This window comes from Loxodonta africana, chromosome 5 (genome assembly GCF_030014295.1).
Source record: "Loxodonta africana isolate mLoxAfr1 chromosome 5, mLoxAfr1.hap2, whole genome shotgun sequence".
Classification (NCBI taxonomy): domain Eukaryota; kingdom Metazoa; phylum Chordata; class Mammalia; order Proboscidea; family Elephantidae; genus Loxodonta; species Loxodonta africana.
Window position 1 is genome coordinate 12,279,775 of NC_087346.1, and position 144,179 is coordinate 12,423,953.

Sequence of the window (144,179 nt, forward strand, 5' to 3'; positions counted from 1 at the left end):
AGAATTCTAGGGGAAAAATATTGAAGATGCCCGAAGCACCCAAAGATGATGGAAGGAATATACAGAGTCACTGTACCAAAAAGAATTAGTCAATGTTCAACCCTTTCAGGAGGTAGCGTATGATCAATAACCAATGGTACTGAAAGCAGAAGTCCCAGCTGCACTGAAGGCATTGGTAAAAAACAAGGTTCCAGGAACTGACAGAGTACAAAGTGAGATGTTTCAACAAAAGGAAGCAGAGCTGGAAGTGCTGACTCATCTATGCCAAAAATTACCTGGTCAATCAGTGAAAAGAGATCCATATTTGTGCCCATTACAAAGAAAAATGATCAAACAGAATGCAGAAATTAATGAACAGTATTATTAATATCCCCCCTCCAAAAAAAAACCAAACCCATTCCCTTCAAATCAATTCCAACTCATAGCAACCCTATAGGACAGAGTAGAACTGCCCCATAGGCTTTCCAAGGAGTGCCTGGTGGATTCGAACTGCCGACCTTTTGGTTTGCAGCTGTAGCTCTTAACCACTACACCACCAGAGTTTCCGTTTTGCTTTGATCCACAATCAACAGCCATGGAAGCAGCAGTCAAGAAATCAAAAGACTCATTGCATTGGCCAAATCTGCTGCAAAGGACCTCTTCAAAGAGTTGAAAAGCAAAGATGTCACCCTGAAGACTAAGGTGTGCGTTTTCCAAGCCTTGGTATTTTCAATCACATCATATACATGTGAAAGCTGGACAACGAATAAGGAAGACCGAAGAAGAGTTGACCCCTTTGAATTGTGGTGTTGGTGAAGAATATTGAATATACCACGGACTGCCAAAAGAACGAACATAATCTGTCTTGGAAGAAGTACGGCCAGATTGCTCCTTAGAGGCAAGGATGGCGAGACTGAGTCTTACATACTTTGGACATGTTGTTAGGAGGGATCAGTCCCTGGAGAAGGACATCATGCTTGGCAGAGTACGGGGTCAGCGGAAAAGAGGAAGACCCTCAACAAGGTGGATTGACACAGTGGCTGCAACAATGAGCTCAAGCATAGCGACGATTGTAAGGATGGCTCAGGACCGGGCAGTGTTTCGTTCTGTTGTGCATAAGGTCGCTATGAGTCGGAACCGACTCGACTGCACCTAACATCAACAACGGCATTATTAATATCACACACAAGTAGATTTTTTTTCAAAAAATCATTCAAAAGCTGTTGTAGAAGTACATTCACAGGGTACTGACAAATTCAAGTTGGATTTAGAAGAGAACTTGGCAATAGGGATATAATTGTTGATGTCAGATGGATTTTGGCTGAAAGCAGAGGATACTCAAAAGATGTTTACCTGTGTTTTATTGACTATGCAAAGGCATTCAACTGTGTGGATCATAACAAATTATGGATAACATTTCAAAGAATGGGAATTGCAGAACACTTAACTGTGCTATGTGTAACTTGTACATAGACCAAGAGGCAGTCCTTTGAACTGAACAAGGGTATACTGCATGGTTTAAAGTCAAGAAAGGTGTGTGTCAGGGTTGTATCCATTCACCATACTTAATTAATCTGTATACTGAGCAAACAATTGGAGAAAGTTAGATTCTAAGAAAAAGAACACCGCATCAGGATTGGAGGAAGACTCATTAACAATCTGCATTTATGCAGTTGACACAATCTTGCTTGGTGAAAGTGAAAAAGACTTTAAGCAATTACTGATGAAGATCAAATATGACATCCTTCAATATGGATTGTACCTCAACGTAAAGAAAACAAAAATCCTCACAACTGGACCAATAAGCAACATCATAATAAATATAGAAAAGTTTGGAGTTGTCAAGGAATTCCATTTTACTTTTATCCGCAATCAATGTCCACAGAAGCAGCAGTCAAGAAATCAAACAACATAATTCACTGGGCAAATCTGCTGCAAAAGACCTTTAAAGTGTTAAAAGGCAAAGATGTCACTTTGAGGAATAAGGTGCACCTGACCCAAACCATGGTATTTTCATCTGGCTCATATGCATGTGAAAGCTCAACAATGAATAGGGAAGACTGAAGAAGAATTAATGCCTCTGAATTATAGTATTGGTAAAAAATAGTGCATATAGCATGGACTGCCAGAAGAATGAACAAATCTTAGAAGTACAGCCAGGATGCTCCTTAGAAGCAAGGATAATGAGACCTCATCTCACTTACTTTGGACATGCTTTCCGGAGGGACCAGTCCCTGGACAAGTATATCATTCTTGGCAGAGGATCAACAAAAGAGAGGGCCCTCAGTGAGATGGATTGACACGATGGCTGCAGCAATGGCCTGAAGCATACCCAAGCGATTGTGTAGAGGGCACAGGACCAGGCAATATTTCATTCTGCTGTACATAGGGTTGCTGTGAGTTGGAAACAACTGGATGACACCTAACAGCAACATACATCATTTAATTTGTCTAATAGTTTTCTTTGTATAAGTCTTTTATGTCCCTGGTTAGGTTTATTCTTAGGTATTTTATCCTTTTGGGGGCTGTTGTAAATGGTATTGATTTCTTGATTTCCTTTCCAGAGTCATCTTTCTTAGTGTATAGAAAACCAACTGATTTTTTGTGTTAGTATTATACCATGCCGTTTTGCTGAATGCTTCTATTAGTTCCATTAACTTTGTGGAGTCTGGGATTTTCCATGTATAGGATTATGTCATTTGCTAATAAGGATAGTTTTACTTCTTCCTTTCCAATGTGGATAATCTTTTTTTTTTTTTCCTTTTCATGCCTTATTACAATAGCTATTACAATAAGAATGATAATAAAAGGAATCCTTTTCTGATTCCCTTTCTTAAGGCAAAGGCTTTCAATCTTTGTCTATTAAGAATAATGTTGACTATTGGTTTTGCATGTATTCCCTTGATTATGTGAGGAATTTCCCTTCTATTCCTATTTTACTGGGAGCTTTTTTTTTTTTTATCAGGAAAGGGTGATGAATTTTATCAAATGCCTTTTCTGAGCTGATTGAGATGACCATGTGATTCTTTTATTATTGTGGTGAATTACGTTGACTGATTTTCTAATGCTGAACCATCCTTGTTTTCCTGGTATGAATCCCACTTGATCATGACATATTGTTTTTTTTTTTGATATACTGTTGAATTATGCTGTCTAGAATTTTATTGAGAATTTTCATGGGATATTGGTCTGTAATTTTCTCTTTTAGTTGTGTCTTTGCCTGACTTTGGTATCATGGTCATGCTGGCTTCATAAAATGAATTAAGGAGTATTCCTTCCTTCTCTATGTTCTAGAATAGTTTGAATAGAATTGGTGACAGCTCTTCTCTGAATGTTTGGTAGAATTCTCCAGTGAAGCTGTATGGGCTGGAGCTTTTTGTTTATTGTGAGTTTTTTTTTTTTTTAATGATCTCTTTTTTTGTTGTGGCTCTGTTCAAATTTTCTTTTTGTGTTAGTTTAGGTAGGCAATGCATTTCTAGAAATTTGTCCATTTCTCCTAGGTTTCCTTTTTTTATACATATAATTTTTATTGTGTTTTAAGTGAAAGTTTACAAATCAAGTCAGGCTTCACAGAAAAACTTATATACACCTTGCTACATATCCCCGATTACTCTCCCCACAATGAGACAGCCCGCTCCCTCTTTCCACTCTCTCTTTTCACGTCCATTTTGCCAGCTTCTAAAAACCTCTACCCTCCCATCTCCCCTCCAGGCAGGAGATGCCAACATAGTCTCAAGTGTCCGCCTGATCCAAGTAGCTGACTCCTCACCGGAATCCCTCTCCTACCCATTGTCCAGTCCAATCCATGTCCAACGAATTGGCTTCTGGAACAGTTCCTGTCCTGGGCCAGCAGAAAGAAGGTCTGGGGGCCATGACCACGAGGGTCTCTCTAGTCTCAGCCAGACTGTTAAGTCTGGTCTTTTTATGAGAATTTAGGGTGTGCATCCCACTGTTCTGCTGCTCCCTCAGGGGTTCTCTGCTGTGTTCCTTGTCAGACCAGTCATCGGTTGTGGCCTGGCACCATCTAGATCTTCTGGTCTCAGGATAATGTAGTCTCTGGTTCATGTAGCCCTTTCTGTCTCTTGGGCTCTTTATTACCTTGTGTCCCTGGTGTTCTTCGTTCTCCTTTGATCTATGTGAGTTGAGACTCATTGACGCATCTTAGATGGTCACTTGCTAGCATTTAAGACCCCAGATGCCACTCTCAAAGTGGGACGCAGAATGTTTTCTTAATAGTTTTTATTATGCCAATTGACTTAGAAGTCCCCTGAAACCATGGTCCCCAAACCCCCGCTCCTGCTTTGCTAACCTTTGAAGCATTCAGTTTATTCAGGAAACTTCTTTGCTTTTGGTTTAGTCCAGTTGTGCTGACCTCTGCTGTATTGAGTGTTGCCCTTCCCTTCACATAAAGTAGTTCTTAATTAGTAAGTATCCCTCTCCCACCCTCCCTCCCTCCCCTCTCTCGTAATCACAAAAGAATGTTTTCTTCTCAGTTTAAACTGTTTCTCAAGATTTTATAATAGTGGTCATACAATATTTGTCCTTTTGCAACTGACTAATTTCACTCAGCATAATGCCTTGCAGGTTCCTCCATGTTTTGAAATGTTTCACAGATTCCTCACTGTTCTTTATCAATGAGTAGTATTCCATTGTGTGAATATACCATAATTTATTTATCCATTCATTCGTTGATGGGCACCTTGGCTGCTTCTATCTTTTTGTTATTGTAAACAGTGCTGCAATAAACATGGGTGTGCACATATCTGTTCATGTAAAGGGTCTTATTTCTCTAGGATATATTCTCAGGTAGGTTTCCAATTTTTCAGAGCATTCTGTTATGATCCTTTTATCGCAGGTGGTTCTGTTGCAGAACCACCTCATTCCTTGTTTTGCTTATTTGCATCTTGTTATTCTTTTCTTTTGTCAGTTTGGCCAGTGGTTTGTCAATTTTATTGATCTTTTTTTTTCTCAAAATACCAACTTCTATCCTTGAGGAGTTTTTTTAATTTATTTCTGCTGTAAAAAAAGAAACTTTTTTTTTTTTGTCATATTTATTATTTCTTTTTTTCTGGTGACCGCAAATTACTTTCATTTTCCTTTTCTAATTGTTCAAGTTGTAAGGTTAAGCTATCGATTTTGGCCCTTTCTTCTTTTTTGATGTGTGCATTTATTGCTATAAATTCTCCTCTGAGCACTGCTTTTACTGTATTCAAAAGGTTTTTGAATGTTATGTTTTCATCTCATTTGACTGTAAGCATTTTATTTCATTTTTAGTTTCTTCTATTACTCAATAGTTTTTAAGTAAGGTGTTATTCAGTTTTCATGTGTTTAATTTTATTTCCTTGTTCTTTCTGTTATCAATTTCCTAGTTTTATAGCATTATGATTGGAGAAGGTGCTTTGTATTATCTCGATGGTTTTGAATTTATTGAGGCTTGATTTGTGGCCTGATACATGGCCTGTTCTAGAGAATGTTCCATGTGAGTTGGAAAAGAGTTCTTGTTGTGCTGCTGCTGGATGGTGTGTTCTGTATATGTCTGTGAAGTCAAGTTTGTTGATTGTGTTATTTAGATCTTTTGAATCTTTGTTGAGTTTTTTTTTTTCTAGTTGTTCTGTCATGCAAAGTGGTGTGTTATAATCTGCTACTATTATTGTAGAGCTGTCTGTTTCTCTTTCCAATGCTGTTAAGTTTGTTTTATGTACCTTGGAGCTCTGTCACTGGACACATAAATATTTATTATGGTTATGTGCTCTTGGTAGAGTGATGCTTTAATGCTCTTGTCACTTAAAACAGATTTTGACTTAAAGTCTATTTTATCAGAGATTATCATTGCCACTCTTGCTCTCTTTTGGTTACTTTTTGCTTGATAAATTTTCTCTATCCTTTGATTTCAAATCTATTTATGTCTCTGTGTCTAAGGTGTGTCTCTTGTGGGCAACGTATTGATAGATGATGTTCGTTATCCATTCTGCCACTCTCTGTTTCTTGACTGGTGCATTTAAACAATTAACCTTCAGTGTGATTATGGACAGGTATGAATTTATTGCTGCCATCTTGTTATGCTTTTTTTTATTATTATTAACTTTTATTAAGCTTCAAGTGAACGTTTACAAATCAAGTCAGTCTGTCACATTTAAGTTTACAAGCATCTTACTCCGTACTCCCACTTTCTCTCTCCCTAATGAGTCAGCTCTTCCAGTCTCTCCTTTGGTGACAATTTTGCCAGCTTCCAACTCTCTCTATCCTCCCATCCCCCCTCCAGACAGGAGATGCCAACACAGTCTCAAGTGCCACCTGATATAATTAGCTCACTCTTCATCAGCATCTCTCTCCTACCCACTGTCCAGTCCCTTTCATGTCTGATGAGTTGTCTTCGGGAATGGTTCCTGTCCTGTGCCAACAGAAGGTTTGGGGACCATGACCGCCGGGATTCCTCTAGTCTCAGTCAGACCATTAAGTATGGTATTTTTATGAGAATTTGGGGTCTGCATTCCACTGATCTCCTGCTCCCTCAGGGGTTCTCTATTGTGCTCCCTGTCAGAGCAGTCATCGATTGTGGCCGGGCACCAACTAGTTCTTCTGGTCTCAGGATGATGTAGGTCTCTGGTTCATGTGGCCCTTTCTGTCTCTTGGGCTCTTAGTTGTCGTGTGACCTTGGTGTTCTTCATTTTCCTTTGCTCCAGGTGGGTTGAGACCAATTGATGCATCTTAGATGGCTGCTTGTTAGCATTTAAGACCCCATATGCCACATTTCAAAGTGGGATGCAGAATGTTTTCATAATAGAATTATTTTGCCAATTGACTTAGAAGTCCCCTTAAACCATGGTCCCCAAACCCCTGTCCTTGCTCCACTGACCTTTGAAGCATTCATTTTATCCCGGAAACTTCTTTGCTTTTGGTCCAGTCCAATTGAGCTGACCTTCCATGTGTTGAGTGTTGTCCTTCCCTTCACCTAAAGCAGTTCTTATCTACTAATTAATCAGTAAAAAACCCTCTCCCTCCCTCCCTCCCTCCCCCCCCGTAACCACAAAAGTATGTGTTCTTCTCAGTTTACACTATTTCTCAAGATCTTATAATAATGGTCTTATACAATATTTGTCCTTTTGCCTCTGACTAATTTCGCTCAGCATAATGCCTTCCAGGTTCCCCCATGTTATGAAATGTTTCACAGATTCGTCACTGTTCTTTATCGATGCATAGTATTCCATTGTGTGAATATACCACAATTTATTTACCCAGTCATCCGTTGATGGACACCTTGGTTGCTTCCAGCTTTTTGCTATTGTAAACAGAGCTGCAATAAACATGGGTGTGCATATATCTGTTTGTGTGAAGGCTCTTGTATCTCTAGGGTATATTCCGAGGAGTGGGATTTCTGGGTTGTATGGTAGTTCTATTTCTAACTGATTAAGATAACCCCAGATAGATTTCCAAAGTGGTTGTACCATTTTACATTCCCACCAGCAGTGTATAAGAGTTCCAATCTCTCCGCAGCCTCTCCAACATTTATTCTTTTGTGTTTTTTGGATTAATGCCAGCCTTGTTGGAGTGAGATGGAATCTCATCGTAGTTTTAATTTGCATTTCTCTAATGGCTAATGATCAAGAGCATTTTCTCATGTATCTGTTAGCTGCCTGAATATCTTCTTTAGTGAAGTGCGAGTTCAAATCCTTTGCCCACTTCTTGATTGGGTTGTTTGTCTTTTTGTGGTTGAGTTTTGACAGAATCATATAGATTTTAGAGATCAGGTGCTGGTCAGAGATGTCATAGCTGAAAATTCTTTCCCAGTCTGTAGGTGGTCTTTTTACTCTTTTGGTGAAGTCTTTCGATGAGCATAGGTGTTTGATTTTTAGGAGCTCCCAGTTATCTGGTTTCTCTTCGTCATTTTTGGTAATGTTTTGTATTCTGTTTATGCCTTGTATTAGGGCTCCTAAGGTTGTCCCTATTTTTTCTTCCATGATCTTTATCGTTTTAGTCTTTATGTTTAGGTCTTTGATCCACTTGGAGTTAGTTTTTGTGCATGGTGTGAGGTATGGGTCCTGTTTCATGTTTTTGCAAATGAATATCCAGTTATGCCAGCACCATTTGTTAAAAAGACTATCTTTTCCCCAATTGACTGACACTGGGCCTTTGTCAAATATCAACTGCTCATATGTGGATGGATTTATACCTGGGTTCTCAATTCTGTTCCACTGGTCTATGTGTCTGTTGTTGTACCAATACCAGGCTGTTTTGACTACTGTGGCTGTATAATAGGTTCTGAAATCAGGTAGAGTGAGGCCTCCCACTTTCTTCTTCTTTTTCAGTAATGCTTTGCTTATCCGGGGCTTCTTCTCCTTCCATATGAAGTTGGTGATTTGTTTCTCTATCACATTAAAAAATGACATTGGAATTTGGATCGGAAGTGCATTGTATGTATAGATGGCTTTTGGTAGAGTAGACATTTTTACTATGTTAAGTCTTCCTATCCATGAGCAAGGTATGTTTTTCCACTTAAGTATGTCCTTTTGAATTTCTTGTAGTAGAGCTTTGTAGTTTTCTTTGTATAGGTCTTTTACATCCTTGGTAAGATTTATTCCTAAGTATCTTATCTTCTTGGGGGCTACTGTGAATGGTATTGATTTTGTTATTTCCTCTTCGATGTTCTTTTTGTTGATGTAGAGGAATCCAAGTGAGTTTTGTATGTTTATCTTATAACCTGAGACTCTGCCAAACTCTTCTATTAGTTTCAGTAGTTTTCTGGAGGATTCCTTAGGGTTTTCTGTGTATAAGATCATGTCATCAGCAAATAGAGATAATTTTACTTCCTCCTTGCCAATCCAGATGCCCTTTATTTCTTTGTCTAGCCTAATTACCCTGGCTAGGACTTCTAGCACAATGTTGAATAAGAGCGGTGATAAAGGGCATCCTTGTCTGGTTCCCGTTCTCAAGGGAAATGCTTTCAGGTTCTCTCCATTTACAGTGATATTGGCTGTTGGCTTTGCATAGATGCCCTTTATTATGTTGAGGAATTTTCCTTCAATTCCTATTTTGGTGAGAGTTTTTATCATAAATGTGTGTTGGACTTTGTCAAATGCCTTTTCTGCATCAATTGAGAAGATCATGTGGTTTTTGTCTTTTTTTTTATTTATTTGGTGGATTACATTAATGGTTTTTCTGATATTAAACCAGCCTTGCATACCTGGTATAAATCCCACTTGATCAGGATGAATTATTTTTTTGATATGTTGTTGAATTCTATTGGCTAGAATTTTGTTGAGGATTTTTGCATCTATGTTCATGAGGGATATAGGTCTGTAATTTTCTTTTTTTGTAATGTCTTTACCTGGTTTTGGTATCAGGGAGATGGTGGCTTCATAGAATGAGTTGGGTAGTATTCCGTCCTTTTCTATGCTTTGAAATACCTTTGGTAGTAGTGGTGTTAACTCTTCTCTGAAAGTTTGGTAGAACTCTGCAGTGAAGCCGTCCGGGCCAGGGCTTTTTTTGTTGGGAGTTTTTTGATTACAGTTTCAATCTCTTTTTTTGTTATGGGTCTATTTAGTTGTTCTACTTCTGAATGTGTTAGTTTAGGTAGGTAGTGTTTTTCCAGGAATTCATCCATTTCTTCTAGGTTTTCAAATTTGTTAGAGTACAATTTTTCATAATAATCTGAAATGATTCTTTTAATTTCATTTGGTTCTGTTGTGATGTGGTCCTTCTCGTTTCTTATTCGGGTTATTTGTTTCCTTTCCTGTATTTCTTTAGTGAGTCTAGCCAATGGTTTATCAATTTTGTTAACTTTTTCAAAGAACCAGCTTTTGGCTTTGTTAATTCTTTCAATTGTTTTTCTTTTCTCTAATTCATTTAGTTCACCTCTAATTTTTATTATTTGTTTTCTTCTGGAGCCTGATGGATTCTTTTGTTGCTCAGTTTCTATTTGTTCAAGTTGTAGGGACAGTTCTCTGCTTTTGGCTCTTTCTTCTTTTTGTATGTGTGCATTTATCGATATAAATTGGCCTCTGAGCACTGCTTTTGCTGTGTCCCAGAGGTTTTGAGAGGAAGTATTTTCATTCTCATTGCATTCTATGAATTTCCTTAGTCCCTCCTTGATGTCTTCTATAACCCAGTCTTTTTTTCAGGAGGGTATTGTTCATTTTTCAAGTATTTGATTTCTTTTCCCTAGTTTTTCTGTTATTGATTTCTAGTTTTATTGCCTTGTGGTCTGAGAAGATGCTTTGTAATATTTCGATGTTTTGGATTCTGCAAAGGTTTGTTTTATGACCTAATATTTGGTCTATTCTAGAGAATGTTCCCTGTGAGCTAGGAAAAAAGTATATTTTGCAGCAGTTGGGTGGAGAGTTCTGTATAAGCAAATGAGGTCAATTTAGTTGATTGTTGTAATTAGGTCTTCCGTGTCTCTATTGAGCTTCTTACTGGATGTCCTGTCCTTCTCCGAAAGCGGTGTGTTGAAGTCTCCTACTATAATTGTGGAGGTGTCTATCTCACTTTTCAATTCTGTTAAAATTTGATTTATGTATCTTGCAGCCCTGTCATTAGGTGCATAAATATTTAATATGGTTATGTCTTGCTGATCAATTGTCACTTTTATCATTATGTAGTGTCCTTCTTTATCCTTTGTGGTGGATTTAAGTCTAAAGTCTATTTTGTCAGAAATTAATATTGCTACTTCTCTTCTTTTTTGTTTGTTGTTTGCTTAATATATTTTTTTCCATCCTTTGAGTTTTAGTTTGTTTGTGTCTCTAAGTCTAAGTTATGTCTCTTGTAGGCAGCATATAGATGGATCGTGTTTCTTTACCCAGTCTGAGACTCTCTGTCTCTTTATTGGTGCATTTAGTCCATTTACATTCAGCGTAATTATAGATAAGAATAAGTTTAATGCTGTTATTTTGATGCCTTTTTGTGTGTGTTGTGGAAAATTTCATTTTTCCACATACTTTTTTGTGCTGAGACGTTTTTCTTAGTAAATTGTGAGATCCTCATTTTCGTAGTGTTTGACTTTATGTTTGTTGAGTCGTTACGTTTTTCTTGGCTTTTATCTTGAGTTATGGAGTTGTTATACCTCTTTGTGGTTACCTTAATATTTACCCCTATTTTTCTAAGTAAAAACCTAACTTGTATTGTTCTATATCGCCTTGTATCACTCTCCATATGGCAGTTCTATGCCACCTGTATTTAGTCCCTCTTTTTGATTATTGTGATCTTTTACATATTCACTTCAATGATTCCCCGTTATGAGCATTTTTTTTTTTAATTAATCTTAATTTGTTTTTGTGATTTCCCTATTTGCGTTGATATTAGGATGTTCTGTTTTGTGACCTTGTGTTGTGCTGGTATCTGATATTATTGGTTTTCTGACCAAACAATATCCTTTAGTATTTCTTGTAGCTTTGGTTTGGTTTTTGCAAATTCTCTAAGCTTGTGTTTATCTGTAAATGTCTTAATTTCGCCTTCATATTTCAGAGAGAGTTTTGCTGGATATATGATCCTTGGCTGACAGTTTTTCTCCTTCACTGCTCTGTATATGTCATCCCATTCCCTTCTTGCTTATATGGTTTCTGCTGAGTAGTCTGAACTTATTCTTATTGATTCTCCCTTGAAGGAGACCTTTCTTTTTTTCCTGGATGCTTTTAAAATTTTCTCTTTATCTTTGGTTTTGGCAAGTTTGATGATAGTATGTCTTGGTGTTTTTCTTTTTGGATCAGTCTTAAATGGGGTTTGATGAGCATCTTGGATAGATATCCTTTCGTCTTTCATGATGTCAGGGAAGTTTTCTGTCAGCAGATCTTCAACTATTTTCTCTGTTTTTTCTGTCCTCCCTCCCTGTTCTGGGACTCCAGTCACACGCAAGTTATCCTTCTTGATAGAGTCCCACATGATTCTTAGGGTTTCTTCATTTTTTTTAATTCTTTTATCTGATTTTTTTTTCAGCTATGTTGGTGTTAATTCCCTGGTCCTCCAGATGTCCCAGTCTGCATTCTAATTGCTCGAGTCTGCTCCTCTGACTTCCTATTGCGTTGTCTAATTCTGTAATTTTATTTTTAATCTTTTGGATTTCTACATGCTGTCTCTCTATGGATTCTTGCAACTTATTAATTTTTCCACTATGTTCTTGAATAATCTTTTTGAGTTCTTCAACTGTTTTATCAGTGTGTTCCTTGGCTTTTTCTGTAGTTTGTCTTATTTCGTTTCTGATGTCTTAATGCATTCTGTAAATTAGTTTTTTGTATTCTGTATCCGAAAAAAACAAAAAGTTTTTTTTTTTTTTTTTTTTTATCAGATAATTCCAGGATTGTATCTTCATTTGGGAAAGATTTTGATTCTTTTGTCTGGGGGGTTGTAGAAGCTGTCATGGTCTGTTTCTTTATGTGGTTTGATATCGATTGCTGTCTCTGAGCCATCACTAAGATATAAAAAAAAAAAGATATAATAGTGGGTTATTCTGTAATTGCTCGCTGAGTCTTATCTGGTTTTGTTTTCTTTCAATATATGTGGATGGGCTACTAGATTGTGCTGTCTTGTTTGTTGTAGCCCTTGACTTACTTATGACCTATTACCAGCTGGTTTGGGCTGTTGCCAGATATATATGCCTGAGTCTATTCACTATTCTTGAGTAGAATCTGATTTTGGGTCAAGTGTGTGCTGCACCCTAACACCTATCCACTTAGAGAAGTAGTGGTGATAGTTGTGTGCACCAGATTCTATTAGCAGCTGGGGTTCACCCTCCAGGAGGGGCAGGATGCTGACAGGGTTCCCCCAAGTGTCAGTGAGGTAGGTGTGTCTCTATTCCTATAGCACCTTGATGGGAGGGCACTGCAGCTGTACCTTAAGCCCCGAATGCAAGTACCTGTACTGATTGGTAGATGTCACCCTCCTTAGACCCTTAAGGCAAGAGGCTAGGTGGTCTGGGGGGAGCTTCAGCCCTCAGTTCCCTGTTGTGGGTAAATTAGGGCTCTGTTGAATAAGCAGAGATATCAGACCTGGGAAACTTGTTTTTCCAGAAAATCCGCTAAAAAAAAATGCAATCAGATCCCTATCAGAACTGCCTTTGGATTATAACCGCCATCTTGTTCCCTGTAAGGATGAAAGTCCGAGATTTGGATCATATATGCTTGGCTGTAGCTGGTTCTGTGTTTTAAGTCCAATTAGGGATGGATTTTTGGTCCCTGGGTTTTTTGTGGTTCCTTCTCTCAGGCCGGAAGAATGGGTTAGGAAAAGACCAAAAAAAAAAGGGGGGGGGAAGCAAAGCCCCCGCTGAGCCGGAGCCATTCTCCCTCTGGCTCAGGAAATTCCAATGTTAATGAAGCCGCCTGGGAAGGGTGGAGGAGGGTTCAGAGAAATAGGAGAGTAGCACCTCGGAATATAGCCAAAGTTGCTTTTCTTGCTTGGAATGATTATTTTATCTGAGATTCCCGAGGGGCGTGTCGCCTATGTGTGCTGGCTGTGTGGAGATTGCTCCCGGGGTTCTGGCCCTCTGAAGCGGTGGTCAGATCCTCCGCTGCCAATCCGAAGCCCAGCGTCAAGGTTCCCCTGCTGGGACGCTGCACTCCCGACTCCAAAATCTGTCGCTGTCTCCCGGGGACTTCTCGTCCGGCCAGCTGCGTCACCGCGCTGCCCCCAGCTGGGCCCCCTCCCAGGGTTAGTTCAGGGGAGTATGCCTGCGCCCCGTGCTTGCGCCGTGACAGTGTCCAGTCAAATGCCCGGCGCCAAGGTTCCCCGGCTGGGACGCTGCACTCTCGGCTCCAAAACCAGTCACTGCCTCCCCGGGACTTCTCCCACTAGCTGTGTCGCCGTGCCTCCCGCGAGGAACGGCTGGGCTCCTTCCCGGGTTCAGTTCAGGGGGATAGGGCTGCACCCCTTGTTTGCGCCGTCACAAGATTTTTGAGTTCAGTTCTCCTGGGCCTAGAAGCCCGGAGCCAAGGTTACCTGACTGGGACGCTGGCTCCAGGCTCCGAAAACAATCGCTGCTTCCGCTTATTTGTTCGTTTTCCATCTCTAAATCTGTGTTTGTTGTTCAAGGTTCGTAGATTGTTATGTATGTGATCGATTCACTTGTTTTTCCTAGTCTTTGTTGCAAGAGGGATCCGAGGTAGCGTCTACCTAGTTCGCCGCCTTGGCCCCGCCTCCCTTGTTATGCTTTTTTGTGTGTCGTTAACTCTTTCTTTGTCCCACTTAATTTTTGGTGCTGAGTTCTTTCTGTTTATGGATTTTCTTTTTGTATCCTGTGTTCTTGATTTTGTGTTTACTGAGTCTTTTGAATTTGTTCTTTTTTTGGTAAGTAGATTTATTACTTTTCTTTGTGATTGGTCTGAAATTTACCTCTATCTCTCCAGATTTAAAGAAATCTGTTATATCTTAATATCACCTTGATTTCCTCTCTATATGGAAGTTCTTTAACTACACCATTTACAGATTGACAACTCTGGTTCTCTGCTTTTACTTTTGTAGCTTTATTTTACTGGTGAGAGTTATCTTTCTGTTTTGGTATTTGAGTGATGCTGTCATGTATCTTGATCTCAGGTTACTGTCTGATGCCATTGTTTCTCAGTCCAAAGAACTACCTTTAATACAGGTATGCATTGCCTAATGTCCATTTGGGCAATGTCTGATACTATATACATCCGTGTTCCCGTGACTTTTTTATTTTGCTTTGTTTTGTTTTTAAAGGGAAAGAAGGTCTCTTTTGTTTATTATTTTTCCCTAATGGTGCTAAAGACCACAAACTTCCAGAGTGAACCAACAGCAGGGCTCCAAGGTACAACCTAATTTCCACAGTGCCTCCTCCTCTGCTTCCTGGCTTAATTCACGGTCCCAACAGCTGTTCAGCATTTCACTCCTGGTGCAGAACATTGCCTGCCATGACTCCTCTGCTCCTGCCATTAGTACTGGCAATGCTGCCTGGACCTGGGGAGGTCATAGGCTCCCAGCTCCGTGTGATAGTGTGGCAGTAGCTGGTCATGGTCAGGAAGCAGCTGCACCAACAGGATGGTGGCATCCAGGAGCACCACCACCAGCTACACTCCTGGCACCAGCACATCCTTTCCCCACGGACACCACTGAACACCCCCTATATCCTCCCCATTCCCTATGCCGAGACATGCACAAAGTCCCAATATGGCTGCTGGTGCTTTTGCCCAGCCCAGTTGCACACCTAGAAAGGCTGGCTTCCTGTGTCCAGAGGACACATCTCTTATGATTTGTCTGGAAGTCTCCCATAAGTTTTGAATATAATAGGCTGTATGGGGACTGCGTCTATATAATATGGTGTTCCCACAACATCCAAGTGGCATATTGTCCTATTTCAAAAATATATTGTTGATGTTAAGTGACTCATACCTGTATATCTTGTAAGGTCTGTCTGGTTTTTACAAATCCCCTTAATTTCTCTTTATCTGAGAATGTCCTAGTTTCGCCTACATATTTGAAAGATGGTTTTGCTGGATAAATGATTCTTGATTGACAATTCTTTTCTTTCAATTCTTTTATATCTGTCATCCCACTGCCTTCCTGCCTGCATGGTTTCTTCTGTGAAGTCAGCATTTAGTCTTATTAGCTCCTCTTTATAGGTGACATTTCTTTTTTGAGGATCCACTCTCAGAATTCTTTCTTTGTCTTTGGTTTTCAGAAGTTTTATTATGATATGTCTTGGCGGCTTTCTTTTGGAGCTCATCCTATATGGAGTTCATTGAGTATCTTGTGTGAAAACCTTCTCATGTTTCATGATATTAGGGAAATTTTCTCTTGATAAATCTTCAAAAAGGCTCTCCGTGCTTTTTTTTTTTTTTCTCTCCTCCTCTTCTGGAATTCCAATTACACATAAATTCTTCCTCTTGATAGTGCCCTACATAACTCTTAGACTTTCTTCATTTTTTTTTTTTAAATTATTTTATCTGATTATTCCTCAAACAGATTAGTATCAAGGGATTTGTCCTCTAAATCACTGATTATTTCTTCCATTGATTCAATTCTACTTCTGTGTCCTTCCATTGAGTTGTCTATTTCTGATATTTTATTGTTAATCTGGATTTCTGGTTGTTGTTTTTATACTGTGTCTAATTGTCTGTTTATTTTCTCATTCTGTTCTTGCATTGTTTTCCTGAATTCTCTTAGTCTTTTGTTTGTGTTGTCTGTGCTTTCCTTGATCTCTTGAGGATGCTATGTATACTGTTGTTGTAGGCTTGACTGCAACTCAAAGCAACACTATAGGAAAAAGGAGAGCTGCCCTGTAGAGTTTCTAAGGAGTGTCTGGTGGATTCCAACTAATGACTGTAGCTTGTTGTAGCTCTTAACAACTGTGCCACCAGGGCTATATATATAAGGCTTCTGAAATATTTGTCAGGTAGTTCTATCGCCATCCCTTCCTCAGGAAGATTTTCTGCCCCTTTATTTTGCTTACTTCTTGTCTTATCCTGTTTCTTCCTACAATTTGGTATTGTCTGGTATCTCAGAGGCATTAAGATGAGTGGAGGTGAGAGAGTAGGTTCTTTCCCTGATATTGAGTGAGAAGTGTTAGGTGATTAGCATCCCTCTACAGCCTTGTGGAACCATGGGGTCTTTCTGGGTTTGTGCTAGCATTTAGTGTGTCTGGGCAGGACATCTCTATAGCCACTGTGAGGTACTGCTTCCCAAATGGATGGGATAGGCTGCCTGTGCATGCGTGGATTTATATCTCAGTAGGTAGTAGAGGATCAAGGGGTTTTCAGTGTATGTACAGTCGGCCTGCAGGAACTGTCTGAGTATGGGATATGTGGTGTTGAAGCCAGGTGGATATTGGCTGAAGGCACTAGGAACACCTGCTCATCCTTAGGCAGAGGTGACAATGGCACCTATCATGATGTGATTGATGTTGCTTATGAGGTGACGTGCCTGGCAGGTCAGTTATTAAGCAGGGCACTCTCTTTCCATTCACTGGGTTGTGGGCCAGGTGGGTGCACTTCCCCAGTTGTCAGGTGGTCGGAATGAGGGTGTTTAGGCCCCTGGTCTCTGGATGGGTGCTATAGGAGCTGGCACTGCCAGTTGCTGGGGCAGGATGGAGGAGGAAGGTGGCTTGTGCCAATGGTCACCAAGCAGATGACACAGGAATGTATGCCACCAGTTTTAGGGGGAGCAGGGCAGTGGGGTAGGCCTGGTGAGACAACAGTGCACCTCCAGACTCAAAAAATAACCTACCAAATCGTACAAAATAACACATAAAAGCTAAAATAACACCAACATATAGTGTTCACAGACACAGTTAAAATTTAAGGCAGTTTGATGCTGAGATGCTGAGTGTAATTCTCTGGAAAGAAGCTTGGTGATGACATTCTTGCTGCGCTGGGTTTGTGCTGCCTCTTTAATGGCTAGTTGCAAAACTAACGTAAAAGCAAAAATTTCACGTAAAAGCAAAAATCCTCTTGGGATTTCTACTGGTTAACAAAAACAGATTCTAATGTAGGTCTTTCATAAAAATGAAGTGGCATATAATGAACTTTGAAAAGTTGGGTATATCTGTAAGAGGCATCTTATTGCCCCTTTTTCTATGTCCCTTGTTTTACTCAGAGCTGTGAGTGCCTGATTATCAGTGGCTTATGCAATTTACATATTAGCTAGAAAGATGAATAAGTGTTTAACATTAATTTATTGCACAAAACTCAACTCAAGAATAACAATAATGAATGACTGCCGTGACAGGGAACACAACAGAGAACCCCTGAGGGAGCAGGAGAACAGTGGGATGCAGACCCCAAATTCTCATAAGACCAGACTTAATGGTCTGACTGAGACTAGAAGGACCCTGGTGGTCATGGCCCCCAGACCCTCTGTTGGCCCAGGACAGGAACCATTCCCAAAGCCAACTCTTCAGACAGGGATTGGACTGGACAATGGGTTGGAGAGGGACACTGGTGATGAGTGAGCTTCTTGGATCAGGCGGGCACTTGAGACTATGTTGGCATCTCCTTCCTGGAGGGAAGATGAGAGGGTGGAGGGGATTAGAAGCTGGCAAAATGGACATGAAAAGAAAGAGTGGAGGGAGGGAGCAGGCTTTCTCATTGCGGGGAGAGCAACTGGGAATATGTAGCAAGGTGTATATAAGTTTTTGTGTGAGAGACTCACTTGATTTGTAAACTTTCACTTAATGCACAAAAAATTAAAAAAAAGAATAACAATAGTGAAAAGAAGAACACTTACTATGTAATCAATACTTAATAGATGCTAGGCATTGCATTAATCATGTTGTATGATATGTACATTCCGAGAATGTAAGGCTAACCCAAGAATTGCTGTTTGGGACACTAAGTTCATTTTCCATCTTACAGACCTAGAACCAACCTTCCCTGTATACTAGTTGATTCACTTTGGGATCATCTGATATTTTTTATTTCCTTACATTGATTTCATTTAAGGAACACATTGATTTTCTCAGGCACCAGGCTTTAAATATGTATGCTCAATACATTAAGATTTGACTAAATGAGAATTTTGGGATAAATGGTTGACATAAAGATTACCCCTAGGTTTCTTACACAAGTATGCTTGTCCCTCCCCAGTAACTTTCAAAATTTTAATATCAATGGAATCTTTCTCACACACAGAAAAATGTTTTCCAGTTATCAATCTATTATTTGTTTTTATTTGTCACACTATCTAGAACATCCAGCTTTATCCACTGTGTGTCCTTTCCTTTACTCATTGCCTGACATTAGAAATTTTGAACTAAGATAATCTTGATTCATCAGGCAATAACCAATAGCTTAAGTCAATGCAGAAAGTCTGGGTTTGACTCTGAGCAGTTTTCTTAACCTTTTAATCCTCGATCCCTAAAGCAAAGATAATAACAAATTTCTCATATACTATAAATTTTTTTTTTTTTTTTTTATAGAATGGAAGGTTTTGCCAGGGGCTAAATCTCTGCTTGCTTTGAAATTGTTTATATAATACATTTTAAATTCATGGGTTTGAATGACTGATATATCTTATTATCTAAATTTATTTACGTTTTTCTTAAAGCAATCACAAAGTTTTTTTGGATCAAGCACAGATTATTATTACTTAGAGCAATAAATGCATCTGTTCCCTCTCCTCCTTTCTCCCCTCTTAAGGATGATGCACTGAAAGCCAGATGGACCCTACATATGCAGAAGAGGTTTTATGCACCATATAAACACAGAAAATTTTGAGTTTCAGAGTTTATATATGACACAACCTCTATAGCTTTGCTATGAGTCTGAATTGACTGAATGACAACAGTTGTTTTTTTTTTTTTTTTTCCTTTTCTGAAAGAGGGAGAAACATTTGCTCCCTAATGTTTTACAATCCTTTGGAAATGTAAAAGTAAATGCTGGGGTCAATGGCTATGGGTTTCATCCCTTTTTGAAATGTAAACACATTTTAAAATAAATCTCTATTCAGTCATCTTTTAATTTCCATGGTTTGTCCTTTAACACAGGTACCACTTTCTTTGCTCAGAGAGCTTTTACTGTCCAAAAACATGAACATACTCACTTTTCGACAATATTAACTTTAAATTGAAATGATATGTGTATGTCTTCTGTGTATGTGCACATATATAGTGAGAGAAAGAGGTCACAATCACAAAAAAAAAAATTATTCCATGTATATATTTTTCTCAAACCTGACAATAAATGTAGCTGAATTTATTTGTACCAATAATACAACCAGCTTGTACTACATGTAGAGTCTTTCATACACAGCTCTAAAAAGTCAAATCAGTTTTAGTGAAAATTAAACACAACATGCTGTTTTTCATCTACCAAATTGTCACTAATATGGGATAAAGTAAAAAATATTGCTTTTCAAATAATTGTACATCATGCTGTTTCCTCGTAGACTTAGTGTACATGCAACATTTTTGGAAAGAGTTAAAGCTTTAATAAGTGAAAGTCAATGAACCTCATGTACCTTTTATAAAACATGACATAAGGCAATATAATTAAAACTAAACTTATTTCCTGTTGTGAAATTAACTTAGAGAAACGAAGGTGTTTATTTATTAAATGGGATCTCTGGGGCTCTTGCCTTATTCTTTCTCCTCCTGGGAAGGTTTTGATTGTTTGCCTCCTTTCTCATGCCTGCTTGCTGTGTAATTTAAAACTGATACCTTCCTTTGGGAAACAAAATTTGATCAGAGAACAGCCTGCACCACCAGCTAAACAAATTACCAATGTTTTACTCGCTTTTCTTCCTATATTCTTTTTTTCTTTCTTTTTCTTTTTAAAGAATCAAAAGAATTGTGTGCAGAGGTTTATAAGTGCTGTTGTACAGTTTAGATTTAATTTGCAATAACAAGGAGGACATACTGATCCCTTAAGTGACATATAGCTGCTTGATGAGAGTAAGCTTAGAAACAAACAGGTTATTATTCTATTTTTTCCCATTGCCTGAAGTCTGTATTTCTCTGACAAGGTTCTGGATTCTCATGAGCTGGATTTTAATCACAACTGATTAAATTACACATGCAAAAATAATTATCATAGAAACAATTTTAAAATTGTTTCTTATACAAGACCAAAATATTCTCTCTTAGAGCATTAAGTTCAAGTAGTACCATATATCTCACCTATTCATTCATTAAAGAAAAAATATTTATTGAGTACAAAATCTATCCCAGGTATTATGGAAATGACTGTTGATATAGATATAAGAGTGAATAATATACAGCTTATGGAAGTAGTTAATGCAGCAGTTTATTTACTCACATCAAGGAAGACATACGTGCACGTATATTTAACCAACATACTTCCAAATAGCTCCAAGATAAGTTTCATGATCCATACTTGATTACTAGATGGCAGTCAGAAATATTTTGTGAAGTGTCAGTAAAAGTAGTCAGTAAGTCACCCACACTGAGAAATTGTTGTTTTTTACTTAAGCTCATATTTATTTTTGAAAATGATGCTCTAGACCACAGTGCCAAGATAAATCTAATTTTATTTCGCAGGTTACTTTTTCTAGTTCTTTATTTTCTTTGTAATAGACAAACATTTTCTAAAGTCATAATGAATGTGAACATTTTGAAATACTATTGTTTAAAAAGTAAAGCCTTAATTATCACTGTTTATTAATTTTTCTTTTAACGTCGAAGACATTTTAAAAAGCCCAGAATACACTGCAAATAGAAGGGTCTTTAGAAATATGAAAATACCTTAGTAATTAAAATATTTTAATGATGATTTATTGGAAGACCCAAGACTAGAGCCCAGGTTTCCTTATGTTGAGTCCATTGTTTCTACCATAGAGAAACAAAAACAACTTATGTATTTCATCCATTCATTTATTTTCCTTTTCTGATAAAGTGCTCTGTATTTATTTAATTTAAAATATTTCACTGTGTTTTTGGTGAAAGTTTACACAGTAAATTAGGTTTCCACTTAACAATCTCTATGCACATTGTTCAGTGACGTTGACTGCATTTTCCACTATGACAACATTCTCATCATTTCTGCTACGGCTGTTACGTTTCCATTAGTCTAGCTTCCCAGCCACCACTAATCTTCTCATCTTTGCTTTAGGGTAAATATTAACCATTTGGTCACATACAGATTATTATTTTTTATTTAAAGAAGCACAGTACTCATGGTTGATACTGTTTCTTTTATGAGCCAATCTGTTATTTTGCTGAAAGGTGACCTCCGGGAATAGTTTCAGTTCAAAGTTTCAAGGGTATCTTAGGGCAATGGTTTCAAGGGTTCCTCTAGTCTCAGTCAATGCAGGGAGTAGGGACTTCTTTTTTTTTTTTAAGAATAGAAGCTTTGCCCTACAATTTTCTTCCATTCTTTTTAGGACCATGTATTGTGCCTCTGGCCAGAATGGTAGGTAGTTGTAGCCGGACACCATCTAGTTCTGGTCTCAGAGTAGATGATGCCATGGTTCATGCAGGCAGTTAGTCCTGTAGACTAGTTTCTTCTTTGAGTTCTTGGTTTCCTTTTGTCTTTTCTCTCTAATAGGGGAGATAGCCACCACCCATTACAAAATACACATAAAAAAATTAATATCAAATTGTAGAAATGGTATGAAGGAAACAAACAGGGTTCTGAGATGAGAATGTCATAGTCTGGAAGTATGTGTTTGTGAGGATGTTTGAATATTAAATGAGTAGACTTCTCAATAGATGTGATGTTTAATCTGTGACAGTAACATGAAGCTATGTATGTCGTGAGGAGGTAGAAAAGGGCTCCAATGCAGAAAAGGACTTCAAGCTTTATACTCTGGAGACTGAAAGAAGGCCAGTGATGGGTGGGTTGCATTGTAGGCAGATGGGCATGATCATATATGCTTTTATAGGCATATATTTTGAGGAATATGATTTTCTTTAAAATACTAAGGAAGTGGTTAAATGGTGTTAAGAAAAAAATGTAATGTAATGTGTTCTCTCAACTGGCTGCCCTGTGGAGAATATACTGGAGGCATATAAAAATGGTAGTCTGGACAAAATTTAGAAATCATAATTGTCCAAGTGAGGGAAGTCAGTAAGTGGATTAGGACGTTGTCTTGGTTATCTAGCATCGCTATAATACAAATACCACACAAGTGGATGGCTTCAACAAGCAGAAATTTATTATTTCACAGTCTAGTTGGCTAAATCTAAATTTAGGGCATCAGCTCCAAGGGAAGGCTTTCTCTGTCTGTCAGATCTGGAGGATAGTCCTTGTCTTCAATTTTACCCCTGACTTGGAGTTTCTCAGCTCAGGGACCCCCAGGTCCAAAGAACACACTAATCTCCTGGCTTTTGTTGCATGGTGTTATGAGGTTTCCATGTCTCTATGTTCACTTCTGTCTTTAATATCTCAAAAGAGATTAGTTTCAGAGACAACCTAATCGTGTAGATTGAGTCCTGCATTATTAACATAATCGCTACTAATTCTGCCTCATTAACATCATAGAGGTAGGATTTACAACACGTAGGAAAATTATATCAGAAGACAAAATGGTGGACAAAAATAATGGGAATCATGGCATAGCCAAGTTAACATTTTTTTTTTTCCTTTATTGATGTCTTTGCCTGGATTTTGTGTCAGGGTTATGCTGGCTTAAGTATTTTATTTTTTGATGATATTTAGAATAAAATTTTTAATTTTGTTTTCTTATTCTTTGTTGATACTATACAATTAGTTTTGTACATCAACTTGTACCCTGCAAACTTGTTTAACTAGTTTATTAGTTTTAGTGTGTGTGTGTGTATATATATATATATATATATAATGCACCACCCTTGTGGATTCGAACTGCCAATCTTTTGGTTAGCAGCCATAGCTCTTAACCACTACACCACCAGGGTTTCCAGATTATATATATATATATAAACAGTTACTGCACATATTCTTTTATGACATTGGTTAACAAGACCACAACATGTTAACACTCTCCCTTCTCAATCTTGGGTTCCTTATTACCAGCTTTCCTATTCCCTCCTGCCTTCTAGTCTTTGCCCCTGGGTTGGTGTGCCCCTTTAGTCCTGCTTTGTTTTATAGGACTGTCCAATCTTTGGCTGAAGGGTGAATCTCAGGAGTGACTTCATTACTGAGTTGAAAGTGTTTCTGGGGGCCATGCTCTCAGGGTTTCTCCAGTCTCTGTCAGGCGAGCAAGTCTGGTTTTCCTTTTTGAGTTAGAATTTTGTTCTACATTTTTCTCCAGTTCTGTCCAGGATCTTCTGTTGTGATCCCTGTCAGAGCAGTCAGTGGTGGTAGTCGGGCACCATCTAGTTCTACTGGACTCAGTCTGGTAGAGGTTGTGGTAGATGTGAAACATATTTTTTGGAGGACACAATTCAACCCACAACAGATGTCAATACTGATAAGGCAAACAGTAGGTGGATTTGAGAACTATGAGACATAGTTGTAATAGGATATATTAGTTAAGGCAGAAGTGTAAAAGGAATCATCAAAATGACTATTAGGATGATAGCTTAAGCAGCTTAATGAAGGAGAGTGTGATTTTCTAAGATTAGTGAATTTGGGGATGGTTTTCTGGGATTACTTGTGGTAGGTGATTAAGATTTCAGTTTTGAAAGAAAAGAATCACATGATCATCTCAATTGACACAGAAAAGGCATTTGAAAAAGTCCAACAGCCACACCTGATAAAAACTCTCAATAAAACAGGAATAAAAGGGGAGTTTCCCAACATAATAAAGGGCATCTATGCAAACCCAATAGCCAACATCATTCTCCATGGAGACAGGCTGAAAGAATCCCATATGAGAGAAGGAACAAGACAAGGATGCCCTTTATCACCACTCCTATCTAACATTGTGCTGGAATTCCTAGCTAGAACAAGGCAAGAAAAAGAAATGAAGGGCATCCGAACTGGAAAAGAAGAAATAAAACTATCCCTTTTTGCAATGATATGATCCTATATTAGATAACCCCAAAGATTCCATAAGAAAACTAGTGGAAAAAATAGAAAGATTCAGCAGAATAACAGAATACAATATCAACATACAAAGATCAGCTGGATTCCCATATATCAATAAACACAACTTTGAAAAGGGCATCAGGAAAACAATACCATTTATAGCAGCCACTGAAAAGGTAAAATGCTTAGAAATAAATCTCACCGGGGACTTAAAAGACCTGTACAAAGAAAACTACAAAACAGTATTGCAAAAAACCAAAAGATACATACATAAATGAAAAAACATACCATGCTCATGGAGAGGAAGATTGAACATTGTGAAAATGTCAATTCTACTCAAAGAAACCTACAGATATAATGCAATTCCAATCCAAATACCAACAGGATTCTTTAATGAGACTGAAAAACTAATCACCAACTTTATAGGGAAAGGGAAGAGGCCCTGGATAAGCAGAGTATTACTGAAGAAAAAGGACAAAATAGGAGGCCTCACAGCACCTGATTTCAGAGCCTACTATTCAGCCATGGCAATCAAAGCAGCTGATTCTGCTACAACAACAGACACATAGACCAATGGAACAGAATCGAGAACCCAGACATAAATCCATCTACCTATGGACTTTGACAAAGGACCAAAGCTGATCTTTGATGAAGGACCAAAGTCCAATAATGGGGAAAGAGAGTCTTTTTACAAATCGTTCTGGCAAAGCTGGATCTTCAAATGTTAAAAAAATAAAACTGGACCCATACCTCACACCATACATGAAAACTAATTCAAAATGGTGAAAGACCTAATATAAAACATAAAACTATAAAGATCATGGAAGAAAAAATAAAGACCATACTAGGGTCCCTAATATATGGTATAAATTCAACACAAACCAGAAATAATGCAAAAACTTCAGAAGATAAGCTAGATGATGGGAAGCTTCTAAAAATTAAACACTAATGCTCATCAAAAGACTTCACGAAAAGAGTATAAAGAGAACCTACAAACTGGGAAAAAAATTGTTGACCAGGACATATCTTACAAGGGTCTAATCTCTAAAACCTATAGAATACTTCAACATCTCAATAACAAAAAGACAAATAATCCAGTTAAAAAATAGGCAAAGGATATGAACAGATACTTCACCAAAGAAGACATTCAGGAAGCTAATGGACAGATGAAGAAATATTCATTACCATTAACCATTAACAAAACAAAAACCAAACCCACTGTCAGCAAGTCAATTCTGACTCACAGCAATCCTATAGGACAGAGTGGAACTGTCCCATAGGGTTTCTAAAGAGAGGCTGGTGGATTCAAACAGCCAACTTTTTAGTTAGCAGCCAAGTTCTTAAACACTGTGTCACCAGGGTTCCATTAACCATTAGTGAGATGCAAATCAAAATAATAATAAGATACCTTCTCACCCCAGCATTACTGGCATTAATCAAAAAAACAGAAAATAACAAATGTTACAGAGGTTGCAGGGAAATTAGAACTCTAACGTGCTGTGAGTGTGAAAGTAAAATGGTACAAACGTTATACAAATAGATATGTTACCTCTTTAAAAAGCTAGAAATAGAAATACTATATGATCTAGCAATCCCACTTCTAAGAATATATACTAGAGAAATAAGAGCCATCACATAAATAGGCATGTGCATACTGTTCCTCATTGCAGCATTATTCACAATAGCAAAAGAAATGAAAACAACCTAAGTGTCTATCAACAGAAGAATGGATAAACAAGTTATGGTACATGCACACAATGGAATACAAGCAATGACAAAGAACAATGATGAATCCACGAAACATCTCACAGCATGGATGAATCTGGAGGGCATTATGCTGAGTGCAATAATCACAAAAGGACAAGTATTGTGTGAAACTACTGCTATAGAAACCCAAGAAAAGGTTTACAAATAGAAAGAAACAATATTTGATGGTTAGGAGAGAGTGGAGGGGAGGAGGGGAATCACTAACTAGATAATAGAAAGACACTAACTTTCGTGAGAGGAAAGATAACATGATAAAAGGATTCACACACAGAAAAAACAGAAACTATCTTTTTTTTTTTTATCTTTGATGGTTACGGGTGAGGATAGTGGAGGGGAGAGGAAATCACTAACTACATAACAGACAAGTGTTAATTTTGGTGGAAGGGAAAAACAGCACACAATATAGGGAAAGTCAACACAATTTGACAAAGGCAAAGCCATAGAAACTTCCTAGACACATTTAAACACCTTGAGGTACCAAGTTGCTGGGGCTGAGGGCTGGGGACCATGGTCTCTGGAGACATCTAGGTCAATTGGCATGCCATAGTTCATAAAGAGAAGGTTCTACATCCTATTTTAGCAGGTAGCGTCTGGGGTCTTTAAAGCTTATGAGTGACCATCTAAGGTATATCTATTGGTCCTATCATGTTTGGAACAAAGAAGAATGAAGAAAACCAAAGACGCAAGGAAAATATTAGCCCAGAGGGCTAATAGGCCACATCAACCACAGCCTCCAGCAACCCGAATGCAGAAGACCTAGATGGTGCCCAAATACAACCACCTACTGCTCTGATGGAGATTACAACAGAGGGTTCCAGACAGATCGGGTGAAAAATGTAGAATAAAGTTCAAATTCACACACAAAAAAAGATCAGACTTACTGGTCTGACAGATACTGGAGGAACCCCTGAGACTATGGTCCTCAGATGTCCTGCTAACTCAGAACTCAAGCCATTCCCGAAGTCCACTTTTCAGGCAAAGATTAGTTGGGCCTATAAAACAAACAATAACACAGATGAAGAACATGCTTCTTATTTCAGTCACGTATAGGCTACCAAATGGGCAACGCCTGCTCAAAAGCAAAGATGAGAAGGCAGAAAGAGACAGGAAACTTGGACGAATGGATATGGGGAACCCAGTATGTAAAAGGAAAGGGGAGAGTGAAGACACATTGTGGGAATTGCAACCAATGAAACAAAAGAATTTTCACTGTAAACTTTCATCTGAAACACTACAAAATTAAAAAAAAAAAAAGACCTCAGTTTTGGATGTGATAAATTTGAGATGTCTGTGAGGGACATCCAAAACAAATTGCCAGCTAAGTAGTTGGAGGTGCATATAGATTATCACAAAGCTCTGGAATGGAGGCTTAAATTTGAAATATGACATTGAAGTGGTCTTTAAACCCTGAGAATCAACAATTTAATTAGAAAAAGAATTCCAAAGCAGAACCCAAAAACCAAATTCACTGCCGTGGAATTGATTCTGACTCAAAGCAACTCAAAGCAGAAAAGGGCCTAAAATTATCTATGTCAAGCCCCTACTTACAGAGCTCAAGCACTAGAGAGAGGAGTAAATAAAGGACACTGAAAAGAAAAATGTTAGTGAGAGAGGGATAAAATGGGTAATCTCTTATGACATAAATGTCATCATTTTTACAAGGATTGTGGGTTCAACCCTTAAATGCTACCTAATGGTTTATTAAAAAAAAGGCAAACAGAAAGGTTTTTCTTTGATTTCTAAATTTGGGAGCCATTGGCAACTGTTATGGTTTGAATCGTGTCCCTCAAAAGTATGTGTATCAATTTGGCTAGCCATGATTCCCAGTATTGTGTGATTCTCCACCATTGTTTCATCTGATGTGATTTTCTTATGTGTTGTAAATTCTATCTCTATGGTGTTAATGAGATGGAATTAGTTGTGTTAATGAGATGGAATTAGTTATGTTAATGAGGTAGGACTCAACCTACAAGATTAGATTGTGTCTTAAAACAATCTCTTTTGAGATATAAAAGATAGAAGAGAGCAGAGAGACAGGGAGACCTCATACTACCAAGAAATAAGAGCCAGTAGAATAGCGCTTCCTTCGGACCCAGGGTCCCTGTGCTGAGAATCTCCTAGTCCAGGAAGATTGATTATAAGGACCTTCCTCCAGAGCTGACGGAGAGAGAAAGCCTCCGCCTGGAGCTGACACCCTGAATTGGACTTCTGGCCGGCTACATTGTGAGATAATAAACTTCTGCTCATTGAAGTCATCCCTTTGTGATATTTCTGTTATAGCAGCACTAGATTACTAAGACAGTGACTTCAATAAGAACAATTTCACTGGAATTATGGGGGTGGGAGATGAATTTTTAATTGATTTGAGTGAATAGAAGGTGAAATGTAGACATACTGTATATATGGCTCTTTAAAGGTATTAAGCTGTGCAAGGGAAAGTGACTGTGATAGTCTCCATATTATAATATGGGGAGAGAAGTTATCTATTGAAGTGTATCTGTACACTAATAAAAATATTCTGTTGAAATGGGGAAAAGGATGATGCAAGAGAGAAGGGCATATGTAAAATTGTAAATACATTAGGAAGCCGAGAGAAGATATGCCCATAGCCTGAGAAGAAATGTTGTTTTTTGATAAGAGGAGAAAGATTTATATGAAGAAATAATTTCAACAAGAGAAAGGAAGAATATTGGAACAAAATCGCATGGATATAAATATTTAAGATTGAGACTGAGAGAGAGTTAAAAGCTTTTTGTTTATTTTCTAGTTAAAATGTAGATAAGAGCTAATAGTGAGAGGATAAGAAGACATGACTGTTTCAGGAGAAATCAAAATGCACAGAGTAAATTTCCTGGGAAGTGTGGAAAAGAAACTCCTTTAGAAATACATAGGTTTGAAGAGTAGTTGTGCTTGTTAATTGCATGTTTTACTCTGAGTGCAAAAAAAAAATGATTTAAATAAAATTGGAGGTTTATATATATAGATATGGATATCTATAGAGATAGCAAATATTCAATTCTGATTCTTGGTGGACCCATATGTGTCAGAGTAGAGCTGTACTTCCTAGGGTTTTCAATGGCTGATTTTTTGGAAGTGGATCACCAGGACTCAGGGTGGACTTGAACCACCAACCTTTCAGTTATCAGCCAAGTGTTTTAGCCATTCGTAGCACACAGGATATTCTAGATATAAATAGACCAGAGTTAAGTGAGAAAGTCATGATCCACCAAACTTAAGGCATACATGCTTGCCTCCTTATGGTGCAGGTTACCTGCTTAAGACCTTGATGTTACCATTATATATGCCTTCTAGAAAGCAGGAAGAAGAAAAGAGGAACAGGGACGAAGAGCACATCCCTTTCATTCAAGGAAAATTCCAGTTAGTTTTCTGCACTAATTTATGTCACAATCAATTCAACCAGAACATATGCATATGGTCAAGCCTAGCTGCAAGGAAGACTGAAACATAGTCTTCAAACCACTGACCTCACAAAAATTTGGAATCTATTGCTGTAGAAGAAGGTGAGAACGAATATTAGGAGACAAGGAATTCTTGCTATAGCATACGCAGGGCATTTTAAAGATTTGTTACTATGAGTTTCAAGTGGGATCAGCCAGCTTCGCTAACGCCACACTTATTTGATCTAGCAGCCTTTGAATGTGTATTAGACGTAGAGGTAAAGGATTTATCCAAGTTTTAGGTTTCGACACATGAACTTGAAGTAGAAATTGAGAGGCGTATGTTTATATGTATATATATATATATAAAGAAACAATTAAATTTCTGTATTTTCAAGATAATCAAGTAGAGGAAAAATCTATATGTTTAAAGAAATAGAGTTGGGTTCAGTAGAATTATGTATGGTAACTCACAATAAGATTTAATGAAGGAATACAGGTTTGTAGTGATTATCCCCACCTTCATGTGTCTAATAAATCTTTTAAACTGATTAAGTGTGAGCTACTCTGAACACCTGATTGTTTATCTAGATAATCAACTTTGTTTTAATGAATACAAGGCTCTGTGTGTGTCCCTCTTTCAAATTTCTTGCATAGAATTAAGGCAAGAGTGTATACACTTTCTGTCACTATTTAATTATTCTGCTTCTTTAATTTCAATTATACTGTACATTAGACTTCTGCCTTATATCACTGACACCCACCCCTATTCTCATCTCTGTTTTCTATTATTAAAATTCCTGTAGATTTATGATTTTGGCTGCCAAGGTTAGCTTCACAAGTAATAAAAAAAAAAAAAAAAAAAAAAGAGGCTCTCAAATCTTTATAGTGGGACGTATGGAGGTAAACTGGTTGACCAAAAAAAAAAAAGCCTAGGAATTTTTATTGGCTTTATGACATACATCATTCATACTCTGGGAATCAAACAAAGCCTTAGCTTATGACTAAAAGAAAAACTTCCATAAGAAAATTTTAAACTGAAAAAGACAATCCCTTTCATCCTCTCGGTTTTTGTCCAATACTCTTTTTTGATTTTCAGTTTTCCCATATGTAAATAAAACGAGCTGTGTGTTTTAAAGATTGATGTTTACCAGAGATTGCATACCACTTGAACGAGGTCTCTTTCAAGAGTAGTGGAACAATTTGAAAACTTAATTGGTGCCCTAGAAAGAATAAAGAAAAGCCATTTTGCAGTTGCCTGTACACTCATACCATTCCCCTGAAGAGTCAGGAATAGCTGAAGTATCAAATAAACTCAACTACTCTGTGATTTAAAATAAAACACACACAAAAAATAGAAAAAAAAAGTTTACTTCTTGCTCATGCTACATGTTCCATCAACATGGGTCATAGAAGAGCTGTGGTCCACACAGGCTTTCAACAACCCAGGCTAGCCAAAGCTCCATCATTTTCTTGGTGCACTGAAATATGAAGCTCTCTTAATCAGTCAGTAAAGCAGTGGAAAAAAGATTAAGAAGTTTTTACGGCCTTTCCTGGTCTGGCACTGAAGGAGTGCGTGTCTCTTTCATAACGCTTTGGCCAGAGCCCTTCTTGCTTTGATTTTTTTTAATGTTTATTTGTTTAGTTTGTTTGTTTTGTTTTTGGATTTTTTGTTTGTTAGTTTTATGCTATGCCTCCTAACCTCTGTCCAACTTTCTTGTCAGTTTATTATTGAACACCTTGAGTGTATTGTCTTCAGTGGAAAATCCACATCTTTAATCTGAGTTATTTGGATTGAAATAGTTCACTGGGAATCAAGCATTTGTTCAAACCTTTATCTTTCCCCTCCTGGTGCAATTTAATCATTTAAAAGATAGTTGGTATTTGCCATTCAGTACTTTGCCAATCTTGGTTTTTTTTATTATTATTATTTTTTCCTTTGGGATTGAGAAGCACTGAGTTTTTTAACACTGCAAAGCCAAAATTTTCTGGAAACTCTATATTCACTTTTTATACTGCTTTCAAACTGTCACGTTTGTGCTCAGATTCATGTCCAATTCAGTACTGTGGCAGTGGTGGGGAGCTTCTCTGCTCCACATAGTTACTCAGGAAGAAGTATAGCTCAAAAACTGGAGGCTAAAATATCCATCTGACACAAATAGACTTTCCTTACCAAGGCACAGCAAGAGAGTCAGGAGAAGCACCACTTTGGAAGTGGAATACATCTTTTCTCCTCCCAACTACATGCCCAGTACTAGTAACATGGTCTGAGCTCACTGTAAGGAAGAGTTAGAAATAGATTTGATTCCGGATCTTTACCCTGTCTACCATACGTACCATGAGATAATTCATTCCTAAGCAATTTATCAGACACGGATATCATCAACATCTGGATTTTACATTGTGATTAATGAAACAGCACTGGAAACTCTCATGCACAAAATATTTTGCTGTCTTTACTGACTCAAAACACACAGTACGAAAGCATCAGCTGAAATTCAAGGTATTTTACAATGTAATTCTAATCTCCCTTTTCAGCTATATTCTGTTGATGTCAACACCTGGACTCTTCATCACCTTTACTCTTCAAATACAGCAGTTTATCCCCATGTCTTTATTTTATTCATTCATTTGTATTCCCTTGAACCTATCTAAATCCTAGCATATAAAATATGTAGTGGCAAAGCTTGAGCCTTTGAACCAAAGACAAAAAAGTGAACACCCATTACCATTTCTGGAATTTACTTAGACAAATGACCTAAATTCTTTGAGTTTTAATTCCATTATATTAATGTGGAGCACCACTGTATGATTTAATAACAGCATTTTCAAAAGGCATTCATGTTATCCTTTTTCAACAAATGTATTCTTGTTTTATACCCATCCTCATTCAGTGCTCTTCAACCAATGGGCAATAAAAAAGACTGGATCTTCTTAGAGGGTCTATGATTTCAAAAGCATTATTGATTTCTTAGTTTTCTAATAGATAATTCTTAGTTTTTTTATCTGCCAAAGGAGAGTAACGGTATTTACCATTTCTTCATAAAGTTACTGTGGAAAACAATCAAAAGTCTGCAATATGGTTTTTAAAATTTTTACTTACAGTTCACATATCATGTATTATTTCAATTGATATTATTGCCATTATTTAAGGTTCATTTCTAGTCTAACATTCTGCTTGAAAATTTCTACAGTATTCTCGGGGCACACTTAATTACTCTCTTTTTCATCATTTATTAGTTGCAATGATTTTACAATTAAAAAAAAATAAACTAGTTGCCAAGTTTTTGAATTTTATATCTTTGTTCCTAGACAGCCTTTAACCTTTCAAGAAGCAGGGACTGATGTTAAAAAAAATTTCTATCAGGTACAGTATTTGGTAAGTGTCCAATAATACCTGTTATACTAAAGTAACACTTTTTATCTCCTAGTTTTTTATGTTATCACTGTCTAAAAATATCTGGTAAAAGGAAAACTTGCTAAACAAAGAAATTTTAGTAAAGTTCAAATGATATTTTTTCAAATTGTCAATAATTTATAATCAGTGGAGTTGAGAATAATGAAATTTACTCCATGTACACATAAAAAAGTTAAAGCTCAGATCTCTTCAGTTAAAAAGAAAAGGCATTACTCTGGTTATTTTTCCTTGCAATTTTGAAATCCCTACTTCAGTTTTCTTAAATCTAAAACCCTTCTCTTATGTTGAACTTCATTTGTTTGGTCTTCACAGAAGGGAGGAGGAGGTTGTTCACCTCTCAGCTCTTCCTCCAATATCTTCAGTAAATAAACTTGTGAAAATATTTTTAAGAGTTTTATGTTTTGTCTATAGTAGAAATAAGCACAAAAATCATAAGTCAAAATCAGGACTGTCTTTCAAATTTGTGAATGGATATTTAAAGTTGGGGGTCCCTGGGTGGTGCAAATGGTTAAGTACTTGGCTACTAGCTGATAGCTTGGCAGGCTGAACCCACCCAGAAGTGCCTCAGAAGAGAGGACTGGTGTTCTGCTTCCCAAGGTCACAGCCTTGAAAATCTGATGGAACAGTTTTACTCTACACACGTGGGGTCTCCATGAATCAGAATTGACTTTATTGAAATTTACAACAACAACATTTTCAAGTTATAGAATCACAATTATTAAAAGTGAACCCTTTGCCATGAAGTTGATTGTAGAACTACCCTATAGGTCCAAACCTGAAAATGATGGCCACGTCTTTCTCCAATGGAGTGGCTGGTGAGTTTGAACCACCAACCTTATTGTTAGCAGTCAAGCACTAAACCACTGCTACACCAGGGCTCCTTTATTAAAAGTGAAGTGGCCTTAAATATTATCCTGGCCATTTAGTACATTTTCAAGACTGAAAAACTGTATGCCTGGTGTATTTAAGTAAACTTCCTATGGCTACACTGCTTGGTAATGTTAGAAATAGATTCAGAACTCCTGTCTCCTAACTCACAATAAAATTTTCACTATGCAGTTATTACCAATTTTGATTATGTAATAACAATCAAAATAATATTTAGAGCAATATTGAAGTAATAATATTTAAAAAGTAGGAAATGTGATAAAGCACAAGATGTGCCTTTTTTTGGAGGGGATATAAAGATACGCTATCACATAAAAGAAGCCCTGGTCTCACAGTGTTTAAGATCTCAGCTATTAACCAAAAGGTCAACAGTTTAAATCCATGAGCCACTCTTTGGCAATGCTATGAGGCAGTTCTACTCTGTTCTGTAGAGCCACTGTGAGTCAGAATCAACTTAATGTAAATGAGTAAAGGTATCACATAAATTTCTATTAAATAGATTAAATGGGACATGCAAATTATTATTATTTATGTACTTAAAGAATATGGAATATTTTGACAATTCATACTGGTTGAAAAATTCATACGAATATAAGGAACAGGTAGAGAAATAGACAGGGGTCTTTATCATATAGGGCATATTATGTTGTACTAATAACCTATGACTTCATTCTGAAGATGTTAACAGCTGACCTCCATATCCTTTTATGTTCAGTTTCTTAAGACTGAAATGAAGAAACGTCCCCTTCCTATGAGAATTGAAGATGAGAGAAAGAGAGTGGCCATACATGTATATGTCAGTTAAGACAAAAAAAACTGAGTCATTTCTTACAGCCTATATTCTATTTTATTTTTGAAATCTACATTGGGGAATAAGCAAGTGTGAATTAATCTTGAGAAAAATATTTGAAATAACAACTCTAAACAGGAATAACTCTTACTGTATTTAAATTTATTGGATATAAATAGTAGCAGATTTCAACACACCAATTTCAGTGAAGGACAGAACATCCAGAAATAAGCTCAATATAGACAAAGAAGATCCAAATGTCACAATCAACCAACCTGACATCATAGACATATACAGAACACTCCACCCCAAAACAGCCAAGTATACTTTCTTTCCAAACGCACATGGAACATTCTCCAGAATAGAGCACATATTAGGACATAAAGCAAGTCTTAACAGAATCCAAAACATCAAAGTATTCCAAAGCATCTTTTCTGATCATAAAACCACAAAAGTAGAAATCAATAACAGAAAAAGCAAAGCAAAAAAAAAAAAATCAAACACATGGAGACTAAACAACACCTTGCTCAAAAACTACTGTATTACAGAGAAAATTAAGGATGGAATAAAGAAATTCATGAATCAAATGACAATGAAAATACTACCTATGAGAACCTTTGGAACACAGCAAAACAAGGGCTCAGAGGTCAATTTATAGCAATAAATATGCACATTCAAAAACAAAAGTGGGCCAAAATCAAAGAATTATCCCTACAACTCGAACAAAAGGAAAAAGAGCAGCAAAAGAAACCCTTGGGAACCAGCAGAAAGTAAATAATAAAAATTAGAGCAGAATTAAATGAAACAGAGAACAGAAAAAAAAAAAAAATTGGAACAGTTAACAAGAACCAAATCTGGTTTTTTGAAAACATCAACAAACCTGATAAACCATTAGCCAAACTGACAAAAGAAAAACAGAAGCAAATAACACCCCCCAAAAATGAGATGGACAATATCACAACAAAACCAACTAAAATTAAAAGAATCATAGCACAATACTATAAAAATTGTACCCTAACAAATATGAAAAGCTAGAGGAAACGGAAATTTCTAGAAACATACTACCTACCTAAACTAATACAAAGAGAGGTAGAACAACTAAATAAACCTATAACAAATGAAGAGAATGAAAAGGTAATCAAAAAACTCCAAAAAAATAAAAGCCCTGGCCCTGATGGCGTCACTAGAGAATTCTACCAAACTTTCAGAGAAGAATTAACACCACTGCTAGGTATTTCAGAGCATAGAAAAGGACAGAATACTACCAAACTCATTCTATGAAGCCATCATATCCCTGATACCAAAACCAGGTAAAGACACCCCCAAAAAAGAAAACCACAGAACTATATCCCTCAAGAACTTAGATGCAAAAATCCTTAACAAAATTCTAGCCAACAGAATTCAACAACATATCAAAAAAACGATTTACCATGACTAAGTGGGATTCATACCAGGTATGCGGGGATGGTTCAACATTAGGAAAACAATTAATGTAATCCACCACATAAATTAAGTCACATGACTTTATCAATTGATACAGAAAAGGCATTTGACAAAGTTCAACACCCATTCATGATAAAAACTCTTAGCAAAACAAAAATAGAAGGAAAATTCTTCAACATAATAAAAGGCATTTATACAAAGCCAATAGCTAACATCATACTAAATGGAGAGAGTATGAAAGAATTCCCCTTGAGAACAGGAAACAGACAAGGATATCTTCTCATCACTCTTTTTCAACATTGTGCTGGAGGTCCTAACCAGAGCAATTAGGCTAGAAAAAGAAATACAGCACATCCAAATTGTTAAAAAAGAAAAAAAAAAAATCTTTATTTGTAGATGATATGACTCATACACAGAAAATCCTAAAGAATTCACAAGAAGACTACTGGAGCTAATAGAAGAGTTCAGCAAAGTGTCAGGATATAAGATAACCATACAAAGATCAGTTGGATTCCTCTACAGCAACAAACGGAACATCGAAGAGGAAATCACAAAATCAATACCATTGGCAATAGCTCCCAAGAAGACAAAATACTTAGGAATAAATCTAACCAGAGATGTAAAAGACCTATACAAAGAAAACTACAAGACACTATTGCAAGAAATCAAAAGAGACCTACAGAAGTGGAAAAAATACCTTGCTCATGGATAGGAAAACTAAACATTGTGGAAATGTCTATTTCATCCAAAACAATCTATAGATACAATGCAAATAAAAAAAAAAAATCGTGATCCAAATCCCAATGGCATTTTTTAATAAGATGGAGAAACGAATCACCAGCTTCCTGTGGAAATGAAAGAGGCCCTGGATAAGTAAAGCATTACTGAAAAAGAACAACAAAGTGGGAGGCCTCACACTATCTGATTTTAGGACCTATTATACCACCATGGTAGTTAACAACAGCCTGGTACTGGTACAACAACAGATACATAGACCAATGGAACAGAATTGAGAACCCAGATGTAAATTCACCCACTTATGAGCAACTGATATTTGACAAAGGCCAAAGTCTGTAAAATGGGGAAAAGACAGTGTCTTTTACAAATGGTGCTGGCATAACTGGATATGCATCTCCAAAAAAAATGAAACAAGACCCATACCTCACACCATGCACAAAAACAAACTGAAAATGGATCAAAAACCTAAATATAAAATCTAAAATGATAAAGATCTTGAAGAAAAAATAGGGACAATGCCAGGAACCCTAACACATGGCATAAACAATATACAAAATATTCTTAACTATGCACAAACACAAGAAGAGAAACTAGATAACCAGTAGCTCCTAAAAATCAGTTATTCTTACCCTCAGACTTCACCAAAAACAGTAAAAAGACAACCTATAGAAAAAAAAAATAGACTGTGAAAAAATTTTTTTTTGCTACAACAAATCCCATCAGCACCTGATCTCTAAAATCTACATGATACTGCAAAAACTCAACAACAAAAAGACAAATAACCCAATTAAAAAATGGGCAAAGTACATGAAACAGCACTTCACTAAAGAAGGCATTCAGGTAGCTAACAAATACATGAGGAAATGCTCATGATCTTTAGCCATTAGAGAAATGCAAATTAAAACTACAATGAGATACCATTTTGCTCCAAAAAAAACAAGGTTGGCATTAATCCAAAAAAATACAAAACAATAAATGTTGGAGAGGTTGTGGAGAGACTGGAACACTTATACACTGCTGATGGGAATGTAAAATGGTACAACCACTTTGGAAATTAATTTGGCACTTCCTTAAAATGCTAGAAATAGAACTACCATACAATCCAGCAATCCCACTCCTTGAAATATATCCTAGAGAAATAAGAGCTGTCACACAAATATATGCACACCCACGTTTATTGCAGCACTGTTTACAATAGTAAAAAAGATGGAAACAACCAAGATGCCCAACAGGGATGAATGGATAATCAAATTACGGTATATTTATATAGTGGAACACTAGGCAATGATAAAGAACAATGATGACTCTATGAAACACCTCATCACATGGATGAATCTGGAAGGCATTAGGCTGAGTGAAATTAGTCAATTGCAAAAGGACAAATATTGCCTGAGGCCACTATTTTAAGAACTCAAGAAAAAGTTTAAACACAGAAGAAAGCATTCTTCTGTTTTTATTCACTAATTAGCAGAGAAAAATGATTTTAGGTGAAGGGAAGGTCAACACACTATACAGGGAAAGTCAGCACAACTGGACTAGATCAAAAGCTAAGAAGTTTCCTGAATACAGCCAAACACTTCAAGGGACACAGTAGCAGGGGTGGCGTTCTGGGAACCATGGTTTCAGGGGACATCCAGGTCAATTTGCATTATAAAGTGTATTAGGAAAATGTTCTGCATCCCACTTTGGTGAGTGGCTTCTGGGGTCTCAAAAGCTAGCAAGCAGCCATCTAAGATACATCAATTGGTCTCAACCAACCTGGAGCAAAGGAGAATGAAGAACACCAAAGACATAAGGAAAATAAGAACCAAGAGACAGAAAGGGCCCCAAAAACCAGAGACTCCATCAACTTGTGACAGCAAGAACTAGATGGTGCCCAGCTACCATTAATGTGTGCCCTGATAAGGAATACAACAGAGAATCCCTGATGGAGCAGGAGAAAAGTGGGATGCAGAACTCAAATCCTAGTAGAAAGACCAGACTTAATGGTCTGACTGAGGCTGTAGGGACCACAGAGGTCATGGCCCTAGACTCTCTGTTAGCGCAAAACTAAAACCATTCCTGAAGCCAATTCGTTAGAGAAAGATTAGACTGGACTTTAAGACATAAAATGATACTGGTGAGGAGTCTGCTTCTTAGTTCAAGTAGACACATGAGACTATGTGGGCAGCTCCCTTCTGGAGGTAAGGTGAGAAGGCAGAGAGAGACAGCAGCTGGTTGAATCGATAAGGGAAATTTAGGGTGGAGAGGAGGAGTGTGCTGTCACATTACAGGGAGAACAACTAGGGTCACATAACAATGTGTGTATAAGTTTTTGCATGAGAAACTGACTTGAATTGTAAACTTTCACTTAAAGCCCCAGTTTAAAAAAATGAAGAGAAAAAATAAATTTATTGGATATTTTTAAAGGTAGGCAAAAGGAACTTTGGTGGTAAAAAGGTTTTATCACAAGGCTGCTAACTGAAAGGTAGGCAGTTTGAACTCACTCCCCAGCTCTGTGGGAGAAAGACCTGGTGATCTGCTTCTGTTTTTTTTTTTTTTTTTTTAATCTTTACAGCCTAGAAAACACTATTGGGCAGTTCGACTTTGTCACATGGGATCTCTATGAGTCGAAAATAACTCAATGGCACCCGACAACAATAAAAAAATTTGGGGAGAATAGCAAGAAGGCTATTGCAATCATTGGATAGAAAAAGGCTGAAGTTAATCAATTACAGAAGGGTTGACAAGAAAAATAGAAAGGTGGAGGAGACCCAAAACTATTCAAGAAGAATAGATGGGTTATGGTGAATAAGTGGAAGAATTTACAGACGGTAAGAGTAGGTATGTTTGCAGGGATTTATTAGTTCTATAGGCAACCAAGGTGTCCCTGACACTAAAATGGTGACCATAGGAACATAAGAAAGTTCACATGGGCACAGGAAGATGAAGACTCCATGTTTTGACAAGTGGCTTTAAGGTCCAAAAGGAAATCGAGTGAAGTTTCTAAAGGAAAACACTGATATTTGAATTTAGAGTTTTAAACAAAATCTGTTTTTTGCAAATAAATTATGACAATTGATACACAGGCCATAGGTGAAACATATAGGAAAGCTGAGTGAGAGTATACAGAGAGAAGAAAGTAAAGCAGATCAAAATGTTGGTGAACCTAATTGAAACATGAAAACTGTAGAGATCAAACAGAGGTCAGTCATGAAATAGAAAAAAAAAAAAAAGTAAGAATAGAGTTAGGGAAACTGAACAAGGTAAAACTTTAAGGAATATAATGTTACAGACAAGTCAAAGATAAAAAGAATTGCCTAATAGGAAGTCTTTGGTCATCTTGTTTTTGTTGTTAGCTGTTGAGTTGACTACAAATCATGGAGACCTTATGTACAACATAGCAAAACATTGTCCAGTCCAACGATATTCTGCCATGATCCATAGGGTTTTCTCTGGATAATTTTCAGAAGCCGATTACCAGGACTTTTTTCTAATGATCATTTTAGTCCATATAATTTCCATGGATAAGGAGATATTCAGCAGTCCACTAAAAATAAGAGATGAGGATGACATAAAGATGGGAGGAATAGACTACTTTTTTTTTATCCCTGAAAAATTAGTTGTAAGAGTGAAAAAAAGAAAATGGGTGATATGAAAAGGGAGGAATGTGTTTACTGTAGAATAAAGATAGTGTCATGGATTGAATGCATTCCCTCAAAATATGTGTCAACTTAGTTTGGCCGTGATTCCCAGTATTATGTGGTTGTCCTCCATTTTGTGATTGAAATAATTTTTCTATGTGTTGTAAATCCTAATCTCTGCCTTAATGAGGCAAGATTAGATTATGTTAAAAAGGATTAGGGTGGGATGTAACACCCTTACTCAGGTCACATCCCTGATTCAACGGGAAGGGAGTTTCCCTGTGGTGTAGCATGAACCACCTTTTATCTTACAAAAGATAAAAGGAAAGAGAAGGGAGCAGAGCAATGGGGATCTCATTCCACCAGGAAAGCAGCACCAGGAGCAGAGCGCATTCTATGGTCTAGGGGTTCCTGCGAGGAGAAGCTCCTAGTTCAGGGAAAGATTGATAACAAGGACCTTCCTCCAGAGCCGACAGAGAGAGAGGGCTTTCCCCTGGAACTGGTGCCCTGAATTCAGGCTTGTAGCCTACTAGACTGTGAGAGAATAAATTTCTCTTTGTTAAATCCATCCACTTGGGGAATTTCTGTTACAGCAGCACTAGGTAACTAAGACAGACAGGAATAGGTTCATGTTTCCAGTACACATAACATCCAACTTACCCTCTCCCCATTCACACTATCCATCTAACATATTTTTAAGCAAAAATATAAGCCATTTTGATGAACTGAGAATAACAAATTATCTGTGCTTCATTATTTTCTTCTAAAATCTGTTAAAATGAAGAGAATGTCTCTCTATTAGAGATATCTCTCAGTAAGTTCAGAATACATCTCTTTCTGCCACTTCATTGACTCTGTTAAACTTTCCAGTTTATCCAACAGTACTTACATATATTTTAGTAGCTTCCACCTGAAAAAGAATAATTTCCTTTAGTACCAAAGTGAAATCAAACCCACTGCCGTTAGGTCAATTCCTACTCATAGTGACCCTATACGGTAGGGGAGAACTGTGCATTGGGTTTCCAAGGCTGTAAATCTTTGTGGAAGCAGACTGCCACATCTTTCTCCCTGGCGAGTTCAAACCTCCAACCTTTTCTTTTTGGTAGCCAAGCACTTTAAACATTGCATCACCAGGGTTCCTCCTTTGATACAAATTCCCCCAAACTGAAGTTCTCTCTGCACAGATTTACATCTAAAATTTTTTTAAAGAAACAGCTGAACACATTAACATCTATATTTTGTTTATGTATTTATTTGTTTGTTTAATTTATTATGCTCCTATGCTCATATTGTGCCAAGGTCAACTCTGATATTTCCATTGCTTGATCAAATCGATTCTTGAAGGCTTCCATCTTATTTTTTAGTAGTGCAATACTTAAAAATAAATAAAAAATAAGTCGACTAGTCTTTATTAAACTATTCTCTAAGTTTTTGGACATAACTTTTAAAGATTTATTTTTCTGTTATTGTTGTCTTTCTATGTCTATTGTTGATCTTTTGTTGCTTCTGCCAGTTCCCCATTTTCCTGTACCATACTTCTGAACTGCTGGGTCATATGTTAACTGCACATTTTATTTTTTGAGAAGCTGAAAAATTCTTTCCCAAAGTGTCTGCCACATTTTATATTCCTACTATCAGTGTACAAGGGCTCCAATTTTATCACATCCACATTATTATGTGAATTTTTTTCTTAATAGATTCAATTTGATGCAAAGTAGTTTCTCATTGTGGGTTAGATTTGGATTTCCCTAATGATTAACAACGTTGAACATTTTTTTTGTGTATTTGTTGGCCATTTGTACATCTTCTTCAGCAAAATGTCTATTCAACGCCTTTGCCCATTTTTGACTGGGGTGTTTGTTTTTTGGTTGTTGTTTTATAGAGTTCTTTATGTGTTCTGGATACTGGTCCTTTATCAGATACGTGATTTGCAATTACATATCTGATAAAGGATTTGTAGTATCTTCTGTAGGTTGTCTTTTCACTTTCTTATAATGTTCCTTGATTCACAACAGTTTGTAAATTTGATGAAATCCATTTTATCTATTTTTTTTTCTTTTGTTGCTCATGACTTTTGTGTCATATCTAAGAATCCATTGCCAAAGTCAAGGCCACAAAACTTTACTCCTATGTTGTAAGAGTTTTATAGTTTTAGCTAACACATTTAGGGCTTTAATGTATTTTGAATTAATTTTTTTTGGAGAGGATGGTGTAAGCAAATGGTCCACCTTCATTCTTTTACACGTAGGTATCTCATTTCTCTGGAACCATTTGTTGAAAAGACAATTCTTTTTTCATTGAATTGTCTTGACACCCTTGTTCAAAATCAATTGACCATAAATATAATGGTGTATTTTTGGTCTATTAATGTGTATGTCTATCCTTACAGCACTAGCACACTGTTTTAATTAGTGTAGCTTTGTATACTTGTAAGTTTTGTGTACTTTGTAAGTTTTAAGTATGGGAAGTATGAGTCTTCCAACAATGTATTTTTTAATAAGATTTAGCTAATTTGGGTTCCTTGAAGTTCTGTATAAATTTGATACAAAGTTATAAATTTATGTAAAAACAAGGGAAAAAAGTCAGCTGAGAGGTTGTTGCAATTTAGATCAATTTGGGCAGTGTTGCCCTTTTAATAATGTTATGTTTTCTAGTTCATGAATATGAGATGTCTTTCATTTATTTAAGCCTTCCTTGATTTCTTTCCACAATTTTTGTAGTTTTATGGGTACAAGTATAGCACTTCTTTCATTAAATTAGGTTCCATGCATTTCATGCTTTGATGCTATAATTAGAGAAATTGTTTTCTTAACTTTATATTTAGATATTTCATTGCTACAGTATAGAAATGTAAAAATGTTTATATATTAATCTTATACATATCGCTGAACCTATTTGTTAGTTATGATACTATTTTAGTGAATTCCTTAGGATTTTCTATATACAAAATAATTCCATCTGTAAATAGAGATAATTTTATTCTTCCTATCCAATATGGACTTTTTAGAGATTGTTTTAAGTCTCGCAATATACGTCTTATTAGAATTTTATCACAGTTATGCTAAATTAAAACCAATGAGACATAGAAATGTTACTCCTATATAGTTACATTTTCTCTTTCCCTTGTTTGTGCTACCATCATAATACATGTTATATTTATAGATGTTGCAAACACAGTGATGCATTTTTTATAATTACTTTACGTAATTTTCTATCTGTTAAAGAAGCTGAGGAAAGTAATGAGGGCAAGTATATATTTATAGTTTCTTATATTAACCTTCTTATTTATCATTTTTTGTTCTCTTCATTGCTTCCTGTAAATTTTATTTATCATCTGTTATAATTTCCTTACTGCTATACAGCTTTACTGTTACCTGCTTCCTTTGAGCTCCTAATGTCAAATATATTGTAATTCTATCTGGTATAAGCCAAACAATATCTCTTAACAAATTTTTTAAAAGTTACTATGTAAAATAATGTATATGGGCATAAATTGCTCCACAGTCTAATGAAATTAAAGTTGGGATATTTTTCAGGGGTAATTTTTCTCTGACTACAGGAGGACTCATACTAGCTGTCTCTTCCCCTGGTTCTGTCTGTAAAACTTACTGTGGGTCTACTTGCTGTTATCGTGGAGTTACTAGCCTACTCTAAATTGTCCACCACCAAAATCTCCACTGTTTTTGACAGTGTTCTTTGACTTGAACTTTCCGACACTTTTAGAACTTTTGCCTGCTCTAAATAAAGCCAGTTCCTTTAGGGAAAGCCGCAGAACAATCTGGTCTTACAGCCTGCCTCTTCCCTTGGGCAAAACTCTGGTGCTAGGGGTATATACATGCGTTGGCTTCAGTTGAAGTGACAGACATGACCTATGAGTGGGGCACTGGGTAGGAGCAGTTGTGCCTGATCATCTTGATTTACCTCTCCTTGTGTGGAAACTTTACCCCATAAGCAAGCTGGGGCAAGGGCAATCAAGGTCTAGTCATTTTGGTCTGCCAGGATTCTGGTCAGTCTTCTTTTTCAGGAATTGGGGCTGGGGGTAAATTTCTCAAATGCAGTTGCCTAGGATAGAGCTTCTACAACATGGAGCTAGGGGGAACGGATGAGAAACACCAGTAGTCTGTCCTTCCCAGGGAAAAACCGTAACCCTAGATTGAGATCTTGAAAGAGAGGGAACACGTGTTCTTAGCTATATTTGTGAGGAGTAGAGAGGTTCCATCGCACTGAGCTGGAGGAGAGGGAGTGGGTCATTACTCAAATATTTCAGATTCTTGATGCTCTTACTGATATTTAGCAAATCTTTGTTGAATGAATGTTTCTTCATTTACTGTATGCCCTTAAGGACAATTTCCAAGGACCCTAAATAGTTTCTGTTGTTGTTTGTTCAATTTTCACCAGTTATGTTTGTTTCACTGGAGAGAGGGTCTAAGGAGCTCTCTATGCCACCATTCTAGAAGTGCTTCCTCCCTAAACCCGTTGCCGTCTAGTTGATTCCGACTCATAGGGAACCTATAGGTCAGTCCTCCGTAGTTCCTTTTAATCCTTTCTCCATGTATAGCCAGATAATATTTTAATTAAAACCTGACTCCCATCAAAATAAATAAATAATGAATCTCATTCAACTGCATGTTGGATAAAACCTTATGGACTAAGATTGCCTCAAAGATAGAATGTTACCTCAATTTTGCCATTCATCTGTGCTCTAACACTATGCTATACCACACCTGCCTCTTTTTGAAAGATTGAAAGCACTTACTTCCTCTGCTAAGAATATCCTTGCCCATTTTCCTTTGGCTAATTTCTACTCATTTGTCAGGTTTCTATTTATTCACACTTCTTTCTCTAAACCTGACACTGTGCCTGGTTTATTAGGTTCCCAAAAGATATACATTAAATGAATGAATAAGGGCACAAACAAATGGAGGCAATTGACAAAAAGAACAAGAAGATCATTGCTTCCTCATGGTCTAGAAGGAAAAGGAAGAGGTAGGTTCTAAGTTGCATATGATTTGAATATAGTCCTTCTCAGAGAGAAGTGAGATGTATTTTGTATAGAAGGTTTTAAGGGAGTTCATCTGTCATAGGGAGCAACAAGAGAATGTCTAGTCTTTTATCTGTTACTTTCTGACCATAATTTTCAGTCTATGATATTATCTGTTTACTACCTCCTGCCATAAAGAATTAGTTGGACTTTAGCTGGAGGCTATATTTGCATTTTGTTCAATGCTATACTTCCACATCATAATCCTAAAACGTAGAAGACAGATTGAGCTAAGATAGGAAAAATGGTAAAAAAGAACCTAGTTTTTCCTAAGTCTCAAGAATACGTAGGTAACTAAATATCAATAATATACTTTAACCTTTAAAACTTTGCATTTTAAAAGGCATTTCTTCAGATTTATTATGAATAAACTGGAGCTCAGCAAGATTAAATTTCTCCCAAAGCATTAAATCCAAACCAAAAAACACCAAATCCATTGCTGTTAAGGCAATTCCAACTCATAGCGACTCTATACTGAATTCAGTGCTTCAATGATACCTACCATTTCCCTTTAACAACACATTTCATCCTTTCGTTAATTTATTTTTTCAGAAATGAGTCTGTACTACAATCAGTGCTTCATTAAAAAAAGTGATATATGCATCACCTTGAATTTTATAATCGATATATGGTTTCTTAAACATGATGGGCCATATATGACATGTTAATCATATTGACTTAAAAACTTTGTGACAAGCACCAAGTATTTATATTTTGGCAAGTGTTATGGATTGAGTTGTGTACCCCAAAATGTATGTTGAAGTCCTCACTCCTATACCTGTGGATGTGACCCTGTTTGGAAATAGGGTCTTTGAAGATGTTATCAGTTAATTGATATAAGGTTATGATATGAGATTATACTGAAGAAAATAGGTCCGAATCTAATCGAAGTTGTTGTCTTTATAAAACTAAAGAGACACAGAGGGACACACAGAAGGAAGAACACAGTGCGACGATGGAGGCAGAGATTGGACACAAGCTGCACCTACAAGCCAAGGAATGCCTGAGGCTACAAGAACCTAATAGAGGCAAGAAAAGAGTCTTCTAGAGCCTTCAGAGGGATCGTGGTCCTGCTGACACCCTGAATTCAGACCTTTAGTTCCAGAACTCTGAGACAATAAAGTTCTGTCATTTTAAGCCATCCAATTTGTGGCTATTTATTTCAGCAGCGCTAGGAAACTAATACAACTGATTCTTATCAAATTAACATCCTTACTCCAGGCTAACGATTATGTTTGTGAATCGCTGAATCACTGTATTGGAGATATAAAGTAGGGTTAATTCCTATTATACTCATCTATTAGGAATAAGGTTCATTCATTAAAAATATAAATCAGAAGTATGATTTATGTGAAGACTTTGTTACAGCTGATTAAAGAGGAAAGACATTTGCATTTTATGTGAAAATTAGAAATTTTTTTCTCAGACCTTTGTAGCTTAGCCTTAGAAGGATGGCTAGGATTTTTAGAAAGATATAATTTCAGCTTCTTCAAGACACAATACGTTGTGAGAACAGGTGCCAAGTCAAAAGGCACGTGAATGTAGAGTGTGTGTAGGAGAATGAGTGGATCATGGAGCAGAATGTTGATAAAAATAATGTTTAAAACTTAGATTTGTGCCAGATTATAGAGGACTTGAATCTTGGCAAGGATGTTAGAGTGTACGCAATGTGGATTGGAGACACAGGTAACTTTTTGATGAAGGGCAAGATTTTTTCATAATTTTATATAAGAAAAAAGTGATATTTTAACCTTGTATATAACAGATAACCAGAAGAGATTCTAGAGGTCAGAATACCTGTATGCAGACCCTTGGTATTAGTCAGTCATGGGGGAATGAGCCTTTGAACTAAGACTTTTAATGAGAAATGAAGGGTACAAACAGAGACCAGAAATGTTATAAATGTTATAAAATGGCAGTCTGCATCTCAATGCAGAAACAGAAAAATAAATGTATTAATCTAGTAATACTTTCAGAAAAAAGTAAATCCTCACTATAATATTGGAAACTAATGGAAAAGAAATACAGACTATAGGATTTTTTTTTGTAACACAGTGTTCCTCAAGGAGGTAAAGCAATTATAACACATTATTTTCTCTGTTCTTTCAAATTCCACATCGATTTCTACATTATTTCTTTCAAGCTTCATAATGGAATTGAATGCCTACTGAACCCTAGAAAATGAGGTTCGCTTATTTAAGAGCTCCGTGACTTTGATCATTTCAGATTTATTTCGATCACCATCATTTCAACTCTTATATACAATGCTAAATCTCAACTGAAAACCACAAAAAGCATAACTCTTCAACAAGAGATCTAAAGCCACTCTTATTTTTAAAAACCTACAAAAATGTATGGCTATTTGACTTTTATTTTTTATTCTAATGCATGTTTATGGATTCAGTTAAGCATGCAAAGGAAATACATGCTTTGTAGAGGGCCCCCAAATCCTCAGAGGCTCCAATCCACACCTTCCATTAGTCAGCTGCAGAAATTCTTTTTTTACCCAGTTGCTGCATGTGCTGGGTTATAATATCGTGATTCCAACACAGCTTACCTCCTTTATAATACAATTTATGATGGTAACAATATTCCTCTTTAGTGTTAGGAGAAGAAAGAGTCAGAGTGGTAGGAGGGAATTGGGAAGAGATGAGAAATAATGCAACCTGTGTATAGTCAGTGAAAGGAAGCATAATTTAGAGGTGGATGTTCTTTGTAAAATGATGTATTTCCACAAAAGAAAGGGGCAGGGCAAAATGATCTAATCAATTTTGCTGACTTGTTCTGCTTGGAATAAGTCTAAGACAGAACTAACATAATTTTCCCAAGATCATTTAATTACATTATGTCATTTGAATCCTTCAATATTTCAAAATGACAATTTTAGATATTATTGTTCCTGTTTTGTAAAGTGGAAAAACTGAGGATAAAATTGTTCCTTCCAAGCACAGAAAAAAAAAAAAAAAAAGACCAATTTTAGGTTCAAATGCAGATAGATATTCCATTTTAAAATCCATTTTCCTCTCCCGTCCTCCTTTCCTCCTTTTTCTAAATTTCATTCTTATCTCTCTCCCTCCCTCCTCTATCATTTTCTGTTTTTCTTTAATTCATTCAACAAATATTTACCTAACTTCTGTATTCCAGTCATGTTGATTTAACTAGAGATTCAAAAGTTAATAAAACACAGTCTGCGATCTCAGTAATCAAGTGTTTACAATGTGAATAACGTGTAAGCCAAATGTTGGATGTTTTCCTGAACAACCTCTAATTTCGATCCATGCTAAAAGTCAAGCACACACACAAAAGATATATATTGGCTTAGATTCTCCAAAAAGGAGTTTTTCAACAGCATAGTTTTAAATATTTCATAGAAGATGCTAAGGAGTTTATTTAAACTACAACCTAGGTTCTCACAGCTGAGACCTTTGGGAAGAAGATCACCAGACCTGTCTTCTGAGGTGGGTACATTTGAAATGCCACCCTTTCACCTAATAGTCAACTGTCTAACTGTTTGTACAACCCAGGGACTCTTAAATTACATAGTATTAATCATTTCAATCTAATATTTCCTCACTGACTTTATTATTTTAAATATCTCCCTTGGATCTTTCCCTAAAGAATTTCTAAACTTTCTTCACCTTTATCCTGTATGTGTGTTTTTGTTTTTTTTCGTAGACTCTCCATCTCTGTCCCTTTCATAGACATACTAATAAAATTCTATTCTCTTTTTTCAAACATGCTCACAGACATCTACCTAGCCAAGCACATAAATATCCTCCAGTTGTCAGTGTGGAAATAAAAGTAAGAATATTTATTATTAATATCACATCTGCTATTATCAGAGCATTATGAACGGTACTAAGAAAGGGAGGGTGATGGAAACCCTGGTGTCATAGTGGTTAAAAGCTATCTCTGCTAACCGAAAGGTTGACAGTTCGGACCTACCAGGTGCTTCTTGGAAACTCTATGGAAGAGTTCTACTCTGTTTTACAGGGTCTCTATGAGTCAGAATCAACTCCTCGGCAATGAGCGTGTGGTGAGTGAGGGAAGGGTGAAGACCTAACAGAAGGCTTCAGAATTTGACCATTGTTACTTTCCTTCCTTCTGTTCCAATCTAGCACAGAAATGTTGCAATAGCCATATAAATACATTAAAGGTTGGAAATACAGTTCATATAAATTTGTTTGCCAAGAGTTAGCTTCTGTAGAGAGGAAAATCCAAATAAAATGATTAATTTTACATCATCTCTTCACAGAGAGATTCAATGTGAACTTTGTTGTGATTTTTGCAAGCTAATTAGCTTAATTTGAAAACAAATGGTTAAAACACAATGGTAATAGATTGCATTTCTAGGTTGAGAATGTTGCTAAACAATGGTTAAAGTCACTGGTTTTGTTGGCAGAACCCTAGATGACTTGGATATGCCACTAGTCACTGTATGACTGGCCTACTCACTCACAGTTTTGACTTAGTTTCCTGTCTAAAATGAAATACTATTACAACCAATTAATAAAAAAAAAAAAAAAAAAAACCAACTGTTGTCAAGTTGACTCCGACTCATAGCGACCCTACAGGACAGAGTAGAACTGCCCCATAGAGTTCCCAAGGAGCACCTGGTGGATTTGAACTGCCGACCTTCTGGTTAGCACCTGTAGCACTTAACCACCATACCACCAGGTTTTCCTCACTATTACAATAGATTTGAAAAAACTGTGTAAAAATATCTTGTACAAATATCTTTTTTATACATATACAGTTATATTCATAGTAAACTTAATTTTTTTTTCTTGTAAAGAAAAAAAATCCAAAAAATGTCCCATCTTTTCAGTAACTGGTTAGGAAAACATAAATTATACCAGACAGGTCCTCCAGAAGGATGGATAAACAAGTCAGATTCATCAGTTTTGACTACCACGTACTCAAAGAAATCAGGACGTTAGAAATGAAAAATTTTAGAAGTTTAATACACTTGTTTTCTATTGAATAAATTTTAAAGGGAGTTCAAGTTCTCCATGAAAAAAAAAATCTCCTTTAAGTTGATATTCTGCTCTACTCAACAAAAGAGGTTTTACGAATGTGGGTTACATTGTAACTAAGTGTAATCAAGTCTCAGGTGACCTGGAACTGGTGCAGCACAGTTACTGACCATACGACAAGCAATTTTAACTTATTTGAAATAAGTATGTACTCCCTGTTAAGTCATTCCATTAGATTACACTACAAAAAACAATAGCTAGCAAATAGTCAGAAACTTTTTCTTGATTTAACAATCGTTATCCTTAGATTTGCCCCTTGGAAGAAACACTTCCAGATGACTGAGCTGGGGTGGAATATCCACGTTTTTTTTTTTTTTTTTTTTTTTTAACTTTCTGGAGGCGGTTTTTGTCTTCTTTTTGTATTTTGAAGGTACACAATGGTTTGGTGCAAAGAACCAGAATGCTTTGCTAACTCCATGGACTCTTACATCATTACAAAGTACGACAAAAAAAAAAAAAAAATGCATGAAACTACTAACATAGAATCTTATTTGGTAAATGATAGCATACAAACTATATTATACAAACAGAAATTTGTGATAATAAAGAGGAAAAGGGACTACAGATACCCAGATGGAGTTTCTTAGAAGTGCTAGGAATACACATTTAAGAATGGCAAGAATATTTCAGCAAAGGCCAATGATAGGATTACTTTTAGAGAGCAGAGGGAGTGGGAATATCAAGAGACTAAAAATAAGCAATAAAATTCTTGATGAAAATTTGTGTAAAAGAAAAATTACTTATTCCCAGAGCCACGTATATGACAGCTATTAGAAAAAATGTTTTCTTCTTTCCGTAATGAAAATTGTCACATATTTGCATATTCGTTTAGATTTGGAATATCCTTTTAAATAGCTAATTACATTTAGGTTTTACGACACACCTGTGAGGAAATTATTATTATATTATTTTTCGTATAGGAGTAATTTGCTCAATACCACAATGTTAATAAGTAGTGAAACAGATGCACATAGTGTGTACGAGAATGTCTGGCAAAGGAGGTAAAAGAACAGGCTGAAAACCAGCCATGCATTGCTTGCCAAGTCCTCTAACTTGGCTCAGTGTTGTGGAAGCCTGGAGGAAGAGAACCTATGGTGAAAATCTCCCTGCTTCTCCAGAATCCACTCCTCCAGATTCATCCTTCCCAGTTCTGTTTTCTGTCCTAGGCTTTCTTACCCTCTGACACTCAATTGTGTTTGGCCAACAGGGAGCACTGGCAGGTGACCAAAAGGACGAAAGAGCATGAAGTTTGGGTATTTATTTCTCAGGCTTCTCCACAGGATTGCTTCTGGCTGGCTAGATTCCCTCTCTCAAGATGATACTATCGCAGGTCTCTGTTCTCAAGCTTTCCACGACTGCTGCCTTCCTTTCCCACTCTAGTTCCAGGGAAAGCAAAGTCCAGGGCATAACACAGTACCTTATGACTTAAAACTTTGTAACGACATCTTAATTACCCTAATTTGATGATGTCACATTTTTTCTCCTTGGTCTCCGACTAATGCAACGCCGACTTCTACTTTATCTGCCTAGAATTTCCGAATTTATTTGTCTTGAAGGCTTGAAGGGAGTTTTTAGTCACTTTTACAAAAGTGCTATATGTGCTAGTATTCATTGAAGCTAAAACTAAACTTTAAACTTGTTTCCTCCCATCTATAATTCAATCTCATTGACGAGGTAGGTATATTTAGACATACCATTTGTCGTATTGACACTGCCTCTTTCCCATTACGATAAATTAGAAGATTGTACTAGATTTTTAAGTTTCTTTCTTGTTCTAAGTTTTATAACGTGTCTTCTTTTGATTTTAAGATTCAGTAGAATATTTGGAAATTGGCTAATAAAAAAAATGAAGACAGGAAGAATTGATCATTTGAACTGTGGCATTGGCAAAGGATTTTGAAAATACTATGGCCTGCTAGAAGAATGAACAAACCAGTCTTAGAAGAAATACAACCAGAATTTTCCTTAGAAGTGAGGATGGTGAGACTTTGACTCAATTCAGATGTGTCATCAGGAAACACCAAGTGCTAAAAAATGACATCATGTTTGGTAAAGTAAAAGGCTAATGAAAACAAGGAAAACCCTCGATGAGATGAATTGAGACAATAGTCACAACATTGGACTCAAACATACCAATGATCATGAAGATGGTGCAGGACAGGCAACAATTGTTTTTGTTATAAATAAGCCATTATGAGCTGCAGACAGCTCGACAGTTACTAACAACAACATATTTGGGAAAGTTTGTCTCCGATGTTAAATTATCACAATATCATGAGCAAACTCAGGTTCGCTTAAACTAAACTTACACAAAGACAGGAATATAAGATTTTTAACTGGAACTGCTTCTAGAATCTGTATTTCTACTTATTCCTGCATATGCATGCCTACTCTTTAATCATTTAAATGCTTTTAAATATAAACGAGGGCCTCCTTTATGTCTTATAGTTACTTCCTACAGGTATACAAGATGATATTGGACAGTGCTGTGAATCCCGCAGGCATTATGTTTAATAATCAAATACACTTTGTGAAAATTGTTAGTAGTGAAAAGTAATTATGAAAGTAGATTTAAAATCATACCTTCTAAACCGAATTCAAGAAGAGTCCACAGCTTCCATTTTCTCAAAGTACAATTTATGCCTGTGCAAAATATGGATCTGAACCATGAAAGCAATGTTTCCCCATACATAATGTTTTCTTATCTACTGTATTTATATTTTGTGGAAAAGGTGTAATAGGTCTATTAAAATGCACGGAAATGAAGCCAAAACATCAAGCATGTAATTAATCTAGAACTTCTAAGTCAAAAAAAAATGGGATTATTTCCTTAATAAAAGGAAAAGAAGAATCATATCATTGATTTTTTGAGTGGAAAATCCATTTTAATCTAATGCCAAAAGTGTCAGGTTTATCACAGTATAACAGGGCTTATATTTTTCATGGCCATCTAAATAAAATTCATTATAAATTATCAAAATGCTTTCTACTGCCCAACAGCCATCACTCCCATCTTCTACTGATTGAATTTCAAGTGGTTCACACTTAACTCAGCCAGACACTGGGCAAGTCAAGCAACTCTACCATCTGGACCAGATAAAAAATTGACAGAAAGAGGTTATATTCAGACTAGAACACCAGGACTATTAAGGCTCCCAGTTTGAACATTTCTCCTTCAAAATATACTCCAGCAAATAGTTTTAAATTAAAAAAAAAAAATTGATGTAATACCATAATAAAACATACTCTAAAACATATTATTATAACCGAGAAAAATCTAAAAACTAAATAAACACAATTTATGTTTACTGGGAAGAAAAGAAAAATCCTTCCTTTTGTTCTATTAGAGTTTTACTAAAATACTGGTTATAAAGTAGGTTTAAGAATGATAAAAAATCTTTGTCAGACAGTACGGCATTGTTGATAACCTTTAGACCTTTAAAATGTGTAATTTATTTTGTAACATAAAGTTACTATAATATTTTTCAAGCAAATTTACAAAACATAAAGGGAAAGACTGATGAGACCACATGAAAATAAAAACATCTATTCATCAAAATAAACCACAAAAAGTAGAAAAACAAACCACAAACTGGAGGACAATTTGAAACTGGTATAGAAATGCAGAATATTTAAAAACTGTCTATGAGTCATTAAGAAAAAAGTTAACCCAATACACAAAGATAAGTCCTTCACAGGACTGAAAATCTTATTAACCATTAAGCATATGAAGATGCTTAACTTTATAAGCAATGAATGAAACTCAAATTGAATACAAAATGGAATATCATGAACATTAAACAGATTAGCAAAATAATTCATTCTGAAATACAAATGGTAGTGATGACATGAAGCACCTGGGACAGTTACATATTTCTGGTGGAAGTATATGTTGATAAAACTACCCTGGAAAATGATTCGGAGTTTTCTAACAGGAATGAAGATACGTATGCTTCATTGTTTTTTAGGGCCATCAAGTCAGCTACTACTCATAGCGACTCCATGTGTAACAAAACAAAACATTTCCTGGCCTGAGCCATCCTCACAACTGTTGCTATGCTTGAGCTCATTGTTGAAGCTAAAGTGTCAGTCCAACTCCTTGAGGGTCATCTTCTTTTTTACTGATTCTTAATTTTACCAAGCATGTTGTCCTTTCATCGGGGCTTGGCCCTTCCTGATAACAAGTCCGAAACAACCAAGACAATGTCTCACCATGCTTGTTTCTAAGGATCCTTCTGGCTGCACTTCCTATAAGACAGATTTGTTTGTTCTGACTAAAACCAAAAACCAAACCCAATGCCATCGAGTCAATTCTGACTCATAGCAACCCTATAGGACAGAATAGAATTGCCCCATAGAGTTTCCAATAAGTGCCTGGTGAATTTGAACTGCAGACCTTTTGGTTAGCAGCAGTAGCACTTAACCACTATGCCACAATGCTATATACGGTATGCATTGTCAACATCACAATTCAAAGGCATCAATTCTTCTTCAGTTTAGCTTTTTCACTGTCTAGCTTTCACAAGCATATGAGGTGATTGAAAATAGCATGGCTCGAATCGGGCACATCTTAGTCATCAAAGTGATGTCTTTGCTTTTTAGCACTTTAAATAAGTCATTTGAAGTAGATTTGCCCAATGCAATAAGTATCTGATTTCTTAACTTCTGCCTCCATAAGCATTCATTGTTGATCCAAGAAGAATGAAATCCTTGACAACTTCCATTGCTTCACCATGTATTACGATCTTGTTTATTTGTGAAGATGTAAATGTTTTCATCTTCTTTTTTATTGAGGCATAATCCATACTGAAGGCTATGGTCTTTGATCTTTATTAGTAAATGCTTCAGATTGCCTTCACTTTTCTCACAGAAGGTTATGTCATCTGCATATTGCAGGTTGTTAATGAATTTTGCTGCAATAGTGGTGCTGTATTCTTCGTATGGTCTAGCTTCTCAGATTATTTTCTTAGCATACAGATTGAATAAGTACGGTGAAAGGATACAACCCTGAGGCAAATCATTTCTTATTTTGAACCACACATTATTGCCTTGTTCTGTTTGAACAACTGCTTCTTGATCTATGTACAAGTTCTGAATGAGCACTTCTAAGTGTTCTGGAATTCTCTTTCTTTGTAATGTTATCCATAATTTCCCATGGTCCACACAGGTGAATGCCTTCGTGTATGGATTAGACACAGGTAAACATCTTTTTGGTATTGTCTTCTTTCAGCCATGATCAATCTGACATCATCAATGCTTTCCTTCTTTCCAAGGCCTCTTATGAATTCGGCTTGAATTTCTGACAGTTTCCTGCCAATGTACGGTTGCAGTTGTTTTCAAATTATCTTCAGCAAAATTTTGCTTACATGTGATATTAATGATATTGTTCAATAACTTCTACATTTTGGTGGATCACCTTTCTTTGGAATGGGCATGAATATGGATCTTTTCTAATCCACTGGTTAGGTAACTGTCATCCAAATTTCTTGGCATAGATGAGTGAGCACTTCCAGCATTGCATATGTTGAATCATCTGAGCTGATTTTCCGTCACTACCTGGAGCCTTGTATCTTGCCAATGCCTTCAGTGCAGCTTGGGCATCTTCCTTCAGTACCATCGGTTCTTGATCATATACCACCTCTTGAAATGGTTGAATGTCGACCAATTCTTTTTGGTACAGTGACTCCATACTCTGTGTATTCCTTCCATCTTCTTTTGATGCTTCACATGTCATTCACTATTTTGCCCATAGAATTTTTTTCAATATTGTAACTCAAGGCTTGAATTTTTTCTTCAGTTCTTTCAGCTTCAGAAATGCCAAGTGTCTTCTTCCCTTTTGTTTTTCTAACTCCAGGTCTTTGCACAATTCATTATAATAATATACCTTGTGTTCTTGAGTCACTCTTTGATATCTTCCATTCAACTCTTTTACTTCATTATTTCTTCCTTTTACTTTAGAAACTCTATGCTGAAGGGGAAGTTTTAGAGCCTTTTCTGAAACGAACTTTGGTCAATTCTTTCTTTTTTTTTTTTTTAAAGACCTTTTGCTTTTTCATGTATAATGTCATTAGCATTATACCACAACTCCTCTAGTCTTTGGTTATCAGTGTTCAGTGCATCAAATCTTTTCTCGAAATCATCTCTGAGTTCATGCTTTTTGGTGCAACAATCCCACGGTCGATATATGCCCCTGAAAACCTCTTGCATGTGTGCTCCAGGAAGCATGTATAAGAATGCTTCTAACAGCAGCTTTCATACTAGCAAAATGCTGGAAATAATCCTATAACCCTGTTTGGTAAACTTGCTAATGTATTTAGTGGCATATTACCCAATAATTATGGTGGATATATTATGGCTATTCACAATAATAGTTGAATTTCATGGACACAGTATCAAGTCCAGTAAGCAAGTTGTAGGAATATACACATAGTATGGTTCCATTAACATGAAGTTCAAAAATATCCAGACATAAGAACATATTTTTTCAGAGACACAGGAATATATTTGCAAAACTTAAGAAAAGCTAAGGAATGGCAAGCTTAATATTCAGGATAGTGATTTCCCCTAATAGGGAAAGACTTGAGGGGGTCAAGTGGGGAATGAACAGCAATCTTCAAAGGCAACATTGTTGTATATATAACTTTTTGTTATATGTTCCTTTTCCTAAAATGTACACTATATATATAGGTGTTTTCTCTAAAAGTCACATATGTTCATCCACAGTTTTATTATAGTCAATATTTAACAGTGATAAATACAGTTGTTAGCCAATTCAGCATAAAAAGTAAGCATTGTGAGTCAGGATTCATTAGTCACGTTGGAGTCAGAAATGAAAAGTTATGGATTGAATTGTGTCCCCATAAAAGATATATTAACTCCTAACCCTTGGTACCTGTAAAACTGTCCTTGCTTGGCAATACGGTCTTCAAAAACCCTATCAGTTAAGTTAGCATGAGGTCATAATAAAGTAGCGTGGATCTTAAGCCCATCTGAGTGATGCTCTTATAAAAGAGGAGAAGAGGCACAGAGAAACAGAGAAGGACAGCAGTTATGTGAATTTAAATGTGCAAACCAAAGAATGCCTAGGACTACCAGAAAGTAAGAAAGATGAAAAAGTGTATTCCATTGGAGCCTTGGGAAAGAACATGGCCCAGCCAACACCTTGAATTTGGACTACTAACTTCCAAAAATGTGAGACAAAAAGTTTCTTGTCTTTAATGTCACTGACTTTGTAGTATTTTGTTATTGCCTCCCTAGAAAACAAATATAAGACATAAGTAAAAGTCAGGGAGACAATGCTATTCAATCTGAGAAATATTGAATATTTACTAAGTGAAATCATGTTGAAGATATTAAGACTAAAAAAATAACTAAAAAATTATAAAAAATTAGAGGCCATCAACTTCTATAAATTCACTGTTTAAAGAAAAGTTTCTGATATTACAATAAGTTCTGATATTAATACAATTAAGTTGATATAGGATTTGGAAGATTAATTTTGATCAGGGTGTCTAACAACTCTATAGAAAGGAGAAAAATCAAGCTTAAATTTATAAGAATTTAAAGAATTTGGACAAGTCTTCTGGGTTGCTTGATAAGGGCATTAAAGAAGGAAAGCTAAGGCAACCCACTTCCTGGTGTAACAATTCGTTATCTGTTTCCAGGAAATTGGTGTGAAAAATGTATTAGAACGAGGCAACCGGTAGGCTTTGAATATGTGTAAGTTGTGGATAAGCACTAAAGTCTTATGTAAGTTTTTCTCATAATGGCATTGTTCCCATGTGTCAAGTATGCTAGGAAAAACAATGAAAAATGATGGCACAAAGCAGGAACAGGTGAATAGCAGCATCCACTCTAAATTGGGATGAAACTCATATATTTCTAGAGACTAATGAAACTTTACAATCAAGACTATGATTTTAAATGATACATTAATCTCACATCTCATGCATATTTCAGGTAAGTTTGTGGTACATACTTACCCGAATCAATCAAGAGGGACGTGGTAAAATAGCAGAGCCTCGAATATCTAGAATCTAAAGCTGTTGTGGTTGTTAGTTGTCAATGAGTCATTTCTGATGCCTGGTAACTCCACATATTACAGAGTAGGACTGCTCTATATAGTTTTCTTGTTGGTAATCTTAACAGAAGCATATTGCCAAGCCTTTTTTTCCATGGTATTGTTAGTTGGGTTTAAACTCTTAACGGTTAGGTTAGCTCTCAAACATAAACCATTTGTACCACATTTTTTTTTTTTTTTAAAAAGGAGTCCAAAAATAGAAAGGCTAAATATAAGGCAATTGAAATAATCTACAAGAGAGTTAAAGATGTCTTTAAAACAAAGGAAGTGGGCTCACTTTCTTGTTCTGACTCAATCTGTTCAGTGAAGATGAACAGAGGAGGAATATAAGGTAGCAACGAGCTGGCAAAGAAGTAAACTCAGCTTTTCCTCCAATTTATCACCAGATGTGTTCTGTTTGATTATGAGGAGACAATGAGATGATTGGCCCTTCCACTTTAGGCAGAGAACATGGTTATCATTTCTTGTCTTGATCAATAGTTTCTTCATCATCAGGTCAGAAATCAGATGCTTGCATGTGCTGCAATGGAAGGAGGTGTAAATCTAGTAGTCTGATAAAAGGAGGAAACTAGAGGTCAAGGTATGTTATTTTATTGGCTTTCGCAGACCATGGTATATGTAGAAACTGGTTAGATACTTATTATTAAGTAATGCAGAACATCACAATACCACAAAGTGATAGTCGATATAAATAACAGAATCTAGATGCTTAGGAAAGGGTTATGGATTGAATTATGTTCCCAAAAAATATGTGCTGAAATCTTAACCCCAATACCTGTGGTTCCCTCTAATGATCTCGGGGAAAAGGAAATAAGTAGCCAACTCTAGTAATCTCTAGATTTTCTGCTTTACCTCTGAGGCTAAGAAACACTTCTGAAGGTAACAACCAAGAGGAACAGATTCACTGAAAGACTGAGACCTAATCATAAGACTGTAGAATGCTGCCCTTACCCCTACACCCATCATTTGTCCATAAGTTTGTCATATTATGGTGGCTTCCAAGTTGCTGTGATTCCGGAAGCTATGCCACTGGTATTCCAAATACCAGCAGGGTTACTGAAACTGGACATATTTCAATGGATTTCCAGACCTGGACAAATTAGGAAAAGGGACATGGCAATCTACATTCAAAAAAAAAATGAGTAGTGAAAACCTTATGGATAGTAGCAGAAGACTGTATGATACAGTGTTGGAAGAAGAGTCCCTCAGGTTGGAAGGCAATCAAAGTACAACTGGGAAAGAGCTGCCTATTCAATGTCGGAAAAAAGCAAAAAACAAAAAACCAAACCCACTGCCGTAGAGTCGATTCTGACTCATAGCGACCCTATATATATATAGGGTGGCTATGAAATTCTAAGTAGAGGTGCCCTTAATAACGTGGGTATAATAAATCTTTCAGGACCTTCATTTGCTGATGTGGCATGACTCAAAATGAGAAGAAACAGATGCAACCATGCATTAATAATTGGAACATGGATGTCTGAACTCTGACTCAAGGAAAATTGGAAGTTGTACAAATGAAATGGAATATTTGAAGATCAGTATCCGAGGCATTAGTAAGCTGAAGTGGACTGGCATTGGGCATTGTGAACTGGAGAATCATATACACTACTATGCTGGAATGACACACTGAAAATGAACAGCGTCACATTCATCATCACAAAGAACATTTCAAGATCTGTCCTGAATTACAATGCTCTCAGTGATAGAATAATATCCATAAGATTACAACAACGACCAGTTAATATGATTATTATTAAAATTTATGCACCAACCACTAATGCCAAATTGAAGAAACTGAATATTTTTACCAATTTTTGCAGTCTGAAATTGATCAAACATATCATCAAGATGCATTGATAATTACTGGTGATTGGAATATGAAAGTCAGAAACAAAGAAGTAGGATGGATAGTAGAAAAATAAGGCTTTGGAGATAGAAATTATGTCAGAGATCACATGATAGAATTTTGCAAATCCAACAACTTACTCATTGGAAATACCTTTTCCAACAACATAAATGGGGACTATACACATGAACCTCAGATTGAATACACAGGAATTAAAATCAAATACATCTGCAAAAAGAGATGACAGAGAAGCTCAATATCATCAGCTGGAACAAGGCCAGTGGCCGATGGTCTACAGAACAGACATCATTTTCTCATATGCAAGTTCAAGTTGAAGATGAGAGAAGAAAAACAAATCCATTAAATCCAAAGTACAACCTTGAGTGTAACCCACCTGAATTTAGAGACATCTCAAGAATAGATTTGATGCAATGAACACTAGTGACAGAAGACCAGAAAAGTTGTGGGGTGTATGTGGGACATCATATGTGAAGGAAGCCAACGTTATTTAAAAAAAAAAAAAATAGGAAAAAAGTAAAAGACCAAAAGGGATGCCAGAAGAGATTCTGAATCTTGCTCTTGAATTTAGAGTAGCGAAGGGAAAAGGAAGAAATGATGAAGTAAAGGAGCTGAACAGAAGATTCCAAAGGCCCTCTGGAGAAGACAAAGTAAAGTATTATAATGAAATGTGCAAAGACCTGGAGTTAGAAAGCCATAAGGTTCGAAAACCACAATCCACATTTCTCAAGCAGAAAGAACTGAAGAAAAAATTCAAGCCTCAAGTTGCAATATTGAAGGATTCTATGGGTGAAATGTTGAACGACACAGAAAGCATCAAAAGAAGATGGAAGGAATACACAGTCACTGTATCAAAAAGAATTGGTCGACATTCAACCAAATTCAGGAAGCAGCATATAATCAAGAAATGATGGTACTGAAGGAAGAAGCCCAAGCTGCACTAAAGGTATTGGCAAAAAAGAAGTCTCTAGGAATTGACTGAATACTAAGTGAGATGTTTTAACAAATAGATGCAGTGTTAGGAGCACTCACTCATTTGTGTCAAGATATTTGGATGGCAGCTACCTGGCCAACCAACTAGAAGAGATCTATATTTGTGCCTGTTTCAAAGAAACAGAAATTTTGGTTCTGAAAATGTGGAAATTATGGAACAATACCATTAATATCCTGCCCAAGTAACATTTTCCAAAAGATAATTCATAAATGGTTACAGCAGTATATCTACAGGAACTGCCAGGAATTCAAGCTTGATTCAGAAGAGAAGGTGGAACATGGAATATCATCCTTGATGTCAGATGGATCTTGATTGAATACAGAGAATACCAGAGAGACATTTACCTATGTTCTATTGACTACCCAAACGCATTCAACTCTGTGGATCATAACAAATTATGAATAACATTGCAAGAATGGGAATTCCAAAACACTTAATTGTGCTCATGCTGAACCTATACATAGACCAAGAGGCAGTCGTTCACGCAGAACAAGGTGATACAGTGTCATTTAAAATCAGAAAATCCTTTCACCATGCTTAATCTGTATGCTAAACAAATAATCCAAGATGCTGGATTATATGAAGAAGGATGCAGAATCATAACTGAAGGAAGACTAACAGCCATGATGACACAACCACGCCTGATGAAAGTGAAGAAGACTTGAAACACTCAGCAATGAAGATTAAAGACTACAGCCTTCAGTATGGATTACATCTCAATTTAAAGAAAACAAAAATCCTCACAGCTTGACTATAAGCAACATCATGATAAACAGAGAAAATATTGAAGTTGTCAAGGATTTCATTTTACTTGGATCCACAATCAGCATCAATGGAAGCAGCAGTCAAGAAATCAAATTACACATTCATTGGGCAAATCTGCCACAATAAAATTCTTTAAAGTGTTGAAAAGCAAAGATGTCACTTTAAGGACTAAGGTGTGCCTACCCAAGCCATGGTAGTTTTAATCACCTCATATGCATATGTAAGCTGGACAGGGGCTAAGGAAGACCAAAGAAGAATTGATGCATTTGAATTATGGTGTTGGTGAAGAATGTTGTGTGTAGCATGGCCTACCAAGAGAATGAACAAATCTGTTTTGGAAGAAGTACAGCCAGGATGCTCCTTAGAAGTGAGGATGAGTTGGCTTCATCTCACTTGTTTCGAACATCTAATCAGGAGGGACCAGTCCTGGAGAAGGACATTATGCTTTGTAAAGTACAGGGTCAGAGAAAAAGAAGAAGATCCTCAATGAGATGGGTTGATACAATGGCTACAACAGTGGGCTAAACTATAACGATTGTGTGTGGATGGCACAGGACCAAGCAGTGTTCCATTCTGTTGTACATAGGGTGGCTATGAGTCAGAACCTTCTGGATGGATGCTAGCAACAATGTACCTGTGGATGTAATCTAATTTGTAAGTGATTCCTTGCTATGTGGAAGAAGTTGTATTAGTATAGGGTGTGTTTTAAATTTAATGATTTTTTTAAGATGTAGAAAGAGCAGATTAGAAACAGAAAGACGTAAGTAAGTAAGCACAACTGGGGAGAAAAATAGATGTCAAGTGGGGATCTCCAAGGAACTGAAGAATGACAGGCTGGAGAAGCTGAAATAAGGATTTCCCCCAGAGCAGGTATAGAAATATTTTTCATCTAGTGCCGGCGGTCTGAACTTGGACTTCTAGCCTTCTAATCTGAAAGAAAATAAATTTCTGTTCATTAAAGCTAACCACTTGTAGTATTTCTGTACAGTGGTTGTTGTTAGGTGCCATCGAGTCAGTTCCAACTCATAGCGACCCCGTGCACAACAGAATAAAAAACTGCCTGGTACTGTGCCATTCTCACAAATTTTGCTACGTTTGAGCCCATTGTTGCAGCCACTGTGTCAATCCATCTCATTGAGCATCTTCTTTTTCACTGACCCCCTATTTTACCAAGCATGATGCCCTTCTCCAGGGGCTGAACCCTCCTGATAATATGTCCAAGGTATGTGAGACGTGGTCTCGTCATCCTTGCTTCTAAGGAGCATTCTGGTTGTACTTCGTCCAAGATGGATTTGTTGGTTCTTCTAGTAATCCATGGTATATTCAACATTCTTCCCCAAAACCACAATTCAAATGTGTCAGTTCTTCTCTGGTGTTCTTTATTCATTGTCCAGCTTTCGCATGCATATGAGGCTATGAAAAACACCATGGCTTTGGTCAGGTGCACCTTAGTCCTCAAGCTGACATCTTTGCTTTTCAAACTTTAAAGAGATCTTTTGCAGTCGATTTGCCCAATGCAATGCATCTTTTGATGTTTTGACTGTCCCTTCCATGGCTGTTGATCGTGGATCCAAGTAAAATGAAATCCTTGATGAACTCAATCTTTTCTCCATTTATCATGATGTTACTTATTGGTCCAGTCATGAGGATTTTTGTTTTCTTTATGTTGAGGTGTAATTCATAGCGAAGGCTGCAGTCTTTGGTTTTCATCAGTAAATACTTCAAGTCCTTTTCACTTTCAGCAATCAAGGTTGTGTCATCTGCATAATGCAGATTGGTAATGAGTCTTTCTTCAATCTTGGTGCCCATTCTTGTTCATATAGTCCAGTATCTTGGATTATTTGCTCAGCATACAGGTTGAATAGGTGTGAAACGATACAACCCTGATGCACATCTTTCCTGACTTTAAACGGTGCAGTATCACCTTGTTCTGTTCAAACGACTGCCTTTTGATCCATGTACAGCCTCCTCAAGAGCACAATGACATGTTCTGGAATTCCCATTCTCCACAATGTTATCCGTAATTTGTTACGATCCACACAGTCTAATGTCTTTGTATAGTCAGTGAAACACAGGTAAACATCCTTCTGGTGTTCTTTGCTTTCAGCCAGGATCCATCTGACATCAAAAATGATATATCCCTTGTTCCATGTCCTCTTCTGAATCCGGCTTGAATTTCTGGCAGTTCCCTGTCGATCCAGTGCTGCAACCACTTTTGAATGGTCTTCAGAAAAATTTAGCTGGCATGTGATGTTAGTGACATTGTTTGATAATTTCTGCAGTCCGTTGAATCACCTTTCTTGGGACTAGACATAAATATGGATCTCTTCCCGTCAGTTGGCCTGGTAGCTGTCTTCAAAATTTCTTGGCATAGCATAGACGAGTAAGCATTTACATCTCTGCGTCCGTTTGTTGAAACATCTCAATTAGTATTCCGTCAATTCTTGGAACTTAGTTTTTCACCAATGCCTTCAGTGTAGCTTGGACTTCTTCCTTTAGTACTATCGGTTATTGATTACATGTCACCTCCTGAAGTGGTTGAATGTTGACCAATTCTTTTTGGTATAGTGGCCCTGTATATTCCTTCCACCTTCTTTTGATGCTCCCTGCAGCCTTTAATATTTTCCTGATAGAATCCTTTAGTATTGCAGCTTGATGCTGAATTTTCTCTTCAGTTCTTTCAGCTTGAGAAATGCTGAGCATCTTCTTCCCTTTTGGTTTTCTATCTCCAGGTCTTTGCACATGTCTTCATAATACTTTGCATTGTCTTCTCGAGCTGCCCTTTGAAATCTGTTCAGCCCTTTTGCTTCATTATTGTTTCCTTTTGCTTTAGCTACTCGACATTTAAGAGCAAGTTTCAGAGTCTCTTCTGACATCCATTTACATATTTTCTTCCTCTCCTGTCTTTTAACGTCTTGCTTTCTTCATGTATGATGTCCTTTATGTCATTCCACAACTCATCTGGTCTTCGGTCATAGTGCTCAATGTGTCAAGTCAATTCTTGAGATGGTCTCTAAATTCAGGTGGGATATGCTAAAGGTTGTATTTTGGCTCTTGTGGACTTGTTCTAATTTTCTTCAGTTTCAACTTGAACTTGCATATGAGTAATTGATGGCTGGATCAGCAGTCGGACCCTGGCCTTTTTCTGACTGAGAATATTGAGCTTTTCCATCATCTCTTTCCACAGATGTAGTCTATTTGATTCCTGTGTATTCCATCTGGCAAGCTTTATGTGTACAGTCACCATTTTTGTTGGTCAAAAAGGCATTTGCAATGAAGATATTGTTGGTCTTACAAAAGTTAGTCATGTGACTCTGGTATCGTGCCTATCACCAAGGCCATATTTTCCAACTACAGAACCTTCTTCTTTGTTTCCAAATTTCAAATTCCAATCACCAGTAATTATCACTGCATCCTGATTACATGTTTGGCCAATTTCATACTGCAGAAACTGGTAAAAATCTTTAATTTCTTCATCTTTGGCCATAGTGATTGGTATATAAATTTGAATAATAGTCATATTAACTGGTCTTCCTTGTAGGCATATAGATATTATTCTATCGCTGATAGTGTTGTACTTCAGGGTAGATCTTGAAATGTTCTTTTTGAAGACGAATGAAACGCCATTCCTCTGTATAGTAAAAGCAGTAGATAATTAAGGCAGAGAGTTTAGGTTTTCTGATTAGTATAAAGATGACTTTGAAAAGAGAATGTTTAAGGTTTTTAAGTATCGATGTGCAGCACTTGGAAGTCTCTCTACTCCCACCTATACACGGATCACAAGTTAACTCTATATGCTTAGTCAGCTTACTCATCTACTCTGTCATGATAATGATTACAAAATTTAAATTTTATAATACTTAGGTACTTACTAAATTCTGCTTTATATATCTATCCCACAATAGACTCAGACTACGGCCAGGGCCCAGATGATATATTTTTTTTTTTTTTACAATTCGGGGTGCATGACTAGAGGAGTAGAAAAAGCTTTAGAATATCAACAAGAATTTGAACTCATGAATGGAAAATTTAACTAGCATGTATTCCAGTTTTCAGACCTCTGCACAATTCTTGATTCAGTTTAGACCCTGTCCCTGGAGCCAGGTATTTAACACCATAGCTCTTCCTACTCTCTTTACTCTTTTGACTCACGACACACAATCACATTTTTATATGAAAATATCATCTACATAGTCTCACAGGCTCCCCAAAATCACCTTCAATTTTTGGTTCCTGTTTTTGCTTTCACCTTCAAACTTTATCTTCTTGAATTAAATTGCAAAGTACATTGTTTCTTCAAGTAAGGAACCTGGTAATTGTTATGGATCTCTCCCGAGTCTGGTCATTCACAAGACGTGCCAATTCTCCCCATGGCACCACTAGCCCACTGTGGACCTGCAACTTTCGTTTCTTGGAGTAGTCACTTTGCTGTTGTCTTTGTTTCCTTAAAACTCATTCTCCCTGCTATGATATGTGTGTTCTTTCTAAAATAAGAATCAGAACAGAATTTCTCTTCTAGAACTACTTCTCCAAATTCATGAGGGCAAAATTTTAAACCAATTAACATAGCATTCAAGCCTTTGGGAGGAGTTACTGCCCATTTGCACTCTAAACAAACAAAAACTCCATAGCCATCCAGTCAATTCCAACACATAGCCACACTATAGGACAGAGTAGAACTTCCCTATAGGGTTTCCAAGGAGCAGCTGGTGGATTATGAACTATTGACCTTTTGGTTAGTAGCTGTAACTCTTAACCACTGTGCCAGGAGGTAAAAAATATATATATATATATATTTTTTTTGCCCGGAGGTGTGAGGAGGACTCACTTTTTATTCTGAAAACCAAAAACCAAACTCCTTGCCTTTGAGTCAATTCCTACTCATCGTGGCCCTATAGGACAGGGAGCAGCTGGTGGATTTAAACTGCTGACCTGTAGGTTAGCAGCCGAGCTCTTAACCACTACACCAGCAGGGCTTCATTTACACTCTAAAGGTCAAAAAAATTCTTGAATATGCTGGACACTTCGGTGCCTTTTTACATATTATTCTCTCTGCCTAAAAAAGGGCCTTCTTAACTTCTGTGTTCCCTGGTCCTGTCAGTGAAGAATAAGAATTACTTCATCTGTGAAGGCTTCTTGTATTTCTCTGGGCAGAATTATGCTCTAATCCCCTCCTATAATCAATGCAAATTAAAAACAGTTCTTTTGTAGAAATTCCACCATTTTGAATTACTTCGTTATCTTCATTCATTGTCACTGCACACTGATTTCTTTAAGATTATGGACCACACCTTTTCATCTTTAGGTTGGGGCCCACAGAATATGACTAGATTATAGTGACTACAGGTAGTCCTAGATTTATGACATATTCAAGTTATGAAAAACTGCACTTTTTGGGGGGACATCTTATTGTTTGTAATATGTACTACACACAATGTTACGGGATCATACCGACAACTCTCACAGTTTCCTGACTAGAAACCCCATTCTCATTCCCAAGGATAATCCAGATGATGCAGAACCTTCCTCAAAAGGAGTTGTTACAGCAACCAGCAAAATGTCACCATCGTTTTTTTAGACATGCATATTTTTATATATATAGTAATATATAACTGTAAGTGTATATGTAACGTTTCCAACCCCTAAAGACAAATAAAGATCAAATTTATAAAGATATAGGTAATAAAAAGCAAAAATAACAAAACTATAAAAAATGAGGTATTCAACTTATGTCAGATGCTACTTATGAAGGAGTTATCAGAATGGAACTCTATCGTAAGTAGGCAACTATCTGTTATCAGTAATAATATGTAAAAAATAAACTCATAAAAATATGCTTTAACACAATATGGGCAGATTTATACTATTAAAAAAAAACCTTGAAGTTATTCTTTGGAGGAAGAGATTTGTTACTCATATCAAATTTTGCTCTTCTTTGCCCTTATTTGTATATAGTAAGTGCCCAGTTTCTTATTCCTGAAATGGAAAATACAATGTTACCATATGTAACTGAGTAATTCAATTTTAAAGTTAACAGCTTCCTACACATTAATACTTGGATATAAATTATTAGCTGTTTAAGCATTAAAGACTGTTCTTTCACCATCATTTCATATTTTACTGCCACAGTATAATTATAAACATTATACTTCTATTTTTCTCTAAATTTTTCTCTAGATTCCTTTATTCAAACTTTAATAATTCAGCAATGTTTCAACTAAGAGAATGCTTAGCATAACTGATGGGCAGCTCAAACAGAACCCTATAAAATGAATACTCTCCAGTCTTAGGTAGTCTTTATAATGTAAATAGAATTGGCAATTAGTTAAAGCACTACAATAAAGTAGGTGAAGAGAAGGAAACACTATCATTTATTTTAAATACTTATTAAAAATAGTTTCTAAAGGTCATATCAATGGAAAATTCTACATTAATTATGATATTTTTCTGATACAGCATTTGTGCTCTAAACACTGACCCAATCCTTGTGTAATTTCCTAAGAATAATCTTTCTTTTTTTTTAGCCCTGCAGTAAATTGTTAAAATGGATCTTTAAAAGCTTGACTGTGATCCGATACACATAGCTCCAAAATATAGATCAGAAGTGCAAATTAGAATAGGCTTAAACAGCCTCTAGCATAAAAGAAATCAAATGATAAACCAGTCAAATTTAAATGTAGTAAAAGCATGTTCACATATTATAAGAATAACTCAGTTTTAGTATACAGAACACAGTTTAAGAAGCATGCATTTTTTTTCATTAAGTTCTTTTTTTTTTTTTGCTGCAAACTTAACAATCTAATTTTCTTTCCTCTAAAACTGTACAAAAATCAGGGGCAATTTCTTACTACACACTTTGCATAGGAGAAAAAAAAAACAGAAAGAAGGTAAGGATAGAAGAGTCTTTTATTAAAGTTCTAATGTGAAATGCTTTAAGTTCAAAATTTATTCTAATTTAGTTGAATATATAAATGTTAATTTTTGAAAAATGATTCAAGCCAGTACTCTGTCACAATAATTGAGGTCTATTCATCTCTTCATAATCCATTTATTTGTTAAGGCTATTTATATTAGGTAAAAGCTTAGAATAATTTTTCGGTATTTAAAATTTAATAACTTATAGGTGGTTACAAATTTAATTTCAAAATGCATATATCTGTGGTAGCTACACAGAAAGAATTTCACTTCTGATGTTTTGTGACATTTTTCTTTCTTGGCTTACCATTAATGCACCAGAAAAACATAACGGAAAATCAGAAAACCTTTCAGAGGGGGATATATTGAGCTGAAGAATTTAATTTTGGAGCATTTTGTAGAGCACTACTAAATTAACTGCTTATTTGTATGCATGGGGCTAAATGGAATCCAGTCTTGGTACCCTAGTGTAAGCTTAACATAGCAATGAATTTCTGGTGAACCTTGATGTCGCATCACCCTTCCCTCACAAAATGTTATAACAATTGCTTTTACTGCCAGTTGAATCTGTTTATTTTCTCATTTGAACTTCCATAATAGTGTTGACTCCTGCTTTATATTCTTACTGTATTCATGGCAACATACTCTGCTAGACAGAATGCAAAACATCTGCAGTAATTACTACTTAGGTATAAGAAGAATCACAGTGGCTAGTATTTTTTCTAGGGAGTATAACAAGAAAAACAATAATAATAACACATGTAGAAAGGGAGACAGAGACAGAGAGATAAACAGTGGAAAAGAAAAAGAGAAAGAGAGAAATAGTATAACGCTCCTAAGAAGGCAAGAGATAACAGTCAGAAAATTTATTCATCTCATTCTATAAATTCTTTCAAGTTTATATCATTAATTTCCTCCTCCAAGTCCAGACACCAACATTACATTAAATTTTAACTTTTTGTTAAATACCTGGACTTCTCTAGTTAGACTCTAAGTTCCTGGAGGACAAAAACACAATCTTCTTTTTTATATTCTCTTCAGTACATAATAAAGTATTATGCACGTAATGTTTGAATATGTGACTTGAGTTCAAGGGAAATAGAAAAGAACTTTCATTCTGAAGGAAAAATATGAGTATTTGATCATAGAGTTCTATTATGAGTTCTTCTATTATATACAATATTAAACATATTTAGTATAATAAGATTTTTTTCCATTTAGACATTTTTCCCTCAAAGAATAATTTGAACTTATCTCAGCTAAATATTTATGTCTATCATTATCACTGGAATGTTAATCATCTGAAAAATAAATGAAATATGTTCTTCAAAATCCGTTATAACCAGATACCTGCGGAATAGACATATCCAAGAATAGCTAGTTTTAGAGTGAGATTAAGACAGCTACTCTGTAATACAAACCTTTGGAAATGCTTCCACACCAAAATACCAAGATTTAATTGAATGAAGCTTATTCCTTTTTATTCACGGTGATCCTGTCCTTCAAAATTCGACGTGTTTACCATGTAGAAATATATGGTTTAATACATTATATGAGTTACAGAAATTTCAAAACAATAACATGCATTTTGAGATAATATGGGAAAGGGATGCCTGCAACGTAGAGTTGCTTAACGTATTTAAAGCTTAGGAACTTTTAATAATCCAAAGAAAAGAAATAAGACTGTAGCTAATTTTAGACTGCTTATTTAAAATTTGAGATAAAAATATGTCTGCGCAATCAGCCAAGAACATTAGATTAAGAAAAACTCCAAAAACCTGTTTATCAGATTTGTAATGTTCACCACCCCCCCACCCACTTCAATGTGTGTTATGTGCACACTTATGTGTGCATGTGGTTTTGACATGGATGACTGGAAAAGACAAAATTAATTATATTTTTTAATTCCATTTTATAGATTTAATTTTTTGGTATGACTAATTTTAGAAATGTTTTAAGTAACTCAAGTAAAGTAACTCAGTTAAGTAACTTCATGAAGTAGATTAAGAAATTTAACAGATGTTCTAATCATGTTTTAGAAACAGAATATATTTTAAATATTGACAATTGCTACAGTCAAAGCTGTGTTTGCAGAAGCTAGGTTTGTTGAATCTAATTATTTATTAAATTAGCTGCCAAAAGCCACTTGCCTAAACATGGTTACAACCTCAGTGCACTAGTTATTTGTCAATAGCAATTTCAGTGGGATGGTGAAAGAGTAATTTTTTTACACCATCCTTGCCTCAATTAAATTTGCATACCCAAACAGCCCATCTTGAAGATTTACATTTATTATGGAAAGAATATTGAATTTGGGTGCAGGTTCTTAAATTCATATTTATTTAAATATCAAATTAAATATGAACTTTTTTTTTTAATCAACTTTTTTGACAGGTTTTGGTTAGATTCGGACCCACAAGATTTTCTGCAGACGTAAGGTTTCCAAAGGCATTGGTTTAGTGATTTTTTTCACAATGTATTACAATTTTCTTTTCCTGCTGATGTCTCTTTATTGCACTCTATCTGCAGACATTCTTTGCAGATTAATGTACTTCTTGAGTTCAGCTGTTGTCAGCTCAAACCTTCATGTACTTGTTTTTGTCGTGATCAGGGACTATGACTTTGAGCATTCTATGCTTAGAGTTAAAAGGTATATATATTTACAGGTTTTATTCAACTTAAATAGCTACTTAATATATTTTTTTTTTACTTTTTCTGAATATAGACTTCTGATACATTATTTACACTCTCATAATTCAACTGTATTGGCTTTTGATGGCCAGATAGAGCAAGAGAACTATTCTCCGTAAAATTATTTACCTGTAGTTTTCTAGGAAAAGTATAAATACACTGCCACTGTGAACACAATAATACATGTTTTAACTTAAGTTAACCTCTCTGAGTATAAGGTTGAAGAAATTAGCAAATTGTAGCCACCCATTAAGTATCATAAGGTGGAAATATATAAAAATACATAGACCATGGACTTTAATGAATATGGATTTAAATATCTGTATTGCCATTCCCTATTTCTATGACTTCTGGCTAACTATGAAATTATTTAAATTTCAACCTCTAGTTTTATATTATGTTAATAATTACACAAACTATTGTTCTAAGGATTATACTTAAACTCAGAGTCTTTGGAACTCAATAAATTTTAATGATAAACGTAAGATTATCATTTAGCCATAAGTCTTAACCATTAAGCCACCAGGGTTTTCTCATTGAAATTAGTCCAAACAAAATGTGAAGAAAAGTTTAAGGCGTTTGAATATAATACCGTATATTCAAATGCCTTAATTTTTTTCCTTTTTTAAAATGTATATGTCATGTTGTCACACTGTGGTGGCTTGTGTGTTGCTGTCATATTGGAAGCTATGCCACCAATATGTCAAATGCCAGCAGGACCACACATGGTGGGCAGGTTTCAGTGGAGCTTCCAGACTTAAGACTAAGAAGGAAGAGCAGGCAGTATACTTCCAAAAAATTAGCCAGTGAAAACCTTATGAATAACAGCACCAGAACATTGTATGATGTAGTACCAGCAGATGAGCTCCTCTGGTTGGAAAACACTCAAAATATGACTGGGGAAGAAGTGCCTTCTCAAGGGAGAGTTTGCTTTAATGATGTAAATTGAGTAAAGCTTTTGGGATCTTCATTTGGCGATATGGCAAGACTCAAAAAGAGAAGAAATAGCTGCAAACATCAATTAATAATCAGAGCATGGAATGTAGAAAGTATGAGACTAGAAAAATTAGAAGTCATAAAAAATGAAATGGAAAGGCCTATGGAAAGAAAACTATAAGACATTACTGAAAGAAACCAAAAGAGACCTATATTAGTGGAAAAACATACCTTGCTCATGGATAGGAAGACTTAACATTTTAAAAATGTCTATTCTACCAAAAGCGATCTATACAAACAGTGCAATTCCGATTCAAATTCCAACACCATTTTTTAATGAGATGGAGAAACAAATCACAAACTTCATGTGGAGAGACCCGGATAAGTAAAGCATTACTGAAAAAGAAGAAGAAAGTGGGAGGCCTCACTCTACCTGATTTTAGAACCTATTATTCCACCACAGTAGTCAAAACAGCCTGGTACTGGTACAACAGATACATAGACCAATGGAACAGAATTGAGAATCCAGTCATAAATCCATCCACATATGAGGAGTTGATATTTGACAAAGGCCCAAAGTCAGTTAAATAGGGAAAAGACAGTCTCTTTAACAAATGGTACTGGCATAGCTGGATATCCATCTCCAAAAAAAAAAAAAAGAAAAGAAAAAAGAAACAAACCCATACCTCACACCATGCCCAAAAACTAACTCAAAATGGATCAAAGACATAAATAAAAATTTAAAATGATAAAGATCATAGAAGAAAAATAAGGACAACTCTAGGATCCCTAATACCTTACACAAACAGTATACAAAACATTACTAACAATGTACAAACACCGGAAGAGAAATTAGATAACTACGAGTTCCTAAAAGTAAAACACCTATGCTCATACAAAGACATCACCAAAAGATTAAAAAGATTACCTTCAGACTGGGAGAAAGTTTTTAGCTATGACATTTCTGATCAGCATCTGTTCTCTAAAATCTATAAGATAACTGCAAAAACTCAACAACAAGAAGACAAATAACCCAATGAAAAAATGGGCAAAAAATATGAACAGGCACTTTACCGAAGAAGACATTCAGGGTGCTAACAGATACATGAGGAAATGCTCATGATCATTACCTACTAGAGAAATGCAAATCAAAACTACAATGAGATTCCACCTCATCCCAACAAGGCTGGCATTAATCCAAAAAACACAAAATAATAAATGTTGGAGAGGTTGTGGAGAGACTAGAACACTTATATACTGCTGGTGGGAATGTAAAATAGTATAACCACTTTGGAAATGGATTTGGAGCTTCCTTAAAAAGCTAGAAATAGAACTACCATATAATCCAGCAATCCCACTCCTTGGAATATATCCTAGAGAAATAAGAGCCTTCTCATGAATAGATATATGCACACCCATGTTTATTGCAGCACTGTTTACGATAGCAAAAAGATGGAAGCAACCAAGGTGCCCATCAAAGGTTCAATGGATAAACAAATTATGGTATATTCACACAATGGAATACTCCACAACAATTAAGGACAATGATGAATCTTTGAAACATTTCATAACAGGGAGGAATCTGGAAGGCATTAGCCTGAACGAAATTAGTCAATTGCAAAAGGACAAATATTGTATGAAACTAGTAGTATAAGAACTCTAGGTAAAGTTTAAACTCAGAAGAAAATATTCTTTGTTGGTTAAGAGGGTGGGGAGGGAGGAAGAGCAATATTCACTAACTAGATAAAGTAGACAAAAAAAAAATTTAGGTGAAGGGAATGGCAACACATAAGACAGGAATAGTCAGTACAACTGGACTAAACCAAAAACTGAGAGGTTCACTGAATAAAACCAAATGCTTTGAAGGTCAGAGTAGCAGGGACAGGGGTCTGAGGAACATGGTTTCAGGGGACATCTAGGTCAATTGGGATAACAAAATGTATTAAGAAAAAGTTCTGCATTCCACTTTGGTGAGAGGTGTCTGGGTTTTTAAACATAGCAAGCGGCCATCAATTGGTCTCAACCCACCTGGACCAAAAGAGAATGAACACCAAAGACACAAGGTAAATGTGAGTCCAACAGACAAAAAAGGGCCACATAAACTAAAAACTCCATCCTTTTGCGACTGGAAGAACTAGATGGTGCCCAGCTATCACGGATCACCGCCCTGACAGGGAACACAACAGAGAATCCCTAGTGGAGCAGGAGAACTGTGGAATGCACATCTTAAATTCTCACACATATACCAGGCTTAAAGGCCTGACTGAGACTGGAGGGACCCTGACGGTCATGGTTCTGGACCCTTTGATAGCCCAAGACTGGAACCGTTCCCAAAACCAACCCTATAGATAGGGATTGGCCTGGAGTATAAGATAGAAAATGATGCTGGTGAGGAGTGAACTTCGTGGCTCAAGGAGACACGTGAGACTATGTGGGCAACTCCTATCTGGTGGTGAGATGAGAAGAAAGAGGGGGACAGGAGCTGATTGAATAGACACGGGGAATACAGGGTGGAGAGGAGGAATATGCTATCTCATTAAAAGAAGTACATCTAAGAGTACACAGCAAGGTGTGTATAACTTTTCGTATGAGAGACTGACTTGATTTGTAAGCTTTCACAATTAATAAATTTAAAAAAATATTTAAAAATATAAAATATCCTTATAAATTCTGTTCTTGTATTTTAAACAAAGAAGTGGGATCTATATTTTTTCTTAGTAGTATGATTGACATTTTTGCTTAGATAAATGATCATTCCAGCTGTACAGAAAATATATTTGAAGTGAACAGTATAGATGTGAGTTGACCAACAATTAAACTATTGTAATAGGTAGGGGGAAACCCTGGTGGCATGGTGGTTAAGTGCTACGGCTGCTAACCAAAGGGTCGGCAGCTCATATCCGCCAGGCGCTCCTTGAAGACTCTATGGGGCAGTTCCACTCTGTCCTCTAGGGTCTCTATAAGTCGGAATCAATTCGACGGCACTTGGTTTGGTTTTTTTTTTTTTTTAGTAGGCAGGGAAGAGATAAAAACACCAGGATTAAATTGTGGGCTAGATACACGTTTAGGTAAAGGGAAGTATCCAAGATGACTTTTGTGGTGCTGTCTTATTTTACTGAATGATTGATGCTAGCACTTATCAAGTCAGAAAGGTTGAGTTCTTTGTATTTTAGGATTCTTTGAAACATATGTTCTTAAGTAATTGTATCTAGAAGTCACAGAGACAGCTAAGTTGAAAATATAAATTGTGTGTTTTGTGAGTACTTGAATCTATGATCATGAATAAAATAACCTAGGGAGATAATGTAGCAAGAGAAAGAAGCTCATGACCAAACAGTTACAACAACTACTAATGGCCAGCAGATGAAAACATGTCCACAAAAAACTACAACTATGTTACTAGCTGAAATATAGAGAAAACTAGGAAAATGCTGTGTTCAGAAATCAAAGGAGGAAAGTATTATAGAAGGGAAATATTTCAAACTGGCTAAGCCAAATGAGGCAGAACTGAAAAAAAAAATCAGTTGTTTTTTTGTCTTGGTTATTTAGAGCTGCTATAACAGAAATATTACAAGTAGGTGGCTTTAATGAACAGAAATTTATTTTCCCACAGTTAAGGAGGATCAAAGTCCCAATTCAGGGTTCCAGTTCTAGGGGAAGGCTCTCTCCTTTGATCAGCTCTCTTGGAATGTTCTTGTCTCTTTTCAGTTCCTATTCCTAAACTCCTTGGGCTTCATGTGACCTTTGTCTTCCCGTCCCTTTGTGCTTGCTTGCTTGCTTGCTTGCTTGTGTAATCTGATTTTTATATCTCAAAAGAGATTGACTTAAGACGCATCCTACACCAACACTTCCATATTAACATAACAGAGAAAGCCTATTCTCAAATGGGATTATAGCCACTGGCATAGGGGTTAAAATTTACAACGTTCATTTTAGGGGGACACAATTCAATCCATAATAGATATGTTGGAGGCGGTTGTGATCAAAATGAAAACTAGCTTAATAAAATCATCAGAGTGACTAGATCAAAATGATATGAGAGAGGTAGGAATTAAGAAAATTAAACCATATCTTCCAAAATTTTCTCTAGCAAGAGTGAGTGATAAATCAGTGAATGGAGACCATATGGGGGCAGTTCTACTCTATCTGATAGGGTGTCTATGAGTCAGAATAGACTTGATGACAGTGGGGTTGAGATTTTTGGTAACTGAGGTGGCAGGGTTGAGTTTATTTTTAAAATTGTTGGCTAAAGTTTGAATGTGTGAATATAAATGATGGAATGGATCCAGCTGATAACAAGAAAATGAATATAAGTGCAAGGGAGAGGGAGGGATGGAGAATGAGAGAAAGAGGATGAGAGAGAAGAAGGGGGGGCAGTGTGTGTGAGAGAGATGGAGAGAAAGAGGGAGAATCATGTAGGGTTCATAAGCAGTCAGAATGTATGGTGACCCAGTGGACAGATGAAAAACCCATAATACCCATTGAAGCCCAGATATTACACTATAATTGAATCTTTGCAAATATTTACAATTTTATTCCTCAAATTATTAAATGGAAAAAAAATTAATAGAATTTCATCAGGAATCTTGGATAATTTATCTTTGAACTGACATAAATTATTACACCTTCAATGCATTATCAGTACTTGTGAAATATCACACCAGGTTTTACCAATGAATATAATTCTCATTTAAATTTGTTTAGTTTTTGATTAATTTTAATATCATAATCTGCAAGGTCATAAATATGGTGGTATATGATAACAGGTGATAAGTGTGCATAAACTGCAATGGATCACAGATTGATATTTAGGGAGATAAAAAGTATAAAATAAAATGTACCCATGACCAAGCATTAGATATGAATATTAGCTGAATTAAACTCTATTAAGGGTTTTCAAATTTGAAAAGGTATGTAGCAGAGATGAATTATTTCACCTTACTATTTCAATCTGTATGCTGAACAAAGAGTCTGAGGAGCTGTCCTATATAAAGAACACAACATTAAGATTGGAGGAAAACTCTTTTACAACCTGAGGTATGCAGATGACACAACCTTCCTTGCCAAAAATGAAGATGACTTGAGGCTCTTCACAATTAGGATCAAAAACTACAGCCTTCAATATAGATTATCCCTGAATTTGAAGAAAATGAAAATCTTCACACCTGGACCAATAAACAACATCATGATAAATACAGAAAAAAAAAATTGAAGTTGTTAATGATTTTATTCTATGTGGTTCTACATTCTGTGTCCGTGGAAGCAGCAGTCAAGGAATCAAATGAGATATTGCATTGATCAAATCTGCAGCACAATAATTCTTTAAAGTTTTAAAATGCAAAATATCATCTGATGATTAAAGTATGCCTGACCCAAGGTATTGTCTTTTCAATTGCCTCATATGCATGCAAAAACTGGACAATGAAAGAGAAAGACAGAAGAATTGATGCATCGAAATTCTGTTGGTGAAAAATATTGAATGTATGGTGAACTGTCAAAGGAAGGAACAAAGCAGCCTTTGAAAAGAAACCACCAGAATGCTCCTTAGGAGCAAAGATGGACAGACTTTGACCCACTTATTTTGGACACATCATCAAGAAAGACCAACTGTTAGAAAAGGACATTGTGTTTGGTAAAATAAGGGTCAGCAAAAATGAGAGAAATGCTGAATGAGATAGGTTGACACAATTGCCACCACAATGGCCTTGAACATATCAGTGATCACGAAGGCAACACAGGACTCAGCAACATGTCGTTTTGTTATACACAAGGCTGCCATGAGTTGGAGCCACCTCAAAGGTTACAACAACATACCACGAATTCAGTTGCTATCAAGTCAGTTTGGACTCGTGGCAACACCAAGTGTGTCAGGCCTGTGCTCCATAGGATTTTCAATGGCTTATTTTTCAGAATTAGATTATGAGGCTTGTCTTAGTTACCTAGTGCTGCTATACAGAATATCACAAGTGGATGACTTTAACAAAGAGAAATTTATTCTCTCACAGTTTAGGAGGCTAGAAGTTCAAATCTAGGGGCCAGCTCCAGTGGAAGTCTTTCTCTCTCTGTGGGCTCTGAGGGAAAGTACTCGTCATCAATTTTTTCTGGTTGAGGATCTTCTCAGCACAGGAAGCCCAGGTCCAAAGGATGTGCTATTCTCCTGGCTCTCAGTTTTTGGTAGTATGAGGTCCCCCTGTCTCTCTGCTCACTTCTTTTATATTTCAAAAGAAATTGGCTTAAGTTGTAGATCAATCATGTAGATTGAGTCTGCATAACTGCCTCTAACCCCTTTTCATTAAAGTCATAGAGATAGGATTTACAACACTCGGGAGAACAGCATCAGATGACAAAATGGTGGACAATCACACAATACTGGGAATCATGACCTAGCCAAGTTGACAGACATTATGAGGTGATACAATTGAATCTATGATAAGGCCTTTCTTCTGTGACACCACTGGGTGAACTCAAACCTACAACGTTTTCATTAGTAGCAGAGCAACAACATAGGGTTTTCATTATAAACTTGAAAAATTTACATGATCATTTAGTATTTAAAACCAAAAAAAAAAAAAACCAAACTTGTTGCTGTGGAGCCTATTCTGACTCATAGCTACCCTATAGCGCAGAGTAGAACTGCCCCATGGAATTTCCAAGGAGCTGTTGGAGGGTCTGAACTGCTGACCTTTTAGTCAGCAGCCACAGCTCTTAACTACTATACTACCAGGGTTTTCATTTAGTATTTAGTGTTTGTCAAATTTATAAGAAAACCATCAGATTTGATTTCTTTAGTATTATTATTTCAGAAAGTATGTGTGTCTAGTTTTTTTTCCTTAATATTTTAAAGGAAGTGGTTCATATACAGGACTTCAGAAGGAAAAAATAGTTTACTTAAAAATACATTGTTGAAAAGTAAGTAAGCAAGTAAATAAAATAAAACCTAGCTATCAATGATAAAAATAAATAAATAAATAAATAAATAAAATAAAAAGACCCCCACGTGTCTGTCAGTTTGTCCTACTGCGGGGGATTGAGTGTTGCTGTGATGCTGAAAGCTATACCACCGGTATTTAGAAACCAGCAGAGTCAGTTATGGAGGACAGGTTTCAGCTAAGCTTCCAGACTAAGACACACTAGGACGAAGGACCCAGCAGTCGACTTCTGAAAAGCATTAGCCAGCGAAAACCTTATGAATAGCAGTGGAACATTGTCTGATATAGTGCTGGAAGATGAGCCCACCAGGTTGGAAGGCACTCAAAAAAAGACTGGGAGAGAGCTGCCTCCTCAAAGTAGAGTCAACCTTAATGACCTGGATGGAGTGAAGCTTTCAGGACCTTCATTTGTTGACGTGGCACGACTGAAAATGAGAAAAAAAACAGCTGCAAACATCCATTAATTATTGGAACCTGGAACATATGAAGTACGAATCTAGGAAAATTGGAAATTGTCAAAAATGAAATGGAACACATAAACATCGATATCCTAAGCATTAGCAAGCCAAAATGGACTGGTATTGGCCATTTTGAATCAAACAATCATATAGTCTGCTATGCTGGGAATGACACCTTGAAGAGGAATGGTGTTGCATGCAATGTCAAAAAGAATATTTCAAGATCTATCCTGAAGTACAATGCTCTCAGTAATAGGATAATATCCATACGCCTACAAGGAAGACCTGTTAATACGACTATATTCAAACTTGTGCACCAACCACTAAGGCAAAAGATGAAGAAACAGAAGATTTTTTATCAGCTGCTGCAGTCTGAAATTGACTGGACATGCAATCAAGATGCATTGATGATTACTGGTGATTGGAATGCAAAAGTTGGGAACAAAGAAGAAGGATCAGTAATTGGAAAATATGGCCTTGGTGATAGATGCAATGCTGGAGATCGAATGATAGAATTTTGCAAGACCAGTGACTTCTTCACTCCAAATACCTCTTTCACCAACATAAACGGCGACTATACACATGGACCTCGCCAGATGGAACACACAGAAATCAAATTGACTACATCTGTGGAAAAAGCTCAATATCATCAGTCAGAACAAGGCCAGGGACCGACTATAGAACAGACCATCAACTGCTCATATTCAAGTTCAAGCAGAAACTGAAGAAAATCAGAGCAAGTCCACAAGAGCCAAAATATGACCTTGAGTATATCCCACCTGAATTTAGAGACCATCTGAAGAACAGATTTGGCTCATTGAACACTAGTGACTGAAGACTAGTTGAGTTGTGGAATGACATCAAGGACATCACACATGAAGAAAGAAAGAGGTCATTGAAAAGACAGGAAAGAAAGAAAAGACCAAGATGGACGTCAGAGAAGACTCTAAAACTTGCTCTTGAGCGTCGAGCAGCTAAAGCAAAAGGAAGAATTGATGAAGAAAAAGACTGAACAGAAGATTTCAAAGGGTGGCTTGGAAGAAAAAGTAAAGTATTATAATGACATGTGCAAAGAGCTGGAGATGGAAAACCAAAGGGGAGGAACACTCTTGGTGTTCCTCAAGCTGAAAGAACTGAAGAAAAAATTCAAGCCTCAAGTTGCAGTAGTGAAGGATTCCATGGGGAAAATATTAAATGACACAAGAATCATCAAAAGAAGAAGGAAAGAATACACAATCATTATATCAAAAAGAATTAGTCGATGTTCTAACGTTTTAAGAGGTAGCATATGATCAGGAACCGATTGTACTGAAGGAAAAGGTCCAAGCTGCCCTGAAGGCATTGGCGAAAAACAAGGCTTCAGGAATTGATGGAATATCAATTGAGATGTTTCAACAAACAAAAGCAGAGTTGGAGGTGCTCACTCGTCTATGCCAAGAAATATGGAAGACAGCTTCTTGGCCAACTGACTGGAAGAGATCCATATTTATGCCTATTCCCAAGAAAGGTGACCCAACCTAATGTGCAAATTATAGAAAATCATTCAAAAACTGCTGCAGCAGTATATTGACGGGGAATTGTCCGGACTTCAGGCCAGTTTCAGAAGAGGACGTGTAACCAGGGATATCATTGCTGGTGTCAGATGGATCCTGGCTGAAAGCAGAGAATACCAGAAGGATGTTTGCCTGTGCTTTATTGACTATGCAAAGGCATTCGACTGTGTGGATCATAACAAATTATGGATAACGTTGCAAAGAATGAGAATTCCAGAACACTTAATTGTGCTCATGAAGAACCTTTACATAGATCAAGAGGTGGTTGTTTGGACAGAACAATGGGATACTGACTGGTTTAAAGTCAGGAAAGGTGTGCGTCAGGGTTGTATTCTTTCACCATACATATTTAATCTGTATGCTGAATAAATAATACAAGAAGGTGGACTATATGAAGAAGAACGGGGCATCAAGACTGGAGGAAGACTCATTAACAGCCTGTGTTATGCAGATGACACAACCTTGCTTACTGAAAGTGAAGAGGACTTGAAGCACTTACTAGTGAAGATCAAAGACCACAGCCTTCAGTATGGACTGCACCTCAACATAAAGAAAACAAAAATCCTCACAACTGGACCAATGAGCAACATCATGATAAATGGAGAAAAGATTGAAGTTGTCAAGGATTTCATTTTACTTGGATCTACAATCCACAGCCATGTAAGAAGCAGCCAAGAAATCAAAAGACGCATTGCCTTGGGTAAATCTGCTGCAAAGGACCTCTTTAAAGCGTTGAAGAGCAAAGATGTCGCCTTGGAGACTAAGGTGCACCTGACCCAAGCCATGCTATTTTCAATCACCTCATATCCATGTGAAAGCTGGACAATGAATAAGGAAGACCAAAGAAGAATTGACTCCCCTGAATTGTGGTGTTGGAGTCGAATATCGAATATACCATGGGCTGCCAAAAGAACGAACAAATCTGTCTCAAAAGAAGTGGAGCCAGAATGCTCCTTGGAAGAAAGGATGGCGCGACTGCATCTTACACGCTTTGGACATGTTGTCAGGAGGGGTAAGTCCCTGGAGAAGGACATCATGCTTGGCAAAGTACAGGGTCAGCGGAAAAGAGGAAGAACCTCAAAGGGTGGGTTGACACAGTGGCTGCAACAATGAGCTCAAGCATAAGAAGATAGTAAGGATAGCGCAGCACAGGGCAGTGTTTCTGTTGTGCATAGGGTTGCTATGAGTCAGAACCGACTCGATGGCACCTAACAACAATTAATGAAAAATTGCATTGTGTGTTGTATTCCTTTTATATTCAAATATTTAACAAACCTTCATTAAAATTTGGTCATGTTAAGTTAATGTCTCGTTTCACTGCACACTTTTACTTTTCCATTATACATTTTGCAGTATACTTTCAGAGTATTTGAACCTGTATTGTTTTATAAGAAAGATTCATGATGCAGTATACCTAAGGAAAGTATTAGAAATTACGAAGTTAATTTCGGTCAATGCCTGTCGAATTATACCATTATTTATTTAAACACTATTTTAGGAAGGAACAAACTTCTTAACAAAATCTATTAATGTTTAGATGATTGTTCTTATGAAAATACATTGAGATTTATGAATGAAATACTTTCAGTGATTGGGCAGATGGATTTTAATTTTTTAGTATCTAGAATTTCCTATTTTGCTTACCCACAGAATCATCCTGAGATAAAAGCTGACATATTATCTTCCCTTGCTTTATACTAAAATAAAATTTAAAAAAAGAGCATTTAATCTTAAGACATGTCTGATCTACTGTTGGTGATGTTTCTTGAAAAAAAAGGTTTTGTTTTTGCTTTTAACTCTTATAACAACATGCTTTTCCCAGGGGTTGGCGAGTATGTGGAAACTGCAAAACTTTAGCCCACAACACTCTGCCAGTTTCTCCCAGAAACTAGAAAATAACACTTTTCAGTCAAAATTTTCTGATTTATGTCTTAAATTCAATGTCATAAAAGATTGTTCTTTGTGAAACTTTGTCAACATAATTTTTATTCTCTGTATCTTATGAAATATTTGAAATATGCATCTTTAGTAGTATCATAACTCATCTCTCTTTAGTATCTGCTAGAGTTCTAGATTCCCCTTACTACTTTTAAGACTTTATTTTCTTTGCCACACTTTAGGGCCCTGTATCCTTCAACTTACAAGTCTCAAAATATTTCTAACTGCGAAGATAGAAACTGAGATTCTGCCAACCTGTATGGTCTGTATCAAACTCAGTATAATCATCCAAAACTTGCAAAGGGACCTTAGGTATAAATTCACCACCAGTTGCCATCAATTCAATTCAGACTCATGAAAACCCCATGTGTGATAGAGTGGAACTCTGCTCCAGTGAACACGCAATGACCGATTTTTCAGAAGTAGATCACCAGGCCTTCAGTCTGAGGTATCTCTGAGTGGGCTTGAAACACCAGCCTTTCAGTTAGCAGCTGAGTTTGTTAGTCACTTCCAACATCCAGGTACTTTTGTTATGACACCAGTGTTACTCTTCTTTTTTTTGTCATTCGACAACAACAAGAAAAATACAGTGAGGTAATATCATGTGTAAATCATTGCTTTAATGTCGATTTGAGCAAGACTAATAGGGTCGCTATGTGTCACCATCGACTAGACAGCAATGGGTTTAGTTTTGGGTTTTGGAATAAGGACTGAAGTTTATATTCTAGCAGATAAGATATACAAACAATGAGTGGTTGCACAGCTCTTTATTTTAACTGATATTATCACCACCATAAAGGAGAAGCACAAGGGCAATGAGAGATTGCCCTGCACTAGCTTGGAGTCTCAAGAATGCCTTACTGGAGCGTGCTGTGAAGTTGAAACTGAGGTACTATTCCAGTTGTAGGAAATAAATTCTGCCTATGGTCTTGGCCTGGAATAAATAAAGCATATTAACAGAGGCAAAGAATGGCTTTTGTTTATTATAACCAAAGGTGGAGATTGTCTTTGTGTTCAGTGAGAACACTTATTACTTGTAAAATTGAGTTATTGAAGAACTATGTGGGTGTCCTACTATCGATATTCAACATACATCTTTTGATTTCTTGCGCTGTAACTAACAGTTTATAATCCTACACTATAAAATTTCCTAGGACACAGAGAACATCATCTTATTCTAGAACCTGAAAATTCCGGGGTCTCACTAGCCCAGGCTTATTGATCCAGACTATGTTTAACAGGAAAAACAAAACAAAACAAAACATTTTCAACTTTGAATTAGGAGATAATCTGGCAAAGAAGCAGGAATGATGGAAAATCCTTCCTCAAAGAGGTACAGTGACAGCAAATCAAAGGACTCTAGAACATTGAAAGAAAAGATATGTAACAAAAGATTCAGTACCAGGAAGGCAAAACTGCAGAAGTAGTTTTCTTAGCATGGCATTTTTTTTTTCTTTTGGTCGGAGGGAGGCGATATACACAACAAAATATACACCTGTCCAAGAATTTCTGTGTGTATAGATCAATACCATTGGTTACGTTCTTCACATTGTGTCACCATTCTCATTGCCTTTATCCATATTGTTTCATCATTATTAACTTTTACTCTCTATGCCCCTTAAAGTTCTCATCTGTGTTTTAGAGTTACTGCTGTCAATTTGATTAAAAAAAAGAAAAAAAAAATTCACATATAGGTAATTGTCTAAAAAAGCAAAATGTTCAAGGCTGACATTCTTTATTAATTGAGCTAAACTGTTGTTTTGTTTACAGATGATTTCATGGGATAGTTTCAATTCAGACTTCAAAGGTTATTATTTCTGGACAACAGATTAAGGAGTTCCCTCAGTCTCAGTGTATCAGGTAAGTCTGATTTCCATAGGCATTTGATGTGCAGTTCCAAATCTTTTCTCTTTTCAGTTAGGATCCAGCTATTGGCTCTTTGATCAAAATGTTCAGTAGTGGTAACCAAGTACCATTCATTTCTTCTGGTCTCATGGCAAAAGAGAAAGTAGGTCATGGAGGCAGTTAGACCTGTAATCCATTTCTTTCTCCAATTTCTGGGCCTCCTTCTTCTTCTACTGCTCTAAGCAAATAGAGACTTTATCTTGGGTGGCTACTCATAAGATTTTAAGTCTTTCAGGTCCAGCAGTACATATAGCGACTATGAAATATTGGGAAGCTGCCGTATTGTTGACAGTGCAGGGACCTTGATAACTGAAACCAAAGAAACAGGTGTATACCACAAACTAGTTTTTACAGGGTATTGTACAAGGTGTCTGAATTTTTGGTAGGAAAAACAGAAATTTTGAATTTTTTTTTGTTACACATATGTACCAATAGAGCTCAGTGGGGACTCTAGGGTATAATTGGTGGTATTTCATAAAAAAAAAAAAAAAAAAACAGTGCCAGGTCATATATACCACTAAAAACATGTTGTTAGGTACCACTGAGATGGTTTTGACTCATAGCCACCCTGTGTACAACACAATGAATTACTGCCCAGTTCTGCGTCATCCTCACAATTGTTGCTATGCCTGAGTCCATTGTTGTAGTCGCTGTGTCAATCCATCTTGTTGAAGGTCTTCCCCTTTCTCACTGGCCCTCTACTTTACCAAGCATGATATCCTTCTCCAGGGACTGACCCCTCCTGATAACGTGTCCAAAGTATCTGAGACGTAGTCTTGCCATCCTTGCTTCTAAGGAGCCTTTTGGTTGTACTTCTTCCAAGACAGATTTGTTAGTTCTTCTGGCAGCCCGTGGTATACGCAATACTCTTCTCCAGCACCAGAATTTAAAGGTGTTAATTCTTCTTTGGTCTTGTTTATTAATTGTCCAGCTTTTGCATGCATATGAGGCAATCAAAAACAACATGGCTTGGATCTGGCACACCTTAGCCCTCAAGGTGACATCTTTGCTTTTCGACACTTTAAAGAGGTCTTTTGCAACCAATTTGCCCAATGCAATGCTTCTTTTGATTTCTTGACTGCTGTTTCCATGGGTATTGATTGTGGATCCAGGTAAAATCCTTGACAACTTCAATCTTTTCTCCATTTATCATGATGTTGCTTATTGGTCTAGTTGTGAAGCTTTTTGTTTTCTTTATGTTGAAGTGTAATCCATACTGAAGGCTGTGGTCTTTGATCTTCATCAGTAAGCACTTCAAGTCCTTTTCATTTTCAGTAAGCATGGTTGCATCATCTGCATAACGCAGATTGTTAATGAGTCTTCCTCCAAATCCGATGCCCCGTTCTTCTTCATATAGTCCAGCTTCTCAGACAATTAGTTCAGTATACAGATTGAATAAGCATGGTGAAAAGATACAACCCTGATGCACACTTGACTTTAAACCACGCAGTATCCCCTTGTTCTGTCTGAATGACTGTAATGTAATTTTGTACAGTTTCCTCATGAGCACAAGTAAGTGCTTTGGAATTTCTGTTCTTTGCAATGTTGTTCATAATTTGTTATGATCCACACAACCAAAGCCTTTACATAGTTAATAAAACACAGGCAAATATCTTTCTGGTGTTCTCTGTTTTCAGCCATGATGCATCTGATATCAGCAACGATATTTCTGGTTCCACATCCTCTTCTAAATCTGGCTTGAATCGATGTACTGCAGCAATAGATTTTGAATGATCTAGCAAAATTTGACTTGGGTGTGTTACTAATGATATTTTGGGTAATTCCAACATCACAGCAATAGGCAAGACCCTACAGTAAGACAAACTGACAGATGCATGGGGGATTGAATTATTTCATAAGTGTATTTTAATAACAAGGATATTGAAATAGAAAAATATAGCTAATGAATTTTTAAAATTCTAGTTCTCTTTGGTTTTTGTACTAATTTTCTAAGACTGCCATAGCAAATTACCACAAGTAAATGGTTTCAAACAACCTAAACGTATTCTCTCACAGTTCTGGAGGGTAGAAGTTTGAATTCAGAGTGTTAGCAGTGCCATGCTCTCTCTGAAAGCTCCTCCCTTGTGCTGTCCATCTATCCTCTCCCCCACCTGAGCTTCCTTCTTCACAGAGAGCCCAAATGCAGCTGCTATGTCAGCCAGTGTGGCCAACAAGGTAGAAGCAAGTAGAAACTCCAACATGTCAATCAATTATTGCTCAAAATTCAAGAGCTGTGAATTCTACAGCAACTTTCTGTATAATCAATATTGAAGGTTGAAGTCTTTCACTGTCATCATAAATGTTTCAGGTCTTCATTTTCAGAAAGTAAGGTTGTGCCATTTGCATACTGAATGTTGTTAGAGTCTTTCTCCAATCCTCATGTAATGTTTTTCTTCATAGAGTCTGACTTGTTGAATTACGCATTCAGCATACAAATTGTACTCTAGATGGCCCTAATATTGCCCCAGTCCCCATTGTAACCTTGAGGACTATGTTCTCAGAGAGGTTTTTAACTTTCATGACTTCAGTGTTTTTCTTTGTGTGTGTGATTGTCTGTTTTTAATTTTTGATTCCTAAATCTATACCTCTAACTTTAACCATTTACCTCTGAATATCTAAAACCCTATAGCTCATTGTAAATAAAAAGTTCTACCATATGGTATTAAAATATTTGGCAATGATTATGGATGGTGGTTATGCAACATGATTAATGTAACTGATATAACTAAATTGTATACCTGAAAAATGTTGAATTGCCAAATGTTGTGTTACGTGTATTTTTACAAAAATAAATGTGTATAATTATAGTCATACAACAACAAATATGTATATATATGCGTGTGTGTGTTATGTGTAACCCTGTGGCAAAGTGGTTAAGAGTTCCGCTGCTAACCAAAAGGTCTACCAGCTGCTCCTTGGAAACTCTACGGGGCAGTTCTACTCCATCCTATAGGACGCTATGAGCTGGAATTGACTCAAAGGCAACAGGTTTATATATATATATATATATATATATATGTATGTATGTATATATATATATATGTGCTTCAAAATAAAATCTTTTCGTTTCTCATCAATTTAAATATTTTTCACTACATTAGCATTTGGAATATAGCATAGACCTTGCTGTTTGAATTCTATCTATGTCGCTTCTTAACTACTTGTTTTGGGTCAAGTTATTTAATCTGCCTGCTCCCAATTTTCTCATTTACACAATGGGGATAATAAAGTACCTTCTTGTTGGGGTTATTATGATCTTTTCAGTTAGTATCTGTAATGACTTTACAAGAAGGGATGGCAAACTATAACTATGAAGCAAATCCAGCATGTCTACTGTGATGGTTAAGATTGTCTGTCAAATTGGCTGGGCCATGATTCTCAGTGCTTATATGTGATCACTTCCATGATAGGATCTGCTGTAAGTAGCTAATAAGTTGAAAGGGCGTTTCCCTGGGGGTGTGGCCTCCATCTGAATATAAGCAGACATTCTGGCTTTTTGCTCTCTCTGGATCCTGTGATTGCTTCCTGTTCGTCTGATCTACAGTTCTTGGGACTTGAGTTATCAGTTTTTCTGCCTATCTTGGGATTCCTTGATATTCATGGCCTGTGAGTGGAGCCCTGCTCTCTGACCTGCCAATCTTGGACCCACCAGCCCCTGCAGCTACGTGAATCAGGAGAAGCCTTGTGGTGGTCTTCTCTGCCAATCTTAGTATTTGTTGATATTCACAGCCTGTGAGCAAGAGCCCTGTTTTCCGACCTGCTGATCTTGGGCTGACCAACCCTTGCAGCTATGAGAATCAGCATCCTAATCCACAGACTTGGGACTTTCCAGCCTCTACAATTGCATGAACTGTTTTTTGATATAAATCTCTCTATATATTTATATACTTTCCTGATTTTGCTTCTCTAGAGAGCCTGTCCTGCTTTTTAATTTTTTTTTTAAATAAAGTTTTATTCAAACACAGCTGCAGGTATTCATTACAGATTATTTGCAATGCTTTTACACTACAATAACTGAGTTAAGTAAATGTCCCACAAAGCCTAAAATATTTGCCATCTGGTCTATAACAGAAAAATTTCCCAATCTTGCTTTAGGACAATGCCTGGCAAATAGCCCTTTAAGTGTATATTAAATTAATATTCGAGGCTTGAGTCATCTTTCATTCTTTCCTCTCCTTTAAAATCTTAGTGTTCTGTTTTTCCTTCAAAATATCTCTTAGATTGTTCTCTCTATACTCATTGACAGCCTTTCAATTCAAGCTCTCATGATGTTAAACCCAGTTTCCTGAGAGAGCTTCATTATTGGCCCTTGGCTATAGTTTCACCACACCTCAAATCTACTCTGTATCCTTGTGCTGCAAGACCACTTTTGTTCACATACTGCACTCTACTGATTTTCTGCTTAAAGGTAAACAACTTAAGTTTGTCTAAAGGATGATATCTAGTTTTATTTACCTGTATTACAGATTATTTTTTTAAAAAAGCATATCCTCCTTTTCAGTATTATTGTCTATCCTAGAAATTTAATAGACTCTGTGGTTTAATTAGGCATACCTTTTTATCTATTCCCACACAACACATACATTTCTGTATTTAAGATTATGCCTTCTTTTTCTGAAAATCACAAACAGTACTTTCCACAGTTTGTACTATTGTTGAAGAAAATATTTTGGAGGAAAGATACACTATTTTAGTAGCATGGGCTCAACTACTCACCATCATCAAGAATTTCTTGGTGAACTCAAGATAGGAAATCATGCACACAGGTCTCCTGTGTAATTTTAAGTTCAGTAAAACATTAATCTTCTTTGTGTTTTCAAAGGCAAAATGGCAGTGTGTCTCCTTTAACCTTGACCTCTACTCCAGAAATATTGTCAGTACTAATAAGCATTTGAAATGTCAGTATACATTACCTAATAATATCAGAAGAGAAAAAGTTTAAACCATCTCCTTAAAATTAATGTTAAGGGAAATACATAGTTGGCTTTATTATGATGAATGAGAATTTTTATCTTTAATAAAAATTGCTGACAATTTTTAGTAGTATTTAGTAGCATTTGGGATATAATATAGATGAAAACTATAGATAAGTACAAGCAGTGTGGAACAAAATTATAACTATAATGTTTTATATTTTATTAAGCACTTACTTTTTGGGAAACTATATGTTAACTCATTTTAAATTACTTATTTAATACTAAAAACTATATTTTGAAATATGTAAAATTATTATATGGATTGTATAATAGAGACCTAAAGCTTAAATAGATTACGCAACTTTTCTATATACAGTTTAAAAGTTAAACAGCTGGGATTGGATGCACATCTGTACAACAATAATTTATGCTATATTGCTATATTGCCTCTCTAAAACCAACCAAGGTGTTTCCTTCCACTTTTATCCAAATACCTACAATTTAATTATTATTAATTGTATCAAAATGTTGCCTCATTTTATTCAGACAACTATGTCTAAAATACCTCAGAGTTAAATTCTACATTAGTGAGCTTTTGTAAACATGATTAAATATCTGGTAATTTTTAAATTCTAAACCATTTTTATTAAGTGTGAATTTAGGAAAGTGTTTTCTGTTAAAAGCTGTGCAAAAAATAGAGAATTACAACAGAATGCAATCCATCTACCTACAAGCCAGTTGATAAAGAGAGTACTACATATACATTTGAAGAGTCTTAATGGATTTTTCTGTTAAGGTACAAAGGTAATGTTTACTCTGAGTTTCTTCTTTTATGATATCTTGAAATTATTTATATTTTTTAACCTAAAAGTACATATTTAAGATTTCTTTTCCACAATGGAAACTAGAGTTATTCTCCACCTCTACACAGAAAAAACTAGGACATTGTTAAAACATGTGAAACAATTGTTTTTGGAATATAGTCAACATACTCATTAGGCATACAGGACTGTGGTCTGGAAAAAATGGTAAACAAATCGGTGATAATTATGATCTTTGTCCCAGAGACAAAGAGGGTGTAGAACCTAAGTAGAGCAAGGTAACTTTGCTGAGTTGAGGGATTGAAAATTAAACTTCAGTAGAGCTGAATCAGTTAGAATTTGCAGAATATTATACCAGAGGATAGGTAGTTACACACACTTTGAATGATACCTTTTCATGGTACATGAATATGTCACATCAAACTTTCCTAGGTTAGAAAATTTTGATAATTTCTTCATGAAAACCTGGGAAATTGTGTAGGTTTAAATAAACCATCAGGCATGTTGAAATCTGTAGTAATCAGGATATCAAATGTAAGTAGAATTTAACTCTGAGAGGGACTTCCTAGAAGATGGCCTTGTGAGCAGTTCCAGACTTCTCTTACCAAACTCAATCATCAAGGAAAACGACCAGAAACCATTAGAAACATTAAAAATCAACCAAAAGTTTGAAACAACTAAGAAAATTCTTAATTAGAGAAAAGGTAACTTTTAAGCATTAGGAAAACTTTTACTGTCTGAACCCATCCCCACTGCCTGGTCCTGCAGCAGTGGTGGTGTGACAGCAGAAGCAACAGACGATGGACTTTACACTGAGAGATAGGGCCAGATAGCTGGTTCTGGAGTGAGAAGAGCAGATTTTTCTAGATAATTATTTTGTGGGTCTCTTCCAGTGTGTATGAGGATTGACTGAAATAATGAGATGGGCCATTTCTTCTCAGTTTGACCTGACTGTGAGTTCACATGGAGCAGAGGGAGCAGTGAGCAACACCTGAAGTCTATTACTACTTTTACTCATCTGGAACTCACTAATGATTGAAGCATATTTAAGGCCTGAAGGAGTAAGATTTTCTCTCAGAAATTATTTCTTGAAAAAACACATTGTATATACAGGGGATTGAGAAAGTCACACATTGGCCCAGGGTAAAAGTCATCCACAGAAAATACCTAAGAGCCTATGTCTCACCTTGGGCTGATACCTAAATGTACCACAAGCAAGCCTAAGTGTTAAGGGATGATGCTGGCACACAGAAATGTTTCAAAGACTGGTAATTATTCCCCTGCCCTCCAGAACACAAAGAAATCACTTTTGGAACACTAGGTGGACATGAGTTAGAGAACAGTCTTTGGTGTCCATGCATGTCCAGAAGGGACTACTTGCAAAGATAGCTAGTAGACGTTACATGGAGATATACCACTAAAGCCTTCAAAAAAAAAAAAAAAAAAAAAATCCTCAAACCCTGGGGAAGAGTAAGATTGTGAGTTTGAGTTAATACATTATAAAATTCAAAAGTCCCAGTTTCAACAAGAAAATAACAAGCTGTACAAAGAAATAGGTAAGGATGACTCATTCAAAAACACAACATGAAGTGAGAAAAACTAACCTTATGGAAGCACAGATAATAGGATGGAAGGATAGATACAACTAGAACAAGTTAAAATAAGGTAATAAATACACCCAAAGATCTATAAGGAAACAATCAAATAACTAAATGAAATCAGGAAAATCATACATGAACAAAATGAGAATATTAATATAGAAATAGATGTTATAAAAAGAAACAAAACATAATTATTAGGGCTGAAAACTATAATAAATGAAAATTTCACTGCAGGAACTAAACAACAGATTTGAGATGGCAGAAGAAAGTATCAAGAAAAAACAGTTAAAATTATTAAGTCTGAGAGCAAAAAGAAAAAAAAATGAAAAACACTGAAGAGTCTAAGGGAATTGTGTAACACCATCATTAAAAACAGGAAGACTGAAGAATAATTAATGCCTGTGAATTATGGTGTTGGTGAAGAATATTGAATATACCATGGTCTGACAGAACTATGAACTTATCTGTCTTGGAAGACGTACAGCCAAAATGCTCCTTAGAAGCAAGGATAGTGAGACTTTGTCTCACATAGTTTAGACATGTTACCAGGTGGGACCAACCCCTGGAAAAACATCATGCTTGGTAAAATAGAGGGTCAGCAAAAAAGAAGACCTTCAAAGGGATGGCTGATGCAGTAGCTGCAACAATGGACTCAAGCATAACAATTGTGGGGAAGACACAGGACCAGGCAGTGTCTTGTTCTGTTATACACAGGTTTGTTATGAGTCAGAACCGACTTGATGGCACCTAACAACAACAGTAACGTTAAAACCAATATGCCTGTTAAGAGAATTTCAGTAAAAGAGAATAGAATAAAAAGAATATTTGAGAGATAATGGCAGAAATTTATCCAAATTTGAGGAAGGACGTGAAAGTACACATCGTTCAAGCTCAATAAACTGCAAGCAGAATAAGTCCGAACAGATTCACATGGAGACACTTTATAATCAAAGTGTTTTAAAAAACAAAAATAAAGAGGTAATTCTAAAAGCAGCAAGAAAGAAGTGAATTTTCACATACCAGAGATCCTCAATAAGATTTAGTGTCATTTCTTAGAACACTTGGAGTTCAGAAGGTACAGGAATGACATATTTCAAGTGCTGAAAAAAATGAACTGTCAGCCTAAATCACTCTTTCTGGCAAGAATGCCTTAGAAGAAAGTGGAAGAATTTAAAACTTTTCCAGGTAAACAAAAGCTGAGGGAGTGTGCTAAGAGTAGCTATGTCCTACAAGAAATACTAAAGTGAGTTATTCTGACTGATATGAAAGGATGCTAGACAGTAAACCAAAGCCGTACAGAGAAAGCAAGACAACCAATGAAGGTGATTTTATGAGCAAATATAATGGTTAGTTTATGTATGGCTGCAACAATTGGCTCAAACATAGCAATGGCTGTGAAGATGGTACAGGACAGGGAAATAGTTCCTTCTGTTATTCATGAGCTCACTACGAGATGGACTTGACTGTATAACACCTCACAGTCTGTTTGACTTATAATATTAGTAGTCGTGTTCTAAATGATTTAAAACAACAAATGTGTAAAATAATAGCATATTTGTGTTTACGCTGTAGGGCACATAGTGTATAAAGATGTAATTTGTGATAAGAATGTAAAAGGGAGGAGTAAAATAGAAATAGAATTCTTGTATATTGTTTAAGTAAACATCAATTTATACTATAATATATTTACAATGCTAATTTGATCTCTATGGTAACCACAAAGAAAACATATAAAATACGTACAGAAAAAAAAAAAATAATCAAAATGATTTATTATAAAAAATCAACTAAACACAAAAGAAGGCAGTATTGGAGGAGGAAGGACAAAATCATTTCAAAACACACAAAAAAGAAACAATAGCAAAATGGTGGGAGTAAATTCTTCTTTATTAGCAATTACCTTAAATGTAAATGGATTAAATTCTCCAATCACAGGACAAAGATTAGAAGAATAGATTAAAAATGATCCATCTATATGTTGTCTACAAAAGATACGCTTTAGGACCAAAGACAAAAATAGGTTGAAAGTGAAAGAATGAGGAAAAATGCAAATAATAACAAATCAAAACAAACAAAAAAACTGAGGTGGTTACATAAATGTCAGACAAGATAGACTTTAAGACAAAATATGTTACAAAAAATAAAGAAGGCCATTATATACTGATGTTTTAGTTGTTGTGTTGTTTTTAGGTGCCCTCAGGTTGGTTCCACCTCATAGTGACCCTATGCACAACAGAATGAAACACTGACCAGTCCTGTGCCATCCTCACAATTACTGCTATGCTTCAGCTCATTGTTGTAGCCACTGTGTCAATCCATCTCATTGAGTGTCTTTCTCTTTTTCACTGGCCCTTTATTTTACCAAGCATGATGTCCTTCTCCAATGACTGATCCCTCCTGATAACACTTCCAAAGTACATGAAACATCGTCTTGCCATCCTTGCTTCTAAGGATCATCCTGGTTGTACTTCTTCCAAGGCAGATTTATTTGTTCTTTTGGCAGTCCATGGTATATTCAATATTCTTTGCCAGCACCACAATTCAAAGACGTTAATCCTCCTTCAGTCTTCCTTATACATTGTCCAGCTTTTGCATGCATATGATGTTATTGAAAACACCAAGGCTTGGGTTAGGTGCACCTTAGTCCTCAAGGTGACATCTTTGCTTTTCAATACTTTAAAGAGGTCTTTTGTAACCAATTTTCTCAATGCAATGCATCACTTGATTTCTTGACTGCTGCTGGGTGTTGATTGTGGATCCAAGTAAAATAGAATCCTTAACAACCTCAATCTTTTCTCGGTTTATCATGATGTTGCTTATTGGTCCAGTTGTAAGGATTTTTGTTTTCTTTATATTGAGGTGTAATCCATACTGAAGGCTGTGGTTTTTGACCTTCATCAGTAAGTGCTTCAAGTTCTCTTCACTTTCAGCAAGAAAGCTTGTCTCATCTGCACAATGCAGGTTGTTAATGAGTCTTCCTCCAAACCTGATGCCCTGTTCTTCTTCATATAGTCCAGTTTCTCAGATTATTTGCTCAGCATACAGATTGAATAGGTATGGTGAAATGATACAACCCAGACACACACTTTAATGACTTTAAACCACACAGTATCCCCTTGTTCTGTTGAAATGACTGTCTCTTGATCCATGTACAAGTTCCTCAGGAGCACAATTAAGTGTTCCAGAATTCCCATCCTTCACAATTTTATCCATAATTTGTTATGATCCACACAGTAGAATACCTTAGCAAAGACAGTAAAACACAGGCAAACATCTTTCTGGTATTCTCTGCTTTCAGCCAGGATCCATCTGACATAAGCAATGACAACCCTGGTTCCATGTCCCCTTCTAAATCCAGCTTGAATTTCTGGCAATTCCCTGTTGATATACTTCTGCAGCCACTTTTGAATGACCTTCAGCAAAATTTTGCTTGCATGTGATATTAATAACATTGTTTAATAATTTCTACATTTGGTTGGATCATCTTTCTTGGGAATAGGCATAAACATGGATCTCTTACAGTCTGTTGGCCATGTAGCTGTCTTTCAAGTTTCTTATCATAGATAAGTGAGCACTTCCAGTGCTGCATCCATTTGTTGAAATATATCAATCTGTATTCCATCAATTCCTGGAGCCTTGTTTTTTGCCAATGCCTTCAGTGCAGCTTGGACTTTTTCCTTCACTACCATGGGTTCCTGATCATACGCTACCTCCTGAAATAGTTGAACATCAACCAATTCTTTTTGGTATAATGACTGTGTATTCCTTCCATCTTCTTTTGATACTTCCTGGGTTGTTTAATATTTTCCCCATAGAATCCTTCAGTATTGAAAGTCCAGGTTTGAAGTTTTTCCAGAGTTCCTTCAGCTTGAGAAATGTCAAGCACGTTCTTCTCTTTTGGTTTTCTATCTCCAGCTCTTTGCATATTGTTATAACACTTTACTTTGTCTTCTAGAGCTGCCCTTTGAAATCTTCTGTTCTGCTCTCTTACTTCATCATTTTCTTTTTTTGCTTTAGCTACTCGAATTTTGAGAGCAAGTTTCAGAGTCTCTTCTGTCATTCACTTAGGTGTTTCTTTTCTCTCCTTTCTTTTTAATGACCTCTTGCTTTCTTCATGTATGATGTCCTTGATTTCGTTCCACAACTTGTCTGTTCTTTGCTCATTAATGTTCAATGCTTCAACTCTATTTTTGAGATGGCCTTTAAATTCAGTTGAGATATGCTCAAGGTTGTACTTTGGCTGTCATCGACTTGTTCTAATTTTCTTCAGTTGCAACTTAACTTGCCTATAAGTAATTGATGGTCTGATTGGCAGTCAGCCCCTGACCTTTTTCTGACTGATAATATGGAGTTTTTCCATCCTCCCTGTACACAGATGTAGTCAATTTGATTCCTGTGCACTCCATCTGGTGAGGTCCATGTGTATAGTTGAAGTTCTTGTTGGTGAAAAAAGGTATTTGCAATGAAGAAGTCATTGGTCTTTCAAAATTCGATTATGTGGTCTCAGGCATCATTTTTTATCACCAAAGCCATATTTTCCAATTACCAATCATTTTTCTTTGTTTCCAACTTTTGAGTTTCAATCACCAGTAATTATCAGTGAATCCTGTTTGCCTGTTACATCGATTTCAGACTGTAGAAATTGGTTAAGAATCTTCAATTTCTTCATTTTTTGGCCTTAGTGGTTGGTGCATAAATTTGAACAATAGTTGTATTAACAGGTCTTCCTTGTAGGCATATGTATATTTTCCTATCACTGACAGCATTGTACTTCAGGATAGATCTTGAAATATTCTTTTTGATGATGAATGCAATGATATTCCTCATCAGGTTTTTGTAACTGACATAGTAGACCATATGAATTTCTGATTCAAAATGACAAATACCAGTCCATTTCAGCTCTCCAATGGCTAGGATATCAATCTTTATGCCATCCATTTCATTTTGAAAATTTCCGATTTTCCTAGATTCATACTTCCTACATTCAATGTTCTGATTATTAATGTATGTTTGCAACTGTTTCTTTTCATTTTGAGTCTTCTCACATCAGTAAATGAAGCTCCCAAAAGCTTGACTCCATCCACATCATTAAGATAAACTCTTTTTTTTTTTTTTCTACTTTGAGAAGGCAGCTCGTCCCCAGTCATATCTGAGTGTCTTCCAACCTGAGGGACTCATCTTCTGGCACTATATTAGACAATGCTCCACAGTTATTCATAAGATTTTCACTGCCTAATTCTTTTCTTAAGTGGACTGTAGGGTTCTTCTTCCTAGTCTCTCTTAGTCTGGAAGCTCAGGTGAAACCTCTCTGCTATGGGTGACCCTGCTGGTATTTTAATACCTATGGCATAGCTTCCAGCATCACAGCAACACTAAAGCCTCCATAGTACAACAAACTGACAGATGCATGATGTATATAATGATACTAAGATGAATTCATCAAGATGACTTAACAATTAGATATATATATATATAAATACCTAATTTCAGACCTGCAGAATGTATGAAGAAAATATTGACAGAATGGAGAAAAGACAATTCTCCAATAATTAGAGACTTTTAATACACTAGAATCAATAATAGATAGGGTATTTACATAGAAAATCAACAAGGAAATAGAGGATTTGAGCAAATTATACAGTAACCACACCTAACACACATATATAGAACATTCTGCCCAAGGACACCATAATACACATTCTCCTCAAGTGCACTTGTTTCATTCTACAGGATGAACTATATGACAAGTCTCAATAAATTATAAAAGAGAAATTATACAAAGTATCTTCTCCAACCCAAATTGAATGAAACTAGAAATCAGTAGGAGGAGATAAACTGAAAATTACACAAATACGTCAATATTAAACAACATACTTTTAAACAACCAATAGACCAAAGAAGAAATCAAAAGGAACGCAGAAAATAATTAGAGATGCATGAATATATTAAAGCTAAGGAACTCTGTGAATTAAATGCTGTGTGGGAAACTCATAGCTTAAGAATGAAGAAAGATCTCACATAAATAACCTAATTTTACAACTCAAGGAACTAGAAAAAAGAGCAAGGTAAGCCAAAAACTATCAGAAGCATGGACATAACCAAAATCAGAGCAGAGGTAAATGACATAAAAAAATAAAAAATTTTAAATGACATAGAGACTAGAAATACTATAGAAATACAATTAATAAAACCAGAAATTGGGTCTTCAAAAATGTCAATAAAATTGACAAACCTTTACACAGATCAACAAAGGAAAAAAAAAAGAGAGAGAGAGGATGAACGTAACTAGAATCAGAATGCGGGAATATACTGACCCTATAGAATTTTTTTTTTTTATAGAATAATTTAAAAAAAGATTATAAAAGAATGCTATGAACAATTGTGCACCAGCAAATTAGATAATCTAGATCAAACTGACAAATTCTTAGAAACATATAAACTACCTAAACTGACTCAAGTAGAAATGGAAATTCTTAGTAGACTCATTACAAATTATAAGACTGAAAATGATAATCAAAAATCTAGCAAAGGCTTGAACCAGATTTTGATATACTGGGAAATTCTGCCAAACTCTTAAAAAATTGACACTAATCCACCTTAAATTCTTCAAACATAAGAAAAAAAAAATAATAAAGGAGGAGAGAACACTTCCTAACTCATTCTATGAGACCAGCATTTCCCTGATACTGAAGCCAGAAAAAGACAACCCACACACACAAACACAAAAAGAAAAAAAAAAGAACAGTATCTCTCATAAGCCTAGATGCAACAATGCTAGAACACTAATTATAATAATAATTAAAAAAAAACTCTAGCTAACTGAAACCAACCCACCCAAAAAAAACCCAGTGCTGTTGAGTCGATGAAACCAACAGCATATTAAAAATATTATGCACTATGACCAAGTGGGGTTTATTCCAGGAATACTAGACTCATTTGATTTAAAATAATCAATCAATATAATATACCACATTAAGAAAATGAAGAAGAAAACCACATGATCATCTCAGCTGATGCAGAAAAGTCATTTTAAAAATTGCAGCATTCTTTCATAATAAAAATAGTAAACAAGGAATAAAAAAGAATTTAATTTATACGATGAAGAGTATTTATGAAAAACCCACAGCTAATATTATACTCAGCATGAAAGAAAGCTTTTCTCCTAATATCAGGAAAAAAGATGACGTTGTTTTCACCACTGGTATTTAATATTGTGCTGGAATTCTAGCCAGAGCCATTTGGCAGGAAACAAGTGTTATTCAAATCAGAAAGGAAGAAGTAAAACTATCGCTTTTCACAACTGATATGATCCTAGATATAGAAACACCAAAAAATTCACAAAATAAGCTACTAGAGCTAATAAACAAATTCAGCAAAGTCACAGAGCACAAGACTATCACACAAAAATCAGTTGTGTTTCTACACACCAACAATTAACATTCGGAACAGGAAATTAAGAAAAGAATTTCATTTACTATAACATCTAAAAAAATAAAATAGGAATAAATTTCACTAGGGAGGTGAAAGACTTGGACACTGAAAACTATAAAAAGTGGCTGAAATAAATTAAAGAAGACCTAAATAAATGGAAATATATGCTGTGTTCACGGATTGGAGGACTTACTATTGTTAAGATGTCGGTACTACCCAAAGTGATGTATAGATTAAATGAAATTCCTATGTAAATTCCAAAAGCTTTATTTGCAGAAATGGGAAAGTAAATCTTTAAATTCATGTGGAATCTCATAAGGTCTTGAAGATTCAAAGAAATCTTGAAATAGAACAACAGATTAGAATGAATCACTCTCCTTGATCTCAAAGCTACAATAATCTAAATAGTGTACAGGTATAGGGACAGATACAGAGGCCAATGGAATACAACTGAGAGAACAGAAATAAACGCATACATGTGTGCTCAATTGCTTATTGGCAAGGGTGTCAAGTCCACTGAATAGGGATTTAATAGTTCCTTCAATAAACGGTGCTGCGATAAGGGGATCACCACATGCAAAATAATGAAGTTGAACTCATACCTCACACCATATATGAAAACTAACTCAGAGTGAATCAGTGACCTAACCATTAAATTCTTAGAAAAAAATCACAGGATAAAGCTTTGGGACGTAGTTTTTGACATATGAGAACCAATCATTAGCAAAAGAAAAAAAAATAGATAAATTGGACTTCATTAAAAATGAAAACTTTTGACATCGAAAGCCTTTATCAACAAAGTGAAGAGACAACCTACAGAATAAGAGAAAATATTTGGTAACCGTATATCTGATAAGGGTTTAAAATCCAGAATATGTAAGAAACTCCTACAACAAAAGAAAACAAACAAAACCAATTAGAAATTGGCAAATGACTCGAATATATATTTCCCCAGTAAGCATACAAGGAGGTACTCAGTGTCATTAGTTTTTAGGGAAGTGCAAATCAAAACCACAATTAGATATCACCTTACACCCAAAAACATAGCTATTTGAAGCCCTGGGGTTTCAGTGGTTAAGATTTCAGCTGCTAACCAAAAGGATGGCAGTTCAAATCTACCAGCAGCTCCTTGGAAACCCTATGGGACAGTTCTACTCTGTCCTATAATAGGGTCACTATTACTGGGATTAGACTCAGCAATGGGTTTAGTTTTTTGGCTTAGCATAGCTACTATCAGAAGAATGGGGAAATAAGTGTTGGTAAGGATGTGGAAAAAATGGAATGCTCATTTGTTGTTAATGGGGTTGTAAAATGGTGTTGCTGCTGTAGAAAACAGTTTGGAGGTTCCTCAAAAGTTAAACATAGAATTTCCATGTCACCCAGCAATATCACTCCAAGGTATATAACCAGAAGAATTGAAAATGAGACTCAAATAGATACTGTTCACCAAAATTCATTGCAGCATCATTCGCAATAGGCAAAAGGTGGAAACAATCCAAGTGTCCATCAATACATGAAATGGTTTGTCAAAATGCAGTATTATTCAACCATATGAAAAAATAATGTACTGATACATATGATGTTTAATCACATTAATCAAACATAAAATAACAAATACTGTATGGTCCACTTACATAAAATATTCAGCACAGAAAAGTGCATAGAGACTAAAATTTATTAGTCATTATTACAGGGTGAGCTCAGTGGAAAATGATATTATTGCAAAAGGGGTAATAAGTTGCTGTTTAGGGAAATGAAAAACATTTGGAAATTGATAGTGGTGATGGTGAATGTGATTAAAGTCACTGAATTGTACAGTTAAAATGATTAAAATGGCAATTTTTTGTTATATATACTTTACCATAATAAAACAAATTTAAATAATGTGTCCAATGTAAGGACATTAATGAAAAATTGAATGTATATATATACTCTGTAGCAAGGCCACAGTCATCTATCTACAATGAATAAAACTATTCTGCTCCTCTGCCTACCTGCTAACAAATTCCTTTGACTTTGTTTAAAAGACATATTTTAACCTCAGAATCAGCTACATGCTTTAAAAATATTAAAAACTTGAAAGTAATGTAGATTTCAGACGTTGAACTACTAATGTCCAGGAAAAGATGATATATATATAAATTTTATAATTTGCTTACAGAGTTACAGAGAACTCCATTTTATTAAGTATCTTTGAATCCTGAAAAAATTTTAGATTATTTTAACATGAATAGAATACATATGGTTGCATAAATTTTACATATATATATATATATATATATATGCATTTACAATATCAGCTCCACAAGGGCGTTATGTCTTAACCACACAAATATACCCAGTGCATAGAACACCTCATAAACTAGTACACATTTTATCTTTCTCTCTCTTTTCCTCTCACTTACCATATGCAAGAAGATATTAATATCTACATGTAACCTACTTTTTTTCTCTAATTTTATTATTTCGTTGTTGTTGAGAATATACACATCAACACATACACCAATTCAACACTTTCTATATGTACATTTCAGTGATAGTGACTACATTTTTCAAGTTGCAAAACCATTCTCACCCTGCGGAGTTGTTTTTCCCCCATTTACATAAACTCCCTGATGCCTAAGGTTCCCATCTAATCTTTCAAGCTGCTGTTGTCATTTTGATCCAGTATAGGTAGCTCTTAAAAGAGCATAATGCTCGAAGAAGACCTTTTTAACTAGTTGAGGTATACTATTATTTGGTTTTAAGAAGACTTCAGAAGATATTTTTTTAATAATTTTTATTGTGCTTTAAGTGAAAGTTCACAAATCAAGTCTCAGTCTCTCACATATAAGCTTATATACACCTTACTCCATACTCCCATTTACTCTCCCCCTAATGAGTCAGCCCACTCCCTCCTTCCACTCTCTCCTTTCTTGACCATTTTGCCAGTTTCTAATCCTCTCTACCCTCCCATCTCCCATCCAGACAGGAGATGCCAACACAGTCTCAAGTGTCCACCTGACACAAGTAGCTCACTCTTCATCAGCGTCTCTCTCCAACCCATTGTCCAGTCCAATCCATGTCTGATGAGTTGTCTTCAGGAATGGTTCCTATCCTGGGCCAACAGAAGGTTTGGGGACCATGACCGCCGGAGTTCTTCTAGACTCAGTCAGACCATTAAATCTGGTCTTTTTATGAGAATTTGGGGTCTGCATCCCACTGTTCTCCTGCTCCCTCAGGGGTTCTCTGTTGTGCTCCCTGTCAGGGCAGTCATCAGTTGTGGCTTGGCACCATCAAGTTCTTCTGGTCTCAGGATGATGTAAGTCTCTGGTTCATGTGGCTGTTTCTGTCTCTTGGGCTCATAGTTATCGTGTGACCTTGGTGATCTTCATTCTCCTTTGGTCCAGGTGGGTTGAGACCAATTGATGCATCTTAGATGGCTGCTTGTTAGCATTTAAGACCCCAGACGCCACACTTCAAAGTGGGATGTGGAATGTTTTCTTAAGAGAATTTATTTTGCCAATTAACTTAGATGTCCCCGAAACCATAGTCCCCAAACCCCCGCCCTTGATCCGCTGACCTTCGAAGCATTCAGTTTATTCAGGAAACTTCTTTCCTTTTGGTCCAGTCCAGTTGAGCTGACCTCCCCTGTATTGAGTATTATCCTTCCCTTCACCTAAAGTAGTTCTTATTTACTATCTAATCAGTAAATAACCCTCTCCCACCCTCCCTCCCTCCCCCATCTCATAACAGCGAAAGAATGTGTTCTTCTCAGTTTATACTATTTCTCAAGATCTTATAATAGTGGTCTTATACAATATTTGTCCTTTTGCATCTGACTAATTTCACTCAACATAATGCTTTCCAGGTTCCCCCATGTAATAAAATGTTTCACAGATTCGTCACTGTTCTTTATCGATGCGTAGTATTCCATTGTGTGAATATACCATAATTTATTTATCCATTCATCCGTTGATGGACACCTTGGTTGCTTCCAGCTTTTTGCTATTGTAAACAGAGCTGCAATAAACATGGGTGTGCATATATCTGTTTATGTAAAGGCTCTTATTTCTCTAGGATATATTCTGAGGAGTGGGATTTCTGGGTTGTAGGGTAGTCCTATTTCTAACTTTTTAAGGAAATGCCAGATAGATTTCCAAAGTGATTGTACCATTTTACATTCCCATCAGCAGTGTATAACTGTTCCAATCTCTCCACAGCCTCTCCAGCATTTATTATTTTGTGTTTTTTGGATTAACGCCAGCCTTGTTGGAGTGAGATGGAATCTCATCATAGTTTTAATTTGCATTTCTCTAATGGCTGATGATTGAAAGTATTTTCTCATGTATCTGTTAGCCGCCTGAATATCTTCTTTAGTGAAGTGTGTGTTCATATCCTTTGCCCAATTTTTGATCAGGTTCTTGTCTTTTTGCAGTTGAGTTTTAACAGAGTCATATAATGATTTTAGAGATCAGGCGCTGGTCGGAGATGTCATAGCTGAAAATTTTTTCCCAATCTTTAGGTGGTCTTTTTACTCCTTTGGGTAAGTCTTTAGACAAGCATAGGTGTTTGATTTTTAGGAGCTCCCAGTTATCTGGTTTCTCTTCGTCATTTTTAGTGATGTTTTGTATTCTGTTTATGCCTTGTATTAGGGCTCCTAACATTGTCCCTATTTTTTCTTCCATGATCTTTATCCTTTTGGTCTTTATGTTTAGGTCTTTGAATCACTTGGAGTTAGTTTTTATGCATGGTGTGAGGTATGGGTCCTGTTTCATTTTTTTGCAAATGGATATCCAGTTCTGCCAGCACCATTTGTTAAAAAGACTGTCTTTTCCCCAATTAACTGACACTGGGTCTTTGTCAAATCTCAGCTGCTCATATGTGGATGGATTTATATCTGGGTTCTCAATTCTGTTCCATTGGTCTATGGGCCTGTTGTTGTACCAGTACCAGGCTTTTTTGACTACTGTGGCTGTATAATAGGTTCTAAAATCAGGTAGAGTGAGGCCTCCCACTTTCTTCTTTTTCAGTAGTGCTTTACTTATCCGAGGCTTCTTTTCCTTCTGTATGAAGTTGGTGATTTGTTTCTCCATCACATTAAAAAATGTCATTGGAATTTGCATCGGAAGGGCATTGTATATATAGATGGCTTTCGGTAGAATAGACATTTTTACTATGTTAAGTCTTCCTATCCATGAGCAAGGTATGTTTTTCCACTTATGTAAGTCCCTGTTAGTTTCCTGCACTAATACTTTGTAGTTTCCTTTGCACAAGCCTTTTACATCTTTGGTAAGATTTATTCCTAAGTATTTTATCTTCTTGGGGGCTACTGTGAATGGTATTGATTTGGTGATTTTCTCTTCGGTGTTCTTTTTGTTGATGTAGAGGAATCCAAGTGATTTTTGTATGTTTATCTTGTAACCTGAAACCCTGCCGAACTCTTCTATTAGTTTCAGTAGTTTTCTGGAGGATTCCTTAGGGTTTTCTGTGTATAAGATCATGTCATCTGCAAATAGAGATAATTTTAGTTCTTCCTTGCCAATCCAGATGCCCTTTATTTCTTTGTCTAGCCTAATTGCTCTGGCTAGGACTTCTAGCACAATGTTGAATAAGAGCGGTGATAAAGGGCACACTTGTCTGGTTCCCGTTCTCAAGGGAAATGTTTTCAGGCTCTCTCCATTTAGAGTGATGTTGACTATTGGCTTTGTATAGATGCCCTTTATTATGTTGAGGAATTTTCTTTCAATTCCTATTTTGCTGAGAGTTTTTATCACGGATGGGTGTTGGACTTTGTCAAATGCTTTTTCTGCATCAATTGATAAGATCATGTGGTTTTTGTCTTTTGTTTTATTTATATGGTGGGTTACGTTAATGGTTTTTCTAATATTAAACCAGCCTTGCATACCTGGTATAAATCCCACTTAGTCATGGTGGATTATTTTTTTGATATGTTGTTGAGTTCTATTGGCTAGAATTTTGTTGAGGATTTTTGCATCTATGTTCATGAGGGATATAGGTCTGTAATTTTCTTTTCTTGTGGTGTCTTTACCTGGGTTTGGTATCAGGGATATGGTGGCATCATAGAATGAGTTAGGTAGTATTCCATTATTTTCTATGCTTTGAAATACCTTTAGTAGTAGTGGTGTTAACTCTTCTCTGAAAGTTTGGTAGAACACTGCAGTGAAGCCGTCTGGGCCAGGGCTTTTTTTTTTTGTTGGGAGTTTTTTGATTACTTTTTCAATCTCTTTTTTTTTGTTATTGGTCTATTTAGTTGTTCTACTTCTGATTGTGTTAGTTTAGTAGGTAGTGTTTTTCCAGGAATTCATCCATTTCTTCTAGGTTTGCAAATTTGTTAGAGTACAATTTTTCATAATACTCTGATATGATTCTTTTAATTTCAGTTGGGTCTGTTGTGATGTGGCCCTTCTCATTTCTTATTCGGGTTATTTGTTTCCTTTCCTGTATTTCTTTAGTCAGTCTGGCCAATGGTTTATCAATTTTGTTAATTTTTTCAAAGAACCAACTTTTGGCTTTGTTAATTCTTTCAATTGTTTTTCTGTTCTCTAATTCATTTAGCTCAGCTCTAATTTTTATTATTTGTTTTCTTCTGGTGCCTGATGGATTCTTTTGTTGCTCGCTTTCTATTTGTTCAATTTATAGAGACAGTTCTCTGATTTTGACTCTTTCTTCTTTATGTTTGCGTGCATTTATCGATATAAACTGAACTCTGAGCCCTGCTTTTGCTGTGTTCCAGAGGTTTTGATGGGAAGTGTGTTCATTCTCGTTGCATTCTATGAATTTCTTTGTTCCCTCCTTTATGTCTTCTATAACCCAGTCTTTTTTCAGCAGGGTATTGTTCAGTTTCCAAGTATTTGATTTCTTTTCCCTAATTTTTCTGTTATTGATTTCTACTTTTATGGCCTTGTTGTCTGAGAAGATGCTTTGTAATATTTCTATGTTTTGGATTCTGCAAAGTTTTATTTTATGACCTAATATGTGATCTATTCTAGAGAATGTTCCAAGTGCACTAGAAAAAGAAGTATACTTTGCAGCTGTTGGGTGGAGTGTTCTGTATAAGTCTATGAGGTCAAGTTGGTTGATTGTAGCAATTAGATCTTCCGTGTCTCTATTGAGCTTCTTACTGGAAGTCCTATCCTTCTCCAAAAGTAGCTTGTTGAGGTCTCCTACTATAATTGTGGAGGTGTCTATCTCACTCTTCAGTTCTGTTAAAGTTTGCTTTATGTATCTTGCAGCCCTGTCACTGGGTGCGTAAATATTTAATAGGGTTATATCTTCCTGGTCTATTGTCCCTTTAATCATTATGTAGTGTCCTTCTTTATCGTTTGTGGTGGATTTATCTTTCAAGTCTATTTTGTCAGAAATTAATATTGCTACTCCTGCTCTTTTTTGCTTGTTGTTTGCTTGATATATTTTTTCCATCCTCTGAGTTTTACTTTGTGTCTCTAAGTCTAAGGTGTGTCTCTTGTAGGCAGCATATAGATGGATTGTGTTTCTTTATCCAGTCTGAGACTCTCTGTCTCTTTATTGGTGCATTTAGTCCATTTACATTCAGTGTAATTATAGATAAGAATAAGTTTAATGCTGTTATTTTGATGCCTTTTTGTGTGTGTTGTTGAAAATTTCATTTTTCCACATACTTTTTTTACTCTTAAACATTTTTGTAAATTGCGTGTTCCTAATTTTCATAGTTGTTGAATTCATGTTTGCTGAGTTGTTATGTTTTTCTTGGTTTTTATGTTGAAGTATGGAATTGTTAGAGCTTTTTGTGGTTACCTTAATATTTACCCCTATTTTTCTAAGTAAAAACCTAACTCGTATTGTCCCATATCGGCTTGTTTTTCTCTCCATATGGAAGATCTGTGCCTCCTGTATTTAGTCCCTCTTTTTGATTATTGTGATCTTTTATATAATGACTTCAATGAGTCCCTGTTTTGAGCATTTTTTTCTTTGTAAAATTAACCTTATTTTTTTTGTGTGATTTCTCTATTTGAGTTGATATCAGCATGTTCTGTTCTGTGACCTCGTGTTGTGTTGGTATCTGATATTATTTATTTTCTGACCAAACAATTTCCTTTAGTAATTCTTGTAGCTTTAGTTTGGTTTTTGCAAATTCTCTAAGCTTGTGTTTATCTGTAAATGTTTTAATTTCATCTTCATATTTGAGAGAGAATTTTGCTGGATATATGATCCTTGGCTATCAGTTTTTCTCCTTCAGTGCTCTATATATGTCATCCCATTGCCTTCTTGCCTGCATGGTTTCTGCTGAGTATTCTGAACTTATTCTTATTGATTCTCCTTTGTAAGTGACTTTTCTTTTATCCCTGGCTGCTTTTAAAATTTCTCTTTATCTTTGGTTTTGGCAAGTGTGATGATAATATGCCTTGGTGATTTTCTTTTGGATCAATCTTATTTGAGGTTTGATGAGCATCTTGGATAGATATCCTTTCGTCTTTCATGATGTCAGGGAAGTTTTCTGCCAACAGATCTTGAACTATTCTCTCTGTATTTTCTGTTATCTCTCCCTGTTCTGGAACTCCAATCACACGCAAGTTATTCTTCTTGATAGAGTCCCACATGATTCTTATGGTTTCTTCATTTTTTTTTAATTATTTTATCTGATTTTTCTTCAACTATATTGGTGTCAATTGCCTTATCCTCTATCTCCCCCACTCTGCATTCCAATTGCTCGAGTCTGCTCCTCTGACTTCCTATTGAGTTGTCTAATTCTGTAATATTACTGTTAATCTTTTGGATTTCTGAATGCTGTCTTTCTATGGATTCTTGTAGCTTATTAATTTTTCCACTATGCTCTTAAATAATCTTTTTGATTTCTTCAACTGCTTTATCAATGTGTTCCTTGGCTTTTTTTGTAGATTGCCTTATTTCATTTCTGAGGTCATCCCTGCTGTCTTGAAGCATTCTGTTTATTAGTTTTTTATATTCTGCATCTGGCAATTCCAGAATTGTATCTTCATTTGGGAAAGATTTTGATTCTTTTGTTTGGGGGGTTGTAGAAGCTGTCATGGTCTGCTTCTTTATGTGGTTAGATAGTGTGACTGGTGTCTCTGAGCCATCTATAAGGTATTGTAATGATTTATTTTATATTTGCTCACTGAGTCTTATCTTGTTTTGTTTTCTGTCAATATACCCAGATGGGCTACTAAATTGCTCTGTCTTGATTGTTGTAGCCCTTGAGTCACTTATGTCCTATTACCAAGTGGTTTGGGCTGTTACCAGTTATATAAGCCTAGGAGTCTATTCACTATTCTTGAATAGAATCAGCTTAGGTGTTCTAGTTTTGGGTCTCCAAGTGTGTGGTGTAGACTGTCACCTATTAACTTAGAGGTGTGATGGTGATAGTTGTGTGCACCAGATTCTAGTGGCAGCAGGAGGTCACACTCCAGGGAGGACAGGATGCTGACAGCCTTCCCCCACGTGCCAGTGAGGTTGGTGTGTCTCTACTTTTAAAGCACTTTGGTGGGTGGGCTCTGCAGCTGTACTTTAGGCACTCGATGCTTGTACCTCTAAAGATTGGTAGGCCTCAGTATCCTCAGACCCCTTTGGCAGGTGGCTAGGTGGTTTGGGTGGAGCTTCAATCCTCAATTCCCCACTGTGGATCAGTGAGGGCTCTGTTTAATAGGTAGAGATGTCAGACCTGGAGAACTTGTTTTTCCAGTGATCTCCTAAAACAATTACAGTCAGATCTCTATCTGAATTGCCTTTGCAGTATAATAGTCACCTTGTTCCCTGTAGGGATGAAAGCCAAAGAATGTGGATCTCATATGCTTGGCTGGAGCTGGTTCTGTATTTTAATTCCAGTTTAGGGAAGTCAGGGAAGGATTTTTCATCCCTGGGTTGTTAATAGCTGCTTCTCTGAGGCCAGAAGAATGGGTTAGAAAAAAAAAAAAAAAACACAGAGCACTTCACTCCCTGGCCCAGGAAATTCCAATGTTAATGAAGCCTCCCGGGGCAGGGAGGGGAGGGATCAGATAGATAGGAGAGAGTAGCACCCAGCAATATAGACAAAGTTACTTATCTTACTTGGTGATGACTGTTTTATCTGAGATTCTCCAGGGGCATGTAGCCTATGTTCTCTGGCTGGGTTGAGATTGCCCCCAGGGTCAGGCTGCATCCCATGCTTGTGCTGTCTCAGGAAGCTGTGATCAGCTCCTCCATTCCCAGTCCAAAGCCCAGTGCCAAGGTTCCCTGGCTGGGATGCCACATTGCAGGCTTCAAAACCAGTTGTTACCTCCCAGTGACTTCTCCTTTGGTCAGCCACATCATTGAACTGCCTGCATGTGCTTCCTGGGCTTCTGCCAAGGTCACTTCAGGGGGCTAGGGCTGCATCCTGTGCTTGCGCTGTCTCAGGAAGCCGTGCTCAGCTCCCCTGCGCCCAGTCCAAAGCCCAGCACCAAGGTTTTCTGGCTGGGACCCTGGCTCCAGGCTCTGAAAACAGTTACTGCTTCCCCTTGGTTGCTCATTATCTCATTAGCCATGTCAGTGTGCAGCCTGCTTGTGCTGGCTGAGTCTCTACTGAGGTTACCCTAGGGGGCTAGGGGTTAGGGCTGTGTCCCATACCTGCCCCGCCTCAGCAAGCCACAATCAGCCCCGCCACTTGGCACCAGGGATCCGCAAGGGCTCAAGGCTGTGGCACGGGATGCCAGTTCCAGAAGCGGTCGGTGCTTCAAGGTGCGGCTTTTCACTCTCCAGTCACTCAGATTAACTCTTTAGATCTGTGTTTGATGGTCAGGGTTCGTAGATTGTCATGCACTTGATTGATTCACTTGTTTTTCAGAGTCTTTGTTGCAAGAGGGATCTGTGGTAGTTCTATCTAGTCAGCCTTCTTGGCCCCACCCTCATCAGGGGATATTTTTGGCTTAAGATTTAAAGATTATCTCAGGGCAATAGTTTCAAGGTTCATCCAGCCCATGCTATGAATGGGTCAAGAAAGAAATCAGAAGAGAAATCACAAATTTCTAAACTACTGTTTTTAAGTGGACGTTTAGTTGGGAACGTGGTTTCTGAGATATCCACCAATCATATCCACCAATAAGCTGAGACTCTTTCATATTCCTTGTAGATCTTAATTATCACATGTATACCACTCATTCTAAAGCATTTGCCAGCATACTATTTCACTGATTGTTAGCTTGAGACTTTCAATCCTAAAAGTAACCAAAATAATAAGTATGTTAAATCTTTGTATTACATAGCAACATTGCTTATTTAAAATTTTATACTTCATAAAAAAATATTGATGAGATAAAAATATTTATGGTATTTTAAGAATTTTTTTTAAAAAGCTACAGAAATGCTAAGTGAAATATAGACAGAAATGACTCAACCACTTTATTAAAACTGCAGAAAATATTTTGACCTATTTTTTATATCATAGTACTCAGGTATTTATTTAATCAATATTTTTATTTACTGCTTTATATTAGAGTTTAGCAGGCGTCACATACTTATTCATGGAGATTTCACTGTTCAGGGAATAAAAGTATTAATGTTTTAAACTAAGTCATTAATTGGGCCGCTGTTCAATGGCATTTATACTATAGGGATATTAGCAGTCAACAGTAAATAGAAATGACAAGTTTTTAGAGAAATTATTTATTTACAAATAGGCAAATAAGTCAAAGGTTGCTATTTTCATCAGGAAGTTATTGAGTAAGGAAAGAAAACGAAAAATAATGATAATGCCCTTTTAATCATGTTTTGTAACCCCCCGTGATTTAACCATCAACATCTGTATTGCAACCCACTGCCATGGAGTCAACTCGGACTCATAAATCCACTCCAAAGCAGTGGGTTTATGAGTCAGAATCGACTCCACGGCAATGGGTTGCAATACAAATGTTGATGGTTAAGTCATAGTGACCGATAAATGTCAAGTAATTACAATAAGTAATGAAAACCATAATCCAGGTTTTTGCATTTTCCTTTTTCTCCGATAATGCACGCTTAAGCAAAGACAGGAAAGCAGATGTTTTTCTCCTTTTTTTCTCCATCATCACTTTCCAGATTTCATCATTTTTAATTTTATTTTTTCTAAATAACTAATGATTTTGTGTTTTGATAATCATCATTTGATTCTCTTGTTTCTAAAATTTTTCATACTCCAAGAGCTTAAGCAAGCCTGGAATTTTCCACTTGTTCATTTTAGCAGTGTGGGAGTAATACTGAATGTGCTTCACAGAATATGTAACCACATCTAGCTATTTCTTGTGTTCCAGAGTCCCAGAGACAAAACTGTCAACTATGACAAAGAGCAGTATTTTTTAAGTGTAATTATTCAAGTAACTTAAAAAAAAGTTAAGGAAAGTCCTAATAACAGAGAACATATACACAGCAACCCTAAGAATATGAATCCTGGAATTTTTTAATGTACTAGTTGAAATACTGTGCTCACTAATTAGCTATTTCTTGCTTACTATCAAATGGAAAATGTATATTGAAATATAAAAGAAGTTGGAATAGAGTGTGTGAAAAAAGTCTCATTTTTTAAATAGGATTATCCTCAATAAAATATTTAATAATGTTTGACTAAACTGCTTTCTTATTTTATTACAACCAGAGCTCTACAATATAAAAATGATAGAAAGTCATAAGGTTTACTCTGTATACACCGAGTCAAAGAGAGGAAACATAAATAAGAATGAACACGAAATGTAATTTCACATAAAGAGGATTTAAATATATGTGTGGGGATCAAGAAAACACTTTCATAAATAACAGAACACAGTTAAACCAAACCAAACCCGTTGTCGCGGAGTCTATTCCAATTTGTAGCAACCCTATAGGACAGAGCAGAACTGCCCCATAAGGTTTCCAAGGATACTTATTTCACTATGACCAAAATAATTTTATGTCCTCAGAAATACAACTTTATCTAAGCAATGCACTTTTTTTTCAATGTACTTATTTTAATGCTTTTGTTTATGACCTTTCAAATATACCTTCTTCTTGTCCAATTAAGAGAAAAATCATGAACAGTAGTGTTCAGTAAGCCCTTAAAGAGATTATACTACTGAACAAGTATCGTGAAAAAATTAAACTGAATCACTAACAATGAGGTACTGGAAGTCAGCCAGTCTTCCAGCAATAAAGGGGTAGTTATTAGTTCTCTAGCCTGCTGGGCTGAAGATCTATGGGGAATAAATACCAATAGAATCTCTAAGGTATTTCTGTAAGATATTGTATTCACGAGGTGAAATGGGGTACCTACAAAGAAAATGTAGCACTATAAATGTATTTTGAATTATGACCTCCAGCAACATGACAGGGCTATAAAACACTTGCCAAGACTAGTGGCATACAGAATTACCAAGAAGTAAAAGTAGAAATGGGGTAGCTCACATTGAACAAAGACGTTAAAAGTAATCAAATGCATCAATATACACAATTCACAAACACTACTAAATACAGAGTATCTTTGAATCAAAAAAAACAAAAACTTTTTTTTTTTAATCATCTTTGAACACATAGTAAAAAAATAGATTCTGTTATGGGGAGATTGGGTTTCTGCCCTAACCACTTAAAAAAATGCCATTTTCAAATTAAAAAATTGTGTTAGCAGTATCCTGATCACTTACCTTATTTATCCTGAGAATGAAAATGTTTCTAATTTGTTTTCAGGTGATTATCCTCAGATCTCTTTATCATAATACTTATAAAATATACTATGTGTTTATACATATATCTAATACACATAAACACACATCTATATATTTAAAATGCAACATGGATTAAACATATTTTTAAGTAGGTGATGTTAGTTTAAAGTGATTATCCATTGCTTTCGAGATGATTCCGCCTTCTTGCAACCATATAGGAGACAAAAACATCTTGGTGCATTTAATAAAATATGCTCTGCTGTTTGTAATATGACATTTGCTTAAGTTTATATTAGGTTGACTAGGAGCCCTGGTGACACGGTGGTTAAGAGCTCAGCTGCAAACCGAAAGGTTGGCCTTTTGAATCTACCACCAGCTCCTTGGAAACTGTGGGGCAATACTACTCTGTCCTATAGGTGGCTGTTAGTCAGAATCAGCTCCACGACAAACGGGTTTTTGTTTTACTATGTTTGACATATAAGGAACCCAGCAGTGGGAAAAATGTTGAGTTGAAAAGAATTATAGGGTAAAAGTAGCACGATTTTTTGTGGAATAAAGGAAGAGGAGATGATTCCAATAAGATAAGGAAGCATCACCCATGCAGAAAAGGAAGATTCAACTAAACACGTCAGAACCAAAATTCTCCAAGTTAAGCCTGCCTAGTTGGTCATCATGAAAAAAGGAATCTTGAGAGTTCCTGGGGTGAAAACTATGCCAGAAAATGTGGCTGAAAGTTCTTAGAGTCATATGTAGTTATATAAGGTGGTGGGTATATCCACAGTTGCCTTTCTGGAGCTGCTCTCCAGCTCTTGTTCGGGGAGATATAGCAGAAACTAACATAGAAGTCTCAACCAAGGAACATTTTCTTTTTTTTAACCAAGGTTTGTAGAGCTAAGAAACATTACGATATTGCAAAAAGATAATTTAAATCAAATTTTTATTTCATGCTATACTTGTTCAGGAAAATTCTTAAAGCAATTTGAGCAGAAAGACAACTTATAACTGGTTAAATGTGCACACCTGGGAAAAGAATGACCTCTCAGATACATCCTATACTTTTGATTTAATTGTTGGAGAAAAAAATGCAAACCCATTGCAGTCGAGTCAATTCTGACTCATAGTGACCCTATAGGACAAAGTAGAACTGCTGCATAGGGTTTCCCAGGCTGTAATCTTTACGGAAACAGACTGCCACATCATTATCCAGCAAAGCAACTGGGGGGAGTGATCGGCCCACCTTTCAGTTTAAGCAGCTCACTGCTTAACTGATGTGCCACCAGGGCTCCTGTTGGAGAAAATGCGGTGCTACTCACTGAGACGGAGCCCTAGCAGCTCAATGTGTAAGTGCTCAGCTGCTAACTAAAAGATCTGCCGTTCAAATCCACCAGCTGCTCCACAAGAAAAAAGACCTGGTGATCTCCTTCCAGAAAGATTAAAAAAAAAAACTCATTGCCATTGAGTCAGTTCTGACTCATAGCGACCCTCAAAGGACAGATTAGAGCTGTCCTATAGGGTTTCTGAAGTTTTAAATCCTTACAGAAATAGGCTGTCACATCTTTCTCCCACGGAGTGTTAGTAGCCAAGAGTATAGACACTGCGTCACCAGTGTTCCATCCCACAAAAATGACAGCCTTGGAAGCTCTATGTGGCAGTTCTACTCTGTCCTACAGGATCACAGTGAGTCAGAATCAATTCGATGGCACACAGCAACAACAACATTTATAAAAAAGTAGGATCTTGTTTGAGAATAAAAGATCCCCAACCCCAAATCCCAGTGCTGTCGAGAGGATAAAGATAGTATGTAAATTTTTCAAAAGATTTGGTTTAAATTGTGTGTAAAACAAGTGAAGGAAAATACACAAGGGTTATTGAGAATATGAGTGTAGATCATGAGCTTGAGAAATTTGAGTTATCACAATAAAAATAATGGTAAAAGCCAGAAGTGTGAAGTAAATGAATCATTGAAAATTAGTGAACCAATGTAATATTTTGTTTTATAGTACATATGCAAGTGCTTAATTTAATGTTTAAAAACCAAAAACCAAACCCACTGCCTTTGAGTCGATTCTGACTCATAGCGACCCTATAGGACAGAGTAGAACTGACCCATAGAGTTTCCAATGAGCACCTGGTGGATTTGAATTGCCGACCTTTTGATTAGTAGCCATATCTCTTAACCACTAAGCCACTAGGGTTTTCATTTAATGTTTATGGTAGTCTATATTCCAAATAAAAATATTTTGCAATAACTGTCTACAAGGGTTAAGTTTTCATATTTACCTAAGAGTAAATTTTAAGGAAATTCCCACCACATTTTCTGTATTTGCTCACATCACTGCATCCACCCCAGTGCTGTCAAATATTCAGACAGACAAATTCTCTTTCCTACAATTACAAGTGTAACAACAACAAAAAAAGATTATGTATATTTGGTTTTCCTTCTGTTGTGGAATGTAATATGACAATGTGTGTTTGTGCATCTCTGTGTCTTTGCTTCTTTACTATTAAACAAGGTGACAAGAGCATCTCAATGACTTGTATATGTTTGAAAATATGTTGAGTAATAATAGATATTCTTGACATAATCTATTACCAAAATAATTAGGTAGATAGATGATAGACATGTAGATAGATAGATACTTTTAAAAACATGCATTCTTGTCTACATTCCATACCATTACTTAGAAATGAGGTATTTTTAGTTAATATAATTAAATATTTGAGATCAAATGTAAAAAGAGGATAGTCTTGGAATTTTAAACCATTTTTTAGTAATGAAACTTTGCATCATGTCTCTTAGTAGTATATGGTTTAATTATATCAAGTTATGCTATTTTAGGATCTAAAACTTTAAAACCTGACAATAATTGTATGACCATAAATCAATATTTTACATTAACAAATTTAATGCTAAATATAAATATTTGTACTACATTATTTCCTATGTAATGCAAGTTGTTGATATATATTCTTCTTAAATAGCCCATTAAAACCATAAATGCAATAAATTCCAATAAAGTAGTAAAACATTGCTTAGTAATGTGGAATATGTTATTCAATATTACCTTTATTCTTTCCAAGACATTGCATGAAAATATTGACAACACCTAAATCTTTGATACAATGAATTGTTGATTGCATTGTCTTCTTCCCTAGTAAAGACTGCCTTTCTAATATTTGTTCTAATATGGGCCCATAATAGAACCTTGTTAAAGAAACAAATCTTCAAAAGTTAAAAGCTACCATTAACACAAGGAATTGTAAAATTAGAGCTAAAGCATATAATTGAATAATGGCTGACATAAGGCTAATTCCCAAAATATAAAGATAACTCAATATTCTTACTTTCCCACTTCGTCATTCTGACACCAGCCACCCACATGGCACTTTCTCCTCTATCTCTAACCACCCAGAATTGGGGCTCCACAACTGTTTTTTCAGCCCCCGCCAAACAAGCAAAGTCCAACTTCTCTTCTGGCTCTCACTACTGTAGGTGGTTTTGATAATTTTCTAGAATGACTAATGGAATTCACAGAAAGTATTACTTAAATTTACACTTATCCTTTATTATAGTAGAAAGGATAAAATCAAAGAGATGCATCAGGCAAGGTCTGGGATAGGTCGTGGCATAAATCTTCCATTGTCCCCAGTCATGTGCACATCATATCCCCTGCATGTATGTTCTAACCAATTACAGAAGCCCCAGGCTCAAGGGGCTCTTAGTCACTGAGACCTCAACGAATACATGTGACTGGGGCCAAAATAGGGTAGCTATGAGTCAGAATCAACACAATGACAGTTTTTTTTTTTTTTTCCCTGGGGATGGGGTCCTTAATGCAAACTATGCCTTAAGACCCTCTCAAAAAAACAAAACAAAACAAACAAACAAACAAAAAACCCACTGCCATCGAGTCTATTCCAATTCATAGCGACCCTATTATGGGCAATCTTGGTGACACAGTGGTTAAGAATTTGGCTGCTAACCAAAATTTTGGCAGTCCATATTCACCTTCTGCAGCAGTTCTACTCTGTCCTATAGGGTCTCTATGCGTCAGAATCAACTGGACAGCGATGGGTTTGGTTTTTGTTAATGAATATTTATGATCTAAGGATATTATTGTTGATGTCAGATGGCGCTTGCATAAAAATAGTAAATACTAGAAAGATATTTAACTGCGTTTTATTGACCACACAGAGGAATTCCACTGTGTGGAGCATAACAAATTATACATAACATTGTGAAGAAGGGGAAATGCAGAACATTTAAATGTGCTTGCAGAATGTATACATAGATCAAGAGGCAGTCTTTCTAACAAAACAAGGGGATATTGCATGGCTTAAAATTGGAAAATGTGCATTAGGGTTTTATCTTTCACCTTACTTATTCAGCAAGTGTGCTGAGCAAATAATCTGAGAAACTAGACTATATGAGGAAGATCATGGCATCAAGATTAGAGGTACACTCATTAATAACCTGCAATATGCAGATGACACAGTATTGCTTGCTGAAAATGAAGGCAACATGAAGCACTGATGAAGATCAAAGACTTCACAATCTTCAGTATGGATTGCACCTCAACATAAAGAAAACAAAAATTCTCACAATTAAACCAATAAGCAACATTATGATAAATGAAGAAGAGTTTCAAGTTGTCAAGGATTTCATTTTACTTGGATCAACAATCAACACCCATGAAAACAGCAGTCAAGAAATGAAATGATCTATTGCAATGGGAAAATCTTTTAAAAGACCTCTTTAAAATCCTAAAAAGTAAAGATGTCACTTTGAGGACTAAGGCGCTCCTTACTCAAGCCATGGTATTTTCAATTGTCTCATATGTATGCAAAAGCTGAACAATGGATAAGGAAGACCTAAGATGAATTGATACATTTGAATTATGGTGTTGGCAAAGAATATTGAAAATACCATGGACTGTCAGATGAAAAAAAACAAATCTGTACTGGATGAAGTACAGTCAGAATGATCCTTAGAAGTGAGAATTGTGAGACCTCATCTTGCTAACTTTAGACAAACTAGCAGGATGGGCCAATTACTGGAGAAGGACATCATGCTTGGTAAAGTAAAAGGGTGAGCAGAAAAAGAGTACGACCCTCAGTGATATGGACTGACAAGTGGTGGCAACAATGGGCTGAACACAGCTACTATTGTGAAGATGGCACAGGACCTGGCAACATTTTGTTCTGCTGTACATAAGGTTGCTATAAGTCGGAGCCAACTGGGTGGCATCTAAGAACAAGATAACTTACCCAGTCAATAAATATACATGACTGGATTATGACTCCTCCCTTCCTGAGGCCTGTTGCCAGGGTAGGGCATGTGTAGCCCCCTGATTATTTATACTTGTTTAAGTATGGCATGGTTGTTTTAAAAACAAAGAACACTTTAATTGCTTAGGCTATTTTGAAAAGCTGGAGACAAAAAGCCAAACTTAGTTCTTGGTCCCTCAACATATATAAAATTACCATATTGGGCAGGACATTCTTGCTCAATCTCCAGGATCTTCGACATAATATTGCCTTATTTTGTAATACCTGTATTTTTGTTTTTTTAAATTGTATCTGTGCAGTCTTGCATGGTCTCCAAGATATGGCATATATATATATATATATATATTTTTTTTTTTTTTCTTTTTCTTCCATACCTGTATCTTCTTTATTAGAATTGTCATTGTGGCATTAAAAAAAAAAGACCAAACCTGTTGCCGTTGAATCGATTCCAACTCATAGCAACCCTATAGGACAGAGTAGAACTGCCTCATAGGAGCACCTGGTGGATTTGAACTGCTGACTTTTTGATTAGCAGCCTATCAACTGTTACACCACCAGGGTTTCCCCATTATTGGATAGTATGTGGTATAAGGAACATAGAGAGAGATGCCATAATGAGTCAAGTTGTCAGGAAAGAAAAAAGATACTTTCAATCTTCTCAACGTTTCTGAATTAAATGGAAGAGTAAAAAACTATTTCCAGTAGGATATCAAATATATTCATAGGAGTTTTGAGCATCTGCAGACTTTTTTTTTTTTTTTTTTTTTTAGGGTTACTGTGGATTGCGGCATGGGATTTTTTAGAGATAAAAGTAGGCATGAATCAGCCATCTGGGAATCAGATGAATACTGCCAAAATTTCTCGAGCTGTGGTATCCATAGAAAGCTGCAAAGGATCATGTTTGTTACAGTGGGAAGTGTTATGACCTTCCATGTCTGGTAAGCCTCTTGATTGAAAACTAGATTGACCGAAAAGTTCTGCACAAAAAGAAAATACAAATTAGGTGTAAATATCACTACTTCAACCAACACATGGACTGCCATTTGGACAGATTTCTTAATCAATTCCACCCATTCTTCATCTTAGACTGGCCCAGCAACATAGTTAGGGAAGACAGAGAGAACCTTTTCTGGGGCTCAACAAACACTATGCTGTGGGAAGGGGAGGTCTGCCCAAGTTACGAGAGTGTTTCAACTGACAGAGATAGAGGATAATGATAACTTGGTAAATGACTGAGATTTCAGTGTTAGACTGAAATTATTAGAAAGATTTGAGAAAGCATTGCTTTTTAAATAAATTATTTTACTTATTTTTGCTGTTATTGTGAATACACAGCAGAACATACACCAGTTCAAAATTTCTACATACACAATTCAGTGACATTGATTACATTCTTCAAGTTGTGCAACCGTTCTCACCTTACTTTTCTGAATTGCTCCTCCCTCTTTTTCTTTAAAATAAACTTACTGCCCCTAAATTTCCCTTTTACTCTTTATAGTCGCCGTTGTCAGTTTCATCTCATACAGATAATTATTTAAAAGAGCACAATGTTCAAGCAAATATTCTTTATTAATTAAGCTAAACTATTGTTGGGTTTAAAGAAGACTTAAGGTGATATTTTTGGCTTAAGGTTAAAGGTCTAAAAATTATGAGATGGCATTAATTGTTAACGGAGACGGTTACAGATTGAATTATGTTCCCTAAACACATTTTGAAGTTGTAACCCCTGTACCAGTGAATGTGACTTTGTTAGCAAATATGTTTTTGTCTTTTGTTTTCAGTTAACTTAAACAAGGTCATACTGGAAAAGGGGAGTCCTAATCCTAATTCCTTCTGAGTGATGTTTTATAGAAAGGGAGTCACATACTGTGGGAAGAGGGATGCTATGTGACAACGGATGCAGACACATCTATAAACAGCAAAGAAACATCAAGGATTGCAGGCAGCCACCAGAAGTTAGAAGAAGGGCACGGAACAGTTCCTATTTCAAGGTCCACAGAAGGAATTGACACTTCCGAGGGCTCTAACCTCCAGATTAGGACTCCTAGCTGCCAGAACTTTGAGAAAATAAACTTAAGCCCCTTAAAGTCACCCACTTTATAGTGTTTTGTCAAAGCAGTTCTCAAAAACTAAGAAGGACACATTAAAATTTTGTTGTTCTGTCTTCTAACATCAACTCATGGAATTAGATGGGTAAAAATAGAAAATATGAGTTATAACAAAATAAAAAGATATTTTATATCTTTGAAAAGCTTTTTTTTTTTTTTTTTTAGTTTTCCATCGCAGTGAGAATTCAGGTAAGCAAAATAATTTATTTAACACGTGTAACACACTTCCTTAGTAATTCACTTCATCCACTGTCATGGAGTCGATTCTGACTCATAGGGACCCAATAGGACAGAGTAGAACTGCCCCATAGAGTTCCCAAGGAGTGCCTGGTGAACTTGAACTGCCGACCTTTGGGTTAGCAGCCGTAGCTCCTAACCACTACGCCACCAGGGTTAATACTTAGATAAAATAACTTAAATATTATCTAGCCCGTAGTTTCCCAGAAGTGATGTCTAGAAATCAAGATTTAAGGAAAAAGCTTTGCTAAACTCTGGTTCTCATGTGCTGAACATAGTTAAGCATTTTCTTTTTTCAATAGCAGTAATGTGTCTCATAATGGTAATGTGAATTTTCAATCTTCAAGATGGTTATCAAAACCAAGAAAGAATCAAATTGACTACATCTGTGGAAAGAGACCACGGAAAGCTCAATGTCATCAGTCAGAACAAGGCCAGGAGCTGACTTCAGATCAAACCACCAATTACTCACATGCAAATTCAAGTTGAAACTGTAGAAAATGAGAACAAGTCCAAAGTACAACCTTGAGCATATCCCACCTGAATTTAGAAACCATCTCAAGAACAGAATTGATGGGTGAACACTAGTGACCGAAGACTAGATAAGTTGTGGAATGACAAGAACATAATACAAGAAGAAAGCAAGAGGTCATTAAAAAGACAGGAGAGAAAGAAAAAAACTAAATGGATGTCAAAAGAGACTCTGAAATTTGCCCTTGAACATCGAGTAGCTAGAGCAAAAGAAATGATGAAGTAAAGGGGCTGAACAGAAGATTTCAAAGGGTGGCTCGAGAAGACAAAGTATGATGACAAGTGCAAAGAGTTGGAGATAGAAAACCAAAAGAGACATGTTGTCAAGAGGGGTCAGTCCCTGGAGAAGGATATCTTGCTTAGTAAAGTCGAGGGGCAGTGTAAAAGAGGAAGATCCTCAATGAGATGGATTGCACAGTGGCTGCAACAGTGCGCTCAAGCATAGCAACAGCGGTGAGGATGGCGCAGGACCGGCAGTGATTCCTTCTGTTGTGCATACGGTCTCTATGAGTCGGAACCGACTCGACAGCACCTAAGAACAACAATTAGATGGCTTTTTCCTAAACTCAATTCCAAAACACAATATAATCCTTTTTAATGTTTCACATGCCACTAGTTGTCATGAATGAACTTCCTAATTCTAATTTTGCAGTTGAGGATACTGTTGAAATAAGAAATTAAAACTAAGGAGATAATTAGCTTGCGGAAACAGATAGGACTCCAAGTTTCCCTGTACTACACCCTTAATCCTACTAAAATTCTATATTTTTCTTGTTGTTTGGTTGCCATAGAGTCAGCTCCAATTTGTGGTGGCCGTGTCTATATATGAACAAAACGTTGCCCAGTCCTGAGTCATCCTAACAATCATTGGTATGTTTGAGTCCATTGTTGTGGCTATTATGTCAATTCATCTCATAGAGGGTTTTCCTCAATTTTGCTAATCTTCTGTTTTACTAAACATGATGTCCTTTTCTAATGAATGGCCTTTCCCGACAATGTGTCTACAGTTGGCAAGCCAAAGTCCCACCATTCTCACTTCTGTGGAGCATCCTGGTTGTATTTCTTCTAAGAGGTGTGTTTGTTCTTCTGGTAGTTCATAGTACATTCTTAACTAACACTACAGGTCGGTTGTAGCAATTATTCTATCTTATTTTTCCTTTTCCCAGCTTTTGAATGCCTATGAGACAATTAAAAAGACCATGGCTTAGGTTTCCTTGCTTAATTTATCATGGTGTTCCAGGAATAAACCAGTATTCTGTCTTACCTAACTTCTTAATTGTATCAATCTTGTGTTTTCCCCTTTAATTATGCTGTCTTGTGCGCTGTTCACATACCATGTACGCTAATTTTGCTCGTTTTTATTTTTGTCAAAACTTGAGGATAAAATTTTACTTAGAACAGTGTTGTTGTTGTTAGGTGCCATTGAGTTGGTTGCCACTTATAGCAACTCTATGTACAACAGAATGAAACATTGCCTGGTACTGTGCCACCCTCACCATCATTGTTATTCTTGAGCTCATTGTTGTAGCTGGTGTGTCAATCTATCTCATTGAGGATCTTCTTTTTTGCTAAACCTCTGCTTTATCAATCATGATGTCCTTCTCCAGGGGTTGGTCCCCCATGATAACATGTCCAATGTATGTGAGACTTAATCTCACCACGCTTGCTTCTAAGAATCATTCTGGTTGTACTTCTTCCAAGACAGATTTATTTGTTCTTTTTGGCAGTCCATGGTATATGCAATATTCTTTGTCAATGCTGTGATTCAATTCTTCTTTAGTGTTCCTTATTTATAGCCCAGTTTTCACATGCATATGAGGTGATTAAAAATGCTATGGCTTGGGTCACGTGCACCTTAATCCTTAAAGTTGTGTATTTGCTATTTAACACTGTTAAGAAGTCTTTTGCAGCAGTCTAGCCCAAAGCAATCCATTCTTTGATTTCTTGATGCTACTTCCATAGGTACTGATTGTGGATCCAAGTAAAATGAAATCCTTGACAACTTCAATCTTTTCTCCATTTATCATAATGTTGCTTGTTTTTTCAATTGTGAGGATTTTTTTTTTTTTTAATGTTGAGGTGTAATCCATACTGAAGGCTGTAATATTTGATCTCCATCAGTAAGTGCTTCAAGTCCTCTTCATTTTCAGTAACCATGGTTGTGTCATCTGCATAATGCAGGTTGTTAATGAGTCTTCCTCCAATCCTGATGTCCCATTCTTCTTCATGTAGTCCAGCTTCTGGAATTATTTGCTCAGCATACAGATTAAGTAAGTATGGTGAAAGGATACAACCCTGACCCAAAACTTCCTGGCTTTAAATCACACAATATCCCCTTGTTCTGTTCAAACAACTGCCTTTTGGTCTATGTACAGGTTCCTCATGAGCAAGTTGTCCATCATCTGTTATGATCCACACAGTGAAATGCCTTTGCATAGCCAATAAAACACAGATAAACATCTTTCTGGTATAATCTGCTTTTAGCCAGAATAAAACTGACATCAGAAATGATATCCCTGGTTCCATGGTCTCTTCTGAATCTGGCTTGAATTTCTGGCAATGCTCTGTCAATGTACAATTGCAATCACTTTCAAAACATCTTCAGCAAAATTTTAATTACATGTGATATTAATGATATTGTTTGATAATTTCCACATTTGGATGGATCACCTTTCTTTGGAATAGGCAAATAGATCTCTTCTAGTCTGTTTGCCAGGTAGCTGTCTTCCAAATTTCTTGGCATAGCCAAGTGAGCACTTTCAGCAGTGCATCAGTTTGTCGAAACACCTCAATTGGTATTCCATCAATTCCCGGAGCCTTGTTTTTCACCAATGTCTTCGGTGCAGTTTGGACTTCTTCCTTCAGTACCACCAGTTCTTGATCACGTGCTACCTCCTGAAATGACTGAACATTTATCAATTATTTTTGGTGTAGTGACTCTGTATTCCTTCCATCTTCTTTTGATGCTTCTTGTGTTGTTCAGTATTTTCACCGTAGAATCCTTCAATATTGCAACTCGAGGCTTGAATTTTCTCCTTAGTTCCTTCAGCTTGAGAAATGCAAAATTGTGTTCCTACTCTTTTGGTTTTCTTACTCCAGGTATTTGCACATGTCATTATAATACTTTACTTTGTCTTCTCAAGCCACCCTTTGAAATCTTCTGTTCAACTCTTTCACTTCATCATTTCTCCCATTTGCTTTAGCTATGTTGAAGAGCAAGTTTCAGAGTCTCTTCTGACATATTTAGGTCTTTTCTTTCTTACTGCCTTTTTAAGGAACTTTTGCTTTCTTCGTGTATTTTGTCTTTATTGTCCTTCCACAATTCATCTGCTATTCTGTCTTTAGTGTTTAATGTGGCAAATTTATTCTTGAGATGGGCTCTAAATTCAGGTGGGATATACTCAATATTGTACTTTGGCTCTCGTGTCCTAGTTCTAATTTTCTTCAGCTTCAACTTGAATTTGCATATGAGAAGCCTTACTTAAAGAAATCTTTTCAAAGTTTTCCTATTAATCACCATGTTATTAGAATTTTATAAACATAGACTTCATTTCAAACCTTGTTAAAAAGGTTGCACATTTCATTTAGGCACTAATTATATGCATGTCATTATACTTTATCTCAAAGTATCAGGAAGAAATAAACATCTTTACAAATCCCCAACCTCGCTGCCACTGGTGCTTAAAGGTAAGGGATCAAACTTTCTCTTACTCCCCTTCTGTCACTATCTTAGCACTTGCATCTGGATAAATGAGGTTAATAGGTAGTTATGTAGTTAAATGTGTAAAACTGATCTGTATAAAAGGTAAGTATATACAAATACAGTACGGTTAAGACCATTTCACAGAATATACATACAAATACTGTATAGTGAAGACCATTTCATAGAATATAAATTGATCTAAAAATTAAAACACTAATCATTCTTAAAATGTCAGGGTTAATAGAATTTGAATTATAGGTGTAACAGATAAAAATGATTAAAAAGAGGTCATAACCATTACTTAAAAAAAAACTATCCATTATTTGACAAGTATTTTGTAATTGCCTTTTTTGCTTAGACTAGGAGCTGGGGCTTTCAAGATTAAGAAAATGATACCTCTCCTCTGGTTGTCTATAGACGTGTTGAACCTCTGTCCTGTTTACCTGGAGTCTCCAGTTGGTACAAATGGTTAAGTGTTTGTAACCAAAATAGTATCCTTAGAAGAAAGGCTTGGTGATCTACTTCTGAAAAATCACAGCCATTAAGGCAGTTTTACTATGAAATACTCACGGATTTGCTATGAGTCAGAATCGACTCAGGTGCAACTTTCCTGGCATATTCTATTTGCTTAGGACACTCAAGATTTATGCTTGTTTTATGATCTAATTTATTAAGAAGACCCTCTTTCACTCTTAAATGTACCACAGCATGTATGGTTAATTATCATTACCCTCTTTGCAGATTATTGATAAACTCATATACAGAAATATTAGAGGAAATTTGAGTCCCTTAATTAGATATTATTGTTCCTTTTATAATTTGAATCTGATGCTGCCTGCATTGAGGCTACTTCCTTTAAACTACAGTAAAAGCAGAATATCTGAATATCTATTAGCAGAATCAATCTTAAACCATGGAATTCGGTAAATTAATTTCTTCCATATCTATATATTTATATAGATGCATATATATATATATGTATCTGTATATTTATATGGAAACCCTGGTGATGTAGTGGTTAAATGCTACAGCTGCTAACCAAAAGATCAGCAGTTCGAATCTGCCAGGTGCTCCTTGGAAACTCTACGGGGCAGTTCTACTCTGTCCTAGAGGGTCGCTATGAGTCAGAATCAACTCAATGGCAGTGAGTTTGGTTTGGTTTTGATATATATTTATATATATAAAACATCTATATATTTGAATTTAAAAAAATGATGTTTAAAAAATTCCAATTACCACATAATACTTTGAGGCATAGAATGTTCCAAATGCATATTTTTGCTAACTTAATGCAATTTTTTGCTTGTTTAGAAATGTGTGAGAGAAATGTCCATAAACAACAATGGAGTCTATTTGTTCACTGGAATAATAAGGATGAAAGTTGCTCCCCAGATTACAAAAATGATAAACTATAAAAACAATTTGTTCCTCAATGTCCATGAATAGTTTTATTCATTACTAACTTTTAGTAGGAAACCCTGGTTACGTAGTGGTTAAGAGCTACAGCTGCTAACCAAAAGGTCGGCAGTTCAAATCCACCAGGTGCTCATTGGAAACCCTATGGGGCAGTTCTACTGTGTCCTGTAAGGTTGCTGTGAGTCAGAATTAACTAGATGGCAACAGATTTGGTTTCTGGAAATGCTGGTGTTGTAGGAGTTAAAAGCTACAGCTGCTAACCAAAAGGTCAGCAGTTTGAATCCACCAGTTGCTCCTTAGAAACCCTACGGGACAGTTCTTAAATAATTGGGTGTTTTGTTTTATTTTCTGTATATTTAAGAGAAAACCTCATCTCACATTTCTTACAGTGTGAGAAAGAGTGGTGATGACATCCTCACCTTTTCTCCATCCACACAGCCCTCTCCACAGTGCCTAGTACAGTGTATTTCTTATAGTATGTGCTCGTTAAAAGTTTGATGCATTGTTAAATTAAGAAGTATAATTGGAGATTTGCGGTTCTTGTGGAAAACAATAAGAGGATAAGGCAGATACAGATTTGCTTCTACAGTTTTGGTAATTCTGATAAAATGAGTGAATGAGAATAGATAACCTCCAAACCATCCTAAAATGCTATTTTTAATAACATTTCTTTTTTGTTTGGGAAAAAAAAATGACAACAACAACAACAAAACTTGTGGGTATGCTTGTTATAGAGAGGTGGGAAGTGCCACAACATGCAATTAAATCACATAAACACTAGGATTCAACATGAAACTTTGAGGATTAGCACATAGTATTTTTTACTTTCCTTGAGAATAAATATTTGTAGAAGTTTGGTACCTAGATAGAAGCAACGTTTTATTCTTATTCTCTTTTTGGAATTCATTTCCTTTTCTATATTAGTATTGGAGTTTTCAAATATTTATCAATAAATCTCCATTTAAAGATCATGAACCAAATCCTGAGGGGCAAAATCAATGAATGTTGAGTTATATTACAATTAATGTATATAGCTGCAGTCAGCTAGACTTATGCATGCATAAACAGTGTTATCAAACACAATTAAAAGTCAGAGTATGATGTATGAAGTAATGATTTTGGATAACTAGATAACAACAGGAAATTTACAGCTTTGTCCAAACCAGAAGTCAACCCATCTATTCATTTTCAATAAATCCTCAAATTATTTACTGATGTGTAGACAGTGTAGAATTGCCCCATACGGTTCCTAAGTAGCACCTGGTGGATTTGAACTGCAGAACTTCTGGTTACCAGCTGTAGCTCTTAACTGCTGCGCAACCAGGGTTTCCATATATATATACATACATATATACGTATATATGTGTGTATATATATATATACACATATATACGTATATATATATATAAATGAATATAGTTGTTAATTGCCTTCAAGTTTATTACAACTCATGGCAGCCCTATGCGTGCAGAGTAGAACTGCTCCAAGAGATTTCAAGGTTGTGACCTTTCAAAAGCAGACAGCCAGGCCTATCTTCTGATGTGCCTTTGGGTAGGTTTGAATCACCAACCTTTAGGCTGGGGTTGAGCGCTGAACTATTTACACCAGGCATGGACTCCTATGTATGTATGTATGTATGTGTGTGTATATGTATATATCCCTGTTTAATATGGTTAAAATTGTAAGTATTTATAGAGCAGTCATCTCTGTTTTTATAATACCACCTCAAGAGATTGCAATGTAAAAAATATATTGAACCACAGTGCCATCCAAATTTCTAGATCATTTTCTTTGGCCAAAACATTTATTTTGGTGTGGATACCTACATGAAAAAATAACCTGTTCAATAGAATAAAGCAGAACACCATCACTATTATATCCATAAGAATTTTGTACCACACTAACAACAACGTATATACAGTAAATTTAGTTGCCATGGAGTCAGTTCCAGTTCATGGAGACCCCATGTGTTTCTGAATAGAGCTGTACTTCCTAGCATTGTGAAAATATTAGGAAAGTTTATAGGGATTTTGTGCTTTGCATGTACTATGTGGATTAACCGCGTACTTTGTTTCTAATTTGATATAAATTGAATCCTAAAGACCATCTTTATCAATTTTTTTTCCTTGCAATCATTTACTTAGTAGTGATGGATGAAGCATTTTCTTGTCTTTAGTAGTCTGCTATACATCTATTTTAATGAATTATAGCCATCAATTTAATTGATAGTTTCTAACAGAGAGAGAGATTTATTCCCACAATGAATAAAACTATTTAACATTTGCAGTCTGTATAAATTATGTTAACACTCCTGTTGGCTCTCCATTTCCAGCCTAATAGAGTGCTAATTTTAAAAGAAATCAATCAAATAATACATATCAGTTTCTCTATAAAGGAGGGTAAAAAACATTTTTTTTTTCTATAATGCTTTAAAACTGTGTTAAATGATTTTGCCAGAAGCTTTCAGTGAACCAAGAAGTTTTGACTTGTCTGATGTATATCTCTCTGAGCCCCTTTTATCATTTTTACTTCAGAATATTTGTCTATCCCTGACATCTCATCTGTGTAATATCTCTATTATAATAATTTATTATGTGGAATTTCAGAAACTGTGTCCCCTAATTAGAAACTTGGATGGCTCTTGATCTATATGGTTTGTTATAAAGAGTAAAAGATAATGAAATTGTTAATCAGATATTGATTTCTAAAAGTATATAACTTTTCTCAGATGTGGGAAAAGCCCTACATCACATTTCATAGAATCCAGTCTACTCCATAGGACCTGGCACTTAAATAAGGTAATACTATGGTTCAAAACATGTAATCATTTATAAGTTTTAATATTTTGTTATTTCATTAAATCATGTGGGTCCTTTGCACTTGCTGCTTTAATAAAAATTGAAACAGTGCATGTTTTTAAAATTTATTTATTTATTTTGAAAAAATGTTTAATCATTTCATTGAGTGACTTAGATTTTATAGGTTGTGTAGATATGTAAGTTTCCTGGATAAAAATGGTACTCACTTGGAGTTTATTAAAATATTTTTACCTATGTGATCTAGTATTCTATTGCCTTATGAGTTCTCTAGGTCCCTGGGAGGCACAAACAGTTCACACTCATCTACTAACCCAAAATCGGCAGTTTGAACCCACCCACTGGCACCATAGAGGAAAGACCTGGCAATTTGCTTCCTTAAAGATTACAGCCAAGAAAATCCTGTGGAGCTCAGTTCTACTCTATAACATATGGGTCGACTTGATAGCAGTAAGTTTTTGTGTTCTTTTTTTTTTTTTTAATAAGTTGTTAAATTTTCCTGAAGTGTAATTATGTGTGCCCTCTGATCTCCTCTTTTTAATATCATTTATTTCAATGTACTGCACAAAGATTTGTGATTTGAATACCTCATTTTATTTTTAAAATTCATAAAGTGATGTTTTGAATCTCTTAGTGCTAAAACTATAACATTAAAGTGGGTTTTAATAAAACATCGAATTCAATTAATATAATTTCCTCAAAAATTCATGTAAGAGAGGATAAAAAGATACTACCCACTGAACGATAGTAAATTCAAATAAGATCTAAACTTAAGTTATAAAGTTAAACATATTAAATGAAACCCAATATATAACTTTTATTTATTACATACAGTGCAAGAAGATGACAACTTTTTAAATGCTTTGAACAATATCAAATGTTCCCTGGGTTCTATGGTCAAAATTTTAAGATTAGATCAGTCAGTATGATCAAGTTTTTTTTTTTTTTTTTTCCCAACCATATGGATCTACATAGGCATAACGGAAGAGGACAGAAAGTTGGATCTACCTGGTATTGACATTTTTACCAGTTATGTACAAAAAACCCAGTGCAAGAAAGTGACAAACACGTTGGTGTGTAGTGAAGGCAATGCTTTTAATGACAGACAATAAAAATTAAGGAGAGTCATTGGATAAATCATTGGGGAAATGAGTCTATACCAGTGACGACAATCAGTAAAAATTGGTTAATTTGAGATTGTATAGCAAGTTATCCCAAAATATATTGCTGTAAAATATCTTGCTGATACTTTACATTCCCGGTCAGTCAGGAATCAGAAAAGGATATATTCCTTATATCTACTCTGTGATATCTGTGGCCTTGGTTTGAAGAAGCAAAGGTTGGGCACTAAGGGCTCTTGTCCTCACTTCTCCAGCTGAGAGATGCCTTATCATCCTTAATGAGGGTTTTTGTCTAACTGAACTGTTCCCTGAGTCACAACCTGGAATATTTCTACAGCCTTAACAAGATATTTTATATTCCCCTACTGGGTTTGATCTTTGCCCTAAAATTTTTTCTTAACTTGGAAATCTTGGGGAGACTGGGAATGAGAAACAAATTTATTTTTGAACTCAGCAAATCCTTTATATTTAACTGTACTTTCTTTAGATTATCTCTCTTCTCTTCTACTTAACTAACAGCAGCAAGAAACCAGGTAGTACATTAAACCCACTTCCTGGAAGTCAGCTAGATCATCCAATTCATTAGGTCTAGTTTCTACTTTCTGTAAGACTGCAGAAACCCTGATGGTGTAGTGGTTAAGTGCTACAGCTGGGAGCCAAAGGGTCGGCAGTTCAAATCTACCAGGCGCTCCTTGGGAACTTTATGGGGCAGTTCTACTCTGTCCTATAGGGCCGCTATGAGTCGGAATTGGCTCGATGGCACTGGGTTTTCTGGGATAAGACTGCAAGTGACTGTGTTACTAAACTCTTACAATACATAACATAATTTGTACTTTAAATGTCATTGAATCCCTCACACTCAGCTAAAGACCATCAGGCTTCCTCTCACAATTTGTTCAAAGCTCTGATAACTTTGATTCACCGTCCCGTCCAGGAGCTAGTGATAAATTCAAAATTTTTATTATAGTAGTACCCATTCCCAGGTATCAAAAAATGCTGCAGTTTCTACGGTTGCATAATAACCTATTCAAAAACTTCATGGAATTAAAAAAAAAATCATGGCCATAGAGTCAATTCTGATTCACAGTAACCCTATAGGACAGAGTAGAACTGCCCGACAGGGTTTCCAAGGCTGTAAATCTTTACAGAAGCTGACTGCAGCCTCTCCTGTGGCTGGTGGGCTCTAACTGTTGACCTTTTGGTTAGCAGTTGAGTGCTTAACTACTGTGCCACCAGGGCATGGAATAAAATATTTAGGAATTCTGTTCTTCAGGAATTTAGACAGAGTATAGTGAGGGTGGTTTAGCTCTATTCCACAATATCTAGGGCTTCATCTGGAAGATTCAAAGGACAGAACTGGAAGAGTTTATTCACATGTCTGCTAGTTGATACAAGTTGTCAGGAGTGTAACTTAGTTCCTTCCTCTTCTTGGTCTTCTCCTCGTGTTCTCTTCATATTGGCTGCTTTGGTCTTTTCTTACAGCGTGGTACGGTGGCAGGTTTCCAAAGACAAGCATCCTAAGAGAGGGAGAGTCACCTAGAAGGTGTAGTCTTTCATAATCTAGCTTTGGAAATCATGCAGAGTTATATCCACCACATTCTATTCATCAAGGCAGGCACGGTTCCCACCTACCCACAAGAGGAGAAAAATAATATCCCTCTCTTCACATCAGTGGGGAAGGAAACTTTCTGGAGAGTATGTGGTACACAAATATTGCTCTAGCCATTTTTTCAAAATATACTTGGAAACATAAAGTTCATATTTTCCTAGTCCATTTATTTTATGATACCAGGCTCATACAGTCTCTCTCCTCAAGTCTCCAACATATTTGCCTCATCTTCTCAGCTGATAAATTCATGGCCTATCCACGTGGCTCACTATCTCACCTTTGGCAACTACATAGTATTTTGTTGATTTGTCCCCTTTGCTGAATTAAATTCCCAAACAGAATTATTTTACATTGCAACATCTCATACTCTATCCCCCATGCTAACTCCCTTACCTGCTATATTTTGTTCCACAGCATGTTTCACCACGGGGTGATGTACTGTATATCTCTTATGTGTCTGCTTCTCTCTCAAGTAAAACTAAAACAACCATATAGTCATGGGTTTAGTCTTTAATGCTCACTGCTATATCCCCAGGATCTAGGACAATGCCTTGCACATGCCACAGAATCAAGAAATATTTACCAGATGAATCAAAAAACACTGCAAGACTACATCACTTATATGTACCCAGGAATGGAATTGCTTAGTCACAGTTGGAGTTGTATGTATTATTTTATTATCATCTGAAATTTCCAGAAATGTTCTATCAATTTTTTTTTAATTATTTAGAGCTCACCTCAGAAAAAAATGATATTTTGCTTCTGATTAAACAGGATACTAGTCTTTTTATATATAATAAATGCTTTAAGCATGACTCCACTGGCATCACTTCAGTGAAATTTGTCTTGACCAGGTTACTAGGGCATTAATCAACTTCTTAACACCAGATTCACCTTACGTGGCCCTTTTCCTGTATTTGGTTTTGGGAAGTCTCACTCTTTCTTATTGAAAGATTCTTTCCAAAGCTTACATAATGTTCCTATGTTTGTTTTCTTCTTACCTTCCTGGTTGATCCTTTAAATTAAAAATTTTGTTTTCTGGCCTCTGCTGTTTCTAGTTCATTAACTATTATATTTCTTCAGAGTTTTCCGTTAGGCCATTTCCACTTTTGTGTATCAGAGATGGCAAATACGTAGCATGAAGGACATAATTCCCACTACAAGTCCAAGATATATGTAGCTAATTCATTAATTTTCTCTGTTGACACAATCTTTAAATGCTCAAAAGCTTTATAGCTCCCTGTAGACAGCTTCCTTGTGAAAGGAAATACTAGCTGTCTTAGTTATCTAGTGCTGTTATAACAGAAATACTACACTGAGTGGCTTTAACTCTTTCAGGTCCCAATTATTTTGGCTTTTATTTTTTTATTTTTATTTTTTTGGATACTATGGGTTTTCATTAATGGAAGCATGCTGAGTCATGAAGTACATTTAAATTTTGGTTGGTAATATGAATTTTGAGAAATATTATGTGGTACTATACGGTTACCACAGAAATTTTAAGTTTCTTGAACCCCATAAATAGCGTATGCCCACCTGTGCCTTCCAATCTTGGTTGCTGAAGTTTTTCATGGTGCTTTCCATTAGGTTACATGGGAAAATCTCTGGTTTTCCAAATATGACACACACACACTCACACAAACTAAGCCCACCAGGGCTCCCTAATACACACAAAAAAAAATATGCTTACAAGAATTATCTAGGGGTACAAAAACCAAAAAAGACATTTTTTTTTTTTACCCAAACATACTTCCTGGTTGCACTACCTCACTTGTAACCTTCATGCTCCAGCTGTTTTGCTTTAACTAATGTTCCCTTTGCCTTTTACTGTTACGTAAGTCCCCACTGGAGAACAACAAATACTTTCAGTGGTAAAAGTATACTCCCAAAGAATGTGAGAGGTAGAAAAAAGAGTGGCATACAGTATGAACCACAGGTCATGAAAGGTTTTGAACTAACAGAAATTTAGTTTTTCACAGTTTGAGAGGCTGGAAGTCCAGAATTAGGGCATAGGCTTTAGGGAAAGGCTTTTTCTTTCTGTCAGCTCTGAAGAAACATCTTTGTCTATTTTCAGATTCTGTTCCTTGGTTCCTTGGTATCTTCATGTGGCTTGGCATCCATTCACCAGTGTGTGCCCTGCTGGGGCAACAATTCCAGAACTTCGTCGCTTCTCCGTTGCTGTCGCTTCTGAGCTGCTCTCGTGGCCAGAGGGGCAAAAAGGCCAAGAAACCAGGAAGCAGAAGCTGAAGAGACAAGGAACACAGGATGCTTAGCTGCATCAGTCTCAAAGAATATGGCCACTACCTGTGGTGTCTCAAAGGGCGGAATCATCACTCAGATGAACTAGGAGAATGGTGCATCTAAAGCCAAGGGAACAGAGTTGCCCTTCTAGTGGGCCTAGAAGGGGGAGATGAAGCCCAAGGCTGAGGGGCCTCCACTCAGAATCTGGAGAGTGTGGCCAGTAGAGTCTGGAGAGCAGTACAATTGTGTAAATGTCCTCAGAAAACAGAGGATTATTTTCAAGACTTAAGGGCTAACGTCTATGTTTTGCTAAATTGCTTGGTGACTATTATCCCTTCTTTCCCTCCAATTTCTCCCATTTGTAATGGAAATTCTACTTTGTGCCTGTTCCACCATCGTATTTTAGAAGCAGATAACTTGTGGATTTCACAGATGAAGGAGAATTTTTTGGATTTTGTACTTGAAGTTGAATTAAGACCAAAGGAAGATTGATGACAAAGACTTTCCTCCAGAGCTGACAGAGAGAAAGCTTTCCCCTGGAGCTGGTGGGCTGAATTTGAATTCTTAGCCTATTAGACTGTGAGAGAATAAACTTCTGTTTGATAAGGCCATCCACGTGTGGTATTTCTGTTACAGCAGCATTTTTCTTTAAACATTTTTGTATCACATAATATTTCAATTTTGATATTTAAGATATCATGTTTGATAACTCACTTGATATTTAAGATAGCCTTTCCTACCAAAAATTCTGAACAGTATAACCTATATATTTCCCTTAACTTTTAATTTTTTTTTTTTAATTCATGTGGAATTAACTTTTGTGTGAGTGGTTTGAATTAAAGTTTTGATTTTATTTTTCTTCATAAGGATATCTAATTTTTCAGTGGATATGTTTCTGGGTGCTATTTCATCCCATTAATCCATGGGCCAGTACAATACTGTTTTGGCTACTATAGCCTTATAAGTCTTTATATATTAACATAGTCTCATACTGTTATCACTGTTTATGATTTTATATATGCATATAATTTTATCTTTTAGAAACTGGCATCTCAGTTGTCCCAGCATTACTTTTAAAAAGTTCAACTATGTTCCAGTAATCTCAAATGATATCTTTATAATATACTAATTGTCTATATGCATTTGGCTCTATTTCTAGGATTTCTATTGTATTCACCTATTCTACTTAACTATTCTGTATGAGTTAATTTTATCACTTTTGCTCTAGGATTTTATTCTTGTTTATTAATGTTTTTTAAAATTCTTTTGGTTGCTTTCATGAGTTTCTTTAATTTCACTTATTAAATTTACTTTGAAGACTGCTCTGAACATTTTGCTATTAATTATGATTTCTGAAATTTTTATTATTTTCTTACATTTCTTTCCTAAATTCCATCTATTCTCTTATTTAATACTTTTTGGTCAATGTCTGCACCTAGTTTTCAAATTCTGACTCAATCTGGTTTTAATATTCCCAAATATTTTTGTGAATATAGTGAATTTAGTTAGCCGTGCTATCTTATTATTTTCTTTTAGTTTGTGGCTATTTTCAAGGAGAAAATTTCATTGGTTGCAATGTGTTAGATCTCTTTTTCTGATTTTTTGAACTAGAGTTTTATCTTTTATTTTGCCTGTTAATTTTTGTGGTGTTAGAATACAAGATTGTGAGTTCAATGTTTTTTCTCTTGTGTCAATACATCGAAGTTTCAAAACTTTAGTGGATTTTGTCTTCATGTTGGTAGAAGTGTTTGTACTCTTTCTTGCAGTGTCATGTATTTTCCCACTTTGTTTCTTTTTCCTCTACCTTTTGGAGCCATTTTGCCAAAAAGTGCTTTTCCATTTCTTTTTGCTCTTTCGCTTACCCAGAAGCTATGTTTCAAAGATTTTAATCATATATACACTTTTGTGTAACTTCTCATACGTATAAAAAACCAAAATCAAACCCAGTGCCGTCCAGTTGATTCCAACTCATAGCGACCCTATAGGATGTAGTAGAACTGCCCCATAGAGTTTCCAAGGAGCACCTGGCAGATTTGAACTGCCAACCCTTTGGTTAGCAGCCATAGCACTTAACCACTACGCCACCAGGTTTTCCTCTCATAGTATAAGGGAACTTTTTTAGTATTTTCAGATTTTTTTGACTCTTTCTTGTAGTGGTTTTAGATAAAACTTTGGCCTTGTTCAAGTCCACCCTTTTCCCACGTTTATTGACAACCTTCCTTTCATTGAAAGCCTTAACGAGAAGGCTTATGAGAGATCACTTGCTGAAATGTGAAGTTTTATCTCTTTTTACTTAGTTATTTTTATGTTTTGGCTTTCTTGGTCCACAAGTTATACTGAAGGTGTGGTTTTTATCCTGTTTTAATTTTTCCTTTTGTTCTGTGTTCCCTTAGAGGAAATACGAGAAGATGGTGTCCTAAACAGTGGCCATTGCTTTCAAATATTTTTAAGAAGTTTTATAGTTTTAGCTTTCATATATAAGTTTATGATAGGTTTTGAGATGATTTTTGTAAAAGTGGGAATCTTGCATTTGAGGTTGAGGTTTTTTCCATGTAGATATATAATTGCTTCACCAACATGTTTTAAAGACATTATCTTTTTTTTTCCAGTGAATTATCCTGATGTCTATCATTAATAATCAATTGACCCTCTGTATTTGTGAATTTTATTTATTTCCACTGGTCTATACAACTATTCTTATTTTTGTACCACATTATCTTCATTATTTTAAGTTTACAGTAAAACTTTGAATTAGCAGTATAAGCTATCCAACCTTTTTCTTCTTTTTCAAAAATAATATTTATATCCTTTACATTTGCATATAAATTTTAAAATCATATTAACAATTTCTACATAAAATTCTATTGGGATTTTTACTGAGATTGTACTGAACTCATAGATAAATTTGGACAAATTAACATTAATCAAAATTGAGCTCCCAATCAATAAATATTGTGTATTCATCTTTCATAATTTATCACAGCAGGATTTTTTATTGTCTTTTTTTCATTTTACTGATGTCTGCCATTATCTTTATTATATTCAAAATTCTACGTATTTTATGTTAATTTTGTTTTTCTTTTTCGAGTTTCTTAAGATAGATTCTTAGATCACTTATTTGGGATTTTCTTTCCTATTCTAATATAATAATGTAATGGTATAAATTTCCTCAGTCGCTGATATAGCTTCATCCTGTGAATTTTTGTATGATTTCTTTTCAGTTTCATTAAGTTCAAAATACCAGAGAAATTGATAAACTCACTAATTAGTGCTGGTAGTTTTTTTTTTTTTTCAGATTCCTTGGGTTTTTCTATGGAAATGATCACACCATCTATGAACAAAGGCTTGTACAGTATGCAGTTTATTTCATTTCTCTTGGTCTATCAAAATGTCTTTGGCCAAACAATACAATGGTGAATAGAAGTGGTGACAGTAGGCACTGGGCATGGTTACAAATCAATCTTTTACTGTTAAGTATGATCTACATCTTTAACTTTAAAATAACTTTCTTCTAGAACCTACTCAGTAGCTCTTGTTTATTTGTTTGCTTTTGTTTTTGTTTTTATCTGATAGACAGTTAGTGACTTTTAATAGGAATGTTTAGACCACTTACATTCATTCTAATTATTGATGACGCTGAGATTGATTCTAAGGGAAGCATGCATGATTTTACAAATGCTGCTTATTATTTTCCAGTGAAAGGGAAGATCTAGCATGTCAAAGGAAGAGCTAACGTTTCTGCAGAACCGGAGGGTCTAAGATTTCTGGGGATGCAGTTTCTTCAAGCACAGATGCCTTAATCCAAGGTCAAATGCAATGGTTCATGGTCCAAATCTGGCCTACTGTCTACTTTGCCAAGAAAGTTTTATTAGAACATAGCCATACTTATTTGTTTAAGGCTTCCTTCCTACTAAAGTATTAAATTTGAGTAGTTGTGACAGACACTGTATGACCCATTAAGCATAAAGCATTTACTATCTGTCCCTTTATGGAAAATAACTGTTATGATGGAATGAGATTTTTTCATGGTCTTGGGAGGGATATGAATATCAAAGTGTGCATAGGTTGTGAGTAATTTCTGATCATATAGTGTGGTAAATTAAAAATGGACACAAATTCTTTCGTATTACTGCCACTGAGAGTTAGAATCTAATCTTATCCACCTTCAACTTGAATCTAGATTGTCTCAGTGATTTGCTTGGGAAATAGAATGAAGCTACTTAGACAGTCACAAAAACCCTTGCAATTTTTTGAGTCTTTTAGAACATTATGTGATAATTGAGTCACTATCAAAAAAATCTGACTACATTGAGACTACCATGTTAGCCTACACAAAGGTCTTCCATTTGACAGTCACAGCTGAGCCCAATTTTTCAGCAATCCCTACAAAGTCATCGGGAATGTGAAAAAGCCATCATGTACCTTCCACACCAGAATATCAGACAAATTTCATTTATTCATCTCAATCTACATCATATGAACAAGAATAATTATTTTTTTGAGCTCTAAGCAAACTCATAACCTCTAAAATATAAAACCTAATGAAATGGTTTATTTAAACTACTAAGTTTTGAAATGTCAGCAGCCCAAACTAGTGGAATATGTGCCTCAATTCCAAGATGGAGGTCTGGAAACCACACAGCAGTATTCACTACAGATTACCAATATTTTGCTTAGGAGATTTCTATCTATATTCATGAGTAACATGGATTGTTAATTTAATTTTTATACTATTTTTTGCCTAAATCTGTTATCAGTGCTTTGTTAAATTCATAGAACAAGTTGAAGAATATTCTGTTATCTGTGTGTGTGTGTGTTTAGCTACATACAAGAGATTTTACTAAGATTTTAAAGATATTTCCTAAAATTTTGAATTCACCCCAAATTTGCCTGCCTGGGAGCATTTTTCACTATGGTGTATTTTTTTCTTGTACTGCTATAACAAATAGCCATGAATTTAGGGTTTTATAACAACATAAACTTGTTCTCTTATATTCTGTAGGATAGAAGTCTGACATTAGTCTCACTGGACTTAAACTCTACTTTCACAGAGCTGTAATCCTTTCTAGAAGCTCTAAGGGAGAATCTATATATTTACCTTTCTAGCATCTTTATTCTGTATTCAAACCCCAAACACTGCATTTCTCTGAACATTGTTCTGTAACCATATTTCACTCTTATGAAGATGAGATGAGAATGTCTCCTCTCTTTTAGGGACCTATGATGCTTTTGAATTATGGTGTTGGTGAAAAATATTAAATATACCATGGATTTCCAGAAGAAAGAAAAAATCTGTCTTGGAGGAAGTACAGCCAGAATACTAATTTGAAATGAGGATGGTAAGACTTGATCTCACACACTTTGGACATGTTATCAGGAGGGATCAGTTCCTGGAGAAGGGCATCATGGTTGGTAGAGTGATGATGTTGCAGGACCAGACAGTGCTGCATTCTGTTGTACATACGGTCCCTGTGAGTCAGAACTGACTCAACAGCAACTAACAACAACAGCACCAGTGTACTTAGATTAGACCCACTCACATAATCCAAAAAATCTCCCCATTTCAAGGTTTTTAACCTAGTCACATTTATAATTTTTTCCCCTAATAATCAAGGATTTCAGGGATTAGAATGTGGAAATCATGGGAAGGTGGGATTATCCTGCCTACACATATGGCTTAAATCAGTCTTTCTATTCCGTATTGACTTAGCTTGATGTATTAAACTGCCACAAAATGTGTTTATTTAAGTTTTTAAAAATATTAGCGAAACATTTGTAAACGATTGTATTAGTAAATTAATCATTCCTTTATCTGTATTTTTCTATCTACAATATTATTTTTGATAAAAATTGTGTGATATTTATATTATGAAAAATTATACTCTAACAAATTTGAAAACCTAGAGGAAATGGACAAATTTCTAGAACCACACTACCTACCTAACCTAACACAATCAGAGGTAGAAAAACTAAATAAACCCATAACAAGAGGTTGAAAAGGTAATGATAAAACTCCCAACCAAAAAAAGCCCTGACCCTGACAGCTTCACTGGAAAATTCTACCAAACTTTGAGAGGAGAGTTAATATCGCTACTACTGAAGGTATTTCAGAGTACGGAAAAGGATGGAATACTCCCAAACTCATTCTAGGAAGCCAGCATAACCCTGACACCAAAACCAGGTAAAGACACCAAAAAAAAAAAAAAAAGAAAGAAAGAAAATTAGAGACTAATAGCCCTCATGAACTTAGATATAAAAATCCTCAACAGAATTCTAGCCAATAGCATTCAACAACATATCAAAAAAATAATTCACCACGACCAAGTGGGATTCATACCAGATATATAGGAATGGTTCAACATTAGGAAAACAATCAATGTAATTCATCACATAAATAAAACAAAAGACAGGAACCACATGATCAATGCAAAAAGGCATTTAGCAAAGTCTAACACACATTCATGATAAAAACTCCCAGCAAAATAGGAATAGAAGGGAAATTCCTCAACATAATTAAGGACATTTATGCAAAGCCAATAGCCAACATTGTTCTAAATGAAGAGAGCCTGAAAGCATTCCACCTGAGTACAGGAACCAGACAAGGATGCCTTTTATCACCACTTTTATTCAACATTGTGCTGGAGGTCCTAGCCAGAGCAATTAGACTAGAAAAAGAAATAAAGGGTATCCACATTGGTAAGGAAGAAGTAAAAGTATCCCTATTTGCAGGTGATACACAGAAAATCCTAAAGAATTTTCAAGAAAACTGCCAGAACTAATAGAAGATTTCAGCAAAGCATCAGGATACAAGATAAACACACAAAAATCAGCTGAATTCCTCAACACCAAGAAAGACAACTTTGAAGATGAAATCATCAAATCAATACCATTTATAATAGCCCCCAAGAAGATAAAATACGTCGGAATAAATCTGACCAGAGATGTAAAAGACTTATACAAAGAAAACTACGAGGCACTACTGCAAGAAACCAAAAGAGAACTACGTAAGTGGAAAAACAAACATTGCTCATGGATAGGAAGACTCAACATTGTGGAAATGTCTATTTTACCCAAAGCAGTCTATAAATAAAATGCAATCCTGATCCACATTTCAATGACATTTTTTAATGAGATGGAGAAACAAATCACCAACTTCATATGGAAAGGGAAGAAGCCCTGGATAAGTAATGCATTACTGAAAAAGAAGAACAAAGTGGGAGGCCTCACTCTACCTGATTTTTTAACCTATTATGCTGCCACAGTAGTCAAAACAGCATGATACTTGCACAACAACAGATACATAGGCCAATGGAACAGAATTGAGAATCCAGTCATAAATCCATCCACATATGAGCAGCTGATATTTGACAAAGGCCCAAAGTCTGTTAAAGGGGGAAAAGACAGTCTCTTTAATAAATGGTGCTGGCATCACTGGATATCCACCTGCAAAAAAAAAAAAAAAGAATCAATACCCATACCTCACACCATGCACAAAAAGTAACTTAAAATGGATGAAAGATCTAAATATAAAATCTAAAACGATAAAGGTAATGGAAGAAAAAACAGGGAGAATGCTAAGAGCTCTAATTCATGGCACAAACAGTATACAAAACATGACTAAGAATGCACAAACAGCAGAAAAGAAACTAGATTACTGGAAGCTCCTAAAAATTGAACACTTATGTTCATTCAAAGACTTCACCAAAAGAGTAAAAAGACAACCTACAGATTAGGGAAAAAGTTTTGGCTATGACAAATCTGAACAGTGTCTAATCTCTAAAATATATAAGATACTGCAAAACCTCGACAACAAAAAGACAAATAACTCAATTGAAAAATGGGCAAAGGATATCAATAGGAACTTCACTGAAGAAGAAATTCAGGCAGCTAACAGATACATGAGGAAATGCTCACGATCATTAGCCATAAGAGAAATGGAAATCAAAACTACAATGAGATACTATCCCACCCCAACAAGACTATCATTAATTCAAAAAACACAAAGTAATAAATATTGGACAGGTTGTAGAAGACTGGAACACTTATACACTGCGGGTAGGAACGTAAAATGGTACAACCACTTTGGAAATTGATTTGGTGCTTCCTTAAAAAGCTAGAAATAGAATTACCACACAATCCAGCAATCCCACTCTAGAGCAAAGGAGAATGAAGAACACCAAAGACATGATAAAAATATGAGCCCAAGAGACAGAAAGAGCCACATAAACCGGAGACTCCATCAGCCTGAGACCAGAAGAACTACATGGTGCCTGCCTACAACCAATGACTGCCCTGACTGGGAACACAACAGAGAGTCCCTGATGGAGCAGGAGAAAAGTAGGGTGCGGAACTGAAATTTTAATAAAAAGACCAGACTTGATGGTCTGACTGAGACTGGCGGGACTCCAGAGGACATTGCCTCTGGAGTCTCAGTTAGCCCAAAACTAAAACCATTCCCGAAGCTAACTTTTTAGACAAAGATTTGACTGGACTATAAGACATAAAATGATACCGGTTGTACTTCTTAGTTCAATTAGACACATGACACTAAGTGTACAGCTCCTGTCCAGAAGTGAGATGGGAAGACAGAGTGGGACATATTGTATAGACATGGAAAATGCAGGATGGAGAGGAGGAGTGTGCTGTCACACTACAGGGAGAGCAACTAGGGTCATGTAACAATGTGTGTATAAGTTTTTGTTTGAGAAACTTTCTTGAATTTTAAACTTTCACATAAAGCACAATAAAAAAAATTGTGAAATATTTACATGTTTTTAGACATTTTTATTCTCTCTTCATTCTGTTAGCTATGATCTGAGTGATTTTTTATCATATGTATCTGATTATTTTATTTCCTATATTAAGATCCTTTGGTGTCTTCAAATATCCACAAGCAAATATTTCACATGGCTGATAGAAACTTTCATTTTATGGTCTTTGCTTAGCTCTGAAGAGTTGCTAAACCAAATAAGTGTTCAAATTTTATTTTATTCTTGGTGTATGATTCTATAACTGTCATTCTCCTATGTGGGAAAATAATGTATTTTTTGTTCTTAAGATCTTTGTTCATAGAAATAGTAGATAAAAATATATAAAACAGCATCGCATCATTGCCAAAAAGAGTATTTCAAGACCTATCCAAACATGCAACATTGTCAGCTAGTATAATAGCTATAGAGTTACCATGAAGACGAGTTGCTCACCAACCACTAATGCATAAA